At 41.5% G+C, this 124,069-nt stretch overlaps 3 protein-coding genes across 4 annotated transcripts; 2 read left to right on the top strand and 1 right to left on the bottom strand.

The window, feature by feature from the left end:
• Positions 1–3,149: 3,149 nt before the first annotated feature.
• Positions 3,150–23,452, bottom strand: crip2 (cysteine-rich protein 2). Its single transcript, XM_080042313.1, has 8 exons — positions 23,312–23,452; positions 11,445–11,539; positions 7,235–7,292; positions 6,867–6,998; positions 5,652–5,720; positions 5,454–5,548; positions 4,825–4,882; positions 3,150–4,539 (listed from the first exon to the last, which is right to left on the bottom strand). The coding sequence occupies exons 1-8, from the start codon at positions 23,352–23,354 to the stop codon at positions 4,472–4,474; spliced, it is 618 nt and encodes a 205-aa protein (XP_079898439.1). The 5' UTR covers positions 23,355–23,452; the 3' UTR covers positions 3,150–4,471.
• A 13,193-nt stretch (positions 23,453–36,645) lies between these two features.
• Positions 36,646–75,924, top strand: mta1 (metastasis associated 1). Of its 2 annotated transcripts, none has more exons than XM_080042885.1 (18): positions 36,646–36,775; positions 48,883–48,950; positions 52,603–52,696; positions 62,018–62,144; positions 63,701–63,764; positions 64,152–64,269; positions 66,403–66,505; positions 67,268–67,367; positions 67,827–68,015; positions 69,623–69,697; positions 70,003–70,061; positions 70,338–70,555; positions 71,291–71,442; positions 72,065–72,254; positions 72,358–72,447; positions 73,127–73,249; positions 74,335–74,485; positions 75,269–75,924. In XM_080042885.1, exons 1-17 carry the CDS (start codon positions 36,748–36,750, stop codon positions 74,442–74,444), a joined length of 1,908 nt encoding a protein of 635 aa, XP_079899011.1. In that variant the 5' UTR covers positions 36,646–36,747; the 3' UTR covers positions 74,445–74,485; positions 75,269–75,924. The 2 variants fall into 2 exon arrangements, with proteins under 2 accessions (XP_079899011.1, XP_079899010.1); XM_080042884.1 differs by having other exon boundaries at positions 73,127–73,285.
• A 17,549-nt stretch (positions 75,925–93,473) lies between these two features.
• Positions 93,474–94,022, top strand: tmem229b (transmembrane protein 229B; the record flags this gene model as incomplete). Its single annotated transcript, XM_080043113.1, has 1 exon — positions 93,474–94,022. The coding sequence occupies one exon, from the start codon at positions 93,474–93,476 to the stop codon at positions 94,020–94,022; it is 549 nt and encodes a 182-aa protein (XP_079899239.1).
• Positions 94,023–124,069: the final 30,047 nt, after the last annotated feature.

Here is a 124,069-nt window from a genome sequence, read left to right as displayed (position 1 = left end):
AACGTGGTACGAGGTGAACAAAATAACATGTAACAAATAACAATATAATGCAGTCAGAAAAAGCTGAAATGTACGGAAGCCCTAAACAGACATGCACATAACACATTGTTTTGACAGCCTCAAAAAGAGTAGGCCTTCAGCGACAGGTTGAGGTCAGTAGGGAAACTTAAAAAGCTTCTGTATGTACTTCACATAGAGCTTCCCTGTCAGACAACAGTTCTAAATGCTTGTCCACAGTTTGGCATGAATGCTCTGCTTCTAGAATCCTGGTTTGGTCACCCTCATCAAAGTCCTACAGATCCGAGTGTCCTGACGATAAAAGATCAATTGTGAAAACAAAGTAAGAGCTGCTTTAGTCCATCAACACACATTCAAACTATGAGGTCATTGTCTGATATGTGTCTAACAGTTTGTGTGTGTGTGTGTGTGTGTGTGTGTGTGTGTGTGTGTGTGTGTGTGTGTGTGTGTGTGTGTGTGTGTGTGTGTGTGTGTGTGTGTGTGTGTGTGTGTGTGTGTGTGTGTGTGTGTGTGTGTGTGTGTGTGTGTTTGTGTTAGGATGGTCTAAGTATGCTGCACTGTGGTGTTTATCATGGAAGACATCTCTTGGGACAGAGTTGACAAGGTGACTCCTTGCTTGACAGTATTTCAAATCACTCACAAAGCAGGTGGTGCTGTGAAACAAGGATGCATGGGCAGCAGTAGAGTCACACAATATATCCATTCAAACGCTTTCAATGACTCATTTCCATTTTCAAAAAAACAGGTTGGAACCCTGTGTAATTGTATATAGGGGGAAACAACAAAGAAACAGTGATTTAATTTTTTTTTTACTGCTTTAAGATCAAAAGTTTTTCTTCAGCTATCAGATGAACTCTGAATATGTCCCATCACGTGTATAGTACTTCTTTCCCTCTGACATCAGTCAACTACAACTACATCAGTTGCACCCCATCTCCTCATGCTGTTGTATCAAAGTATTGTCCAGCCCATTCTGCTCTACTGTTCCATCTGCTTCTTTAACATGCTCACTGTCAAAAACCGGGTCAAACTCACACGTGTCACAAACATTGCTGCCAAATTAATTGGTCTCCCCTCACCCACACTGTCAGAGCTCAATGTCAAGGCCATCTCATCTTACAATAGCACAGGACAACACTCACCCACTCAACTGTCACTTCACCATTATGCCCTCAGGACGCAGGTACAGGTCCCTGCTGTGTAGGAAGGCCCGCTACGGCAAAAGCCTGGTGCCTGCAGCCATAGCAGCACTAAACAAAAGGCCAAGATAAAATCACCCCAGTCCCACTCTGTCTATATATTCTGTATGCATGTTTATTCTGTTGTGTTTGTTGTCCATCTGTCTTGTCTGTTGGCGTGCGGCCCTTAAATGTAATGTGAAGTGAAAAAGAATTTCCCCTTGGGGACAATAAAGTCTAAGTCTAAGTCTAAGTCTAAGTCTAACAATGGAGGAAATAAGTATTTGATCCCTCACCGATTTTGTAAATTTGCCCACTTACAAAGAAATTAGCGGTTTATCATTTTAAAGCTAGGTTTATTTTAACAGTGATAGACAGATTATCAAAAAGAAAATCCAGAAAATCACATTAAAAAAAGATAGAATTTATTTAGCATTTCATTGAGTGAAATAAGTATTTGATCCCCTACTAACCATAAAGAATTCTGGCTCCCACAGATTAATCCTCGTGCTTTAAAAAAGTATTCCTAATCTCAATGTGTTACCTGTATAAAAGACACCTGTCCACAGAGTCAATAAATCAAACTCCAAATTCCCATCATGGGCAAGACCAAAGAGCTGTCTAAGGACATCAGGGACAATATTGTAGACCTGCACAAGGCCGGAATAGACTACAAGACCATTGGCGAGAAGCTGGGTGAGAAGGAAACAACTGTTGGTGTGATTATTCGAAAATGAAAGAAACACAAAATGACCATCAATCTCCCTCGGTCTGGGGCTCCATGTAGGTTCTCACCTTGTGGATATCAATGGTCATGAGAAAGGTGAGGGATCAGCCCAGATCTACACGGGAGGAACTTGTTTACGATCCCAAGGCAGCAGGGACCACAGTCACCAAGATAACCATTGCTAAAACACCATCTGCAATGGATTGAAATCCTGCAGCGCCCTTTAGGTCCCCCTGCTCAAGAAGGGACATGTACGAACCGTCCGTCTTAACGACTCAGAGAATGCTTGGGAGAAGGTGATGTGGTCAAATTAGAACTAAATCAAGTTCTTTAGTATCATAGTGACTCGCCATGCTTGGAGGAAGAGGAATTCTGACTATGACCCCAAAAACACCATCCCCACAGTCAAGCATGGAGGTTGAAGCATTATGCTTTGGGGGTGTTTCTCTGCTAAGGGGACAGGTGGACTTCACTGCATCAGGGAACTATGGATGGGGCCATGTACCATGACATTTTGGGTGACATCCTCTTTCTCTCAGCCAGGTCCATAAAAATGGGTTGTGGATGGGTCTTCCAGCACGCCTATGACCCTAAAAATACAGCAAAGGCAACAAAGGAGTGGCTCAAGAAGCACATTAAGGTCATGGAGTGGCCTAGCCAGTCTCCGGACCTTAATCCAATAGATCTGTGGAGGGAACTGAAGCTCAAGCGACAGCCTTGAAACCTTAAAGATTAGGAGAGGATCTGCAAAGAGGAGTGGTCCAAATATCCTCCTGAGATGTGTGCAAACCTGGTCATCAACTACAAGACACGTCTGACCTCTGTACTTGCCAACAAGGGTTTCTCCACCAAGTACTAAGCAATGTTTTGATAGGGGATCAAATACTTATTTCACTCAATGAAATGCAAAATAATTTCTATCTTTATGTGATTTTCTTTTTGATATTCTGTCTATCACTGTTAAAATAAACCTAGTATTAAAATTATAGACCGTTCATTTCATTGTAAGTGGGCAAACTTACAAAATCAGTGAGGGATCAAATACTTATTTCCTCCACCGTATACCAAAGTAGTGAATACAGTATCCATGACATATGAAAAGAGGTATAACGTTTTCAGCCAAAAAAACACAATCTCACACAACAGGTAGTGTTTCTTTATTGCATATCACAAACTGAAAATAGTTAAAAATTCTGGCCAAAACAATAATCGTAACAACACAGATGTAGAGTTTCTAAAATATTTATTGAGGGGATTAAAAAGACGAATGCAGCAAGGCTGAAGTGCAGCTTTCAGCCGCTACAAACAGTGAGCCCCGCAGCGTCTACCAAGCCCTACCATGTACAACAGGTAACAGACAAATGCAGTAACAGTCAGATAATAATAATACTAAGATGCACATTCTTACAGAATGACTTGTCTGCAGTGTTTTTCTACAAGCTAAATCTACTGCTCCTGCTAAAACATAATACTTCAAATAGCGCGACATCTCTCGAAAAAATTACAGCAGGGTTATTTTTGTTGAAAACATAATCATAGTGATTTGTACAGCTTACATTGCCTTGTTTTTTTTTGTTTTACCTCCATCATAATCAGTCCCATAAAGGCTAAGTAGTCCTTTGTCAAACATGATTAAAAAAGGCCTTGAATTAGAGAAATAAATACAGTCCATGTTTCTCCCCTGGCCATCACTTAACAAAACTCGCTTGAAAAGTAGTAATGTGTACAACAACTGGGGGGGCCGAGGTGTTAGTGTCATTTATTAGCAAGTCATATCTTATTATCCAGATTTCTAAATAAAACAGGTCACGAACATGTGCTCAAGAGTCAAATAAACTCAATGCAGCCTCAAGGATGTGTTCATGTAACAGTCACCTGAGAGATCCACTTCCCCACCTTTTTACAATATGTTAGGACCTTTCTTTGTTTAGTTTTTGTTTTAGTTTTTTTTAAACACACTTTTTTTCACATGAGGAATGTTGTCCGGCAGCCAAACTATAAATATGGCATTTGTAAAAAAGTACAGATTTATTGGCATTGGGCTCGTGAGCACCACCTGTGAGAGCAGCAAGAGAAATCCCCTCTCTGGCTTGTCAACACGCCGCACAATGCACCTTTGTATTTCCTCCACACTTGAGAATCAAATATCCTCGATCACGCAGTTTCCATCGGGGGGGTACAACATTGAAATATAAGACCTTCATATTTTCTATTCTGTGGTGAAATTTAATGTGTTCACATACATTTATTATAAAAATGTGTAAACGTGGGAGATGCGTCATAACTTTCTTCCCTGGAGCAAAATCATATAAAATACATGTCTGGGCGATTTTTAAATCATTCCGTCACGGTGCTAAATAAGCTAGAAGCAGGTCAGATTTAAGGAGGAGGAGGAGGATCTGGATGCTTTTTCTCAGGTATGAACGCACAGGTGGGGGAAAGAGAGAGCATGAAAAAAAAATGGCTACAGATAATACTGCGGTTGATAGTCAGTGTTGTGTAGAGAAGAGGGGGTTTTGAGGGGCTGAGAGGGGTGGGGACAATGGGTTCAAGGCTGGGTCACTGCACTGGGCTCCTTCTCATAGACGTAGCTGCCCACGCCACCAGTGTTCACGCCTGGTAAAAAAAAACACACACAAAATGGGACAGTAGCAGGGAGTCAGCAGGTTAATAACAAGAGAGGGCAGAAGGAGCAGTTTTTAATAGCAGGAGAGGGTTTTGCAAGACATTTCCTGTGCTGTTGTTGCTGGCTGCTGTTAGAAACGTTGTGATGATGAAATGACTCTTTAGCTACACTAAAATGTGCACAGAGCATAGATCAAGACTTTAGAAATGACATTCTGTTTTTAAAAGTGTTTTGCTGATAATTTTGGTGGGTGGACAGCACCCCCTAGCGGTTACCTTTGGGCCCGAAAAGAACTGCATAGCATGGCTTGTGGCAGTAGGGCTGGCCGAGATGCTGCAATAAGGAAAACAAACAAACAAACAAACAAACAGACGTTAAAACACATTAAAAAGGTATGAATTATTTTATCAAGCAAAACTTCTGAATATACAGTTGATGATTGAGATTTTTGACCCTTGAAATGACATGAAAAAGGTCTTCATTCCCCTCCACTTATGTTCTTCTGTTTCTTATTTATATACTCAATATAAACTCCTTTAGTTTTTTTTTCAAATTATTCTTTCCCCCTTTTTTTATTCCTTCTGTTACCATTTCCTGGTATTGGTAAATTCACATGATTTTAATAAGATGGACTTGTATACATACAGTTTTTAACTATTATATGTGATAGATTCAGCGTTATGGCAAAAAACAGTTAAACACTGAACACATTTCTGTCACAGACCTTCTGTATTTTGTCTTTTAATTTTTTTTAGCAGAGTAGAGATCACAAATTCACCTACTTTCAAAGTGCATGGAAAAAGCAAAAAACTACAGCAAGAGCCCTAGTATAAAGAACTTTTAACGGTAGGTGGAGTCAGCGATTCTGGAAAAAGGCTTGTAGGAAAGACAACCAATCACTCACCTCTGCGTGGCTGCCAGGAGTCAGAGTCTTGCTGCAGCGCTCACAGCGCAGGCAGGGTCGATGCCAGTCTTTGCCCAGTGATGTCACCTTCTCAGCTATTATGACAAACACACCCCTGTGTTAGACACCTTGGCAACCATTTTGCAGGTTCACACCTATCACCCTCACCTTGTTTGATAGAAGTGTTGCATTACTCACCAAAATAAACCTTCTTGTTGCACCGAGGACACAGGTTGGCCTCTCCGGAGAAAGTGGTGATGCTGCCAGCTGCAGACAACACACACACAGAGAAGGGTAAGAACATGAGTCAATGAAAGTTCTCAAAGGATATCACAACATGTTGGTTTGGGAGCAATGTGGAGTGAAATAAATGGACGCCACACACAATATTATAACTGGAAAGGCAAAACGACAAGGGAAACGGTTCAGTTCTTTCCATTTAGGTGTGAAATCCAGTGTACTAAGAATAGCAGTATAAAAATAAAAACGAGCCAAGTACTAAACTTTTATATGTTTCCACAGGGAATTTTGTCTGAAGAGGCAAATTGTGTGCCAATTTAAATATTCTGGATGCCAAGTTAAAACATTCACTCCCTCTTACGGGAGCCAATCATAAAAGCAGATGGACGTACATGTAGTGTCATTCAGGGAACTGCAGGTGGCGCCAAGAGGCAAAGACACTGGTTTGTTTTTTTACTCTGACACAAAAGCAACCAATGCATAACACACATTCAAGGCTATGTTAAATCTGACCACGCAGAAACTCAAAAGGAATACCATTTAACAAACTAGTGTTATAAATAAAAGATGGGTAACAGAATAAAGTCACTGAGTTGAGTTCCACACATCATTACCACATCACAGACTGCTGTTGTGATACAATATTACACATTGTACAAATAGCATAAAATATGAAACAAAAAAAGTTTTCCCACTGTGTTAAAAACTATCAAAATATTCTGAAGATCTCACATCAGGTAGTAAGCTGTTCATTATGTCAGCACACACACATTTATATGATTATGATTAAGATCAAGATAGGTGACATAATCCTTAATAATTTGCTAAAACATCCAAGCAGTTGGAAAAGGGCCACTAAATGAAAAACCACAGCAGAGATAAATTGCTGAAAAACGCCTGTTTGTTCCTGCTGACAGGGATTTCCTAGAACACACACCCTATCTCACACGTCTGGGAAAAATCCTGCTCAGGTCCCAGAAGACTTTGTGTATCGCTGTTGTTATCAGTTGAGTCAGCAGCAGGAGCTTTCCTTTCTGTCTGACAGCTTCTTGAAAACGCCAACAACTTAACGGACAAAACGCCAGCATTTCAAGTAGCCAGCAGTTGTTTGCAGTCAACGCTTGCTGATAGATCCACACTAGGCAGAATACAAACATGCTCACGTTTCTTTACCTTTGGACGCTGGTTTGGGTGCAAACACTCGTTTCTCCTCGGCTTTGGGAGCTGAATCCACGCTGGTGTTGGACGCATTGTTGTTGACTGGAGTCTCGTACACATAAGAGCCGGCGCCACCAATGTTCACACCTGAAAAAGGTTCAAAATAAAATCAATTATTCCTTTATTTGTCATTCGCTTTTATTGATTGATTTATTATTTCATTTAATAATTTAGAAAATGTATATTATTTCAACATTATTTTTATGTATGTAACAAATCCAGTTAGGATACATAAACAGGTTGTAATATACTGCATAATGTGTTTAACAGTGTGACTTTGAAGTTGTTTTTTTGTTGAATTAAAAAAAGGACCTGCACTTCACCTTTTGGCCCAAAGAGGGCAGCATAGCACGGTTTGTGGCAGTAGGGCCTTCCATCGTGCTGTGGGAGAAGACATAAAAGCACCATGACATACAGATCAAACAAACCGACTCAAAAAGGCATTTGAGGATTTTAACAAGACCTGGTGACGCACTGGAAAAAGGAAGCAGTGACGTGTGATACTAAGTCGGATTTTTCACACAGTTTCTCTAGCGTCATGTTTTGGTTTTTGGATATTTTTTTCCTCATGGATAGAATAGGAGATCGTGTCCATAAACGGAGACAAGCCTCTTACTTTTTCCATCTTAACACATTATAATGACACCAGATCTATCCTAGAAAACAGGCCTGCAAAACACTTCAGTGCAAGGTAACTTTCCAGTTCAAGGGCAGAGGAGCCAGCCTGAGACACACATGGCACATGGTTGGTGATGCATGCTGGGAATGTGTCGTTCAATGCAGCAGCATGTGATCAACTAGGGGGGTGGCCACTGGTCCAGAGCCCAATGCCCATAGAAGAGAATAACCAAGCGAATTCCATGGGCAAGACGCCAGACCCCGGGTGGTACAGGGTGAAAAAAATAAGAAAAAAAGTGACATACTACCCATAATCCCTTCTGCTTTTGGCCACAAAAAAAGGGATTGTTCGCTGCACCTTTAATAATGCATCACCCCGTGACGGGATCGGCTACTGTTAAAGCAGCCACGCACACACACCCTTACACACTTCCTGTTTGACATTTATGAGATCCATGAAGGTCCATAGACGCCGATGCCAAGCCATGACTGAGCGCTGATGACTTTCTCAGGACAGGGACACATTCACACACACAGGGCTTCATTGTCAAGTCGCCTGAGCCGTCTGTTATATAGTCTAGCTTTACAGTATCGCTGTACATCGGGCTGTGAGGCAAAGAGACCCTAAAAATGGATTATCCAACTCTGCACAGCCCACTCTCTTCCCAGGAGTTAACTTCCCACATCCTGATACACAAGTCTGTCTTTTCCATCTATTCATATCCTCTATATGGTCTATTTCTTCTTGGATTGTGTCATTTGAGGCCTTAAGAAGTTAAAGTATCAGGTATTTCACAAGAAATCAAAAACTAGAAAGAAAGTTGACAAAACACAATACTTTTGATCATTGGTGTTGCATTGTGGGTAATGTAGGAGATGCCAGGCTTTGATGAGCGGAGATGCAGAAGAAAGGACAGCCAAATTGTCGCACTTAAATGTATTGATTTTTTTTTTAGGTTTCAAACATCATGGGACCTTTGGGATTGACTGGAGAATACGCTGACTCCAAGGATATAACGTCATAACATCCGGATTTGATTCACGACACAGAAGAAGCAATGCAATCTTTTGACACAAACTATGCTAAGTATGGTTGCTGCTAAAGGTTAATACAACCATCATCTTTAAGGGGAAGCTGCCTCAGGAAGCTACTGCCTTTGTCCTTTTGCCCAACAGGCAAGAGGCCATGGTGGGTTTCATCCTTCACCCGAACACCCCCCCCCCCCCCCCCCCTCTCCTTTAAAAAGGAAGACAGAAGTCAGTGTTGCTCTGAGAGGGTCAGAACCGTTCACATACCAAGCATCAACACACAGCCCAACTTACAAGCTTTCATTCTTATTTTTATATGTAATGTCTCTTTGCCTCACTCTGTTTCCATGACGATGATTGAGTATCGAGTTGGTTTTTTTGCCTACTAAAGAAGGCCCCATGACGCAGCTCTGCAGCCCGGGGCGGAATTTGGATGCTGTCCCGTAGAGAGACAGAGAGAGAGAGAGAGAGAGAGAGAGAGAGAGAGAGAGAGAGAGAGAGAGAGAGAGAGAGAGAGAGAGAGAGAGAGAGAGAGAGAGAGAGAGAGAGAGAGAGAGAGAGAGAGAGAGAGAGAGAGAGAGAGAGAGAGAGAGAGAGAGAGAGAGAGAGAGAGAGAGAGAGAGAATGGAAGTGGAGAGAGAGAGAGAGGATGGCGGGCTTCAGAGAGATACTGTGTGACTACATTACTGTAATCATTCAGAGATTAAACAGCAGAGTAGCAGCATCCTTTGAGGTCTGCAGGGACATTTGCTTTTGTGTACAAAGGCGCTGAGATCACATCCTTTTAGTGTTGAAAAAAAAGGAGCGGGAGATACAGAAAGGTGAGAGTGAGTGTGTGTGTGTGTGTGTGTGTGTGTGTGTGTGTGTGTGTGTGTGTGTGTGTGTGTGTGTGTGTGTGTGTGTGTGTGTGTGATATTCACCCACGTACAGAGAGAGAGTGAGAGGGTGAGAATTAAATCGTTGGCTGGGTCATGATAGGAAAAGGGAAAGGGGGCAGGAAGGTGGAAATCTGTGTTGAGACGTGGCGTGCTACTGCAGTGCGATTATATAACAGACAGAGGAAAAAAAAAAGAAAAGGCAACTCATCCCGTGACACTGAGGGGGTTAAAATTCCCATGAGGACATCTCATATTGACAGATGCAACCAGATGCACAACAAGGCAGGAAAAAGGGGCATGCAGCAATTTCCTGTTTGAAATGCACAAGTTCTGTACAGTGAAATGAAAGGGAAAGCCACTGGATAAGACCCCTTTTCAATTCATTCTAAAAGGCCCGGTCACACTAACTAAATTATATCTGCGAAGTTCAGAAAAGTTTATCTCTATTGGCTGGCCGATAGCAACACTGTCTAAATTGTGCTGACTTTTGAAGCGAGCAAAGAGTTGTTGAGTCTACAATAGGATACCTTTGCTATCTTTGCTTATTAGCTGCATTTCACCATTACATTTTATTAAATTTTCCTCAGCCGGAATAAAAAAAAAATCTCAAAATGAGGAATGGTTCGGCACACAAAGTTTGAAATAACTGTAAACTTGTTGTCCTGTTTGCTACATTACTCGTTAATTCAAAAGATTTTTTCTCCTTTATTGAATTATCCTGTGAGCAAACATGAGGGAAATATAAAAAGCAGCTATTGTGACCGACTCACGCCGTTTTCCCCAGATGGCTATCGTGTTAACGCGCCAGCTGCAGAGCTAGCACCGAGTGTAGTCCCTGCATCAGCAAGTGGAACCAAAGAGATTTTCAATTATACTCTTCTTGTATTTCCTATACTATAATCTGTCATAGTTTTGTTTTAAGTGTTTAAACTATTTGAAACAGTTAAACACTTTTCATAGAGGATCCACTGTGGGGACAAATCTGTCAATAAATCAATACGAGACCAGGCAGCACTGGATTCCCCCTAGTTGGATTTCACAACAGCAGTCAATGAACTGTAAAGAATGTTGTGGTGTATTTTGGCCTTTGACCCCGCGACGAAAAGCTAACATTGCTTACCTAAAATAGAAACTTGCATTAGCAGAGAAAAGGCCCATTAATCTAATTTAGAGGGGCATGACATAAAGGCCATTTGGTGGACATTTTGAGTCAGAGCGCTCCACAGTCCACACAGCATCACTAAGTGCATATAACGATGGCATGAATGGGCTCAGAGGGGAAGTGGAGTCCTGCTGCAGGCGATGTTAGTGACCTGCTCCATGCACACAGCTACAAAGGCAACCACGAGTCCACCATATCACTGCCCCAGTTTCAGAGGTAAAACGCAGTGCTTTGAGGGTTTTTCAGTTAGAATTTCAAAATTAATTTACATTAGTTAAACAGAAGCTAAGCCTGCACATTGAATTTCGTTGGTTTACAAGCCAATTTAAGACGCCACTTTTGGAATATATATTTTTTTAACATTTTCTTAAATAAAAAAGACTTAATAAAAATTGTTGTTCGCTTACAGTGATTGAAGAAGAATTGAGATCATTTAACAAAGGCAACATATTTCAGTTAGCAGAAAATATATTTAAATTATGTAGAATGGCTCCTATGATGAATGAATGTACAATAAGCACTTTCAGTCTTTAATAGTCTATCCAAGCCTATGTTGACCATTTCTATAGACTCTTGGGTTGTTTATTAAACAGAAATGAATCATACCTTACAAACTAATCATACGTTTTACATGAAATCTCTTAATCTGAAAAGTAATGAAAAGTAACCAGTAGCTGAAGCTTTGAAATGAATGACTAGTAGTATGAGGGCATGAATTGAAGCATCTCAAAACAGTACTCCAGTAGTTTTCCTTTGTTTACTCTCCTTCATTGTTAGTTGCTGCACTGCAGAAAACAGACATTTCTTAGTACTCGATACTTAGGTCACTGGTGGCATGTTACTGACCTCAGCGTGGCCTCCGGCGTTCAGGAGCTTGTTGCAGCGGTCACACTTGAGACACATCTTGTGCCAGTCCTTACCCAGTGATGCCACCTTCTCAGCTGCACATGAAAGACAAAAGACAAGAGACAGAAGGATGAGCTATGGTGGTGTTGGTGAGTACAAGCATTCATATAAAGCAGCATTTATACACATTACTACAAATGACAGCCTTCATTTTCTCCATTGACTGTGTGTGGGCTTTTGTACGTGGTATAATGTGCCGTTCAATCCCTCATGGCAGAACAGAGTGACGTCACACCCTTTGCCTCACTCTACACAATAACCATTAGCTTGTTGTATTGTAACTCTAGGGCTGCTGTTGCCCAGGGGGAATTCCTGTCACCGTGCCAAACAACCGAGTGATTGTTTTCTGGAGTGGGGATTGGGATTGGGAGGGGAGGGGTACTGGGAATGCCTGTGTACCACACACAGGATGCAGTGATGATGTCATTATGGGACAGACATACAGTGGCGTTGAGTCCCAGTCCAGCTGGAGCAGCAGGGGGTGCCCACATCTGACCCTAATCCTTTGCGTCTACCCTTTCAAAACACACACACACACACACACACACACACACACACACACACCCTTCCCCCCAGTTTACTGTACCCATCCTGCTGCAGACAGCCCTTCAACCCCATTTCCGTCCCCTTATTTTCCACTATTCTCCTAGACCGACCGCCCACTCCAGACAAGCAAAGTGTCCCCTAATTATACCCATTCCAATAATAAACCTCTCGCTGTGTCCAGACAATGGGCCCTAAGGAGTCGTGCAGGCAGCGCAGGAAACACCTTTTCTTATCAAGGCGAGGGCACAAATAGCCGGATGCTGGGGTCTGTTTCCTACATAGCCTCGGTCAAAGACGCAAGCAAACAAATGCACACACATTGTACGAATGCACGCAAACATACCGACGATTACTTCCTCCTCCTACGCTTCCTCTCACTAGCTGATTTTCCCAAATGTACCATGACCTGTATAGATTAATGTCAAATTCCTTTGTCAGAGTCATGTCAGGAAGCAATAAAACATAAGAGATTTCTATGAACGCCATACAAAAAAACACAAGGGGAAAAAACTAACTGAACAAGGCCGTCACAGAAAGCACATTTTGTATTGTTTTTTTATTTATTTATTCTGGGGGTAACAATATAAGAGAGTATGATCATTAAAGTTCAGGAGATACATTCTAAAAACAATAAAAACCTTATTAAGTTGTTGTATATTAACTTAAATGAAAATGAAGTAGAGAAGTATACACCTTTGATTCTGAATAGTTACATATGGAATACCTCCATGCACCCTCCCCCCATCCAGCAATTGGTTTATGTTGTGCATTGAGTGTGTTTGCTTCTGTATATCTTCGACTAAATGAATATCGTTCTTTTGACGATGATTGTGAGTGACAAATTACATTATGGTTAATTGTGAATTACAACACTGAGGCAAATTGCAGACAACAAGGCCCTGGAGAACAGCTGGGGATGAGGGGCAGGGGGGCAGGGGGCAGGGGGCAGGAGGGCAGATGGAAACCTCCCACCATCGTTTGGGGGAGTAGAGGAATGCTGACTTAAAACACAACTGTCGGAAATGTTAAATCACTCTTAGAAGAGATACTGTTAGGAGTTAAAAAGGGATGCAATCAATCACTCTTTAAAAATCAATAATATGCTCGTAAATCAAAAAGGAAGACCAAGAAATCCTCCAGATGGGACCACTATAGAGTTAAAAGGAAACATGTGAGTTATTGGGTGTGGCTGTTTTTGTTTGTCTAACCTGCTGTTTGGCAGAACTGGTGTGTCACTGCTTACATGTAAGCAACTGACACTTTTGCTATTTACAGTGTGCACACACAGTCCAACTGTCAACTTTAACCAACATTTCAACTGCTCTCATCCAGGCATGAGAAGGAAGGGAAATTTCATGTTTCAATTATCCTGGCTAAAACAATTGCGATTCTCAATATTATACCGTTAATCATCAAAATATTCTTTAAAATCTTTTTTTCAATAGAGAAATAGTTGTATTGCTTCAGAGATAAGACGCATGGTCTTTTAACTTGGAGAACAAACCTTTGAACACCTTCAAACACTGTCTAATGTCAGTGTAAATGGAACCAGCAGGGCCTTAACCCTTCTGCCCTTGAGTTTGAGTGTGTGATTTATTTCCTTCTATATCTGAGGAGACTCATGTACCTCCTGACATCTCTAGTGTTAAAAAAAGATCCTTCCAGTGTGTGTGTGTGTGTGTGTGTGTGTGTGTGGTCATGCCAACGATTGACTCGTAAATGCAGACAAAAAGTCCACGTATGAATGGAATGGGACGTCGTCAGTGCCTTTGCCAGTCTGTCCTCATTCCTCTGTAAGTCAGTCTGTGTGTAGTGACAAAGTCCAACATTTAACGACTCACTGTTTTAAAGGGCAGTTGTTGTTATAAGCCTGTCTGTGTGCATTATGTGTTGTGGGTGTTAAAGAGTAGGGGGATAGTTGGAAGGGGGGGGGTCTGCCTCTAGCCCAGATGTTTATAACCCCCTACCCCAAGCCAGTTTCTATCCGCATAATCCTTCATGTTGCCGCTAACAACACAACACTGTCATATAACCAGTAAATATGAATTTTTTGGACATTTAACATGCAAAACAAACAAACAAAGGAAAAATGAATTGAATAATTAAAATGACTACAGTAATGTACCGATTTGTCACCAGAAATAGCCTAACGTGTGGGCACAAATTGAGTGGTTGACATGCCACCGAGTCTCCCTGAACTAGCTCATCAAGACAATTACCTGCGGGTGAATGCACCCACTTGTGTAAACAAACAGGTTTGGTGTTCACAGGGAAGTGTCTCAGGATGTTAACATTGACAAAGCCAACACCGATGAGGATGTGCTAAATCCTTTCAGCCAGTCTGTCTGCTCTCACGACACCATGCAATTTCCCCTCACTCTGAGGCGCACAACAAAAAGGATCTCCCTGTAATTATATGTAAACAGTGGGTGAGCGCTGAAAAAATAAATAAAATAAGAAGCTGTTGGGAGTTGTAGAACATCTCACCTGACATTTGTATATTTTATTGCTATAAAACCCACTCAGAGATATGTATTGAATTAAGCAATTCCAGCAATTCAGGGTTTTTCCACCTCATCTGACCACAAGAAAATCACCTTTAAATAACATTACAAATATATTATATTACAGAACATTACCTTCAGTATGAAAGAGGACGCTTGTTTCACCAAATAGCAAATGCCAGATATATTTAATTTGAGTGGCGCTGCAAACTAAATTAATCAGGTGACAAGACATGGCAGAATATTTGTGGCAGGCTATTGGACTCAAAATACAATACAACTCTGCTTTAAGTTTCTTCTTTTATGTTTTTGTTGTGTCTGTGTCCATAAAGAAAGTGAAAAACTAAATGTTTGATTCATAAGAGACGATGCCACTGCTTGAATAGTACTGCAGCTCCAGGCTGGTGAGAGGTCGTCCCCCAAAACCATATGATAGCTGCATCAATGCTAAGCCTCTTAACTTAATTTGTAAATTCCTGGGTCTAAGCTCTTCGGTCTGCCGTTTTCTCCTCCGATTGCATTGTCAATATGGTTTAAATCACCGAGACGGCCCTGCTGCTGACTCCTCTTCCTACTGTTTTAGCCACAGTGTTTACCAGCTCTTGCTTTCACTGATGTAGCTGGATATTAAATCAAGGGAAAAGGTCCAAATAGAACATGCTTTAAAACAAACTGTTTGTGTGATTTGAAGAGATCTGTGTGTGCACGTCAGTCAACTTGAGCCACAAAAACTGATGCTGGAGAGTTTGCAATAGTATAAGATTTAAAGAAACAATTTTTATGTAGTGCCGAAACTGTTAAGACACAACATCAGCTGTTAGCAGCACAGCTAAGTGGATTTGGAGACGGGAAATGACCAAACAGGCTCAACAAGTGCAAAAGGAAAATTGACTTGAGTTGACGCCCAATGGAAATGGGAATACAGTGTGAGCATCTAAACATTGTTCTTTGCGTCTTTCAAAATGCCTCACTGAATTTATAAAGCATTGAGACTTTATAGAGCTTTTAAAGGTTAGCATTTTAAAATCAAAATAAAGCATTTCATTGGTTCAAACATATTGGCATACTTGAGCATCTGTAAAAAGACCATCCCTAATGAAAAAGCACAGCTCTCCGTCAATTGGTCGTATTTAAGTTGGAAATGTTGAGCCTTTACTACCGTTCTATTGGCATATTATCCCTATCAGCAGACCATGAGACTAAGAATTAGGAGCCAATACAAAAGCATTAGAAAAAGAGATGGTCATAAAGAGACATCTAAGTGGACTTAACTTTATTACTGTGAAATTGGAGTCATGAGACAAACTAATGTAAAAAGGTAACAACAGGAAATTCAACATCAAAAAGATTCAGCATCGATATCGCATGACTCGCCTTGCAAAGGGTTTGATCCAACTCAGGGCAGGTTGCCAGTCCATTCATTTTGTTTGTTCTGTAATGTGATTACCTTCAACTGCAGATCAAACGAAGAGTGATACTTCTGTAAATAAGCCCTGTGTACAAGGCCTGCAGCCCAATGGTACACACACACACACACACACACACACACACACACACACACACACACACACACACACCGGAAGCAACATTTAGTAACAGGGCTTTTAACAAATAGGTTTGCAGTGGGGAAAACATTAACAGCCCATTTTTCCAAATCACTTAATTATGGTAGGCTTAATTGTCTGTAGGGACAGCCAGGGCAGCTGCGCCCCAAACACCAGAGCAGACAATGGACTGAGATTTGTCCTCCTCCTCCTCCTCCTCCTCCTTTGTTCCTTAAGTGTTTTACTTGAAGCCTAAAAATGTACCAACAAACAAACAAGCAATAGTAGCAAGAGCAGGACAACATTTATACAGCTGAACTCCCAGCATGCATCACAGCAGGAATGTCCGCCAGGGTATTGGAAGGAGAGGGATGGGGATGGAAATCTCATATGAGTGCCCTCTTATCACTTAACAATTCGATCAAGGGAGAATTGGTCAAACTGTAAAGGCGTTACGGTTTAGACAAGTGTACATGGATGTACACACTTGAATGGATGATACACACTAATCATAAATCCATAATGCTATATGAAAATGTACAGTTTATGTACAGATGAAACGTTGATGTGAACTTCCGCTCTTGAACAAGTGTCTTTGTAATGTTCATGATGTAACCAATGTTATTGTAAATATATATTAAATCAAGCATGGCTGGACTGTGTTCTGTTTGCACCCTCTGGTAACATGGACCCATCTGTTCAGCTCTGCCTACAATAAAAAACACACACACACACACACACACACACACACACACACATATACACACACTCCATCCTTTTTCTTATTCCCTTCATCCATCAGTGACAGCTGAGTACATGCTGGGTTACGCAGCAGTGTGTGTGATGACTGCACGTCCTAATAAACACCGTACACCTGACTGAAGCACCGGGACCCAGAAGGCAGGCTACACATTCAGCTCATTTCTCAGGAGAAATGCAAGAAAGGAAAAAACAAGCAGCGTGCGTTTCCTTCTCTGCATCCTCTCACTGGTCTGTTCTCTAGAGTACAAACACCCTGAAGGGACTTCTGACCTTTTACTTAACTCCTTAAGACAATGGCCATTCAGTCGGTCACACAGGGCCATTCAACCTCGCCGAGGGCGGTGCGACTGTGAAGACAGGGCTTTTTTTCAGCATGGTCGACTGCCTGCCTGTAACAGTGTCTTTTAGGGAGTGTGGGGACAAATCCTTAATGAATAACTTGAATTATTACGCTAGATATGGTGATTAAAAGGATTCATCTTAATGATTTGGTGATCATTTCCTGCAGGCAAAGCTTTTGTCTAGAATCAAGTCTAAGAAATGGTATGTTTATAGGCAATATGCCAATATCGTAAGGCATAAACAATGAACAATGAACATCGTTTCCCTAAGGTTTTAAGAGTTCATCGTCTGCTAGTTGTGAGGGAGCTGAAAGTGAGATGACCCGGGCATTTAGATTTGATTTGTTCACGGTTGATTTGTGCATGGGGCTCCCTGTGGTGCTCACTGTGCAGGGTGGGGACTGATGCTAAAGAGCTGGTGGAAAACACACATTTAGATCCGTCTCCGCCCGTGGCTGATGCAACCGTGTGGCAAAACTTAGCTCTGGAGGTCGTCTGTCGCCTTATAGCCAAGGCGAGGCGAGGTTTCCTCCCCGGGCCTTGTCCCTTTCTCCCCCCTACTCCCTCCCCCCCCCCTCCCTACTCCCTCCTCTCCCTCCCTCCCCCCCCTCCCTCAGTGGATAAAAAGAGGCTGACCTCGTGAATCCAGCCGGCTGACGTATATGGGCTGCAGTTAACTTGCATCCTGTCTGCGCTGGTCAGAGGGAGCCGCAGGCAAAAGCGCACTGCTCCACAGTCCCATTCTCCCTGAACCACCAATTCTCCCACAATGCACCTCATCTCTAACCGGCTAGCACTCCGTGTCCCTGGCGAAAGACACATCAAACAGATCTACTCTGCATGACCAGCTTACAGAGCAGTCTTCAAACGAGGAGGCGGGACTTTTATCAATAGAGTGGCACCTTCAGATGTAGCCAATGGTAACAGGATAATCAGCCGTAGGCATCATATGACAGAGGCATCAATTGTACAATTGCTTTGATTGAAATCATCTGAGTCTTGTAAAGTGGGGTAGTATAATTGTCTGTGTCTAGACAAGGCTCAGTTAGAATAGGTTGTTTGTCACATTGTTTTTAATTAAGAAGAACGAAAGAGGACACGGTCTGACCACTGGACTGTAATACAGAACTTGATATCACTTGATAGCGAATACTGTGTACATGCAGATTTGTAATCTGTTTTGCTGAATATACCGACTACAATTTGAAACTTCTCGAACATGGAAAGCGAGCGTTGGACAGTTTCTTTTGCTTAATATCGTTTGGGAATATAACTGTCTGTCCACTAGTTGACCATTTTATTCGTTTCCTTTTTTTCATTACTTGTTTTCAGAATAAATACATTTTCAAATCGGTTTCAAAATGTGTTGTCAGTTTGTTCGGCTCACTGCATAGCTCGTGCACCTGTACATGATGCACAATGAGGGAATACTGTATAGAGAAACAAAATAGAATGCGGAGACAGTGACTGTTTACTGTTCGAAAAGATGGATAAATAGGATTTAACATACAATGTAACATATTGAACATCATTTGGCTCTAACTTCAGACAATCAACTTTTCTTCTTCTGTTCCTTCGCTGTTACGCAACAGCTCATTTTTTCTCCTTCAAGGCAGAATGGTTCCACCTGTGTCCGTGACTGTCAGCACCAAGCTTAATGTCACATCCATTAGGGGGATCAGATTTGTGCCTCCGAAAAGGCAGAGAGAAAGGACCCTCATTGACCGTCTGTCTGGCGCGCACACAGTAGCTGGTTATGCAATGGCAACAACCGAGCAGGAGGCAACGACTCAAGAAATGATCTTACATAACTGACGAGGTACATTCACACAGGCCCAGCCGGGCAGCCAAGTGGAAAATAGGGTACTCTCTTGACAGAGAGGAGAGAGAGAGAGAGAGAGAGAGAGAGAGAGAGAGAGAGAGAGAGAGAGAGAGAGAGAGAGAGAGAGAGAGAATGGAAAAAACGGGTATTGTGCCTTTGTGTGGATGTTTGGGGATAAATTAAAAAAAAGGAGGTGTGTGGGAACTGTAGCGCCAGCCTGAGAGGAACGAGGTATTCTGCTTGACTGGGAAGGACAAACGTGCAGCGGAGACAGAAAGAGCTTTGTGTGAATAGAGATGTCGCTTCTCATTATAATGCATGAGGCACTTTGAGAGTCTCCGTTGCAATAAAAGGCGAGAGAGTGCACCTCACCCCGTTTCCCCTCCCCAGTCCCCGCTAGAGGAATCCAGCGCCTGAAGAGAGAACGAGTGATTGAAGCGGAGGAGAAGGGAGCTGGAGGGAGAGGAATTGGTGAACCAAAAAGAGAAAGAGAGAAAGAGAAACTCACAGCAGAGCCCCATTAGTTCCTATTCAAGTTCTTGTTTATTCACTTAGCAGCATAAAGAGGGAGCTGAATTTGGGACGGTCGGTCTGGGAACTGGGTGAATTACGGAGACATACTGTGTTGTTGTGTTGTGCACAGACTCTATCACACGCTTAAACAGGGCCATTTCCACTGGGGCCCGATTACAGCCAACAGCCCCTGGTGTATTCTAAGCATCTCTGTACCACATGAACTCACAGATGCGAGGCCACAATCATGTGGACGCTGGGAATTTGACCCTACAATTAGAAAAGTAAGATGTTCAAATTCCTTCAACACCAGCAACAAGCGACGGCTTCCTGCACGTTGAGGTTGTAAATAAATGTCAGAAGAACGGGGATAAAATTGAACCGTCACCACCATAAAACAGCTGTCTATTAAAGTAACAAATGGAAAACAATAATAAAAAAAAAAAACCTTCCCCTCCCGAAACCAAAAGAATTTCAATCCCAGACTGTGGCTCACCGCCGCCATGTGAAATGACGTTTTTTTTTCAGAAATGAAAGAGGAGGAGAGTGTTAAAAAATACCCTTTTTCTCCTGCTGAATCCAATATTGGGCAACACCAGCTGGAAAGGCCAGGTGGGTAACAGCAGGGGTGGTGTGGGCCAATCACTGTTCTATATAGCAAACCGCTAACCACCACTACCACCATGAAAAGGCAAAGAAAAAAAACTGGGAGCAGAATGAGACGGGAAATAGACAATTTTCTCCATCAATAACACATGTCCTGGTGTAGATCAGAAGCAGGAGATTGTTTTACCTCCCTCCTCCACCACTCCACATCCTCTATCATAGGACTTTTAAACTGTTCTCCAGACCTGGAAATTGACCCCGACACAGATTTCTAGACACGGATGGAAGGATGTGGAGCAGCTACTGAAATCCACCACTGACATAATTTCCGCATGCTTCAGGCAGGGGAGGGACATGCCAAACTCCCCCCCCCCCCCCACCGCCAGACCTCTCCCATGTCTGCCTTGTCATAGGTTTCTTAAGCTAGCTTTCTATGTAAATATAAAACTAATCTTTTGAAAGTTCGAAGAAAAAGTGGTTGGAGCAGATAAACTACCCTAGTTTGGTCTGAAGATGTAGCCTGGAAATCCATACCCTGATATCTTGAACGATAGAGGGTCTGGCCACGATCAATAGTAATTTCCAACTCAAGGGGCGGCTCCTACTCGTGCATTTCAAATGCCACTGCACGCAGTTGGATAGCACTACAACCAATCAGAGCGATGCACAAGGTGACGTAAGCCCCGTTCGTTTAGCAAACAGCTGTTAAATTAAACGTTTGCCGTGGTCGGTCGGCAAAACAGAACATTCCACATACTTGCTAATGAAATATTTGAGTGCCGTCTTCCAAATCGTAAAGGGTCGAGGCCAAAGCAGTCTCAAACTCACACAACATATCCGCAGCCATCTTTGATGTTTACTATCACGGCTTCGACGTCGCATGCACGTCACTGTCGTCATCCGGTTACGTCCTCCCCAGAGTACCATACAAGGGGCTCTGGCGCGCCCATATTAGATAGAACCAATTGGAACGTGAGCCCAGATTTCTGGTCTTTTTGAAAAAGCTTCAACGGAGAGTTTCCAGACCAACAGGCGCAGCAAATTTAATTTGCCAGCGCCTAGTGGCAGGTCTGGGAATGCCAGGCTACTGAAGATGGGCTTATTGCCTGGCAACGCACCGTAACCTGTTAAAAAGGGAAATAAGTTAATTTTACAGTTAATTCTCAAAATTTGACATTTCCATGACCCTTTTTTGATGAGACGTCACCCTGCTTTTATGCACATTTTGATGGAAACCCATTCATAGCCTCGCCTTGCAGTGAATGAAACTTTCATTTTTTCATCAACACCTCTCCTCACTGTCTCCATCCTCCCTGCTCTGTGGTGTCCAGCTAATTCCTCCCATGATGCTTTACTTTCTCTAGTCATCATCCTTACACAGACGAGTCAGCTCTGGGCGTCTTGCATCAATACGACACGCCCCAGCCAAAAATAACTCCAACAGGATGTATCTCAGTAGATTACATAAAGAAAACAACATTAACCACAGAAGAGCCATGACTCACTCGTTGCAGCGAATTATGGTTATGACATGAATGAATACTCAGAAATCCATAAAAATCAACATTGTGAGGAAAAAATAAATCTAATTTGCGATGATGTTATTCCATGACACTAACTCTAGGGACCGGTAGCATGAGCAGTGGCAGCTGTGAGGTTCACTGCCACTCCTGTTACGTAAGAGGACTTCCATCCATCCACTCACATAATTGGTTTTGACCCCGTGACAGTTCTGATGTGTGCTGCGAAGTGCAAAAAAGATCAGCAGCACCAATGAAGAACATATTCTTTTGTTCCCAGCGTGCAAAGGCAACAACATAAACACAGGATTACTCAAGCTTCATCGGGACAGTGGCATGTTCCCAAAATAAAAAAAAACAGACAGAGGGTGCATATTAAGAGCAATCTTTAGATTTGAAGCAGCACTGCCATATTTTGATTACCGCCATGTCCTGAGCCGCCTTAATCCTCTGCCTATGTACTTTTCCTTCACTGTGAACATCTGTTATAGTAAATATATAGGATGTCACCATCACTAAATTCTTCCTTGCAGAGGCTAAGTGTGACTCAAGTGGGTGTTTTGTTTCCCCATCCTTGTTTTTAGGAGAATGCAAAAGATGCGTGTTTACAGGTTTGCATCCCACGGACGCAGCATGGTGTTGCCGTGCTCCTCCGCGAGTGGGCAATCTGGGCATATGGCATTTCTGAACTCTATTGGCAAGGGCATCCATCCATCAGCAAAGCCCCTATCAAAGCCAACTGCCACGCTTGGATGATTACCAAACACAACAAATTAAAAATGGTACAGAATGTTGTCAAAACAAGATGAATCATTTATCCAGTTTTGACTAGAAAGGGCAGACACAGGGCATGTTTTGTCTCACGGATGTTAAAAAGCATTTCATATGTTACAAAAAAAAAAAAAAAAAGTAAAAATTCAGTGAAATATTTGCACCCAGGGCTTTTGTTTACATTGACCCGATTTGCCTGACTCCAGCTTTTGGGTTTCCCAAAGTTTGCCTCTGTAAATCATTGCCAGGCAAACTCTTTCTTTCCCTTGAAAAATGTCTAATCTAAGGAACACTGTGAACTTCACCTATGTGAGAAATTCCTTTGGGGAATGTAGGAACGGTGTACATTGGACATCTCCCACCACTGAACTAAAAGCCTACAGCAATATTGAGCTTTCTGGATCCAATGTAAGGCTATATTGTCAAACACACTACACTAATAGGTTACTTAAATATAATATTAGGCCTACTGAAAATGTATGATATTATTCAAAAAAACTGAAATTGGCAAACGTGCATGTAGGCCTATGTTGTAGCTTACATTCAAAACAACGATGGAAAAGTAGTTAGCCTATGTTCTGTTCATATAAAATTTGACAAAACATTGGTAGCCTACATTTTGGTTGTTTGAAAACAATATTTGTATTAAAATGAATGGGCACTAACTGCTTTGTATTCGAAAATATACACTATTCATACATTTGTATTTAAAGAACTATATCATGACAAAAACTGTCAGAACAAGTTGTCCCGAAATGAAATATCGATCCGTTGACAGGATTATCTTTTTGTTGACGCGCGTCACTCTCATCTTGACCCAAAAAAAAATTAAGTAAATTTTTAAAAAAGTGGAATCAAATAAAGCAGCAATGACTTACCGAAATACACCGTCTTCTCACACTTAGGGCACTTTGAAGACATAGTTGCGAAGCTGTGGGGTCGAGTGAAAGTGATGTGTTATTTGTTTCTCTTCGAAGCAGCGTGAGCGTCCACTTTCCCTCTTCTCTACACAGCAAGTGTCTCGCGCTCCGTTCAGAAGCAGCGAGCATCTATTCAGTCAACGGCTGCTCATTTGCATAACCCCGCCCCCTCTACTGCCGCCACGATGCCCGTCCTGGTGCCTCCTTCACTTGTCCTGGGAAATATGAGTGTCCTTACTTTAAGGTACTGTCACAAACCTTTGAAAGACTGTACTTTTTAAATCAGTGCCTATTCACTTTTCATCTAGCCTCCTTGAGCATGTTTTTGTAAAAGTTTACCTCAAACAGCTAGAAGACAACAGCTAGGCCTACCCACTAGTCTAGGCTACTTGAGGGAATGCAATTACGCTATAGATAGCATACAAAAAAGGAATCACACACAAAAAACAAAACAATAAGCAATGTCCATTGCCGGGAATTAACCATTTTTGGGATATTCATGAAAATCCTTAGGAGTGTCTTGAAAAACGTGTTTAACTCGCAAATATACAGTCCTATAAGCTATTGATGGCCTATTTTTTATTTCTTCTTCATTACTTAGGGGTAGCTGCATCTATCCATTTATTCCTAAATAAGTATTGTATGGTAAAGTCAATTTTATTTGTATAACGCCAAATAAAAAGATAAGTTATCCCATTACACTTTCAGTAGGCTATTCTTTTATTTAAGAGAGACTCAACATTCTCCTTATCACGTAATGCAGGCCTAGTAGGCCACTCAAGATCAGTTTTGGTCTTGAGACCACTTTTTATCTGCACAACATCTAGGTCTAGTTTGGGACTTGATACATTCTTGTCTTGGTCAACTAGACTGACAACCAGACACTTGGAAGAGTTTGCAGTATTCTAACTACTCTCGGAAACTCTCTTTTACATTTACTTTTTAATAACTTGATTAATGAATGACTTCTTGTACCATTCATTGCATCTCTTCTATGTTGTTTCAAGCATATCCTAGGCTACTCCAGCCTTTAGCTGTTTTTCAAGCATTACCCTTTTTTTACGAGCAGCACATGAAGGCAGCTTTTCTTTTCTCTATGGGCCAGCCTGTGGTCTTTCACAGCCAGCCTATGGGCCAGGCGGGAAGGTTTTTTTGGCAAGTGGTGGGTTTCCCCTTTTTTCCACAAGAGGAGTGGGAGCAGTGTTTGGTCGAATCACAATGCTCTCTTTCAGAGTGAGTGACTCGTAGGAATTTCTTATAGGCAAAAAGGAAGAAGACGCTGAAACGTGGCTAGGGAGGATCAGCTTTCCCTTGAGACGGCTGCCTGCTGGCTTCATGACAAATAGTAGGCCTATACTCAGACAGGGAGACAGGCTGGGCAGAAAAACCAGCTCCTGAGTTTGGCAAGTGGTTGATGCATTCATTTATGATGACTAATTCAAAGGAATTATCAGTTGCTCTGGTAAAGTGTGTCCGTCTCTTTCCACTCGGGCCTCTTCAGTGTGTGACTGAGGTCATCTCTTTCACACTTGGGTGCTGTCTGGTCTGTCTGCCATAGTGACACAGTGCAGGTCCCCGGTCCAGGAACAGACATTCTGATATTTCCCCCATCTGTGTCCCAGCTGATTAGCACTGCTTCCTCCTTATCTCTGAGTTCACCATGTTAAAAAAAGCTTGACTTAACGACCGTGAATAGGCAGCAAAACTGCAAACTGGGCAACTCTGGGGCAATCCTGATCAGCAGCAGAGAAGCCCAAGGAGATATTGCACAGTGTATTGCTATACAATACAGTGAGAGTATAGAGAGAATCCCTGCCTCAGCGCTCACGCCTCACGGTGTGTGTTTCACAGAGGACATGAGTTTATTAGCGTTCACCTCCAGTTGTTTGCTGTGGTTGCAGGTTTGTTGCCGGTTCAGCTGTGGCGCACAATCCGAAACCTGCTGAGAGGAGAGGAGGTCAAACGCAATACAGAGACAAAGAGGAGTATGGGAAATTGAAAATGGAAGAGCCAATGTTCTCTGAAATCTTTCGCCTCACTAGACACCTGTGATAAAGATGAAAGAAGGGGTATATTATTCTCACTATCGGTAATATAAAACATATACGTGGTGCTGAAAAGGAGACTGCGCAATCAGCAAACCTCCCCTTGAATTATTTTGTTTACAAATGTTGTTCAAAGCTATGTTGCGTTATTTTTCATAATAAATGAATGTCGGTTACATTCAAGCCATTGATGATTAAAGAGTCGACACTAGTTGATTAAGCCTATCAGCTCTAAAAACTCTCTCTTTATTTCTCACTATGGCAGCGTTTATAAACTGATGTCGCCCCCTGACACTCATGGTGCAGGAACTCAGAAAAACCCCAAGAAGTGCCAAACAAATGTTGCAGTTGACTCCACTGCAAAGAGAGAAAACAACTGGATGTACAGCATAAGTTATACAATCCCTGATCAATCTCCTAAGGCTTACCTGATATAGATGCACCGACAGTGTTTTTGTAATTACTCAGAATTCCTCATGGGGGCTACATAAGTTACGCACTATAGCTTTAAACCCTTTTCGAGGTGGTCGATAAATGGGGCAAAAATGAAAAAAAGTGAGGGAACAGATGCCACTGAAAGGCTTGTTCTTTGAGCCAGAATGATCTGACGCTTCTGAGGAGTAGAAGCAACCTTCCTAGGGAGACAGAAGTGGACATATCCAGGCCACTAGTTTAACTTTTTACTGGTTTTTGATCTGTAGCGTGGTTCAGAAATGTCCTCACTGTTTTTCAAGAGTAGATCAAGCCTCCAGCCCCACGGGGAAAGCCTGGAATAGACTGATAAGACGGGTGAGGTGGTCCTGAGGGCTTAAAAGCATGTTAGGACTTTAAACACTTAGGATAAAGTGAATGGGAGGGGGGCACACTTCACATGATGTCAAGATAAGATAATCATCAGAGTATCTATTTATTCAGCTTGAGACTTCAAGATTTATAAGAGAAAACCTGCGGTAAGAGCTAGTGTGTGCTGCTTTAATGTTGTGGGAATCTACAAGGAAGGGAGGGTCTGATGATAGATGCATTATGGGAATTTTAGGGTTTCATGTTTTTGGAGCTTGACCTGGACTATAAATCAGGATATCTCAACCTCTACGGCATACATTTTGACCATTCTCGAAGAAGAAGAAAAATCATTGAACATAAGATAACAAAAAAAATGAACATCTTTGTTACAACAAAGTAAAATAAATAAAGGAATAACAAAACAATTTCAACATAACACACACTGGTCCTGTCTGAAAAAAAGAATAAGAAGCCTGAGGTTATGTAGTCTTTCCCGCATTCTTCACCAAAACCAAGTGCACAATCTCATAAAAATCTCATAGGGATAAACATAACATAAAATAAATGGAATGGTCATTAGATTTTCATAAAATAGCACTTATTGTCATGCAATTTCAGTAGAAACAGAATTACAGAGAACATGTGCTCAAATAAGTTAACATGGATAAAAACCCACTTATAAGTACCACCCACAAACAAAATCAAGCAACATAATCGAGAAAAAAAAACTTCACAGCTGTCGTCACGATGTTCCAACTGAGCCTCACCCATTTCAAACCAGAGAAAAGAGAGCCATAAAGATACTAAAATCACCCAAACAGTTCTAAATTTAGTATGATCATATCTGGAACACATCAGTTATAGTACGAAGCTGATGGGAAAAATATGTTTCCGGAGCCTTTAATAAATGCATGCAACTTCCTCCTAACTATTGCATAAGTGGATGACCTTTGGTTGAACAGGACCACCAGGCCTTGAGTATTGACCCACCCAGCCAGCAGCATGCGGGAGGGTGTTAATGCATTTTAGCTGCACACCTGTCCTTAACACCATTCAACCCAACCCAGAGCTCCAAGGCCAAACAGGTGCCATTGCTGCCTTTGGCCCTTGACAGTGACATCCCACTGTCTCTGCTCCTTCCTTCTTCCTTCCTGTTCAACCCCCCCCCAACCCCTCCTCTTCACACGCTAACACATTCATGGTCCGCAGATGTATATTGCAGGCATAATCCACATAAGCCACGTGACAAGTCTGTTTTTTTCCTCGTTTTTTTCTCGAAGGAGCCCAAAGAACCGTAGCCAATCCTAAACCCATGCAGCCCCAAGACCACAGAAGGGCTTCTGCTTCTTTCAGCAAGCAGGCATGAGCGGCAAGAGAGAGAGGAAACCATGATGATTAAGGTCAGATTGAGGGGTTCTGAGACTGAGGCCTCTATTTAGAGTGGAGAAGCACATCATTTGTAAGACCTCAGACATCCGTGGTATTTCTGAAAATGTAAGAACACACTGTGTTTGTATAGAAAGACGACACGTGATCGGGACTGGCTGAGCGTGTGCTTGTCTTTGAGTAAGAGAGAGAGAAAAAAGAGCCAGAATTAATTATTGAAATGTTCCCACAGCACACGCTTCTAGAGTGGCGATTATTTTAGAAACAGTAGCCTATGTTTAGCTCTGCCAGGAGACAGGGGGCAAGATTAAACGTTCTCAGCAGATGATAAGCTTTATGTCGGGTGACAGACAGAGATTTCATTCACAGACAGACACTAGATAAGACTCAAAACGACAACAGTGGCTGCTTTAATTTTCAGGGTTTGAAAATGTGATAGAGGATGCTGTCCTTTTGTTGAGCCATTAAGCGAACAAGTGTAAGTGCATAAATAATATACTATATAAGCCACACAACTATGAAAATACACTTGTGAGTCTCACGTTTTAATTAGTAATAAAATTAAACCAGCCATCCCGTCCGCTTATACTGTATTTAGTCTCTTTGTTTCAGACGGTAGGCCTTCATCAGGGAGAATTCCGAAGCTTTTTCAGTTGTACTCAAAATGCTTTTCGTTGTGAGAAAGCGCATTCAAGCCAAAACTCTAATATAGCAAGTTGCAAATCATATACCCATTCATTATGCATTAAAATGATTAGGAAAACAGGAAAGCATTTCAACAAAGTATTGTTCCTCTTAAGACAAAAAGTTTCACCAATGAATAGCTCATCCCAAAATAGTTTAACATTACACATGTCATTTAGACCATAATTGGCCTTTTCTCTACTGACCCTGCACCTACTGCCCTCTGTGCAGTTTCCACTGTGTATTTACCTTGTTCCACAGCAATATGTGTATATATAAGGGTCGGGGGTTCACATGCTAACATGTACATTCTAATTGCAGTAATTAATCATCATGTCAACATTTTCTACAAAGAGATTTCTTCCTAGAGCAATTTCAAAGAGTGTGTGATGTGTGTGTTTGTTAGATTTTCACTGGATCTGTTGAACTGAGACAGCCGACGCTTTTGCAAAACATTTCTGCACAGAAAGAGGATTGTGATATTGTTTCCCTCTTACATTAACATTTCTTTCAGAAGGATCTCTTGACATCCATTCCTTAAGAGGAATTATCAAATTGTTATCAGTGGTGGAAGAAGTACTCACATCTTGTACTTCAGTAAAATAAGCTATTCCACAGTGTAGAACTACCCTGTTACATGTTAATGTTAAAATTCAAGTTTGGTTGATAATTATTGATGATTAGACGTGTACATTTAAAGACGCTGGTAAAGGTGGAGCTGATTTTGACTGTACTGCTGGTTAGCTCGCGGGGATCACTACAGTTTAAGCTATCCATCAAGTTTTGTGTTTTTAATCGGAATCTGTAAAGTAACAATAAAAATAACAATATTTGTCTCTGATATGTAATTCTTTAGAAGTATAAAGTAGCAGCAAATGGAAATTTGAAGTTTTCAAATATTTATATGGGCTCTTTACAGACAATTGTATTCAGGATTAACAGCATTTGAGAACATCATAAACTAAACTCGCTTAAGTCTTAAATAATGTGTGACTTTTAAAGTAATCACATGACCAAGACTGATTGCATACAATAACGTTTTGTGGCCCCTTTTGGTCTTACACCCTCAGGCAGTGTACCAACTTTGTTGTGTGATTGTATTTAATATAATGTCCACAAGTTATTATGGCGATCTTGCAGCCACACAGTTGTACTCCATTATGAACACCACTTGGGAAGCTGTTTTGTAAATGATTTACTTCTGGCTAAATGGGTGCTTCTGTTTGTTTAAAAGTTCCCCCTCAGGTCGCAGATTTCCTCCAGATCTTAGTCACAGTCACAGTGACCTCTTTAACCCTGACCCATCACATGCATGGCTCACTAGCACTTTTGATCCTTGAGCGGCTTTTTTGGTATATACTATATATTTTAGTTTGTTTGTTTTTACAGACAATACAACTGAACACAGCACTTTTTAATTGCAGATGGGAGGGTCTTCCTGTGTTTTCTTAAGCCGTAGAGAGTCAATTTCGAAACATTTCACTCCCACTTGGACAGTGTGAGGGGTTTAGATTCCACCGAATGCCATTTTTAGTGATGTGGGTGTATTGTTTTACTTGGCAAACATCTCCACTGGTGACTGGTGGAGGTTCCACTGTATGCACTCTCACCGCTCCCTTGTTTAATATAGAGGCTTATTTTTAGCTGGGGCATAGTGCATATTTTTTTTAAATAAATTTGTCATTTCATTTTCCCTAAGTTTGTTTGCAACATGAAGCAAGGGTTTTCCAGTGCACATGCTGTGCTCTTCCAACGGCTGTATAGAGGCGTGGCCCTCCTGATCCCAATGAGGGCCCCTGTGGAGGGAGGGTGTGGTAGAGGCAGCTGGCAGAGGTTTTTGGAGGTTTTGATCTCTCTATCTAGCTCCCAATCATTTCCGAGGGAATTTGTAAAGTGGTGCACATGGGAGTTTGACTTTAAATACAGACAACATGCATGTCCTCATGTTCGTCTGAGTTTTTAATTAAAATGTTATCATTAAGGGATGATTCACATATCAAATATCAACTGGTTATTTGAACATGACTGAAGCACTTTTAGCTTTGTTAATAGGCTATTTAATATATTTTTAGCTTTCTACTGCACATTTCTGCCCATGGCACAGTCAGGGGTTTGTCTCACTAATCAAGGCTTTTTCTGTTCAATACGGCTGATCGATAGACTCATTGCTCGTGAAGACTCCATCTTAATCAGCAGATGTACCTGTGGTCAACATGCTGTGTGAGCTTGCTTCAATCAGCAAAAGAGTCATTCAGTGCTAACAACTGATCAACTGTATGAGAAATGGAAGCTCAGATGTGTAGAGGTTTAGAGTTGCACCAAAACATAATAGGAATAGTTTGACATTTTGGGGGTAAAAAAATATTTCCTTTACCTTACCAAGAATTCAATAATCAAAAATGTATAGCCTACCGCCGTAATGTCTGAACACCAAGTATAAGGCTACAGCCATCAGGTAATTAGCTGCGATTAGCATGAAGACAGCGGAAAATAGCTATGGTTGTTCTTTCCAAGGTGAGAATAAAAAAACACAACTTATTTGTACGAACAAGATAAGTGTTCATTTGTGACCTTTAGTCGTGCTGGCAAAAAAAAATTCAGCTTTGTGCCAAACCATGCTAGCCGTTTTCCCCTGCTTATGCCAATTTGTGATTAGCTTCATATTGAGTCTAAAGACAAGAAAGTGTTATGGCTCTTCTCATCTAAATCATCGCAAGAAAGAGGACTGTTCTTTTGATTTAATGGTGATGCAATGTTTTGGTAATTTTCTGTCCAACACATGAAAGTATTTAGGGTCAAAATTAGCTACAGTTTTAGCATGTGAAAAAAAAATCGACTCAAAACAATTGCTTTGGCATCCAAATAAAGCATAATTTTGTAGTATCTTGAACACTTCTTACAACAATGTGGGTATTTTTGTTTTTAAAGTTATAACAGACACTTGCTGTCTGAAGTATATTTTTAAAGTGATGCTGGCTGGAAATCCCCAAGAGGAACTCTTTCAAATGTCCTCAAACTGACAGGCAATCCCCATGCTGAGTCTGTCCACACAATATCTGTCACTTTGACAAGGTCTTGCCTGCTTGGCCCTCTCGAGCCCAAATTTCGTAATAAAAAAATTCAGCAATGGAACACATTCTCTACCTCAGCATTAAACAAAGCCTGTCTTGTTTCTTCCACACTGGCAGCGACATTTCAGAACGTATTTGGTCCAAGTCAAACTGACATATGACACACAGTACATAGGAAAGTTTTGTTTCAGAAACATGCTGTGCACTTTTAGTTGAGCTCCTGTGGTGTATGATTAGAAGCTCTGAATATGGGTGGTGCGGCAATGAAAAAATAAAGCAGATCCTTACCTTCCCCTGTTCTCTACAGTTTAAAAAAAGGTTGGAAACACCTCTTTCTTTGTATGGCTTCCTTAGTGTCATGAAAGGTACACTGTGTGCATGTGGATTTGCACGTCAGTCAAACATACTGCATGGTGGGATTGTAGGATCTGTCAATCTCCCACTGGTATACTCACCTCCCAAAGAACGAATACATCAGATAGATAGATAGATAGATAGATAGATAGATAGATAGATAGATAGATAGATAGATAGATAGATAGATAGATAGATAGATAGATAGATAGATAGATAGATAGATAGATAGATAGATAGATAGATAGATAGATAGATAGATAGATAGATAGATAGATAGATTCATCCAAATATAACTGGCTGAAGGTGCATCACATCACAGACTCTATCACAATGGATCCTCAAAGGGAACAGGTATCTATTCAAACCAGGAACCTAACAAGGTGGCATATCCAATTAGCACAATAAGACAATTTTGTGTTTGGTTAGACAACATATACTGTATATATATATATTCTCAACAGCCACTTCGACTTCGGCACATTAAACCCCATTGATACATCACGTATCACTTTAGAGCCCTCATTGCAGAGCCAAGTTGCAACTTGTTGCACGTTTGACTTTTATTAGGACACGGTACATTTTTGCTTGTTGAATTGGATCTATAAAAGTGTATTTGTGGTTAAACATATGTATCACAAGTTGCTGATCCAAGACGCTCCTATGGTCTCTACCAATAAAATGACAAGCATTCTTGCAGCAAAGGGAATGCAATAGCCTACATAACATTCTAATGCCATTTGCCATTCCTGTGATTCCTTTGTTATGTCTGAGTGTGTTGGGTCTTTCTCCCCCCACATGGCACAGTCCTCTCACCAACTGCCACTGCCTCTCCCTCTGAGGATGGAGACACACTTGGCGGTTCATCAGCTGTTTCGCAAAAAAATGCGTTGCTCGCTTCTGGTGGCTCCTAGTATTTCTGCACTTGATCCTGTGGTGGAGCAAGGGTGGACACTTTCTCGAGGATTCCCTTGTGAGGTGGGGCCCGGGACTTACCAACGGGGCGTCTTTTTGGGGGTGGCAAATATTTAACTGTCTGCATCTGTGTCCGACCCAGTCTTTCTTCTCAGTGTCATAGCTATTCCGCTTTCATTCTGTGAAGGTCGCACAGTATCAATAACCAGCAAATGTGCAATATGGTTAATCCTTTTTGGATAAGGGCCAAGGTTTCTTATAAGTGTGGCTGAGGGTTTTCAGCCAAGCTGTGTCTGCAGATACAGAGGACTTACTGAAAGACCAACACACACAACAGCTTTCTACCAATGTAACAGATAATGGAGGACATAATGTCATACTTTGATTTGTGTTATCCTTGAGGTCCTAAGTCAACATTTTTGTGTGTTACCCTGATGCTACTCATTGGCTTGGTACCAGAACTCATTTTAAGTTATTGAAGTGTAGTTTCCACAGTGTCTTTTTATCCTTCCACTAGATCACTGCTTTAATAGGGAGCATCTCAGGACAACAAGAAAAAGGCTTTGTGAGTGATGCCATCTGCTGGTGGGATGAGGTAAGTGCAACTTGGAGCATTATGCTTTTTCAGGTAATTTAAAAATAAAATAGTTTCCTATCGGTCTGGCAGCTGTTGTGTATGTTATATACTAATCAAATATGATAGATAACACTATTTCCAACCATGCTTGGCCTCATAGCAGCTATCCCTTCTGTTTAAAATTGCCCATGTTTTCAAAAGCAAGACAATAGCTCCACCTGTAGTCTCATATGATTAAATACAAGATCTATGTCCTTGTACAATATTGTTGGCGAATTACAGTATCTATTCAGTTACTGTTATTTTTTAGCTGTGAAATCTGAGTGACAGATCCCCTAAAGCAGAGATTCCCAATTAAAAGTGTCAGTGCTGCCTAGTGCCAACGTTTTTCAGAGCTGTGAAAATAAAGCCAGTCACTAATGAAGTCTACAACAGAGAACTGCAACATGTCAGACTATCAAAAACTGACATGAAAGAATGCATCTTTGAAGAGTATTTTCTTTAAACTGCAAAATGGTGGAGATGCCTCTTCAGTTCATATGAGCAGGTTTGTGTACAGAATGTGAGGTCTCTTTGATGATGTTTATCTCAGACACCATGCCTTATACCTTTAGAAAAACGAACTGTCACTATCCTGACAGGGACTCTGAGTCCCTTTGCAATGTTCAAGCATTTTGCTAGGAGCACAGTCACAGGTATTGTTCCTTTAGAAACATAATTGGATAATTCCAGTGTTTTCAATGTTTATACAGAACTACACCTTTTTGTAGAGTAGAGAGAACTCTTACAATAGTCCTTTTATATCTGTACCTAGTCGCCTTCTCCCCAGTGAGAGAACAAATGAGGAAGCACAATCAGACATGGAATGGTCTCTGCCAAGAAACAGGCCTAATTGATTTCCTCTGTGTCTTTGTCTCTCCATGTGCATCTATCTGCAACATGGAGAAACAGAAAGAGGACAAGCGAAGAAGCAAACACGTGAGACAAAAAGAGAGGCCATCAGAGGTCATCCTGCGGGACTGCAAGTAAACCAAGGGGAGTTTCTTCAGACGCTATGTGTCTTAAAAACTCATCCATCTCCACAGACTGTGCTTCACCAGGGAGAACACCTGCACCGCTCTGTACTGTGCAGCGCTCTGTCCTGTCGTCCTGACTGCAGCAACATCTGCTTCAGAGGAGCAAGTGGCTTCAAAAAGAACATCTGCACAGCAGCGAGCAGCCAAGTAAGCAAACAGTCCTAATGAAAGTAGTCCCAGTTCCCAGACACAAAGCTTCATTGTTGGGCGCCTACTTTCCTTTAATTAAGCCCATATTAAGTATTGGCACAATTTTTCTCCCCATTTTATTGGGGTACATTACAACAACTTAAAAAACTGCTCACTTATCAGTCGCTGCATGATACATAATGCACACACTGTGCAGGGATATGCTGCAGTACTGTACATTTTTATTGCTCCACAGGAAAGTCAATTAACAAGGTATATCATATTAAATAAAGGGTAATACAGGGAACAGCAATGTTCATACAGATTTTGGGTTTGAAATGTTGTACATAGCACTGCACAGTACATGGGGTTATATGCGTAAAATATACATTTTTGTGTAATGCTCTTTCATTTCCTTTAACAACATCATAGTTCACATCAGAATACTTTTTATTATTGTACTATGAACATTGTGATTTAAAATCACACTTACATTCATTTTATTTTTTAAATCCATACATAACATGATGTCACACACACACACACACACGCACACACACACACACACACACACACACACACACACACACACACACACACACACACACACACACACACACACACACACACACACACACACACACACACACACACACACACAGAAACCATCTCTCGTTATTTTTCAGAGCCTTGAGACACAAACAGTAACCCTCTAACGCAGCATGGATCCAACACTGAGGTTGCACACTTGGGTATACTGTAAGCTCATGTGATTGGCTTACAGTGGCCATGTGACTGCAAACCATGGTCCCCTGTGTTAGGAAAACAGTAATTGAGGCTTCCATATGGTATAGATCAGATGTAGCCTTCACCACAGCATTCCTCCAGTACAGAGGCTCTAAGCTTGTACCCACTACGAAATCTGAGCTAATCAACCAACTATCGCCAAAACACAATACTCTATATTTTATCTCTGGTCACACTGTATCTAATCTTCTGCTAAACACTCTTTTTAGAGAAATCAAAAGCAGTTATCTTGTGTTTTTACTAGAAGCAATTAGTGATTATGATATATTCATATAAAACTTGAGGTGTGTTTCGTTGTAAACAGCTACAGTGTCGCTATTATATTTGTTGCTGTTCAAAATTCTCATTTTGCTGTGGCACAATATGCAAACTGTAAACTCCTGCATATGCGCATGCAGGTCCATACATTTGACCAAGTAGGTGGTTGTAATAGTCTTAATAGTCCCTATGTCCCTGTAAAGCTGCCAGAAGATTGAATAATATCATGTCATACATTTCTGTGATGCCCTTATTGCACACTATTGACATAATGCTGTGCAACTCTTTGCTTTCCACATAAAATCTGACCAAATAAACCAGCTTGTGCTACAACAACTAGCCTACATAAACATTTACACAAAAGTTTGAGTGTAGCACACCAGTTAGGGAGTGAACTTGTGGGTTTAGTTAGTACCAATACATAGGCTATACATTAATAAGGTCAGGTGTACCCCCTCCTCTGGTGGTGCATGGACCTCACTTGACACCAATGATTATGGGATTTAAGATTACAGCAGGGGGTTTTAGGGATGTTTATTTTTTGTACTCCAATTTCCAGGTAACCTATGTCTTTTTTATTTATTTATTAAGCCTAACATCATGACATTCTCATTCACTGTAGTAGGCTACTTGAGACAGGCCCAAATAAGATGGACTGAAAATGTTTAATTAGCAATATCATCAAAGATGTACAACTACTAGGGTCCAACTTTTAAATATCGCGATAGTTTGATTTGTCTCGAGCCAGAGTAATGGGATTACGGATTACTAGCCTACTTGATGATACCATGGATGATACATTGCTCTTTCTTTTGAATCTACCTTATGTGCTGAAACAGGTTGGTTTAGTAAAACTGTCTCGGTAACCAAGCGAGACAGGTATATTTATTTCGACCTTCCAATCATCTAAAAATAGCAATTACAGGAGAAAACAACTAATTAACTTAAGGTAACGTTACTTTAGTAACGGGGATGTACGGGAAAACCGTTGGCTTTGGATGGGTCAGTGACGTCATTTTTTGGAATACAGAGAAAGCTTTTGGTGAAGCTATATTTTTGAAAAAGCGGGAAGAAAATCAAACCACGTCTTAGAACGGTAATTTGTGTAATTTAAGTATTTTTGGAGCTCAAATACTCCCGCTAAAGTTCGTGTTTTAGACTTAAAGCGCACTGTCTCTTTAAGGTCTCTCAGCTAGTCTGTTTCGTATTGATCAAGCCACCATTTTCCAACACACAGCGGCGGCGGCAGCGCGAGAAAGAAGAGAGCCACCCCTCTACCTGGAGAGGAAGCCAGGGACCGGGGGCAGCCATGGCAGCGAACATGTACCGGGTTGGAGGTAAGCTGGTGGTGGTGTTTGTGGGGGGAAACATTTTAAAAACCTTCTCGTTATGTTTTTACTCGGACTCGCCATGGTTCGCCGCGGGTCTTTATCATGTATTTACAGAGCGTGGTCCGTCTCTCCTTCCCTTGTGTTATTTCCCTAAAGCTGAAGAGCCGTGTGCTTCACTGATGATGATGAGGGTGGTGGTGGTGAAGAGGAGGAGGATGGTGATGAAGAGCAGCGGTTCGCATTGCTGAACCGCTGCTGGATTCCCTCGTTTCTATTGTGTTGTTAACTTAACGATGCATCCAAACAACTCCTCCGATGCACCTAAAGTAACGTGCATTGTGTTTACATATATTCAAGGTACCATGGCGAACGTATTCAAAAAGTTTTTGCGTGCCATTAAAGTATTTCCTTACTACTCTTTTTATAAAGGCAACTAACATTGGTGATTCACAGATTTCTGTAAGACTTGGAAGCAGCGACTACATGAATTTACAGAGAAAATGCAGAGAAAAGAGCAAGAATAGAAATAAAGTTACCTCTTTACTACAATAGCTGGGATGGGAAAACGGAATAAAAAATCTAATCGCATGCTCAAAAGAAGCATTTTTTACATCTTTAACCTGGCTTACTTTTTTAAATGTATTTTCTTAATTTGTACAGGCATCTCCTGCTGATACCTAATTAAGATTCCTGTTTTCCCCTCCCACTTATTTTCTGCTTATGGTGCTCCCCTGGTTCACATCCTGTACTGTGTACAAAATAGGCACATATGCAGCTATAGCATAATTTAAAGAAGGCGGCTCGTTTTTTTTTCTGGGGAAAAGGTTGACCACTTCCCCCCCCTGAATTTGTTTCCCTGGATAGCTGGATGTCAGAAAAGACGGTGATGTGCAACAGAAAAGTAAGGATAGGGTAGGATGACAGTGGGATCCTTGACGCACAGAAAGTATTGGTTTTGCAGAATTTCATTAGGTCACTGGTATTATTTCACACTCAGAAAAGTCTTAGAACAACAAGCACATGCCTTGATTGCAGGTGTGACGGTTCCCCTGTCTGTGTTATGACCTGCTCAGTCTGTACATCCACCTACAGACATTTCTGTTCACTCAACTTATGTTTGAGTAGCTGTTTTGCCTACTCAAAGGTGGAGTCAGCGATTCTGGAGAGCGCTTGTTGTCAAAATCACTTTTTGTCAAAATCAGTGAATATCTCCAAATGATCTGCTACCTGTACGTAATGTATGTGTGTTCATACACAGCTTAGGCTCTGTAAATGGGCATGTTGCTAGCTACTGTCGGCCCCTTTGTTTACATACCAGTTAAGTTTACAGAGCGTAGGCTGTGTGTATGAACCTGATTTTTATCAGTTCACACAGAATGGACAGGAAGCAGATCATGAGGTGATATTCACCCATTTTGACAAAAGGGGATTTTGATAACAACCTTCCTCCTGAATCGCTGACATCTTTTACTCAATGCAAACGTTTGTGTGTATTGTCAAAATACTCTTGTGAAAGAAGAATGCAGTGATTTCTCCTTGGCACCTGCATCAAAAATAGCCTGTAGTTAACGTCCTAGCCCTCTTATTTAGTCAAATGAAACGAGGCCTACCTGAGTGAGAGAGAGATCCAGATTATGTCCAGAGCAGGGCCAAAAGTTTACACTAAGTCGGCCAAATGTTGCTGAATTGAGTAACTCTTGCGGCCTCTTGCGTTATGATGGTTCCCAGTTGAGCTTGCATCTGCTTGCTTTTAACAGTGATATACTCCAATTCCCTGCCCGTCTGCTTACATTGTAGCTTGTACTATGTTGTATTTTGGCCCCCATTCTCCTAATTCATTAATAATGAATCTAACTATTCACATTAATATGTAAACACCTACCTAGTACCGACCTGTATCCAAGCTTTCCTGTCGGTCCTAAACCCTTCAATCACAACTCACAACTGGTCCTGATAGTGATACAATATCTGCTGTTGTGGGTTGCACCTTTAACTCAGTTGAAAGAAAGCAACATGATGCTGTACTCTTAAGTAAGATCTGCTTTCTGATTCTTGTGCCTACAAGTGGTTTGACTCAAATCTTTCTGATATAGTTCAAACTTTACTGATATTCCCCAAATGGTTGATGAAGGTGGCTCTCAAGGATCGATATTAGGCCAACTTTCCGTTTACTCTGTAATCCTAATAATTATAATTCATTTATTATAAATATTGTTTTCCAACTAGGCCCAAAAGACAAGAAGCCTGTTTTCAGAAGAGCACAAACCATTGACGGTCCAAATCAATGCTCTGAGGGATATCATTTGTACAGCAAAGCATGATGAATATTGAGAAATATAGGCAGTTAAAAAAATAAAATAATCTAAATTTCAAATTGGATTTTTGCACCTTAATTAGATTGTTTCTTGAAAACGCTATCTACAATACGTTCCATGTGCAATTGTGCGAATATCCTGTACATGTGTAATGTCCACTACCTCAAACAACTGGATACATGTCTACCACAGTGCCGTTTAATTCATCAGTCAATGTAGCTGTCACACTCACATCTGTAGGTATGCATTACAGTGTTTCCCCCAGAAAATGTCTTAGTCAAGGTGGTCACTGCCCCGTGTTGGGGGAGGCGCGGTGCAAAGCGCCGCGGCAAACATTTTAGGGGTATTTTGCTCAAAGATGCCAATGCGCCGTAAAGAAATAAACAACTGTTTATTTGAATACAAAAATAAAACAGACACTGACCTTACAGTTGGCAATTTTGTTTGCTATGTGCAGGTACAAATTATGTGTAAACGTACAGACAGTACAAAGCACAATTAAAGAAAACTTCTACTGTTTTGGTGCAATACTATACAGACACACTAAATATAAATAATGGACCATACATTTAACATCTGTATGCACATCAAAGTGCAAATACAACTTTTTAAAGTTCCTTTTTGGATGGGGGCTGTTGTGCGATTAATGGTTATTTTAAGCCTACTTGCTTGATTTATTTTTAAATACAGAGGTCGTTTTGGAACATGTATTTCCCAATTTAAAACATAAAAATAAAGCAGCATTGAAAATTCAGAAAATAAATCTTCTTGGCCTACACTAGCATGCTGTTTTAAAAATAACTTTAAATAATAAATACAATGTGTTTTCCCCTTAAAATGACTTAATGCATTTCAAAGACAGTAGGCCTAGTTTGGCACTTCTGTAAACACTTATGCCTCATTTCCACCGAGTAGAGCAGGTCGGAGCGGTTCGGTCCGGGTAGTTTGGCTTTTCACTTGCCAAAAGTTGGGTAGGGTACGGTTTAAGCGCACCTAACCGCTCTGAGCCGCTCCCGATCTCAGTACTCCTCCGTAGGGGTACTAGCCGCCTGAAAGGGTGCCGAAACGGCGGAGCCGTCATTTGATTGGTCGAAAGAATAATTTCCGCCATGTGTAGTCATCTCGGCAAGAGTGAAGATAGTCTTGTCTTTTGGCGAAAATGTGAGCACAGCTCTGTTTATTGTGTGGTGTTTTTCCTCGTCAATAAATTAATCAGTTGGTTACACTGTGTCCCATAGTCACGTAGCTGCCGCAGCCAGCACTGTTCGCTCACTGTCTCTGTGAGTTGCGCCGAGCCGTCTCTGTGTGTTTACGCCATAGATAGTAGTAAATACACGCTCACAACAACACGGGGGGAATAAATAAAGAAGCGGCTGGTTTGAATCATTTCCGCCGTTTGTAGTCACCTCGGCTAGAGTGAAGGGAGTTTTGGCGACAATGTGAGCGCGGCACTGTTTATTGTGTGGTGTTTTTCCTCGTCATTAAATGAATCAGTTGGCTACACTGTGTCCCACTGCTACGATGTCACGTAGCTGCCGCAGCCAGCGCTGTTCGCTCACCGTCTCTTATCAGTTGCATCGAGCCGTCTCTGTGCTCACAACACGGGGGAATAAATAAAGAAGCGGCTGGTTTGACCAAGCAAAAACAAGAGACTGCTGGCTTGACCACAGTTGTTCCACAGCCCGATAGTTTGACCCACAATCTGGCGGCGGCTATCGCAGTCCAGCCTAAACCCCGCCCTACCAGTAAGGGTAGGGTCGGCGGTGGAAACAACACCGAGATTCTTAAAAGTGAGCTGTCCCGCTCTGAGCCGCTCCGATCCGACCCGCTCTACTCGGTGGAAATGAGGCATTACTGAAACTTGCCTGGGCCATCACTCTCATGCCTTCTTCAAACTTTTCTCTGCGCTGATAGGTTGTGTTGCCACAGTGATGTGGAGTCTCACTATTCTAGCTTTGCAGAGCACTTCTTTCTGTTCAGCTAAATATCCCCATAGAACTGCACTGCGTTTATTATTGCCACCAGTTAAATCTCGGTTTGCTTCTGCTCGTTTAACTCTCCCGCGTGCATGCCGTGGTCGCGCCGCAGACACAGAGCAGCTGATAGAGAAACGCTTGGAGAAACATGCTTTTTACCGCAAATCGCGGCCTTTCGCGCAGTTATGACCATGCACAACACGCACATCGCGCTTGCTAGTACATTGATTGTGCAGCACAAAATAAATAAATAATTAAATTATTTTTTATTTTTTTTTGGGGTCGGTTGGTAGTCAAGGCGGGAGGCTGGCGTTGCTAAGGCGGCCGCCTTAGCTATAAAGCGCTGGGGGAAACACTGCATTATGTATGTTTCTAAAAGGTTGGAGAGTCATCACTGACATCTAGAATGCATCAACATACAGCTTGAAGTTAGAGACACTTATTCCTCTGAGAGACTAGAAAGGCTCCACTATATTAATAATTGTTGTGATAGTGTTAATTAGTGTGTGTGTGCGCGTGTGTGTGTGTGTGTGCGTGCACGCTTGGGTGTGATGGTTGTTTTGAGTGAATACATTTTCTTGACCCTGTGTGTCTGTGTAGTTCTCAGGTTTCTCTTTTCAAAAGAGATCTTAAACTCAATTACATTTTACTGAAAAAATAAAGTTGGTATTTTGACACTATTAAGTTATTGTTCTCCCTTGGTAGGCATAACGAAGACATGAAATAGATCTAATTGTAACAACCTAAACAAATCTGAAACCACATAGCATGAATATTAATTTCCTGAATACACATACCATTTGATTGTTTTCCCACTGTCACAATAGTAAATGAGATTTTACTTTTGACAGTTTTTGCCAAAAATTTACCTCATAATTGACTGATGCTGTTCCTGAGTTCAATTCAACCCAGATCAGAACAATCAATCAATTGGTACATTTATATTTGACGTACACAATCACCATGCAGCATTGTCCCAAAACGCTTTGCAATTAATAGGAATACATTAGATGGAGCATACAGCAAGCACTAAAATATTTGAAAATAAAACATTCACATAAAAAAATTATGATAAATGGATTTTAAAATTGTTAAAGAAAGTAAAAAAAACATTAAAAAGGAACTAAAATAACCGCATTAAACGATTACCGTAAAGGAATGTTAAAACAAAGTGAAGGACTCTTAATTATAGTAAAGTACAAAGGAACCAAGCAGTACCCTCGGAAAGATGGCCGCTACTTTGCAAGACAATGCTGGATCATCTTGAAAAAGCAATGACTTCCATTGTGAATGAACCGCGGATAATAAGCCTGCTCCGTAGGCCCTGATGTCTTTGTTTTTACTGTGCAGGCCACACGCCACTCTTCCTGCGCCTGCTGCTCCTTTTTCCTAGTGCTTCTCCGACAAACACAGGAAGGTGTTGGTGACTTAGTATAGGCTATATCACGAGGCATATCATCCTAATGGTGGGAAGGGATCAGAAACTAGCCCAGGGTTTTTGTGTACTCGCCACACATAAGTTTAAAAGTCTCCAAAAGAATCACCAAGAACTTGCTGCAGACTTACTGCTCAGAAAGCCAGGTTCAATTGTCTTGCCTATTGGATTTTCTTTTTCTTGAGCCCCCTCTATTGCCCCCCACACTCACACTGGTGCATCACCTGGATTGTGCCCATTCAAATAAGTCTGCTACAGTCGCTCTTGGTAAAAAAAAAAAACAAGTAGATGTCTTCCACATTTACTGGCTTTTTAATACAGAATTTCCTCAAACACGATCTGTGCTGAGCTGCAGTGGAGGGACAGTAGCACAAAGAGGGAACATTGGAAGCACAATGGGAAGGGAAGGGCAAGTAAGCACATAAGGAATTATTACAGCAAAATAAACATTTCAATCTTCATAAGGGCACCTGACTTAACATTTGACCTGAACATTTGTGAAGCTCTCTTTTATTAAATAAATACTCTTTATAAAGGCTGTTGGAGTGCGTACAGAATTATTTTGTACAGAATGTGCTAAATGTGTTGTGGTGTTTATTTACTAACTTGGTGCGCACTTTTCTTTTGGCTGGTGAGGATCTCCACGTTGCCAGTTCTGATTCACAACCTGCTTAAAGGTGCTGTAGTGTTTTGACTAATTTCAGCGCTGTGCTGGCAGTCACTTCTCTCGCAGCTTTTCGGTGGAAGTAGAGTGAAGTCCTGTGACTCGCACGCCCCCATCCTGCCCAATTCAATATGATCAGTTGGATAAACACAACATGACAGCTATTAGATTCATTCAACATACTGTCCCCATCATCACATTTCTTTGAAGGCCAAACGACACATGCATCCATCAAAGTAAAAAAGGACTTGCATCAGTCTTATCTGCCATGAGTGCCTTGCCTTGTATCTGCAGAACTATAGTTACTTGAAATTAAAAGATGTGGTCGTCTAACCTTCCCCTATAATAGTTTTTTCGAAAGGGAAGTTTTAGTAAAAACGTAAAAGTAAAAACTCCACATTTTTGCTGATTAAACACATTTGAATGTGAACAAGCTGCAGTGGTGCAAGTGCAAGACTGATGCAGAATGGCTGTAAAGTTGCTGCCACTGTTTATGAGATTGAAACCACCTACTTCAACGTCGATAAACTTATGATTAAATCTGACATTTATGAAAAGGGCATACTTTATTTTGAAAGTTGTAGAGAATGACAAGATATTTAACCTTCCCTAGCCAGTCTAAACGGACGTGTGCAGCTGTGTATTAGGTTGATCGTGCCTGTTAAAGTGAAAGTGAAAATTAATATCACAGTGTTAAAACGAGCTGCGGAAATGTTTCAGAAGATTGAATTATCTGTCATTACCATAGAAACCTTCACTCAAACTATGAAAGTCTGAGCCATCATCTCTTCCATGGTCGAGTAAGCATTGGATGGTAGTGAGGGGGGGAATGAGCGCATGGACAAGCGTGGGCGGATGTTCTCTTTTCCTGCTTCTCCATCTCTGTTTCCAGCCCAGCCCTTTTCTTTACTGCTATATATATAGTTCATTGTAACAGTGGTGCACTTGAGAAAGCTGGATAATATGTTGCTTATATAATCAAAATAGGCAACCCAAAAGATTGTATCAGTATAAAAGCTCAAATTATTATATTGGCACCTGTATGGAAAAAAAGGCAACCCATACACATTTCTAGTACCTTGGGAGTTGGTTGGATTCTAGTGAAGCGCCCAGTTTGTAATGCCTGCTAGAACTAGGAATCGTCCCCATTAGGCCTGGCTGCTGGCATGCCGTATAAAGCTTGGCAGCAAATGCGGGAGTGCCATGGCAGGAACTATCTTCAGTCTCTATCAGGTTATCAAATTGAGAGAAAGTTTAGAAAAGTAAGAAGAACATTTACATCATATTGTGTAGTAGAAATGTTTTGTTACTCATCCTGCAAATTCCTCAATTGTATCACAGTATAATACTTATTCCATTCAGATGAGCTTTCGGTGCAAAGATATGTTCGTACTGCGTCCATTGGCTCATTCAATAATACCTACATGTGGGACTTTCGTGTTTTCTAAGGCAAACAACGGTTGAAAATGGTAATTATGCAGGTTTTGGAAACCACTTAATGGAGTGTTTGAACTCAGATGATTGAAAATTAAAAAGTCAGGTAACATCCTGACGATCTAACCAACAAAGAAACTGGATAAGTTTTACCAATAAGATGAAAGTGTGTGGTTTAGACATGCAAAAGTTTTTATTGGGGTGCATAGTTTTTCCAACTAGTCCTCTACCTCAGTTTCAGTCAATGTACGCTTGTGTAGAATTTTTGTATCACTAACTAATTGCCAGATTGTACTTCTCCAGTCTTTTGTTGTGTCCATGCATCTCACTGCATCAGTCATCTCCTGTTTTCGCTCTCTCATCATTGCATCTGTCTGACTGACTGTCTCTCTCTGGCCTGGTTTGAATCAGCCCAGCAGGACTCTCTCTCTCTCTCTTTTGGGGCTCGGTAACATGCCTTGATTGGCTCGCACAGAATTCGACTGCACTGTGACATCACTGGCGCCGGAACCTGATGATTGGCTGACTCTGGGAGCGGGGGATGGAGTGTGTGTGTGTGTGTGTGTGTGTGTGTGTGCTGGGGGGTTTATACGCGGATTGAGGCGATGGGAGGGCTGATGGGAAATGGAGAGACTGAGTGACGCTGCTCAGTGCCTACAGGCCTCTCTCTCTCTCTCTCTCTCTCTCTCTATCTCTCTCTCTCTCCTCTCTCTCTCTCTCTCTCTCTCTCTCTCTCTCTCTCTCTCTCTTCTCTCTCTCTCTCTCTCTCTCTCTCTCTCTCTCTCATCTCTCTCTCTCTCTCTCTCTCTCTCTCTCTCTCTCTCTCTCTCCTCTCTCTCTCTCTCTCTCTCTCTCTCTCCTATCTCTCTCTCTCTCTCTCTCTCTCTCTCTCTCTCTCTCTCTCTCTCTCTCTCTCTCTCTCTCTCTCTCTCTCTCTCTCTCTCTCTCTCTCTCTCTCTCTCTCTCTCTCTCTCTCTCTCTCTTTGTTGCTCTCATTTTGAGTTCCTCTCCAGCTTGTTCTCTACCAGGCTTCAGCTCCTCACATGGTGGAAACTCCAACACTCCAACAACCCACTCTGGACTGTCACTTAACCAGTTTTCGTCCCATATTTGCTTCCGTGATCCCATCCTTGGCAACTAAAGTTTTCCGATCCAGGAAAAAAGGAAGAGGGTGAGCTTTGCCCCAATATCCCACCTTCACAGAATTGCGAGAAATGTTCCATCTCCAACCAACGTCACACCCCCCCTCAAAAGAAAGTGGCTGACTGTGTGGCAGCGGTTCACGCCATCAAGCCCATACCAAAACTGAACGTTTGAAATGTGGCTCTGTTTGAAACGGTCGTGACGCATTTTGGCTCTCTATAAATGGGAGAGCTGGCAAACGTTGAAGGCGGTTTCTCTCCGTTCCCAGTTTTTAGACGTGACACACGTTTTTGATCAGTTCTTTTTGAACGTTGAGAGCTTTATTTACCTATTATTTTTTTTAATCCACAGAAGAGTTATCTCTGTTAAACAAGCATTATGTGATCCAGTGTATCCAGGTCACAGTACGTACATTCATTATAAAGATCAAACAATGAGGGGATTAGTCCATCAATCAACTACTTGATTTACTTAAATAATTAATTGACAGTTTGGATTATTTGATTAATCATTTAAGTCATTTATCAATTAAAACAAATCCCAAACTGGTTACAGCTTCTCAAATGTGATGATTTGCTGCCTTTTTCTTTTTAGTTTTTTTTTTTCAAATGAAAGACTTTCAGCTTTTAATTGTCCGAGAATATAAGCAATTTAACAACAATGGCTTAAGCTCTGAAGACCATTTAAAAAAAGAAATTAAGTCACATTTTACTGATTTAAGATTGGCTTAAATTTTAGGGCATGGGTCATGACTTTATTTAGGAAAATGACACAATCTAGACAATGAATTTAAAGGTAATCGACAGATTCAATTCAGGGCTTATTGATTATAACGTTCCCATTATTCTATCGCTTGTTGTATTAATTTTTTTATCTAGAAAATTGTAAAAAAATTAGAATATATATTTAAGCCCAGGGTAACGTCTACAAATTGCTACCTTTTGCATGACCAACAATTCAAAACCTAAAAACAGAAAACTTAGATTCCAGATCATTCAGGCATTTTTTTCTTGAAAATAAACTATTCAATTTTTAAACAACTTTGCAGCCAATTATTCCTTTAGTGATGCACTAATCGATTTAATCTAGAAATTGTTTTATCTCTAATTAAGGTTTGCTCAAAGGCACTTTGGCTGCCAAATCGTTTTTTTTCCCCAAGTCTGGTGATCACAACTACTCACACGCCGGTTTCTCTAACCTCTGACCACCAGCCCTCTGCCTCCCTCTGCGTTTCACAAATCGAGCAAGTCAGTTATCTTGTCTTCATTTTTCTGCCTCAGCGCCGACTCAGTTTGGAGTTGGCCTACTTGATATGCAGCAGCAGGACACAGATGTCAGAGTGGCAGCGGAGTCTAGTAACAAGTTGTTAAAGGGTGAAGAGTAGACGGGCACGAAGTGACGGTGTCTCCCTGTCTCGTAGCGATGTTGAGAAGTGAATATGTGTCCAGAAGAAGCAGTGATAGAAACAACACTCTTTTTGCTTTCTAAATGTACTGACATACATCAACTAGTATAACTGCTGCTTTGGTTAACAAGTGGAAGTGTTAAAGTTGTTTTACGTGTTTTATACATATGATCATTCAGTGCATATACGCAAACTATAGTTGAAATTATTTAATAAGATTTACTTTGTTAGCTACTTTACTAATTGGTAACTTGCATTTACCTTTAGGAAAGCTCAAAAGAAGTGGTGTGAATCTGCTCTATTCAGTTTTGCAAGTTGGGACCAAAAGGTTTTCCCGTTAAAATTCAAATGTGTTCCCTTTACTTGGAGGCAGTGGCTGCTTTGCTGAAGAAAAGTGCAAGTGAAAAAGATCACTATATCTGCCTCTCCTATCTCGGATATAAAAGAACAAATTATTATTGTTTTACAACTACAGTTGAACTTGAATGGAATAAAAAAATTGGGGATCCAGCTCTAATGTAGCCTGTGTAGTCTTATGATTACTTTCTTAATTGTTTGAACAGTATATTTTTACCCCATCACAGTTCCCAAGAGCTCAAAGCGATCGCTTCAGATTAGGGCTGCAGCTATCGATTATCAAATTCTATCAATGAATTCTTACATTTGAGAATCAGGAAACGAATAAAGTTTTGGATATTTGCATCACAAGTCACCACTCAAAGTACTTGTTGATACATTTTTGGTCAGATCGTCTTCAAATTGTTTAACACTCCATTCTTCTTTTCAGTATATTCATTATTACAGATGGATGTTTCAACAGTGCAATTGTTTGCGGGTGGATTCTCTCTTTTAACTCTGGCACTCGTCGTAACGCAAGATACATTTGGAAGTCAGTGCCAGCCGATCCTGTGTGCCTGAAACAGTCAACATAAGCAGGAGTTCAGTGTGTAGTCGCTGTTATGCTGGTGGAATTTTGGGACGATCTCTGGCCTAGTCGGTCAAGAAGACTGTGGGGGGCCTCGGGGGTGGGGGATGGGATGGGAGAGGGGTGATGGGAGGATAGCTCCAGCTCCAGGCAACCTTCCAAGTGTGGGGTATAATCTGACAGCACTCAGCCAAGACACATGCAGGGCTAAGACCAGGCACCCTACCAAGGCTGAGGCCTGTGGGGACATCCTGGTGTGAGCTAAGCCTCCAATAGGCCTGGAGCAGTGCCAGGAACTACACACACACACACACACACACACACACACACACACACACACACAGACACGCAGATACACACTCATGCACGTACACACTTTTATGCATCGTAAAGTCACACATGCGTAGTAAAGCTTGTGCATTCGTTCCGACACACCCGGACGAATGCAGACACAGCGTGAACTGTGCACACAATCAACAACAAAACACATGAGTGGAGCAATAACACAAAGAGAGCACGAGGAAAGACAAGGCCTCAGTCTGAAGGGGATGTTCTGAAAGCCACGTGTGAGAGTGTATTGGTGCTTCGGTCGCAGACCTCCCAACCACAGCTGGATCGTCCATGTATGAAATGATCCTAATCGAGTTAAGCCAACACTTGGTGGATGTCCGTGTCACGCTTCCCTGTTGACTAATTAAGCTGTCATAGTGTGGGTCTGACTGGAAATTACCTTTCGACATTTTGAAGATCCCGCAATGCTGACTGACATTTTTTCTCTTTCTCTCTCTCTTCCTCTTTCTATCTGTTCCATTGCAGATTATGTTTATTTTGAGAACTCGTCCAGTAACCCATTGCTGATCAGGAGGATAGAGGAGTTGAATAAGGTGAGTACGTGTGTCTCTGTTAGGCCTTTCACACCGCAGCAAAATCGGAGCCAGTTCCGGGCTACAGCCAGTGTTTTGGTTTCACAACGCCAGAGAGCCGGCTCCGGGCTGTAAAAACGGGTTCAACTCAAACCCCAGGACTGAGCAGGGTTTGAGGTAAGAACCGCTTGCGCCAGCGGCCGGGGGAGGGATTATCCTGACCAACCTGACCAACTCAAACCTCATGCCCGCCATATTTAAAAACACCGCTACTACGAGATGTTAACTTAACATAATTACCGAACGTAGCGATCAAATTGACCGGCGAAAATACGCTGTATGGGTTCTGTTTGCAAAGTAGGGTGACCAGATCCCAATGTGCCGTTTTTTTTTTTGCAAAATAAACTTGTGTCACCACCGGTAATGCCAGAGACACTGCTTTAGATCAGCGCGCAGCAGTTAAGTTACTGTTAAACAAATAGAGCATTAAGGCTGCGGCTTCACATTAAAAGCATTTCACTGGCTTCACATTAGCATTTCATTGGACAAACGTGAGTTGGCTTTTATTTTGAAGTAACATGAAAGTAAACGCTGAAGCAGGCAGCATCTTCACAGCATGGACATATAAACACAGAGCCCACTGAGCCGAGCAGCGCGACAAACTGAGACACACACACACACAAAGTGAGAGCCTAAACGTGTAAAAATAAGACGTATTCGCCGCTGTTGTTGTGTTTAAAGCTAGCGGTAGCTTTAGCGTTAGCCACAAGAGCAGCGGCGTCGGGCGATGTACACACACGTTTACAGTGACGTCATGACGTTGCTCTCTTGCTGGCTCCATGGCTGGCTCTGGTCGTTGTGAAACCAACCGGTTCATAACTGGGATAAGGCTGTAACGAGTTTTGAACTGACCCCAGCACCAGCCCGGAACTGGCTCATGGTTCTTTTTGGTGTGAAAGGCCTATAAGTGTATGTGAGGTTCATTTCATAGAACCTTGAATGCAGCGCAGATCTGACGGCCGTACATAACATTTCATGCCTGTAATTTTGTTCTTGACTTTATCCCTAGAGCATAAAAAAATCTTACATTCGCCCAGTGTCAAAGAACTGTTTTGGTCACCCTTTTGCGATCTCATAAAGCTGAAATTACTTTATACTGTAGTCCCTGGAATGTACAATAAAGCCTGGTTCCGACTGAGCGGTTCGGTTTGGTACGGCAGGCAATCATTTGAATAGAAAAGCTAACTCTGGTGTGTGAATGTCCAAAAATGAGAAGTTTTGTCCAGTACCTAAAATGATCAGCTTCTGAAATGTGAGGATTACAAGATTCCCTGTGTCGTAAATGACAGTGAACTTGATATTGCGCTTTGTTTTAGACTTTTGATCCAACGAAACCAACGATTTGAAGATGTCTAATGTTCTGTCATTTTATTCACCAAATTATAAATGGATTAATTAATTAGGAAAATAATCAACAGAATAATCCCTTGTTAGTTGCAGCTGTGTTATATCAAATAATCAAGAAACTAAACTATCTACCAGCTTTTAGTGAGATTGTCATCATTGCTGATCAGCAATCATAATGATTTCTAATATTGTCATTGCACTGAAAGCTGTAGAAATAGTATGAATGATGACCGGTGTATCCCAGCCTGCAGTCTTACACATTGTTTAGTGAAGGAAGCAGAAGTCTGTCTGTCCCCCGTCCCAGGCCTGTTCAGGATGATATGGAGGCTGTTTAATGTGATTGACACAAAGCTCAGAGGGAGCTCTCTACTCTGCCTGCTGCTGTCAGTCTCTCTGCTCCTCTGGGGATCTTTGGGGTTTCTCCTCTGTAAGGTTGGAGATACAAATCTAGAAAGTATAGGAACAACTTGCAGCTGCTCAGGACTACCTAAAATGAAACAGAAAACTAAGTGAAAACTAACTGACTTAACCCGAAAGCCTTTCTACCCAATACCAGTAGTAGAACAGTAGTGTAACTTCGTCACAAATTTTTATGATTTTTTTTCTTGATTTCATTTCTCCATGAAGTATTAGACAATTGTGAGAAGTGTACATCATAATTTTCTAAATTGCAAGACTATGACATCAAAATCCTTGTTTTCTCACTTCAAGAAGATAAGAAAATGAGGTTGAACCAGAGAAAATGTTTCCGTTTTGCTTAAAAAGAATGAATGTGATTAACTGGTCAACAAAGTAGTTTCTATGCAAAACAGAACTATGCACAAAGTGTGACATTCACTTACTCAAACCCAACCTGGGGAAATGCTTATAAAGAATCAATCAACTTTGCTGCTTGCTTGTTTAAACTGCACCTGGATGCCTCCCTGTGATCAAACCAGAAAAGCCTTTTACCTTTTTTCTTTGTTTCTTACACAAATACTCATGTCAGGTTACACAGTTTTAAAGTGCACGCATCCATATATTATTATGAATCTTCTAATGAAAATGCTAAAGGGAGTCATAGTCCTTATTCTGCTTCACATGATCATATTGCTTTGTGATTTGTGTCAAACTGTTATCAAGGTAGCCTAAGTAGTACATGTTTAAATTATACCTTAATGCATCCTTATGATCGTAGATATGCCTTTATCTTGCTTTTCTTACAGCAATACCCATGGCATTGTGCTGACTATAAATCTGTTCCTTTTTATGATTATGATTATTATCCTATGGTACCTTCACTTGCCCTGTAGACCAAATGAGGTTTGCAGTTTTAAGGAAATGCTGACAATAACTGTACATTTATCCTTTTCAGATGAAATGCCAATATGTTGCAAGCAAAATAAAGAGAGCAAAAATCTTTACTCAAATTGTGAACAAAAAACCTTGCTTCATTTAAGAAGAAAACCAATCACGCTACCAATGATTGTTTGTCCAACACGGAAATGGGGAAAATTTTTAATGATTCCACTACTGGAAGTTTGCAGAATATAAAGAAATATGCCATGTGGACTTTGGTCTTTGCTCATTGTGCAACTCTCCATCTCACATTACACCTCACAAGTCCCTAATCCAATATACTGGGCGTATAATAAGATAAAACATTTGATAGTCATTGATGTGTTATACTATAAAGAATCACACTTTAATCAATAGTGCAATTTATTCTCTATTATTCCATTTTCTTTGTGTAAAGCTGCAAATCAATTTATTGCTTTTCGTACTTCAAGTGGTAGCTTTCTTCTTCCCTTCTCTAAGGTAGCATTCGATAAAACATTGTCTTGCAGCTGCTTAATTTTTCCAAAACAATGTCATATCAACATACCATTATAGTATAACTGGAAGGAGAATGAATAACAGGACTGCCCATACGAGCCCTAACGCACTGATAACTGCAGCACTTATAGTGATTTTGGAGAATCGCTGAAGTCTCACACTGCGTTTCCAGCCATAGTTAACAACTCTCCTCGTGTGTGTGTGTGTGTGTGTGTGTGTGTGTGTGTGTGTGTGTGTGTGTGTGTGTGTGTGTGTGTGTGTGTGTGTGTGTGTGTGTGTGTGTGTGTGTGTGTGTGTGTGTGTGTGTGTGTGTGTGTGTGTGTGTGTGTGTGTGTGTGTGTGTGTGTGTGTGTGTGTGTGTGTGTGTGTGTGTCCGTGTGGGTCCGTGTGGGTGCTCTGTGAGCGGCAACCACTTGTTGCCGTGGTAACGCCGATTGTCTCTGGTTTACAGACAGCCAATGGGAACGTGGAGGCCAAAGTGGTGTGTTTTTACCGGCGCAGGGACATCTCCGGCACACTCATCGCCCTGGCAGACAAACATGCAAGTGAGTGAACAACCGTAACACTGGCCAGAAAAAAACACCCTGACCAGGATTAAAAAACAATTCTTTTTGGCAACTGACTGCAGTTTTTATTATTATTTTATTGCAAAGTTATATTGCCCTCACATCCAATCGAACTTGAATTCCCTGCACTTGAAAATACTGCTCTATTTTTTTTATTTGCCTTGATTGCATGGCTTGTTTGCACAGCAGATTTTATCAAGGGATGATACAACAGTGAATTGAGTTTGTGCACTGTTGCTGAGCTGAAAGGAAAAAAACGGTCCAGACTGCAGCCCCTCCTCTGACAGGCCTGATTGCAGGCAGCATTCGATCTGTTGGGTGTATCAATATGACGACACCTGTGTGTGTGTGTGTGTGTGTGTGTGTGTGTGTGTGTGTGTGTGTGTGTGTGTGTGTGTGTGTGTGTGTGTGTGTGTGTGTGTGTGTGTGTGTGTGTGTGTGTGTGTGTGTGTGTGTGTGTGCGTGTGCGTGTCTAATGCGTATGTGCCTTTGTTTAAGCGTGGGTGTGCAGCATGTACTCGAATGTGGTGCTGATATCCAGGGCTCGGAGCATATTCTGCAGTATCTGGAACAGCTGGCAGACCTGGAAGGGGCAAAACCTGACGCAGTATTGCCTGGCCTCTTTTTTTAATGTTCAAACATTGATTTAAAAAAAATAATGATGGTGGAAGAATAGTAAATGAAAAATGGATAGGCCGAGATGGCCAGTTTAAGATGGTTAGTGGTAAAAGAGAGTGGAAGAAGTTGCAGGCAACAAAAGTGTGTCACCTTAAGGTCAGAGCCATTCTTGAATGTCCAGGTCATCTCCCTAGTGGTCCACTTGAAACGATGCCTTCAGGGCACTGCTCCAGCATTCCTAAATTCAAAGAGTGCAGATGCAGAGAGGAATACAGTATTTGCTCCAACAATATGATATTGTGCTCTTTTTGTACACATGATTCTATGTCACTTTTTCGACTGTGTTTAAGAGTCAATTTAACACTGTATGAATACAGGGATTCTCTTATCTTTTCAAATAACATCTGTATGCTAACATTATGGTGTTTTTTTATGTGGCTAAATTATGAGCTAACATTGCCTCAGACAAAGGTTTATATTTTAAGACTGACTTCGGGCAGCATCCATTCTCTTTTGATCCTTTTTCAGTATGATCTTATTTAGGGGGGTGGGGGGATTTATTTAATTTCATTGAACTTTTATCTATACTCGAGATCAATTGAGGGGTGACCCTCATTTGCAATGATGTCCAGTCAAACAAATGCAAAGCAAAAACAACAATACATACACAATATACAATGCAAATACATGAAATACTCAGTATTAATATATATTACTCGGTACTCATGCGGGTTGTTAAGTGAGTCATCCTTACCAGTCACTTTTATCATTTATTTTTAGTTATCCTGAAATGCAAAAAAAGGCAAATGAGAGCAAACTAAACAATTCCCGAATCCTGTTTGAGTCGCTCTTCTTCTTGTTTCAGATTGATATTTTTACTATTTTGCTATGATATTCTTAGTGAGTAGTTTTTGTAATCTTACATGCACAATGAAATCATGTTTGGACAGAAGGACAGGGTAAGCTTGAATCTAACCATGACCACGTCTAAAGGGCAAATGTGTTTATAGCTGTTTAACACTTTGAGGCGAAAATAAGTGTCCACATGGATAAGGTCGAGACACAATGTGTACTACATGTGGGGATGACGGCACTCGTTTTGAGACCATTTTCGTTTTTACTGTGTCGCAGTGATTCGTACACACAAACGGGTACAGAGTAGCAGTGTTGAAAGAAAAGTTTAAATCCTGGATTACTTTCTCATCACACACCAGCCGATGGATTTGTTAAAGAAGACATGCTTGTGGTACTGTCTATTCTAGAGTCACAAAAGGCAAAACTCTGTCTGATAACCTGCCAGGCACGTCATTTGAAGAACACTAAACTTAAAGAAGCCATGTGATCCACCAGTACATTTCAAGATAAATACGATAATTTCTTTGACTGTACTTTATGACATACTTTTTTTTTTAAACATCCAAAGCAAACACACTATTCTCAGTAGGCTGTGTCTGTTGCTCGTCTTGACTGAGATCACAGGTTGTGGTTGTTACAGCTCTTTTTGGTGTCTGATCCTCTGTTTGTGCACACAAGTAGAAACACTATGAAAACCTGAAAAAAATAAAAATAGGATCAGGCTAAATCAGTGTTAAAAAAAAAAGAAGGTTGGTTTATTTGAGCACAGTTTGGTTTAACTCACTCAACAGTTCATACCAGTAGTGCCAACATACTCACAGTAGAAACACTGCCATCCTGTAGTCCGGGCTCGGAAATCCTACCACTAGACTTTGACTGGGTGCGGCAGGATTAATGTTGGCTCTTGGTGTGTGTGTGCGGCGAGGGGGGGGGGGGAGTGTATCCATTGCAGGAGATTACTTTATGTTCTTTTGGACCACACAGCATCATTTTGTCTGTCTGTATCTCCTGTATCCCTTTTTTTAAGGAAGTCTCTGATTAATTATCGGGCAGCGTTTGTGTTCGTTCATACATTTGCTGCTGGTGACTTTTGGCTACTCTGCTGGCGATGTACTTCTGTGTGTGTGCAGCTGATATTAAAATACTCAGCCAAGGTATAAAAAGAAAACAAATATGTGGTGGGGTATTTTCTTTTTTAGCCTAGACCTGTTTTTTGCAGATTCAACAAACCAAGCATCATACAGTACATGATAGCAACGGCTCACTGATTGAGGTAGCAGGACGTTGCTCTCAGCGTTTATAGGCCGTTCTTATATTGGCCTCCTGGTTTTGGCTGTGCTCTGCCAGCCGCAGAGTGGGTAAGGGGCTTCTAGACATTTGCAATATGTAAAAAATGCATTGGCAGGGAATGGCTGTGCACCGCATGGGCGTGGGCTGTATCCTGTCTGTAGCTGCAGCCTCACTGCATGTGCCTTTCTCTCAGTGTGTGTGTGTGTGTGTGTGTGTGTCTCTATGCGTGTGTGTGATGGACTTGTGTTTTTTAGCCCTGGGCCCTGAATTGCTGAAGGGGTACATTTTAATTTAGTTTCATTATGGATCAGTGGAGAATGGCAGGAGTGTATGTGTGTGTGTGTGTTTGAGCCCGTGTGTCTTAATGTGTGTCTGCTGTGAGTCATTGATCAAATATTTTGCTTGCAGAGATTCGGAGCACTCCCTCATTGGGGCCTCTGACTCCAGCCTAAGCCCCTCCTCTGTGAGCGGAGCAGCCTCATGAGTGGTCAGCTTCTGTGGCGGACTTGGCATTTTACCTCCGTGGCCCCTCCCTTCAGACGTTTGAATTTTGCCATGACTCAATCCTTTTTCTATTTTTGAGTGCCTAGCTCCTCATAAACAATAGCAACACATGTTGTCAGTGAACTGATGCATTAAAGTAGAAACAGAAGTCAAACTGGTCGTGGGCCGAGTACAGTTCATCACAGGCACTAGTTTCTCTTTGCTCTGGCTCCAAAGTGGGTCATGAACCTAGGTTACATCCCTTGTTCTTTTTGGACGCTTTTATTACGGGATGGTGGTGTCTGCAGGGATACCTCACCCTGTGAGTGTAGTGCCATGTTTTGCCACTGCCACCTGAGCTTTATGTTGACGAGAGTGAAGATAATAATGACTTAGTCCTACGGTGAGAAGAGCAATTACTCATTTGCATCCTCGCCTGCAGATTTCTATGAACTGCTGCTTTATCAGCTGTGATGATAAAAGGAACATTCTCGCCTTGTGTCTGCTCAGTTGTTGACCAATATTAAGCATCTTATTAATCCTACATGTTTTAAATGTATTATTAACTTATATTCATTGAAAGAAATGGGGAAGTGATGCTAATAAATAGTTTGTCTTTTTTTAAATAAAGCTTAACATATGAAGGATGATGCATACAGAGTGATTGCATGATGTAAAAACATAGTTCTGGGGATGTGTTCAGCACTCCCATTAAACAGGTTAACTAGGAGAAATGAGGTTAAACATGTTTAAAGGAGATGCAGCATGATTACTGATAAAATACATTGTTTAAATACAGTTGGCTGATGAGTAGATTAGCAATATGCAGTTGAAAAGACAGGTTCTTTCCTGGGTCCGTTGTCATTCACATGCACTCTTGTAAGAAACTGGGTTGCACGTTAAGAAAATGCAGTACATGGTGGATATCTCCACCCCCAAGTTCTGACTTTCTGTGTATTGTTTAAATGACATTGGAGAAACGTTTGACTCCTCTTGTAACTTATATGTAAATCCCTGTGATATTTTATTCCAAAATCAGTTTACACATGATGTCACGAGGAGACAACCCATCCGCTTTGAAAACGGCTTCCTGATGTCTTCTGTTTCTCTGGAGAAAGCTTTGCCTTGTTCTGAAAGTTATTTTAGCTTGGGGATTTGAGGCTGCACATCTTTAATGGAAAGTGGAGATGTGGAGTTTGAAAGACATAGGTACTGTATTTACCGGCAAAGGTCTAACGGAAAAACACATTCAGGAGCCCCCATGGGATTGATAGGAAACATCATTTTTGGAGTTTGCCCTGTGCTGCTTCAACTTTTTTCAATAACATCCGCGATAGTAAATCTTATAAGTACTCTTTTTCAGTGCACGTAAAAACACACCAGTGTAACATGTCAGTCCAATGCATTCATTCAGATGATACGTCCTCTTCTTTTGTAGTTTCATAAAAAGTGCTTATCGATAAAGGCCACTTCACTCCCTTCTCGTCTCACTCTTCTTTATAGAGCTAGACCTCCAACGCATTCAACGTCGTCAGCTTGTTGACTTGTCCCGTTGTGACCATAATAGAAAACACAGGATAATCAGCGCTACAACACCACATTGTCCTGCAGTTGTGTTTTTGTTTTCCAATGACTATGCTGGCCTTGTTCTTACTCTTGTTCGGAATGTGCTGGGAATGGAGAGGAAAAAAATTCCACAATGCACTTGATAAACCTTGAATTTTTTTAGTAAACATCCTTGTCTGCTGCGCTTTAGCCTTCAGATCTGAAGACAAAATCACCTCATTTAATATGGGAGTCGGAGTTGGGCAGCATTGACTAAACTGTTATATCACTATTGATTTGTGTGATGTTTTGGGTGCAGCTATTGGTATTTTCATGCATTGTTTTTTTTTTTTTTACGAGTTGGTAGTTTATTCACTGAGAAGAAAAATAGTTGAATGAATGGAGAGGACAGTTACACATGGTCAGGAACGTGCTGTAATGCAGCCTTTAAGACCAGGTTAAGGTATTGAACTTATGTCACAGTATTGCCAAAACCCATCTCCCGGATGATGTGCTCTGGCATCACGGCATTGATTTTATATTGATGGAACGCACCGCTTTAGCAGAAAATTGCAAGTGAGTTATTTTCCACAAAAGATTTTTGAGCAGAAGATGCTGGAGCTTGTTTGCTTCTGTCTCCGGCTTGTCCACAACCGGCAGGTGCAAACACACACTGTATCATAGAGGTGAAGTCAGTTTGTTAAGGTAATAACGGTCTGCTGTGTCTCTTCTCGCCCGGAGGCCTGCTCTCTCCTCTCCCTTCCCCTCCCCTCGCGGTCCCTCAGCCCGGTAAGGCGACCCATTCATCAATAATTGATAATTGGCCAGGACAGGTGAGATGGAGAGGCAATTTGTAGAGAGTGTGGTGTGGTTGCACTGCCAGGAGATTGGCTCTGAGGCACCCGACGAGGAGAGGGACTGAGGTTGGAGAGTTGAGTTGCTACTGAAGGACGCACAGCCAGGGGCCAGTTTTAAGGGCCAGCCGGTTGATGTAACACTACATAACCTGGCTAGAGTGTGTCTGTGTGTGAAGTCATGGATATGTGCATACAGATGCAGAGTAGCACACATTCAAGCACACACACCAACTCAGTTTTATTTATAGAAACCAAAAATTCCTTTAAAACCTGTACTAAAGATACTTAACCCTCAACACTTCAAACAAAGCAACATAAACCTATAAAATAAAGAGAGTAACCACATAAGGACCAACAGACATGCACTCGATTTTGAACAAATAAAAAAAAAAATAGCATTCAAAAGGAACAATTCTTCCTCTGCTTAAAAATCACTATTTCCAATAACGACATAACAGCTTGGCTCTAAAACTGCTTTTTCTTAAGTGAAAATAATATCCTATTATGTCTGCATTAGGCTTATTTCATGCAAGAGTGCTTCCTCCTCTCTATATGGTCATACAGTGGTTCACAGAGGTTATTATCCGGGCTCGCTCTGACTAATGCAGACATGACCAGAGTTCCCCTGCAGTGAAGGAGGCACCCTGCGTCGCCTGGATTATATACAGAAAGTACACTTTATTATTTTTTTATGGAATCTAATATAGGGCTTATTAAGCTTCCGATGTAACGAGCAGAGCAGCATGTGGCAATGATGGGAGAGGGGAGGGGGAAAAAAAAGATAAACAAACCCAATCTGTCGCAGCGTTTACTAGCTCTTCTGAATCATTTTGCAGGCGAAAAACACCAGATGACTGCCAGTTATCTATGAATTTAAATTTGACGTGTTTCCTTTCAATTTTGTACATGTGCCTGGTTGCAATCAATTTTTCTTAGAAGCAGTTTATCTCTGTTTTTAATAACAGCTGCACAAAAACTCAGAAACACAATCCCTGCATAAATTACGGCAGTTTTTCACCTGATGGTCCGCGTCTATTCTGCTTCCTTGGTTCGCACAGAAAAAGAGAGTGATATATTATTTATATTATTTAGTTTTTTCAACAGGTTAGGTTCTCTTTCACACAGTTTCCTTTTTGGTCCGAAGCAGCGGCAAGAGCCACATGAGAACGATCATAATTAGTCAGATGTGGGATGGGAACAATAATGTAGTTCCTTCACTGCTCTACAAACTAGAATTTCCATGCTGGAAAACTACAGAAAGAAACTACGTCTTCCTCGTTTAGTGCAAAAATACTCTACACGTTCACACCACGACGACCCGCACAGGAGTTGGTTTTTAAGAATACAGAGACCACCGTGTTTGCTGTGTTTTTACCCCACAAACAAAACGCAGCAAAGGTGGAAATGAACCCGAGTTTGTTTCCATTGAACCAAACTTGGCAGGTGTGAAAGCGCCCTTAGGAGCGGCGGTCATCTATTTCTGTCAAAGTAAGCCTTCTGTATATCATGGCACATGCTCTACAGTACAATTAGTTTTGCCCATAATTTATACACTCCTCCTTTTTTAAATTTAAATCTTGTTTCAGTTTTTCAATGTTATAGATTTGTATGCTAATGTAGAGGAATCACTACCTGTGGTTTCCAGCTCATTATGAGCTGCCTGGCTGGATAATGACTGAGAGACAGCTGTATCTAAAAATGTATGATAAATGTAAATGTGCTCATTCACACGATGGAGGAGATTCACGAAAAATGCATGTTTAATTACGTGGCATGGCACAGTATACATAACTCCTTCATATTAACACTTCAGTGTCCTCCAACTTCCCTACTCATTTCCTGTTCCAATGAATCTCTTTTTTATTAGTAATCTAGGTCCATATTCTGTTGCTTTAACATGGCAGAAGATGGAGTGAGGCTCATGCTGTGTGCGCGCGTGTGCGTGTGTGCGTGTGTGTGTGTGTGTGTGTGTGTGTGTGTGTGTGTGTGTGTGTGTGTGTGTGTGTGTGTGTGTGTGTGTGTGTGTGTGTGTGTGTGTGTGTGTGTGTGTGTGTGTGTGTGTGTGTGTGTGTGTGTGTGTGTGTGTGTGTGTGTGTGTGTGTGTGTGCGTGCTTTGCCTGGGCTCTGATGCTGTGTCTGCTGGGTGCTGAGTGCTGGGCAGAGTGAAGGAGTACTTATTGATTTTGGCCACACATCTCTTCTCCTGAAAATCCCTTGATTGCTTTTGTTCTGCTCCCCGTCTCCCTCTTTCTGTCTCGCTTCCTCTAATGAAACTCCAAATGAATTGGAGCACGTACTGACTGTTCTCTTACTCTCTCTCTCTACCACTCTCTTTCTCTCTCTCTATCTGGCTTTCCCCTCTCCGCCAAGCCTTTGTCTCTTGTTCTCCCTGCTGATTTCTCTATTGCTCCTCTCTCTCTTTCTCTCTCTCTCTCTCTCTCCATCCATCCCTCCCTCTCTCTTTCTCTGTCTTAATGTCTTTATCTCGCGCTCACTTGCTCTTTAACACTTTTCCCACACTTTCTCTCGTCTATTTTATCTGACTCTGTTTATCTGTTGTCCTGTCCATCCTTCCTTCGCTCATCCCCTCTTTCATATCTCTCCCTCCTTCATATCCTCCACTCTCCTCATCCACATACAAGTCGGTGGACTAGTTGCCTACCACCAGCAGCTGCAGTAGCTAAATCTATTCTTATAGGACGACTAAGACACATGACCGTCTTCAACCGTCGCTGGGTCTACTTATTGACCGGGAGTTTTCAAGTTTGTTCTTTTTTAATCCAAGACACCAGGATCCCCTCCACCCCCCCAAAAAAAGTTACACCTGGAATAAAAGAAAACATCTTACAGAATCCATGTCAGCGCCGCTAATTGAGAGAAATGATCAGTCCTAATTCACAAGGGAAGCTTTGACAGTTTTGCACACAAAGGTCAGTGACTTCAAGTGGAGTCCCGTGAAAAGTCTTGAACTCCTAAAATAAAGTCCTCATCTTAAAATGAACACTGACAAAATTAAAGACATTTCTCACAGAAACGTAGATTGCTTCTCATAAAGAGAAGACGTCTCTGTTCTCACTGGAAGCTACAGAATGGCCTCCAGTGTGTATTTATTTTGCTGTTTTCATACGGACATCAAAGAAGAAAAGACTCTACATTGGTGTTTTTTTTAACATCCCTTGCAGTTTGCTTTAGTAGTTTCCACGCTTGAAAAACAGGAGATTACAGATTACCCAAATAATGGTATATTGAAAACACATTTGGAGGGCATTATAATGACGGAGAACCCTGAGGGGACGCAGGGGAGTGTGAAATACTGATACATCAATTTTCTAATATGGCTAGAAAGGAACATTGGGAAAAAGACAAGCTTATGCAGGATGTTGTTTGGTTCACATTGCAGGCCTCATGTAGACAGAAGCAGTGACATTTGCATGTAAAATACACCCGTGTATGTATATATTCCCCCAGAGGACTTCATTGTTCTGGCTCATCAAGTGTTCATCCTTGTGCTTTGTATCCCCGCTTGTCGTGCACCAGAGACCATTTGTGACTGAAGCAGATCCATATCTTCCCCCAGTAGACGCCATTGTTCCACCTCATCTAATATGTGTATGTGTGACCCTTTTTTATCTATTTTCTTTTTACCACCCAGGGGAGCTGGAGGAGGAGATGGAGAATCCAGAGATGTCGGACCTCCCCGAGAAACAGAAACACCAGCTCAGACACAGAGAGCTGTTTCTGTCCCGCCAGCTGGAGTCTTTACCTGCCACACACATCAGGTACGCTGCTGAACACCAATCGGGTTTTATAATAGGGCTGCAGCTATTGATTATTTGAATTGTCAAGTATTCTACGCAGTATTTCATTGATTTAATCAAGTAATGGGATGAGACGCCCTGAGCTGTTAGTAGGCTGCGTACACAACTTCAGTATTTAAGTGGATACTAGTGTGACACTTATCACAGCGGCAATTACAATCAAGGCCTTTTATTGGTCCACTAACAAGCAAACAAACGCTTCCAAAGTTGAGTCAACTCACCTATGAAGCTAATCCAATGATCGATAACATCCGACAAAAAAGTTGTGGTTAAACCTACTAACACAGATCCATAAATCCCCACCAACTGCTCCTGCTGCATCATTTGAAATGTGCTGTTAGATATGCCTTATTTTGTCACATAATTCAAGTTTGCATGTATTGACAGTATCTTTAAAAATGTCCACTAACCTTTTTTTTATTGACACCTCACCTGAGCCAGTAGCAGCCCCTCCCCATCCCAGCTTGTGAATGAAGCCAACTTCTAACCATCCAATGTTTTGCATTTTTTTCTTAAAAAATGACAGAAACAATGGTTGCAGAGTAATAGACTAATCATTGAAGCTTTATTAAGTGCTTAATTATAAGCATAAATTATTTAGGAGTAGTTCATCTCTGACACAGATCGTACGTTTTTAATTAACTTGGAGTTTTAATTAAATAATTTGACTACTTAATCCATTATTTCTGTATCTAAAGCACATTTCTAACCTTTGGATTCTGTATGATGATCATTTACATTTCACTAACTAAGTCGCATAAGATTTGAGCCAATCAGGTTTGAGTCAAGCAGATTCAAAATATTGCACTGATACTCAGTCAGTGCGCACATTGATCAGTAAATGTCAACAGAAAGTATTTTCTATGTATTGCTTATAATTTACCTCCAGGCTAACACGCCTAATCATCACCACATTATTACTTTGACATTTCTGAAGAGAGGCCGGAAGTTCAAACTGACATCTGCTCTAATAAAAAAATACTCTTGACAATCCGTCTGTTTAGCGAGGACTCAACCCTGATTTAAGATTTTCCAACTTTTGTGCAGCGAGGTTACACGAGGTGTTTGAGTCTGTCATCCTGCCAAATCCTGTTTGCTTCAGGCTGCAGACAGGTATGACTAATTAGCTGGTAAATCATTTTGATTTGAGTGACGGGGCAGAGATGGCGGCTTTGACCGGGATTTGGTCAAAATAACACACAGTGCCAGCTGGAACAAAATCGATATTGTCCCCGATTCTGACATGTACCCTGCTTCAAAGTGTCCCCCTTAGACAGTTTCTTCAACAGTTTCACTTTCAGAGGAAGACCTTTTTAACCATGGTTGCAGCTTTTATATGACACTTATGTAACATGTTAACCCCTGGACCCTTTTAAAGTCTTGTGTGTTATTCTGTGTTGCACATGTTAACTATTCACTCTTTCTTCTCCCACCTGTCTTTCCACCTTTTTTATTTTATTTTTTTACGTTTTGTCCTTTTTCCCTTCCTTTTCCTCACACCTTGGCTGGGCCTCCAGGGGGAAGTGCTGCGTGACACTGCTGAACGAGACAGAAGCTCTGAAGTCGTACCTGGAAAGAGAGGTATGTACACCAGCTCAGCATGCCAAACGACACGATATGGGCTCTTCTCAACTGGTATCAGGTGTGTTAGATCTCAGGGTTATCTAAGAGAGAGAGATAGTGTGTGTGTGTGTGTGTGTGTGTGTGTGTGAGAGACTTATGAGTTTAGAGATTCTTGTTTCCAGATGAATTATTCAACGTGTTGACCCAGAATGTTCTTTTCACATACAGTAATGAGGAGACGAGAGACCCACAGAGGTGGATAGTACTTGCACGCACACACGCATGCAGAGACAAGACGCGCACACACACACTCCTCCTTTGCGCTTCTCTCTCCGCTTCGCCCCGTCCGTTCTTCCGCTTCCTTTGATTTTCCATCCTCACGCCTTCCATCCGTCTGTTCCCCAGGATGCTTTCTTCTACTCGCTGGTGTACGACCCGCAGCAGAAGACTCTGCTGGCTGATAAGGGGGAGATCCGTGTGGGGAACAAGTTCCAGGCCGACATCACGGACCTCCTGAAAGAAGGTACAACTCAAGTCAAATCTTTAGGGGGGGTCTCTTAACGGCACAGTTTTCCAGAGAAGCTTTTTCACAGGGTAACATGTAACTGTTTTCCTTAAGGGGACCCTTTCAAGCATTTTTTAAAAATGTTTGCATTACTAGTGACGTCTGAATCATAAACTTTTTGACTTTTCGTGTTTTTATAATTGCATTATATATTATAATACATTCTTAGATACATTTCATTAACTGTAAGTGGTCTCTTGTGCCCCACACAATTAAAAAGAAAATATTTCAGTAAAGTTAAGTTATACAATTAAACAACAAACCTACGTTTCCATGGTGATCACAGTGTGGCAGCATGATTATACAAAATCAAAACCTTTAAAATAATAGAGTAGGCCCTATTGTCTATGTGCTGCACAAGTGATCATTTTACCATCACCCGGAGAGCTTGGAAACAGTGGGGTGCAGGATGGTGACAACTTCCTAAAGTTACTAGACAACTGCTTAATTAGTAAAGGGTGACAAGCTTCCTGTTTCTTGACATTTCCTCCTAAGACAAAACAACGTGTAAACTTGTACACAGGCTGAGGCAGACACAAGAACCTTTGAATAGCGTGCTACCAGTACAGAAATGGTTTAAACAATTGTTTTTGTGAATTCACATCACAAACTGTAACTAGACTTTTTTCCTTATGCTGGGTTTACACTACAGGACTTTTAAAAGACTTTGAAAAGACTGAAGACTGACACCCTCTCACATCTAAAGACAATCAACTCACACCTGAGGACAATTGGTCATTAGTTCTCTATCACAGACTGAGACCCTGTTTCCACCTGGCATTAATATGTGGTTTTTAGGATCCGATCGCGCTAACTACAGGTGGAAACACGCTCAATGCGCATTGAATGCGCATTGAAATTATCCACATTCGGAGGTGGTTTGAGACCACTTATCCACATACCCATTAACAGTGGAAACACGTATGCACATCTCATACACATTAGGCCCCGCCCACTCAACTGCGGCGAGTGACTGGGCGGAAACGCGTACTCATTCACGCGACAATTCACGTCATAAAAGCGCACCGTTGCAGGTAAACAGACAACAGAAAACAGAAAACATTGAAGATGGAGTGTATAAGCGGAAATGATGTACGAGCTGATTTCCATACAGCGCGGGGAATTCGAATCCGGATCGCAAACGCGCATAGAAGACGCATTGTTAAGGCCAGGTGTGAACAAGCATATTACATTTACATATAACGATCGGATTCCTCAGAACCACATATTAATGCCAGGTGGAAACAGGGTCTCAGATACAACTCACCACAACTCCAGCAAGATTCCCGTGATATCAGTCCGACATTGAAAGATTGTCTGCGACTGTCAAATCGCGTAAAAAGTCATGTAGTGTAAGCCCAGCATTAGTTGCATAGTTTAGGTGGTTGCTATGGTCACAGATTGAGCAGAAACCGTTGACCCTTCTTGACCAAGTGTCATTAATATTGAAAACAATGAAGGCAGCGGCAACTACTTGTTATTATGAATACTGTATTGTCTGCTGATTAGAAAAGTAGCCCCTAGTTAAAGTTATATTAATGTCTGTTTGGACAGGCATGTTTTTATTTTTTTGGTCTATAAAAATTGAAAATAATTGACTTTAAAGTATGTTGAAGACACAGCTCATGGGAGCTCATATACACCAAAAAGATTATTATGAAATTTAAATAATTATTTTCGACCTGACGGATATTTTCCAAACATTTCGTGCCAGTATTTTGTGCAGCCATGCAGTATTTTCAGCTGTGACTATTACCTGCCAGATTTGAGTGTTTAATGTTTTTCCAGATTTTTTTATTCTCAGCAGGTGGGAAATCCTCTGAAATTCCAATTAGGACTCAATGGGGCACTAAACTCAATAATTAAAACCCATGTTAATTAAAAGTAGTCACGTATGTTAGAAGCTCCAGCAGGTTGGCTATTCTTTAGGTCATTTTACAATAAGGATCAACCAGGTAGAAAACCTCATTTGAATGTGGATTTTTTACAAACTCCAAATTGTACATTTGTGGTCCATACGGAACAATAGAGGCCTAGAAAAGCATCAGATAATTAACTTTGTCTGTCTGTGTGTCTTCTGTGTTCACGTAGAAGAGGAGGATGGCAGAGAGTTGGAGAAACTAGAGGAGAAGATCTGGGACCCCAACAGCTTACTGACAGAGAAACAGATTGACCAGTTCTTAGTTGTAGCTCGGTAAGTCAACACAGAAGTACAAAAGCATTACAAATAACAAACAAAACAAAACAAGTACATGGAATAGTTGTTTATTTGTTTTTTCTTGCTGGGAGTTACTTCAGATTCGATAACACGCTCTATCTGCATGCTAAATAGGTTGCTCCAGCATAGCATAGCATGAAGACTTGAGATCATGAACAGCTGGCACGGCTAACAACAAATATCTGATTACCACAACAACTCTAAAGCTCACCTAATGAATATATTACCTCACAACTTTGACCCTTACAATCCAGGAGCATAGCTGGGCTAGCTCTCCCCCTTTCCTTCTGTCATCATGTAAAGCTATGCTAATCGTTTCCCTGCTACTACTTCATATGTAGGTTATAAGAATGCTATGGATCTCCTCTGCTAACTTACGGCATTAAAGCAAATAAGCATATTCCCCAAATCCTTTCAACTTTTTCTCGCATCTGATGAGCCTAATTTCTTTTAGAGCAAAATATGGTTGCTGAGGAATTTTATTCACTGCTAATTGGCTTAAGCTGTGTCGGTTGTAACACTACATTATTGAATATTTTATCAGTAAGCACTGCAATTAAAACTTTGCTGAGTTTTCTTTTCTTTTTTTTCTTTTTTTTGCATAAATGATTCAGAAAAAGCCTGTCAGATGGAACTATATGTCCAACAAAAAATCTAGATGCTGAAAGTTAAAATTAATGTTTTCCTGTTGACCCTAATGTATATTTTCTCTTTTGCGTCATGCCTTTGCCCTGATAGGTCAGTAGGTACATTCGCCAGAGCCTTGGACTGCAGCAGTTCTGTCCGGCAGCCCAGTCTCCACATGAGCGCTGCCGCAGCCTCCAGAGACATCACCCTGGTGAGAGACACAAAGACAGCGGCCTTGGAGTTCTAATCAGCATCGCACCATAGATGAACAATGTAGCGGACGGGGGAAGCAGTTAATCAAAGAAAATGCGTGTAGTGCACATGTGTGTTTATGAAGCCTGTGTCTGGTTATCCTTAACAAGCACTTGGCCCCAGAAGGCCTGGTTGCGGTTCTATTCTGCCCTAGATCTTATCCTCATCTATAAAACATAGATGAGAAGCCCTCTAGCTACCCGCATGCACACACAAACAGTAACACACCCCAAAGCCTTGCACAGGGGGCTGTGGAAAAAATTCCCCGGACTTAACAAATAAAAAAACAAAAATTTTAAAAATGGTGTTGCACTCCTCCCAACAAGTCAGCCAAATATCGCAGACATTCATTGCATAAGTGATTCAAACAACAGTAACCAGTCCTGTGATCAACACGTGTGTCTGTCTTGTGCTTCAGTTTCATGCTATGGACACCCTCCACGCCACGGGCTACGACATGACCCGAGCCATCTCAGCGCTGGTGCCTCAGGGCGGGCCCGTCCTCTGCAGGGACGAGATGGAGGAGTGGAGCGCCTCGGAGGCCAACCTGTTCGAGGAGGCACTGGAGAAATACGGCAAAGACTTCACCGATATCCAGCAGGATTTTGTGAGTAGCCAATATACTGATATTTTGGGGAAATGACCCTGAGATCTATATCACTGTCTGTATCTGTCTTTAAAATATGAAACCATAGCCAGGGAATGGTTAAGACTTGAAACGGGAAAGCAGCGAGAGTGAGAGAAGAAAAAGTCTGTCAAATAACCTGTTGTGTAACCACAACGCACCAAACAAAGAATATAAAGATTAAAGCATTAATGAGTGATCTATAGAGATGCCGGTAGGCGTATTTCCCAAACTACAGCTTGGGCTAATTTAATGCATTTCTTCTATAAAAATCTCATAAATCATTAAAAATGTATGCGAGTTGCTGGATAAGAAGATCATGGTTTCAGGCTAGATCTTTTGAGGAAAAAAAACCAAGGGGTAACGTGACATTTCATTCTTTTTTCACTACAATGTACATTTTAATTAAATGAAATGGTGGTATTGAAGTGGTATTGATCGTAGCGAGAAAGTCAAAAAGAATATTTACTCGTGCAGAGGTGTCACGGCTGTTTTATTAACTAATCTGTTTGTTGTTGTTTAAAAAAACATTTCAGCCTAATTAGATAGTGTTGATGAGAGATGTTAGGAGGACGCCATATTGAGCACTTGTTATACTGCTTGAGAGCCTGTGTGTGGGATGCTCCTAGTCTCATTTAGAGATGTGTACAGTAGGTATTTACTGCACCCGTAATTGTTGCTTCCGAGGGCAGAAACCACAGAACTGTAGCAAACATTTGGACTTAATTTAAGCATTTAGCGGATGTTATACAGAACAACTTTCAAGCATAGTAGTATGCCTGACAGCTAAGACTGCAGCCAACCCACAGTGAATAGCAAACATGTTAAAGCTAAGCACAATAACCAATCATCCAGATGGGAAAAAAGGTCAAAGTTACTGAGAAGGCCTAGAGAAAGCTGCTATTTCTGCCAAAGCTCCTCAGAGTCCTCTTTGCCCTCTCACTGTGTGCATCACTCCACCACCTGGTGGCCAGCTGCCGTCAGTGCTGCTCACCCAAGGTTTCCACCCAGGCCTCCTCTCAAACAACAGGACTTAGAACCTCCATTATGGGGTGGGGCTTCCACTTTACAGCTCCTTTTTCCTTTCAAACTTCTTAGAGGGAACTTTGCAGTGGCTTCAAACGCACTTTGTGGCCAGTTCTGTTGCTTTTGGTCATTTCATATGAAGAATCTCTGTGTATAAGTTGGTTTTGTCTTGTGACGGACAGGTAAAATAAAGTCAGCTCAAGACATTTATACAGTATATCCATGTGGCAGTTTTTAATTAACTTCTGCTAGAAATATTAAAAAAGTAGTTAATTTAATTGAACCAAAAAAGTTGTGTTTGGGCAAAGTTGTCCCTAACCCTAGGTCACTGATGGTATTGTAGAATTGGTCTTACATTTAATTACAAGCTGCATCAAACAATAGTCTTAAATCTAATTTGCCTTAAGATGTAGGGACCCTGTAAAAGTGTGTGTAGAAAACTGGTGTCTTTGTCGGTCTGGAGCTTTAATCTGGAAAGCTGTCTGTCACACACCTGCGCCCACCACTTTAATAACCCTTACACTGAAGTAATGAAGAATTGTGTGCCCTCTCTCCTTCTCCAGCTGCCCTGGAAGTCCCTGACGAGTATCATTGAGTATTACTACATGTGGAAGACCACGGACAGATATGTACAGCAGGTAAGCAGGGATTTAATCCATTTTAAAGTGCTAGCTTGTTATTGTGCATGCTATTCTTTTCTTTACAGCCCAAACAACTGTTAACAGTTATCTTTTTGTTTCTGTTTATTTACATCTTTAATAGAATTAATTAATACTTTCCTTTCAACCTGACTTTAAAGTCTCTCAGCTCTTTCTTCTGATGATCATAAACTTAAAGAATAAATAATAATATTAAAATGATATCCCTTCCACTGTCTTCATGTCTGTTTGAATCCATACATGGTTCTTCTCTACTTCCTCCTCAACCTCTGTCTCTATTCCAGAAACGATTAAAAGCAGCCGAGGCAGAAAGCAAGTTGAAGCAGGTCTACATCCCTAACTAGTGAGTACCTCAGTGTGACATATTGGATTTAATTATATGTATTTTTCATCATCATTTGTGCAAAATGCTTTCATTTGAATACATTGAGATATCAAGGAAAGTTTTTTTTTTTTAACTTCTCCGCACCATCAATGGTGTGTCTGCTGCTTTCCTTTATTGGTTCATGACATTTCAAGTACTGTTACACTATTGTTGTCTGAAATAAACATATGTTATCTGTTCTCGGACATTATATTTCCTGCTCTGACCCCTCGCTCTGCCTCTGTGCCCCTCCAGTAACAAGCCAAACCCCAACCAGCTGAGCAACAATGTAAAACCAGCTCTGGTGAATGGAGCGGCCCCTGCAGGGCTGCCCGGGCTGCCAGTGGTCCAGGGGCTCGCAGGGCTCCCAGGGCTCCCAGCAGTACCAGGGGTTCCAGGGGTCCCCGGGGTGCTAGCACCTCCAGGCACAGCACCGACCCCCAACCTCGGCAGAGCCTGTGAAAGCTGCTACAGTAAGTCATTAATATGTGTGACACTGCTGTTTCTGTATTGGCCTGAATTGAATAGGATTCCAGTCAGTCTTTAAGCTAACCATGCACATGATGAGAATAATGGCTTTGGCCACAGGTGCAGTCGTATTTTAAAAAGGCTGTTGATTTTGAATGAGAAATACCTACAAAAGTAAAAAAAAAAAAAAAAAAAAGATAATTAGATTCCTTTAAAAAAAAACATGTGGTGTATGAGTAATACTTAACTAACAAGCAACAAGAGGTTGTCCTTACAAACACTCAAAACAACACGCCATTCAAAGAGTGCAGATTGCTGCTGTGCACTCTGTATGTGGCTCATTTGATATTGGATCAACAACGTGGAGTTGAGAGAGAATATGATTACATCCCCTGCAGCATATTTTTTTAATATATTTTTTTTAATGGTTGTTGTTAATTCAGTGATGAGTGATTAAAGACTGTGCTCTCGCTCGTATGCACCCCAGAATGTGCTCATGATTTTGTGTGGATTATGAGTCATCTTGGGCATGATTGATTTATTGACTGATTTCTACACATATGCATACATGCACTCACTTCAGTTTGATTCCTGCAATGAGATGAAAGCTGTATGTCACAACCGCATCTGTCCTGCTCCACCGCTTTAAGAAGGCTACACGAAGTACAAGAGATCATGGAGAGTACACAGTGTTCTGCTAGCATCACCTAAATATTTTGTTACTATGTTTGTGTGTGTAGCCAGCAGCTCCTACCAGTGGTACTCGTGGGGACCTCCCAACATGCAGTGTCGTCTGTGCGCTTCATGCTGGACCTACTGGAAGAAGTACGGAGGCCTAAAGATGCCCACAAGACTGGACGGAGAGAGGCCTGGACCCAACCGCAGCAGCATGGTACAAACCCACACACACACACACGCTTCACTGGTCATCACGTTTCCTTATTCTGCAAACAGCCGCCTCCCTGTTTGCCTGTCTTTAAGTAACGGTTGATCATGTAAGGTTCATCAGGACTTGTTATTTTCAATACTGATTTAATTAGCAGATTATTTTCCTAATGAATCAAAAATTAAATTGTGCCAAGACATTCAGTTTAATATTTAATGACACAGAAAATAATTGTTTCAGTTATACCTAATAAAACATTTTAGACATCGTTCAGCACTGTACAGAAAGCAAATTATTAGCAACTAAAATGTAATTTGCTCGTCGCCGGTCCCTGTGTGTTTTTAAATGGCTAGTGCATTTTGGGAAGCATTCCAGTAAACTCCCATTTCCAACCAGTACACATAAATCAGAGTAATTTAATCCATTTCAGATAACAATTCAATCCAAATGTTTTCTTTGCCATCAGTGAGTTGATAATTGCCCCCCCTCGGTACTCATTAGATCTAGTGTTAGCTGTTGATACATCGAGGCCACACACACACACACACACACACACACACACACACACACACACACATTGCTGTACATTAATGGCAACTTACTGTTATCTATCTTTTTGTGCCTCTAGAGCCCCCACGGCCTGCCCCTGCGACACAGCGGCAGCCCCAAGTTCGCAGTGAAGACGCGACAGGCTTTCTACCTGATGACCACCAGCCTAACGCGGGTGGCTCGCCGCCTCTGCCAGGACATCATCCGGCCGCGATATCTGGCCAGGCACCCCTACCTCCCTGTCAACACAGCAGCCATCAAGGCAGAATGTAAGCAGCTGACCACACACACTTTTACTGTGTTTTGTGTAAGGAGCAACGTCCTGTTTTTTAATTGGATTTTTCAATGGATTCCCCTTTTTTTTTTACACAGGTGCCCTGCGGTTGCCTGATGGGCCAAAAAAGCCTTTGCCACTGAAACCTGTGGAACGTAAATCTCTGGAGTCTGTGGCTCGGTATTTAGGTAAGAAGAAGCCGCTCCACCCACCGCATCTCCTACGTTTGAGTTTCTATTTTCAGTCGTGTTTTTACTGGGTATGTGGATGTTGCAAATGGATAGATGTTTGCTTCTAAGTCAGACTCGTCTTGTGGCTCTCAGAATGTCAGTGCCTCCACTTTGGTCCAGATTGAAATATCTCAGCAACTATTGGCTTACTGTATTTTGTGAAAGCAGATGTGCATGAAAGTGCAATTATCTGATGTTACATTGAGTCATTGTAAGTCATTTTTTTTTATATTTCGAAATATACATAAACCCAGCATATTTCCTCGTGATCCGCTATCTGTCCGTACTGTGTTTGCGCTGAATTAAAACCAGTGTTAATACCCAGTCTAATTTCTGTATGTAAACAAACAGAATTCAAACAAAGGGGCCCACTGTAGCTAACAACATACCAGTTTTCAGAGCCTGGGCTGTGTAACACCAGATTTTTCTTTCAGCGCACACACAGTACACCGTACGGACAGTTAGCGGATCGTGAGGAGGTGTTCACTGATTTTGACATTCTCTAGAATCGCTGACTCCACCTTTTAATTCCTTCATCTCTTGTAATATCTCCGTGACGTCCACTCTGCTCACCTAAAACAACCTACATGCTGTCCTCCCTCCACATCTCTTCATGTTGATTTTTTCCCCCCCACAGAAGCACATCCCCGTCCAGCCAAACCCGACCCCCCGACACCCCGGGGAGCGTCCATCTCCATGGGCAGCCTGACGCCCATAAAGTCCTCTCCTATCCTCAACAACGGCTCCCCCACCATCCTGGGTAAACGCTCCTATGAACAGCACAACGGACTGGATGGTGAGAGAGAGGAGCATGTGTGTGATTGTGTTAATGTTGGCCTTCTCAGCTCCAAAGTATTTGAACTTTTACTCAACTCTATATGTTGATTGTGTTTGTGTATTGGAGTCTCGTTATCCTCAAACTAAATGTAATGTGTTTTTCATGAGTCCCCCCCCCACCCCTCCTTAAAGCATTATAGTCATTATCTCAACTGTATTAAAACATTAACATTTACATAAAATGTGATGCATTTAGGGTAAAGCTTTAATGCCTTTGCTCAGCATTGATTATTTTGATGCTTAAGGAGAAGGTAAAGGCACATCGGAGCTTCACGGCTCAGTTAAGATTCACTGCTGAAGGGTTAAGAGTCTTTAACAGTCTGTGTGTGTGTGTGGGGCTCATTATTTTTTTTTGGGTTACGTTCCACTTTCCCCCGTGAGAGAGAGAGGGGAAGAGAGAGACTGAGAGATCAAGAGAGAGAGTGTGCCAGAGAACGAGGGAGAGGTATCGAATCGGCCTTGCTTCTTTAGCTGGAGGCTATAGTCTATGTTGTCATGGTAACAGCAGAGAGGAGGAGGAGGGCTCTATAAGAGTGTCCTGAGGGAGAGCATCTCTACTGGTCTGTGAGCCCACCTCAGGCCCAGGCTGGGAGAACACACCAGGAGGGGCATACGGGTTGGAAGGCAGCCAAGCTCGACTATATCAGATTGGTTTATCTGAATGTACTTATTAGCTTGTTGTATCTCTTTACTTAAATGTAAAGACAATAATTGGTGGCTAAACTACTTCTTCTTTCTGTGAACATGGATAGTAATGTCAGCAGCGCATTTAGAAGATTTCAAAGATTATTTTTTTTTTAAAACAAGGTGCGGATATATGAATGCAAACATGAATAATGAAGTTATTTCATGCCTATTGTTTTTATCTGCAAGTTAACTAAATAAATGAGTACTTTAGGAATCCACCAGGGGGCAGCATATTTCATCCATTTGTGCATTCAGCAGCATTAGTGCACTGATCTCTGTGTGTTGTAACCAACATATCTTGTGCTCTTTGGTCCTCTGCAGGCACTAAATCCAAAGCCCACACTCCACAGTGGGACATCATGGCCAAACGTATGAACGAAGCGCCACGGCCCTCGGTCTCCATGCAGGACGAGGTACATGAACTGGACTGAACTCTCTGTGGGAACCACCTCTACTAAAACAACCCAGCAAGGTGAGATGTTACATTTACACAACACTAAGGTGTCAGATATTGGTATCTAGTTTACTCCCATATATTTGGTTCATTCTGTCTGTTTCAAGGGGAAAAAGTAGATTATAGTCTTTAAGTTGTGGTGCGGTTCATGTTCACACTACCACTTCTAGCTATGAACACCCAACAGAAACACTAAGCACAAAGTCCCTGCACTCCAGAGAGTCTTTAGGACGAGTGGGTCGCATCAGAATCTGAATGTGAAAAACATAAATAAAATCATGTTCAGTGAAGTTCAATTCCTGACTATGAAAACATCCATTTAAAAAAGCCCTAGAACTGAAAAAAGCCCTAGAATTCAATACAAAGACGCAAAGCTGCAATTGAAATAATTAACAGTCAGACACCAACTTTTATTCTACTTTTTATATTTGAGTGTAAGCAATTCTGGAGAATGCTTGTTGTCAGATTCACTTTTTATCAAAATCAGTTATGTCTTTCACCTGTCTTGTCCTGCATCACGTAAATAAAAATTAAAAAATAAAAAAATAAATCAGTGTTATCCTCACAAATCCTGTACGTACTGCGTGTGCTGAAAAGCAGTTTAGTCAACAACTTTCACGCCAACCTAAATCTTTGAACAGGAGGTATAGCCGTGTTCTCTACTTAAATACATAGATATTGTGAGTGCTTTGTTAATTAAACGGTGCATTTGCCAGGTGATTAACCTTAAGCATAAATCTGCTCTCTGATAACAAATGGCTCATTCTCACTTTGCATTTGTGTGTCTTTTTTCCGCACCAGATGGGGACATGAAATGGAAAGGCATTTTTCCAATAAACCATAGCCGAGGGCAGCTGAGAGAAGTTGAAGCTGTAAGGAGACGACAGCATTTGCCACCTTTCTTCAGTCAGTACGGGTGCGTCACACCGCTGAAGACATCAGTTTGGCTGTGGTCAATCAGAAAGATGAGCCTGACTGTACAGGACTGTGTTTATTACTTAACATTTCTCGTTATAACTGTCATTGTAATTATTGTTATTGTTATTATAATTTTTTTTACCAAGTATAACTCAGCTTATTGTTTGTCGATCAAACGATGGAACTTGTGAAGTTCCATGAAAAATGCTTGCAGAAACCCCTGTGGAGAAAAAAAAAGAAGGGTGGAAGGACTGTAACATAAGCCACTCGCATCTTCTATGTATGTTTGTTTGTTTTTTTAACAAGTTAAATTCTACAAGGAGACGCACTTTTTATTTCAGCGACACAAGTTAACTCCTTGTCTTTCCTTTCAATGAATTTGAATGCTTTACGGGAAAAAAAAATCTTCAGTTTTGTGAGCCGGCCCCGCTCTTCGGCCAGAGAGGTTTAACTTATTGAGAAAGACTTGCTGTTTTTTCTACCTTTTTCACAAGTAATGCATCTATGCTTAGATAATGTAATTAAAAAAGATAATTGATTTTCCCTCTTCTTTTGGTGTCTGTGCACAGAGGCGAATGGGCGGATGTGGTTTCTCACAGGTATGCAAACAGGGTATATGCAAAAATTATTTGACTCCTTTCATCACATATTGTTTGACATGTTCTGTGCCCCGAAAAGTTACCATTATTTGAAAAAATTAAATTCTCAAACACAACCATGGTTTTGTAAGCAAACGTCCAAAAATATACTGAAAAGCAGGAATGTGTTCTGCTTTCGTGTCCAGGCATTTTGTCAATGTGTTGATCGTTTCTGTTATGTTCATAAGTAGCTTGTTTGGTTCAATTGCATTGGACTCAATTAAACGGGCAGTCATAGTGGTTTTAGATTCATACAAGTAAAAATACCGATATCTAATATTGCTTCGGTCTCCATTTAGATATTCAGCTCAATATTTCATTCTAGACCTTGGAAACAGCTGTGATAATAATGATGATTATAATAACAAACGTCTGTCTATTAATTATTATCACGCAAGGTCAAAAGGAGGAACACGCATAAAGGAATGCAGTAACCAGTGGCGTGCACAGACATTTTGGGGGGCAGCTGCTCGGTGCAAAATAAGGGCACTTTGTGCAGCATAACAACAAGGTATAAGGACTTTTTCTGCAGGCAATTGGGAATCTGAGCCAACACAACATTTTATGTTAATATGTTTAATATATGTTTTTCTCACAATCATTTGGAAATCTGGGGTGGGGACCCTGGACCTACTAGGGGTGTCCGGGGAATGTTCCCTCGGAAGAAAAATGGATTTTAGCTCATTTGGACGCTGTTTTGACCGGCTGTTTTCATTGATATAGCCTATTGGCGATATTATATCTACTTTCAGTTTCATTAGCCTACTGAGTCGCCACGAAACATGATCAGTGTTCTTAAAGAAACTTAGATTATAAAACAAGAGGTCCAAAACACAGATGATGATTAAACAAAAAAAATGTATGACTTTAAATTACACAAGAAATGCACGGGTAGATTTGACGCGCGTGGCGAATATACAGGTGAAACTCTAAAAATTAGAATATCGTGCAAAAGTTCATTTATTTCAGTAATTCAACTTTATAGGTGAAAATAATATCTTATACAGACTCATTACATGCAAAGTGAGATATGTGAAGCCTTTATTTTTTATAATTGTGATTATTATGGCTTACAGTTTATAAAAACCCCAAATTCAAAATCTCAGAAAATTAGAATATTACATAAAATCAATAAAAAAAGGATTTTAAATACAGAAATGTCGGCCCTCTAGAAAGTATAATCATGCATGTGTACTAAGTACTTGGTTTGGGCCCCTTTTGCATGAATTATTGCCTAAATGCGGCGTGGCATGGATGCTATCAGCCTGTGGCACTGCTGAGGTGTTATGGAAGCCCAGGTTGCTTTGATGGCCTTCAGCTCGTCTGTATTGTTGGGTCTGGTGTGTATCATCTTCCTCTTGACAATAGTCCATAGTTTCTCTATGGAGTTCAGGTCAGGAGAGTTGTCTGGCCATTCATGCACAGTAATACCATGGTCAGTCAACCAGTTACCAGTGGTTTATGGTACCGTGGGCAGGTGCCAAGTCTAGCTGGAAATGGAAATTGTCATCTCCATAAAGCGTGTCAACAGACAGAAGCAAGAAGTTCTCTAAAATCTTCTGGTAGATGGCTGTGGTGACTTTGGACTTGATAACACAGTGGACCAACAGCAGCAGATGACATGATACCTCAAATCATCACTGATCCAAATTAAATGTTGCGTTTCATTTGGAAATCAAGGTTCCACAGTCTAGAGGAAGAGTGGAGGGGCACAAAATCCAAGGGGCTTGAAGACCACTGTCAAGTTTCAACAGTCTGATGATTTGAGGCACCATGTCATCTGATGGTGTTGGTCCACTGTGTTATCAAGTCCAAAGTCACCACAGCTGTCTACCAGGATATTTTAGAGCACTTCATATTTCCTGTCTGTTGACAAGCTTTATAGAGATGCTGAATTACTTTTTCCAGCAAGACTTGTCCACAGTGCCAAAACCACAAGTAACTGGTTGACTGACCATGGTATTACTGTGTTGATTGGCCAGACAACTCTCCTGAACTGAACCCAATAGAGAAACTATGGACTATTGTCAAGAGGAAGATGATACACACCAGACCCAACAATACAGACGAGCTGAAGGCCACTATCAAAGCAACCTGGGCTTCATTTTCATTCATTTCATTTTCCTTTATTTAACCTCGAAAGATCAATTGAGGGGTGACCCTCTTTTACAATGACGTCGAGTTTGTACATATACACAATATACAATGAGAATACATAACAAGTTTACACACACACACACACACACACACACAGACAACAACAATTTAAAACATTCAGATCAATTGAATGAGAGACATAATAGCCTAATTAAAACAGTTACAAGTGTAGAGGGGCTGATTCAAAATAATAATTTTAAATTGGTTAACAGTTATGAGTGTATTTATTTTAATTGTATGTTGTAGGCTGTTCCAGGAGTCAGGGGCACTATGGCTAAAAGCGGTTTTACCAAGCTCAGACCGGGCATAGGGGACATATAACATGAGCATGTCAGTTGAGCGGGTTTGATAAAGCCCATCTGAAATAAGCAGCATTTCTGTCAAATATAGTGGTAGCTTTCCAGTCAGAGCTTTATATATAAAAATATGCCAATGTGCATCACGTCTCTCCTTAAGGGAGGACCACCCAACCTTTTCATATAAAACACAATGGTGTGTATCATAAGCATCTCCTGTAATGAATCTCAAAGCAGAGTGAAATACAGAGTCTAGGAGTTTAAGGCATGAACGAGATGCATGCCGATAAACCACATCACCGTAATCAAGGACAGACATAAAAACTGCCTCAATAATCCTTTTCCTACTGAACAACGGGAAGGTGGCTTTATTCCTATAAAAATAGCCAATCTTTTGTCGGAGACGACAGACAAGATTTTTTATGTGAAATGTAAAAGAGAGTTTTTCATCTATCCAGATGCCAAGATATTTATATTCAGTGACTCTTTCAATATGAGATCCATTATTTGTGTGAATAATAAGATCATTAAAATGTGTAATTCTTGCTCTGGAAAAGCACATATATTTTGTTTTTTCTATATTAAGGACAAGCCTGAGATCCACTAGACAGTTCTGCAGGGTGTTAAAAGAGCTCTGTAGGTTCTGAACAGATTGTTGCACTGAATCAGAAATGCAATACAGTACAGTGTCGTCAGCATACAAATGGGCATGGCAGTTTTGTAGTGATGAAACAATGTTATTGATGTAAATTGTGAATAGGACTGGACCTAAAATTGAGCCCTGCGGAACACCATTTGTAACTGTTAAAAACTCAGTTTGGTAGCTTCCCAGCTTAACTGACTGCTGTCTATCAGAGAGATAGTCCCTAAACCAGCTACATGTAGAATAATCAAAACCAATTTCATGCAGCCTCTCTAAAAGCAAATGGTGATCTAAAGTATCAAAAGCTTTTGACAGATCAACAAAAAGTGCTGCACAGTGCATTTTTTTATCGATAGCTGTAACAATGTTGTCTAAGACCAAAGTGACAGCAGATATAGTACTGTGGCCTGCCCTAAAACCAGATTGAAATGGACTCAAAATGGAAGCACTGGATAAAAAGGATTTCAACTGAGTATTAATGACTGATTCTAGAATTTTTGCCAGGCATGGGAGTTTGGAAATTGGCCTGTAATTGTTAAGATCACTTTTGTCACCCCCTTTATGTAATGGAATGACGTGAGCTTTTTTCCAGACTTTAGGAACAATACCAGAAGAGATGGAAAGATTAAAAATATGGGTTATTTGTTTTGATATGATAAGTGCAGAGAGATTTATTGAAAATGGGTCCAAATTGTCCTCTCCCATGTACTTCCTGGGGTTGATGGCAAGAAGCGCATCTACAACAATACTTGTTGGGACTTGAACAAGGCTGAAAAGAGGAGTTTTAGAGACAGGTGGTATGCTATTTTTATTTCTCGTGGTGGTAGGCGTAGAAGGCGTAGATACTCCATTGTGAAAGAGTTTACCAGCAGCTATAAAGTGTTTATTGAAAGCTAAACCAATTTCTTTCTGATCATTTAAAATATGATCATTTATTTTTAACTGACTGGGAACAGTGCTAGAATTGTTTTTGTTATAATTCACAGCCTTCCAAAATAGTGCAGGGTTGGAGTAGCAGTTTGAAATTAGTTCGAGGTAGTAGTCTGATTTAGCTTTCCTAACCATGGATATGCACCTATTTCTGATTTGTCTGAAAGCAGTCCACTTGGAGTTTTCACCAGAGCGTCTAGCTAGGGACCATGCTTTATTTCTCTCTGCAAATATATCGGACAATTCATTTGTGAACCAGGGGTTTGATCTATTTTTTACTCTGTGCTTTTTAAGGGGTGCATGCTTGTTCAAAATGGAGGAGAAAGTATTGGTGAAAAATTCTAAGGCCAATTCCACATCAGATATTTCACTTGTGAGATGAATGTCACTTTGATAGAGTTCATTTAAAAATGCTTGCTCGTTAAAACCTTTAAAATTACGCTTAATGATGATTTTGGGTTGAGATTTTTTAAGATGAATACTTCTGATACAGGCCACCGGGCAGTGATCACTGATTCCAAGCTCGAAGACACCAGCAGAAACTATTTTATTGCTTTGATTTGATAATATTAAATCGATCAAAGTTGATTTTGCTGGGTTTTTTAGATTTGGTCTTGTGGGCTCAGTTATTATTTGTGTAAGATTTAGGTTGCTACATATTTCTTTAAAAGGTTCAGAGGCACCAGAAAGCCAGTCAATGTTAAAATCACCCATCATAATGACCTCTCTATTTACATATGGAGAGATTAAATGTGCTAGCTCACTCAAGGAGCTATTTACTGCTGAAGGGGGCCTGTACACACCAATTACAACAAAACAATCATTGGATGATAAAGACAATTCCAAAGCAATAAATTCAAAGCAGCTTCGAACAGAGACAGCATGTAGTAATGATACAGAATAATGTGATTTAACATAGACAGCCACTCCCCCACCCCGTGTGGTCCTGTCTATTCTGAATAAACTATAATCATTTATTGCCACCATAGAGTCATGTGTACTGCTCTTCAACCATGATTCAGTCAGAACCAAGACATCTGGGTCAGCCTGAGATACTAAGATGTTAACATGGTCTAGTTTATTGTGCTGAAGCAAACTTCTTATGTTTAAGTGAAGAAAACCCAAACCCTTTCTTGTTTTGAGGATGTTTGGTGAGTTTAGCTTTGATATGCTCATGTCCAGGTTATCAACAGCGGGGTGGTCCAACACAATTGACCTATTACACATAATAGGTACATTTTTCAAGTTACTTGTAATCCCAAGTGGTCTGTGGCGTGACCTGTAAAATCTATGAGGAGGGATTAATGATGATCTGACAGACTGACATACAGGGATTGGGTGAGTTTTTATAGTAATGGATGTTCCAGGCCTGGAGGGGGCGCTAGATGCATGGGGACTAGTGGTCATGGAGGCTGTGTCACGTGAGCTAACTACCTCTTGACTGACCAGGTGTGGAGATAGTCAATCATGCTGGACAGAGTTTGCAAGAGGAGTGACGCTAGGAACCGATTTTATTGTTAAGAGCATATTGCTGGCCAGAAGATGTTTCCCTTGTTTGTTTAAATGCAAACCATCGCTGGCAAAGAAAGACGGTCTGTTCCAGAAAACGTTAAAATTGTCGACAAAGGGAATGCCCATGGAGAGACAATACTGTTTGAGCCAAACATGAAGTTGGCGTGCGCGGCTGAATTTGATGTCACCAAATCGAGGGGAAGGCATGGGACCAGAGACGATACATTGTTTCCCAGCGGTCAAGACGGAATCGATTAGGGCTTTAAAATCAGTTTTAAGACTTTCTGACTTTTCTGACTTAAGGTCATTTGAGCCGATATGTGTCACGACCATAGATGCAGCGGGATTACTGTGGATAATGTGTGGTAGCACTGAGTTGATGTGGGATACCTGGGCACCGGGATAGCAGAAGGTCTCCGCCCTCGGCAGGAGAACTTGTCGGACCATGGATGAGCCAATGAGGCTTCCATAACACCTCAGCAGTGCCACAGACTGATAGCATCCATGCCACACCGCATTTAGGCAATAATTTGTGCAAAAGGGGCCCAAACCAAGTACTTAGTACATATGCATGATTATACTTTCTAGAGGGCCGACATTTCTGTATTTAAAATCCTTTTTTTATTGATTTTATGTAATGTTCTAATTTTCTGAGATTTTGAATTTGGGGTTTTCATAAGCTGTAAGCCATAATAATCACAATTATAACAAATAAAGGCTTGAAATATCTCACTTTGAATGTAATGAGTCTATATAATATATTAGTTTCACCATTTAGGTTGAATTACTGAAATAAATGAACTTTTGCACGATATTCTAATTTTTCGAGTTTCACCTGTAGGTATAAAGAGAACGCTGGCGGTTCTAGTGTTAATGCAGACGTTGAAACTCTCGCGTTGGGTGCGGTGGCGCCGTTGAAAAATCTATTATCTAATCCCTATTTTTGCATAGGGAACCATTGGTCTAGGGGCGATGATGCGTTAGCCGCGGTAAAGCGGTGCTTTGGGCGCGGTAGCCGCGTTACCAAAGCGTCACCGCACCATCGCAAAGTAAATTGCCCTCCAGGGTGCTCTTCATTCTAGAAAATTAATTTGCCTCTAAGCCCGAGACAGTACACTCTCATGGAATGCTTCTCTAGTGGAAAGTTCCCTTAATGATAAACAATTGAAACATTAACCAGGAACTTACAGTATTTCTGTGCGCTGGTTTCCTCATTGTCTAATGTGAAAGAGGAATATTTAAAGAGCAATAAACGGCAAGAACATGTGTTTATTGCCTCAGCAATGACACTAATAAAGAAGAAAAGGAAGAGCATGGATTACTTCAGTAAATTAAACATTATTAAAACACAATGGACAGTAAATAAGTACTGAAAATGTATTATATTAAATCTATGAACTGCAATCTTAATTATAGCCCAGAGACTTGGAGTAAAGTTATGAAGCCACTCCAGTGTTATTTTACCAGTGGTTCTGGGTTCATTGAGCTCGCTCTGAGATTGTTTGTGGTCTGGAGAAAACTCAATAGTTATAGTAATCAGTTATTACAACTCCTCCTCTTAGATTAGTGTTTAAGAATGTTATTCCTGTTCCAGTCCACTCATAGACCAGATCAATGATGATTGATCAATGATGATTGTTAACATAATGATTTTGAGCAAGCACGCCTCCTGTTTTTATGAATGACGGTGGAAAATGTAGACTAAATGGTATTTTAATATCCCATCAATGCCCAATTGAAGTCCATTCTGGTTGGAGAGCATATAGATTACACTATTACAGTGTTCTTCAAATCACTGAGCAGCCAATCATGTCTTATTGATGGATGCATTTTCCTTTGAAGACCACTTAGAAAAGACTCAGAGTCGATATTTCAGTTACATCCTGCCGTACATTTTCATATTTCATCAGGTGTAATCCTTTTACCCAATGCACCTTTTCCCTTATGCGTACGTCTTTCAGAGTGGGCAGTGCCATTCTTACTGGAAATCCACCTTGCAGCACCAATAGGCCACTTCTCAAACTGTAAAAAAAAAGAACTTTCCTTTACTGTACAGAAACCATTGCAGGTCTAAACTGTTTCCTTTATTTTGGCCAGTGAATATTCATCTTTAATCTTGAGTTAAATCCACCAATTTTCCTCCAAAGTTATGATGGAGAAAATCGGTTTGCCTCCTGTCCAGCATATGACCTCCTCTATAAAGCTACAAACTTTCATTTCTACACTTTGGGTTTTGTTCATTGGCCTATTCAAAAGATGAGAATGAGATGCAACATTTTGCACAGTTTTAGGGTCTCTTTGGTATATTTAGTTGTGTTGTGTTCAGCGCAATGTGTTTCCCAACAGTAGAACTAACGCAATAACTAATAACGCAAGCTTTGAATCTGGCCTTTATTTGTTTTTTCAAAGCAATGGTGAGTTCTCGAAGAGATGACAACAGTATCTTTAGTAGAAAACTGCCATGATGTCAGTGAACTGGCTCTATAGTATTATCAGTTACATGGCAATGCCAGCCTAACATTAGCCACCATAAGCTCCTGGTCATACCAAACCAAGTTAGGCTGTAGCAGCAAGTCCATTGTGTGTGTTAATTGAGCTGTGGTGCATTGTAGTGCTTATTGATACAACATTTCAGATCACTGATGCTACACTTCAGGTTACAGATTCTACACAACTATATGGAAAGTCTGGATACGTAAAATGAATACACAGTAGGCTAAAGGTACTCCGAGGAACTTTCAGTTTGTGTTCATTCTTGCACTCCCTTTGGACAAAAGCGGTAGTGTTTTTACTATGTCAGCTGTAGTTCCTGGGTGAGTGTACCCATGACAATGGCATTAAGAAAAACTATATAATAATAGCATTATTTGCACTGATGTTCTCGTTTGCTGGAAACATCTCATAAATGATCATCAGAGGAAAAATTAGACTGTTTCAGAAGGCCTTAAAAGCATGTGGAAGTGGACAATGTATAAAGAGAATAAAAAGGAGTTCACTTACAGGAATATCTTCTATATTATTGCAGCCAAACCACATGACTATACCACATGACTGAAGGAAGTAGTGTGAGAGATCAATTGTGGCGATGTCAATGGTGTTAGGCTGCGACACACCTTATAAACAGCACTCCTGGCTGTTTCTAAAACAAACATACAAAGAGAAGGAGGTATTGTCACTGGTGCAGGTATCATCTTTGTGTCACTGGATATGTGTGAGGGTTGACGCCTCTTCAAACTCCTAAAATATTCATCTCACTGGAAACCTGCTTAGAATAAAACAGGATTATTACAAAGGTCTGAAAGTGTTGAAAATCAAAATGAAAATTCAAAAGTTAAAAGCACGATTGGCCTAGTTTGACCAGGAATGAGGAAAATTGAATGTTGGGTAAATAGGCACGATTTTAGATAGATATCGAAATTAGTATCAAGAATTTGGCACACAAATGATACTATGCAGTAAGTATGCAGCTCGACCGGCACGTAAGGCCTGCACATGGGAAATGATGTAGGTTAAATGAGGTCAGTATTTGACTCACCTAACCTGCTCTAAGCTTTTAAAGGGAAATGTCTCATAACCAGATTAACTTAAATTTCCCCTGCTGGAATGTTTGAGCAATGCTGGCCACTGTTGAAAAATGTGTTCTGTATTTTGATAGCAGAAAAGCCTAAATATGTGATTTAATTTAGTAATCCAGTAGTATAGGCTACTTGGAGTGATATGGTAACACTTTACTACTTTAACTTTACCAATTTAGTTGCTATAATCAAAAGGCCTTGCTATATGAACTATTTTTTGGATGGATAGGATGAAATTCCTTTTTGAAAGATTCTTCTATTGTAAAATCATATTATAAATAAGACCTAAAAACTGTATCCTTCCTTTGGAACACAGTTTCAACAAATGCGATCATACTATTTATTAATATTCACCATAGAAATAATATTTTAGAATTTTACAATTTTTTTTTTACAAAAGTCCAGGCCTGTAACATAAAATAGCCTATAGCTGATAAACTGTCTAAATAAATAAAAAAGTCTTAATTATTTTCCTAGACCAGGTTTTCGTGCAGCATTACTTTATGACCAAGATTTAAGGATGAAATCCTAAAAATCTTGGGATATATTTCATCCCAAAAATTTATACTTTAATTATAGAAAAAATAATGTAAATTGGCCTAGCTTAAATTAGAGGTCTGCACTCTGCATGCTGAGCTGCGGTGAACAAGGGGTTAACCAAAAAAGATGCAAGCGTCTGACTGAGCATGTGCTGCTGCTGCTGCAGTGAAGTAAAATGTGTCAATTTCCAATCGGACAGCAGAGACACCGCGGAGGAGCAGCCGGGGACAACAGACAAGTAACAGCAGCGCATCCTGGACATCCTATCCGGGTGATGTGCTCGATCAGCCGGCCTGCGTGCTGAGGGAAACACCGCATAGCACAATCCTGAAGGTAAAAAAAGGGAAAAAAAAGAACTGCACTGAGGATGATTCATGTCCGACTGCTTAGCGACATACCGGCATTAGTCAACATTTTACAATGTGAGCATAGCTGGTCATGAAAGCAACAAAGGTTCAAATGTGTTGGTTTTTCTCATTTTTACCTAGCAATAGATCGGAACTATTATAATTGGTCGGTTATCCTTAATTAGGCTATACTTACAAGTTGGCAGCATGTGCAAGCGAGTTTATTTCTTTAACTTTTTCCCAATATAAATGCACTTTGATTCATGCAAAGTAAATAGCTGCACATTTAGGTGAAAACATGATGCAGTCCTCTTCATTCGGCGTGTTTTTTAATGCTGTGCTGGACTGTTACACCTGTTCAAATATGGACAGGACGATGGACAGCTCAGAAAGAGGACTGCCGCAGTGGCCGGTGTATCTGATTCAGTAATGTGCGTAGGGATAGATCTGTTTTTAAGTGCTCTTTGTGAATTTCTAGGGATCTTTACTTATTTATTATTATTTGTAGGCTACAGTTACTGCACTGCTCTTTAGAAAGGATGCGTGATGCTGCAGCGGAGTCCCATCAGCCGGAGCCTGCGCACTGACCCGTAGTTTCCAGGGACAACATTAGATGACTTTGGCAATATGGCATTACAACCCGTGGAGTGTAGCCTATCTGCAGAGCAGTCAGCCCTGTCATCCTTGTTATCCCTTCCACACTGTCATTTATGGTATGCTTTATGCAGAAAAATTATGCAATAAAGGTTGCTATTGGTTGGATGTCCAAAATCCCTCATTAATTTATTCCATATAAGGCCAGTAGTTCACTATGCTTTGGGGTGAGATATTCCCTCACTGCCATCTCCTTATAGTTTATATCCCCCCTCAGTCTTACACACTTCAAGCAAGAAAGGCATCCGTAAATGACCCAAAACAAAACAGCCAGCCCAACTCAGCTGTGTGGGCACTTGGTGTATATTATTGTAGCAATTAGTACAAGCCTTAGTGCCTGTCAACATTATGCACTTGTTTAATCCCTGCTTCTTATTTTAACACGCCATATATGGTATTGTAGGAAGCCTGTACACATAATAGGTCATTGTTGAGGTGGAGGAGAGTTTTTTCCAATCCCAAAATGTTCCTTTCCTTCGTGTGAGTGAGACTAGAGGTGGAAACCAGAAATCTTTTTGCTGATTTGAATAATTTAAATTGCAAAAACACTATATGTATTATAACTAGGAAGTTGCAGCATGAACACTCCAAAGATCTGTTTGTGATTTGGGGAAAGTGTTTGTTGCATATTTCTATCTTTTAGAGGACAGACAAGTATTTCTTCACAGTCTACTACACAGAGGTCAAAGGGTTCCCCGAAGTCAAAAACAATCTCGACCCATATATTGATTAGTTTTTCTCTCATAGATCAGTGTGAGTCGGGCTTTATGGGCTTTGTGTTTGTCGTAGAAGAGGTCTCTGCACCTTTAGACTTTCAGAAAAAACTCCTTTCATTTGCCCTTTTGACTTAAGACAGAACACTGAGGCCCATGCTAAATATTTCACTTTGTTCACAGCAGCAGGTGACCGTTCAGCTCAACCCCTCTATTGTTTTTCCTATGAAGCCATCACAAAGCAGCCAGCATACATTATGCAACGTCAACCATTGATTATAAAGCTTCTTTGTCCCATAACAGATTAACATGCGCATGTATCCCTCCATTAGAGGCATAAGTCTGATGACCATGTCAGTAATAAATCTCTTGCTTTTTCTGTAGCTGATCCAAGATTTCTAATCTATGGGGCATGGCCCACATGCGATTATGGACAGTGGGCTTAGCTCCCATGTCTTAGGTCTAAGGTCTTTCATGAAATCGGCAAGGGCTCAAATGCTGTACTGACTGGGTGGGTGGGGGAGGAACAACGGAGACGAGAAAGGGAAAGAGGGAGATTCTGCATATTGCGAACCGCGAAGGTCAGTTTGTCTAATGGTGACTGTGTGGACATTTATTGGGTGATAAAAAGACAGACAGCCAGCCAGAGAGATAGAGAGATAGATAGATAGAGAGAGAGAGAGACATTAAAGAGAAGACCCCCCCCACCCCTCCCTAACCAGCAGTTTAGATAAATCACCAGAATAGATTAAAAGTCAGAATAGATTGTGAAACGGCACCAAAGACAAATCAGCTGCATACTGAAGGCTTCACAGGCGCCACACAATACCATCGGTCGGTGTTCTGTGAAGGTCGAATTGACAAAAAGAGGTTTTGTACTAACAGCAGAAAGTGACACCTTGATCTCTACAGTTCAGTACAATCAAGGGCAGCACTATGAATGACTTGGAAAAGAGTTTGTCTGAAAAAGCACCATTAATCCAGATTTTTAGGCAACATCCTCCCCCTCTCCTCTGTATGAGGACTGGTGTTTCACTCTGCCTACCGGTGTGGCCATTTGGAACAAACTGTTAACACTTTTGACCCACTTTTTCCCCTAGTATATCTGGGCCCATGTGCTTACACAAGAGTTGCACCTTCTCCTCTCTAGCCCAAAGTTCATCTGAAAATTTGGCTCATACGGAGTTCCCCAGTGAAACAAACTTCTTTTCTTCTTTTTTAAGTCTCATTATTCTTTGTACGCTATAACATTGCAAATTCTTACTGCCTACATCTACTCCCTTAAACTTCTCCACACATGCATCCAGCTGTTGTTGTGCAATTATATTCTGAGCTCTCTCAGTACAATCACATTTTAAAAACACAACATTATTCCAACAGGAACTTACATCAAAGAAGATAGCAGAGGATAGACATTGGGAATAGAGAGAGGACTAAGTGTTCTGTGCGGACTCTTACCAGGGACATTGGAATTACATGGTCTGCTGCTTAAAATCCAAGGGCACAAGCATGCCCTGAGAACACTTTCAAAATGATTCCAACCGTGAATAAACATATATAACTATAATATAACTGATTTCAATTCCTGGAAAAGTCCATTTTAATCATGTCGTTTTCAGCATTACAACAACCAAATCCCAGGAGACTCTGAATCTTCTATCACATTACTGCTATTATATAATCATTTCATACCGAGACATATTGCATTTTTTTACTGAGTACAGTGTCTGGCTGATAATTGATTTGTATTAAAAAGGTCGTATCCCAATGTCAACCTATTACATTACATTTTATTAGGCTGATGCTTTTATCCAAATCGACTTCCATTAAGTGCATTCAACCATGAAGGTACAAACTCAAAACAACACAAATCACACAAGTACTAATAGCTTCAAATGAACCAAATTACAAAGTGTGTAAACTATCAGCTGATCTGATGTTAATGGGGAGCTCATTCCACCATTTTGGAGCCAAGACAGCAAATAGTTGTGATTTAGTCGAGTGACTAGGTGACCCTCGGAGTGAGGGAGCATTTTATTGTTCCGATGCATCATTAAACAAGCACCTTTTTTTTAAAGGGTCATAATAACTGTTACATCTTCTATACAGTGTGAGGGGCAAAGTATTCTAAAGCTCAGGTAACCTCAGGTTTTTATTTCTTTCAAATCAATATTGTTCAGGCTTTCACCTTGCAGATATAGAAAGGATGCTTTACTCTAAAGTTATATGATCCACTGGGCTGTGCTGTCACCAGGCTTTTAGTCTGAGGCCTCATGCCGTCTCTCCACTTCTTTAGGATGCTCTACTTGTCTGTGATAGTGAGACACTTCATGAGTGTCTGGGGGAAGGAGGGAGATGTGCGCGAGTTCAAAACACTGAACTAGCTGATAATGAAGTCAGGGAAATGGGATAAGTATTTGTCTCAGTCTTCATTATCAACTCAATGTCTATCACACATGTCAATTAAGTGAACACATTATTATTATTATTGTTATTATTTTTATTTTGTTTTACAATCTGCTATCTTTATGTACAGTATCTTTTTTTCTTTTATAAAGCCTCTTAAGGTTGTCTAGGATCCTCCAACCTCCTCACTGACCTGTGATTCAATCCTCACCTTCTGAATTATAGTTGAAATCAATTAGTCAGTTGTCCAATTAGTTGAAAGAGTCAAAAAATAATTCATAATTTTAGACGATATCATTTGTTTTGTCCCTCAATTCTAAAAGATGTTAAATGAACCTCATATTTTAGAAGCAGGGCCTGATGAATTACTAAAACTATTAATCTATCAGCAGAATGTTTGGTGACAAGTAAGCTGTCCATCAACTGATTAATAATTCATCTAATTGTTTCAGCACCTTCCTGTTGGCGTCTCAGTGTCCTGGCTTGTGTATTTTTGTAAAAACAAAGGCACAAAACTGGAATATTAGCCTCAAATCAACAGTATTCTAAGGAGGGTGCAACTAAAATGACATGTTTCTGCATTTGATACTGCTATTCTCCACCAGCTCCACTGCAGCCTCCCAATGTGACCTTCCAAAAATGCTGCATAGTCCTGGGATCTGTGCCACGGGCAGAGAGCTGCAGTACATGAACACGGATTACGTAGAGATGAGAGGTCAGCAGCGGGTTACAATGAATCATGGTGTCAAAGTTCACAGCTGTCAGCATGCTATTTTTTATTTATTTTTTTCTTCAACCACAACTGAATTTTCCTTATTGGTGTGTTTTTTTTCTTCACATTTAAATGCATACACACACACACACACACACACACACACCCTCTGTTGTCCGTGGTTACACTTCCCTCCCTTTCAGTTCAGCCCTGTGTCTCCCCATGGTCATGAGGTTTTTTTTCAAAGCCGGCAGCTCGATCACATTTTACCTGTCTGATCCCCAGCACACAGCCATGTCCCATAGCGGGGTTCCATAGAGTGCAGCCGGCAAAGCGGGTGGCCGCGGCTAGAGCTGGCAGGGGGCCGTGTCCGTCAATGCTTTTGGGCCCATGACAGAGCCTGGATGGGGTGGTGGGCATTGCGCTTCAAGCAAAAAACGAATGGCGCTCAGTGTGTGAACAGTGTCAAGCTGAGCCATCAAGTCAATAGATATGCCTTCATACACACACACGGAAAGCGTAAGCTGTATGGGGTCCCCTGGTGGGTTTAGGTGTTTAAGATTCTGACCATGTAATCGCAAGCCGCCACAACCTTTTGATCCATCTCCTATTATGTCCAGTTAGCTAACCACTGTCTGACAAAAAAATTCTCATAAGCCTTTTAAAAGTGAGCGATAATAGAAAGTTAAAAATTAAACTGAAGTCTCATATTAACACTCAACTTAATGGCTTGTTCCTGTGCTTAGCCATCATATTTCAACCCCCCCTCAAGCAAGGAGGATGTTGCTCTTTGGTTTCAAGTTCCCCATGCTCTGTTGATTATTAAAGAATACACGTGTTAAATTGATAGTTCATTCAATGTTTTCGCCTGCCTTTGTAAAAAGATAAATAACTTAACCATGTTACAAAACACTCTTGTCCCATTTTGTGACACATGATTATGATAATAATAATACTAGTATGTATACCAAAGATAATTAAAAGATGACATAATCATACAAAACACATATTAATGTTATTATATAAACATATATAAACTACTATTTTTTTATTAACAGCAAAATCCATCTATCAGCACCTCGAAGGCTCACAAATGAACACATTGTAACATGTTCCCTTAAGTGTGAAAACGAGAAGCTGCGGTTATGGACCAAACAAGGTTTTTAATAGGCACATTAGTTATTGTATTTGTATGGATCAAGCAAATAATAATATATAGCATGTTTAATACATTAGCTTTAGAAGTGTTGCAAGCTGGGTTTTCTAGCTAGAGGTTTCCCCGTTTACATTTTCTCTGCTAAGGTACTGACCATCAATCATTCTTGTATTGAGGATTACGTGAGATTTCTCAACACTATAGTCATGGGGAAAGGTCAATTTAGCATGCTCAACTATATTACGCAGCTTATATTATGTGTTTTGGTGTAGTTAACCCATTGGATTGGAAGAGAGGGAGAGTTTCCCAGGCAGGCAGGCAGTAAAGAGATGGTATACTGTACAGGGTTGAGGGAGGTCAGTTGGTCCATCACTGTGGCCCAGTTCCTCACATGAAACCCTTGTTCCTTGTTTGGTAGAAATGTGCTAATCCCCATGGGCCCACTCTGGGACCCAGCCAGCCTTTGAAGACAAAAAAAAGCCCCCAAAAAATCGGCTTTTGTTCTTCAAACAGGCTTTGTGCTCCTAACCACCATGTTAGTGCGTATTTTACCAAGCAGTTTGGATCCATTGTGTAATGTAATGTTGCTGTTACGACACAGTTTCCTCTGGAGGCTTTTGTATAGTAGGAGATATACACTCGCTGGCCCTCTCGAATACGCGGTCTTTGAACTCCTCGCTATGATGCTATTTGTCTTAGGCGTTTTTTATTAGACATGCGGTGTGATAAATGGAGGAGAGGAAAGATCCAACCCTGCGTGGGCCTCATGACACCTGATACTAAAGCCTGTGTGTGTGTGTGTGTGTGTGTTTGTGTGTGTGTGTGTGTGTGTGTGTGTGTGTGTGTGTGTGTGTCAAGCTGCGAGATTTGGAAAAAGAGCACATGATGTAGGCTGTCAGATGATAAAGCTATACCTTACATAAGAATCCCCCTTCAGTCAGTCAGTAAATAGCATCCACTGAAGGAAGGCCATAGAGTTTAAAGTGCTCCGTAGCCCCGCTGGGTCCGATTTCATCATTCTGACGAAGACGACCGACTGCTTCATTGCCTTGTCCTTGATTAAACTTTGACTTGGCACTGTTTGCAATTAAAGTGGAAAATCCTTAAGATTTCAGCCCCGGTTGATTACTAGTGATTAAAAACCAATGGCTGTTCTTCCACCATAGCAAACATCCTTTGAGCAGCGACTGATGTACTGTATGTTGTGGTTGAAAAATGAATGAAATGTGTGTACACTTCAAAATGTCTGTATTGTTAAACCTGTCATTAGCCTGCGTTTTTCCATTATGTAACTGTGATCATTTCATGCTTTGAAAAGTGTTAGTAGTAGTAGGAGTCTATTTCTTGCTAGGGTCTTGGAGTTTTGCCCAGTGCAGCTTTTCACCTGACAACTTTAGCAACATTTTAACCCGCATCCAACTGTTAAAAATGCCTGGTCAACTGATAGATCATTTACACTGACTACGGTGACATATACTGTACATTGTCTTTCCTGTTGCTCCTGCACAGTAAAAGTCATAAAGTCAAAAATAATATTAAATGTTGTTCATTGCAGAAATAATGCTATGATGGTAGTAGCCTAAATAAGGGGCAATAAAAGTAGATGGTAATACAAAAAGGGGTTTGATTTTTTGGGAAATTTAAATACTGGAACTTTAACTGAAGTTTGAGTAGCTACAGTAGCCTATATTATACTGTATTGCCTTTATGTCACTGTTCTTACACCTTTATTTCTCTCCTTTTCCCCTCAGACCTGCATCTCGTTTTGCACTGATAGAAGATTTGCAGTAAAAGAGAAGAAGGGTCAGGATGGTGACCGTGGAAACCCCCGAGGCTCCCTTGCCTCTGACGGTCCTGTCGCGCTGGTACCTCTACGCCATCCACGGCTACTTCTGCGAGGTCATGTTCACGGCCGCCTGGGAGTTCGTGGTCAACCGCGACTGGAAGTTCCCCGGCGTGACTAGCGTGTGGGCGCTCTTCATCTACGGCACCTGCATCCTCATCGTGGAGCAGATGTACTTGAAGCTGCGCGGCCGATGCCCCATTCTCCTACGCTGTATCATCTACACTTTGTGGACCTACATGTGGGAGTTTGGCACGGGGCTGCTGCTCACCCAGTTCAACGCCTGCCCCTGGGACTACTCCCACTTCAGCTACAACTTCATGGGACTGATCACGGCTGAGTACGCCGTGCCCTGGTTCTGTGCCTCCTTCATAGTGGAGCGCTTCGTCATCCGTAAGACGTTACGATTGCGCTTACACAACGGGCCCGAGGACGGTTGGTCTGCGGATGGAAGGAGGAGAGAGAGGAGCAGAGGGATGGGTAGCGATGCTAACGGCTACCTTAAAGGAGAATGAATCAAAAGACAAAGAAAAGCAGGGACAATCTGAAACCAGCGCAATATTACACCCTGCTACACCTTTTCCTACCTCCTCAGCCATATGTAGACTGGCCTGGTGTGCAGACGAGCTGTACAGAGTATCAGTACAGCTAGTAAAAACAAAACCTTACCTGGGCTTTTAGCAAGTCAAATCACTCACAGTGCCCTCTACTGTCAACAGAGGCACATTGACTCCATGCTGCTGTGTTAGCTGCATCTCATGACCCATCCACCCATTTCCATGTGGGGTTAACCGGAAGGAGATCAGGAGACTTAAAATTAAAGATATTACAATATTGATATCTCCAGTCCGATAGACTGCAAATAACTTGAGATAAAAATAACTAACAACTACTGATTAGCATTGTTATGCTGCGAAGGATCAAATAATATTTCTGTTTTTCAAAGGCACATCTGCATGAAAGCAGAACGCTTGCTGCAAAGAAATCCTAACAAAAAGTAGCTAAAGCTGTGATATGTTCTTTTTAAAAATGTAAATATGGTCCTTAAGTATTATTCAAAAGTACTGTAGTAAACCTAGCTACAAGAAGCTCTTTAAGAACAAACCTTCCACCCTGAGGCAATCCTCCATGTGTCAGCATCCACCATGAAGAATGTATTTCTGCAAGTAGTGAATACCCACAATGCCCCAGGGGAAAAAACACATGAAAAAAAGTTGTCTTCCAATATAATACACATTATAACAGTTTTTCATTCAGCAGTCAAACTGTACGTCTCTTGAGTTGGTCTGCTGCTTGTGTGTGTGGGGCGATAGTAGATCAGTCGACCAGTTATACTGTGGTCGATTCTCCTCCTGACGGTATGTTGAAATGTCCTTGAGCAAGACAATGAAATCCAAACTGCATGGCAGCTTCTCCGTCATCCCTATATGAACGTCTGTGTGTGTGTGTGTGTGTGTGTGTGTGTGTGTGTGTGTTTAGGCAAATAAGAGGTATTTTAAATCGCAGTCCGTTTTATGATAATAGCAAGGGTGGTTTACTGTTGATGGCAATGATTATGAGTCATGTAAGGCACCATACCTCTTGCCATTGGCTTTTTCAGAAAAGCTTTTCATGTTTGGTACTTAGCATGTCCATGTTGTGTACTATAATGTCCTTTCAGATCTAGGGTCAAGTGAGCCTCATGTCTCCCTTCTCATTCACTGAACATCAAAACCTTCCTGTTAAATCATACTATTCACCTTTGAGACAATGTTTAATTTTCTCTCATGGCTCTCATTCTTTCATTCTCACATGATCAAAAAAGTGTTCACTGAGGTTTTTGATTAGAAAATACAAGAAATGTCATGTACAAACTCTAACTAAAGTACAAGTCATCATAATTGATTTGGTTCAATGTTAAAAAAATGGCCTCTGTGGCATTGTACTGGACAGTAAGCTGCTTTATAGTACACACACCTGTACTATTTATTATTTACTATAATATAATTTGGTCTCATCACAGCACAATTCTAGTAGTATCAGATTTACTGCAACTGGATTTTTAAATGAAAATTTTGCCTTTTTATGACTTTCACTTCCTGATATCTGAGACTTGAGGCAGGTGAAAACACACATCAAAAAGCTTATCATGGAATATCTACTAAAAAACTATAACCAAACATGTTTCTACAACACCATTGACTATGTGTGACCTTCATCATCGTGGCTCCAATGGCATGCAGTGTTTTCCCCTCACTGTCCAGAGGGTGGATGGCAGGAAGCTGTTTCCACATCACATGTAATGTGCTGCCACCCAGTGGACAGAAGTGCAAACTGCAACTTGAAAACAAATGTTTAAATGTATGAACTTGGACAGGAAGAAAAGGTCGGGAATCCTGATGTGGATCAAAAACAGAAAGATGTTTTTACCACATGTTTTATTTGCAATTATTTATTTTCACATCACACATTAGTCAACAGGCATAACAGCAATAGAGGCTTCTGACCCAGCAATGATTATCCAGCTCAAGGCCGTTACTCTTAAAAAATTACTAAACTACATTAGAATAACTGATATGCAACTTTAATCTGTATTCCAATTTTACAACTTTGAAGAGACAAGCAAGAACATGCAACGAAAAAAAAAATAAGTGTATTTTTTCTCTGCAATTTGTGAGAGACAAGAGTTGGGTGTGTATAGTGTTTTACAGGGACACCTCTGTTCTTTTATGTGCATGAAACTGATTCTCTGGTATTTTATACCTTGAGAACGCATGTCCAACAGTCTTCAATTCCTCCTCAAAACTGATTTTATCCGATTATTAACACCATTTTCTTCTTTTAAATAAATAATTTAATAAAATGTACAGGTTTTTATTGCAATGACTGTAACGTTTAACACTCACTTTGATTTTGTTCTATTTATCTAATTTTGGGATTAAATGTATTTATTCGATCATACAAGTTGTGTCCTTTGTCAAACATTGCTTTACTTTCTACTGAGTTGACATCAACCCTTTGATTCATAAGTCGTTCAAAAATGAACCAGCTGATTTCAAGATCGTGTGTCATATTTACATCAATTAGGTTACAGCAGCATTCATTGGCAATGCAATTCTGGAGTCTCAGGCAAAGGCTAATGCAATATAAAATAAGAAAATGTATTCGATAAATATACAATTGAATAGAGGTCTTGAACTTTGAGTTTTATTTTTGCATTATTAATAACATTTTTTAATTTCTTAGGCTATTCCAGGTATTTCCTAGGAATCTTGTCGTTGATGTAATGACGGCTCTCTCTACCACTTTGATCCAGACTGAAATATCTCAACCATAAAAAAAAAACAGAGTAACAGAGTGCTTTGTAATTTTGTAGCCTAGCCTACCAACCAAAATGACTTTGGTTGCTTCCTTACAATAAGACAATATTCATGGGGGAAATCAAATAGAAAAATGTTACCAAAATATATCAAACAATGACAGAAATAATGTAAGATAGTTAAACTGAGATAACACAGAACTGTTGCAAGGAACGATCTTTTTGAACTCGCCGTGACCCTCGGGAGTTTCCGTAGAATACACAATCAAAACAGCGGTAAGGTGGCTCAAAAAAAAAAAAAAAAAAAAGAGCTCAACACTTCAAGCTTTTGAATAACGCTGGTTCAAATGTTCATGTTTTAGCTAAATGACGAGGACATTAATTCGTATTAAGAAACAAGACGTAGGGCTGGCTACTGACAGGTAGGCCTATGGTTTAGCACTTAAAATGTGCGACGGGATCAATACAAGTAGAGTAGGGGGAGACCAGGGATATTGGCACACAGCTATTTTCTGGTCCTTTTAAAGATCATAGAAACTAAAGTCTTAATGTTTTATTTTGTCGCCCTGAAGCATCTAGCTTTCTAGGCTATATCCAGTTCTCGGTGAGTGTATTTTTGTTGTATAGGCTAATTGCACGAGATGCTTGTTTCCATTTATTGGCCGATTTATTGGTCAGATTCAGCTCCTGTAGTCGAGATGGAGAAGAAAAAAATGACTTAGCTGCAGTACTTTAATTTGGACACACGATGGCTCCTTTTCACCAAAAAAGACAAACCAGCTGTTTTCATACAGCATGAGGGTAGGCCTATACAAGTTGATCCGGAGTCATGAAGCTGTTGTATGACTGGGCTTTCAAAGCAATGTAACACAGATTGGATTACAATTTAACTTACAGGACAGTTTATGCTGTTTTATATGAACCGACGACGTGCCCTTTCATTTCAGTCCGTTTTAAAAGATTATCTTTTTGCTTTTAACCTGCCATGCGTTTGACTTTGAGTTCAACATTACATAAGTCTTATGAAAGAAAAAGAAATCCACTCATTGACACAAGTAATGCTGCGATGACAGATTTCCATTTTTTTGTTTTGCTGGAGGCCTGAAGCAAAATCTTCCATCACCCTGGCTCTCTTGCTGCCACACCTTGAGTCAGGTGCTGGGAATCTGGGTCATTTACCTGTCTTGGCAAATCCTTTAAGTGGCTGAGAGCTCCTCGCGGCCCCCGGGGGCCTCTCCACTAAAAAAGCAATGCCCATTTACCTGTGTTCGAGGGTGTGTCCACTTCACACACACTGTGTTGCACTAATGGCATGATCCTTGCTGTGGCCCTTCCCTGAATTGGCACTGTCAGCATGTGGCTTCATCGCGCCTCCTCCAATCAGTCACTGGAACTCCAAATATGGAGATTCACCACCTGTAATCTGTGCGCTGCTAGTGACAAGTGGCCTTCCCCGAGGGCAGATTTCAGGGCCCTGTTTTTTTTTGTGTGTGTGTGTTATGCGCTCACATATGCGTGTACTGTAACATGTGTTGAGCTTAAGTTTCATGCTGCTTTTCTTGTGTGACTTCATTGTTCTCGGTATCAGGTTTCCACTTTGCTGAACAGGAAGTAACGGATAGAAGTCCAGTGATTAATATGAATAGTCCTGTACAGCTTAACCCTAACCCTAACCCTGACCTCATTGAAACTACAATGTCAACACTAACAGACTAATAATCTTTCTCAGCTTCAAATAACGATTCCAATTTAGCATAACAACTGTGTTTAAAGCTGCTTCCCCTTTTTGTGTTTTGTATGGATGGGAGGAGTGAGGACCTCCAAACCCATCTATCCATCAATCTATCAATCTATCCTTCCTTCCATCCATCCATCCATCCACCCATCCATCCATCCAGCCAGCCATCCATCCATATAATGTGGAAACTAACCATCAATGACTTTCAGTAATGGAGTTACTTGGAATCGTTTCAGCGCTGTGTCCATTGTCCTATTTCAGTCTGTAAACTATCTGTGTGCAGGACCAGGTGTGTTGGGTCGACGGTGTGTTTAATTGTTGCTCGGACAGATGGATGTCATGTTGGCATTGGGAAGTGATGGGGCGAGTGACAGCGTCATGGTGCATTTGTTGAGCGTCAGTGAGGGTGTGTGTGTGTGTGTGTGTGTGTGTGTGTGTGTGTGTGTGTGTGTGTGTGTGTGTGTGTGTGTGTGTGTGTGTGTGTGTGTGTGTGTGTGTGTGTGTGTGTGTGTGTGTGTGTGTGTGTGTGTGTGTGTGTGTGTGTGTGTGTGTGTGTGTGTGTGTGTGTGTGTGTGTGTGTGTGTGTGTGTGTGTGTGTGTGTGCGTGCGTGCGTGTGTGTGTTGCGGGGTGGAGGGCATGCAGAGGTTTTCAGCAGAGGGCCAGCTGACAAAATGAATAGTTCCATCAAATCAACACAAGGCCTTATACCATTAGCATTTCCACTGAATCAGTGCCGGGCGAAGAAAGAGCCCTCCATTGATGGGGAAACTTGTTTGACGTGTGAATGAGCGAATGCGTCAGGCCTGTGCCGAAACACATTCATGCCTTCACAGCTTTGGACAGAGTCTGGGTATTTTTTGCTTAGATCCTGCTGGAAACATTCAGGCCCTTCTTTAGTCACTTTTTCCCTCCATGTAGGCTGCTTGCTTGGCAGTGGGACCCTCCTTCAGTCAGGGGTTGGACTAACAGCGGAGGGACAATGGCTCGTTGATCGTTGGTGCACTCTTCTTCCTTTTGACCTTGCCTTACTGTGTGTCTTTATGCTGTCCTGGCCAAACCAAATCCTCTGAAATAGCCACCAAACAAGTCCTTGACACCCATTTGAACCGGGGATGTCGGAAGAAATTAAAACCATGCAAACCCACATTCGGAGGACTACTTTTCCCAGTATTGAGTTTGCCCACTTTATTTTTCTTGACGTAAACTCGTACCAGGCCTCCACATCAAACTGAGCAAGTTTAATCCAATAGAATACATATAATGTGTTTTGACATGGACTAAATTAAAGTCCCCCTCAGCTCAAAAAATATGTTTTGCTTTTTGTTACTTTCACTGTCAAACATACAACAATTGTGAAGTGGAAACCTTTTTCAGTGAAGTATAGGGACTTCTTGTGTCCAGGTCAGGAGGAAACTTTTTGACTTGTAGATTCTGGATATTTCAATGAGGGAGAATAATTCGATTTAATTGTGGAAAAACCATAACAGACATAAATGATTGTTTCATGAACATTTTTTTTTCATGTTTCAGGAGGGAGGAGTTCTTTAATGATTTATAACTAGAAACATGACTACCTGAAGATTCTTCAACAAGTATAACACAAAGTCCAGAAAAAGGTATTTTGGGAAACTAGAAATACATTTAAATCGTTGATCTAACAAGCCTCTTTGTTACAGGGCTCTCTGCATTGCTTTTGGTATACGACTTGAGTGGAACTGATTTGTGGATTTTCTTGGAGCTCAGAGGGATGACCTCCCCTCCTGTCCAGGTGTATTCCCTGAGGTAACTCTTAAAACACCACTTCTCACTATCCATTTCCTGTCTCAATGCATGTGAAATGAGACACCTCCAGTCTCAAAAGATGGGCTTTTTAGAGAGAGAGCTTGGAGATGACAGAGCCTGAATGTACCTTCTCCACATTTGGCATACTGTCCTGTCCTCACTCCGCCCTCTCAACCCTGTCCGTTTTGTTAAACACACTTCATGTCTTGGCAGGGCTCCTATGTAAAGCCGCAACAACAGGCAGCGGGTTTGTGCATATTTGATGTTGACAGTTTGAACCTGTGGCCAGCTGTAGCGCCCTAGAAACCTGCCGTTTTGTTAACGGTCACGGCTTATCTCCTGCGGAAGGCTTTGCATAACGAGAGGGAGCAGCGCCTTCCCACGCTGCTTAACATGCATTTTATTCCAGGAGTGATTGTATGAAATGCCTCTAATGTGGTATAAATCTGCAGAGTTTAACCATTGAAGATTATATACAAACCTCTCCATTTTGAGCTATTACTGAACTCCGATCTGAAAGAGTAAGGAGGGATTTTTTTATCTCTTTTTTTTTCCGCAACATGTTTGTTCAGAGCTCTGGTGAAAAGTGCTTTCATAACAATGCAACGTTCGAGCACAACAGATCTAGGCCTGGGGTTAATGGAGAACCTGCCAAGGAAAACAAAGTCTCCACAGCCCTGCCCATTGTTGTGCTCACTGTTTTCCATATTCACAATGTTGGCACTCTAAATACTCACTTTCTAATATCCTGGATTTTAGCCAACATCAGATAACAGGCAAATGTCTGTTCTATATTATCTCGATGCAAACAACTCCTAGTATTCAAATAACTAAAGTGGCGATGGAAACTCAAATTCACTTTGATCTTCTGGAAATTCAGATTTACATTTGTGCTAAATTCGGTTGGAAAACTTTCCTTGTGAGTTGTTAGGAGCTCCACCGAAATAGAGATTTCCCCTCTTAACTTCTTAAGTGTTGTCATTTAAAATCAGTTTGAATGCGAAAGTAATAATCAAAAATGCATGCATAAAAGTCTATAAAACTGGTACAAATTTTTTCAGCAAATTTGTACTTTTTCTACCCCATTGACCAATTCAAGATCCCGCAAACGTGTCTCGTGACCCTTTAGAGGGACCCGACCCGTAGATTGGGAACCACTGGATTAAACTACCAAACTGTGTCAGCCACAGGAATCAATTTACTGCACAAGGAGTACTTACATTTTGGTGGACTTTTGCTGTGGTGGAATTGCATGCAGAAAATGCAGACCCTTTTTTATTTATTTTATTTTATATAGCTATATTGGTGCTTTTGCTTGAGATTTAAGTAAAGTATCTGAATAGTTTTTCCCCCACTGGTTACCCCTCCTGTCCCCCTGTTCTCTGTGTTTTTTCTCTGTCCGAGGTGTCTGACTCTATTAATAGCAGCTCTGCTCTCCAGGTACGCGGCAGAGCATGAATTATGCTAATAGCTGCTGGCAGGAGAGAAAACAAGAGCAGTTTATTAAAGTGAATGTGCTTCTCCTGCGGTCCAGGTGAACGGCTGCAGGACGACCTTGAACTGGGCGTACTGGGCCCATTCAACATTTATCCTTCCTTCGGTGTTTTTGTGTCTTTATTTTTTATTTTTTTGCGAGCACATACGCTCTGCTTTAATTCCAGGCCAGCTTCCTTTTCCATTTGGCCTTTCGGGGTTTGTACGTTTTTTGGGCATGGATCAGAGTCCTATTTGTCCTGTATGGCTAATGCCAGCTTCCCCTCAGCCCAGCAGGCCCAAGGGCCCAGTCTGCATTGTGTCCTAACATGGTCCACTAAGCCCCAAACAGACGACACACTGTACTTGCAGCCCGGGCCAGTCCTCCTTCCCTACTTTGAAGTGGGAATCCTCACACTTAGCACTTTTCTAACGTCATCATAGTTTGGTTTTAAAGGGATCCAAATGCCGAGGGCGTCTCTTTTATACTGCCTGAACTACACATTTCATCTCTGTTCTTTCTCCCCAGTAAACATGACCTTACACACGCATGTGGCGACCAAAGCTACAATCATTTGACTTGTGATGCTTCCACTGCGTCTTTATGTCTGTTACCATTTAAGTGCTAGGACAGAAACATTGCACATTAAGCAACCCAAACTACAGCCTCTCTGGATCAGTGGCATATTATTCATTCCCTATTTTGTATTTATGTAAAATACGTTGAGTCTTGATGATTGGACAGTATGAATTTAATGAGTACCGTTTGTAAAGTTTTTTTGTAGAGTTCTGTTTATAAAGTTTTGACTTATCCATTGACATTTCTCAACATCTGCTTTAAGGATTGGCCCAAAATCTGGATCAGATGTTCCTAATTTCCACACCAGGAACCCTACTGATTTTTATGGTACCAACTTTTGCTCTAACGCCATTTGTTTGACATTTTATGCTAAGAGGGAGATTACTTCTGGCTGGATTATAATGGTACGACTTCGCCACCAGCGTCATCAAAGTTTTTATTTGTCCAGTGCTTTGGTTTATGATCAGACACCTGCAAAACTAATGACATTGCCATCAGCCTCAGCTGCACTTTGCGTTTTGTGTTAGTAAATGCTTGCATGCTATCACGTTAAACTAAGACTAGGAACATGCATGTTATTTTAGCATGCTCACTGCGAGCATTTTAGCATGATGACATTAGCATTTAGCTTAAAGCAGCACTGTTTCACAGAGCTGCTACAGTCATGGAGAAAACTCTCCAGCACTTGAGCACGTTTACTTTTTGGATCATTTTCAAAATGAAGAATATTATTTACATTGTATATTATATAGTATGCGTTGACTGTTCAATTTGAAACACACATATCAATCAGCTTTTAAAAAGTGGTGGCAGGTCTTTAAAGTATAACATTTTCACGGCCACATGTGATTAAAATGATACGCTGAATGAAGTGTAAATAATAATGGCAGGAAGTGATGTAAGAGGTGCACCGTTGACTTGCACAATTTTCCCGCTCTCACTCCTCCCTCTCTTTATGTAACTAAGGCTTGGCAGGCGCAGCCAACAAATTAGCTTCAGGTAAACTAAGCAAACTGCCTCTTCGGAGTTATAACTCAACTGTATTTAACGGTATCACTGTCACACAACCTCGTGTGTTTACTCTAATTACAGGTGCAGCTGCTCACACTTATGTCTGAACACACAATATTTCATAATTCAAACAAGCCAAGATAAGCATCTAACAGTATTACTCCCCCTCCTCCTCCTCCTGAGCTAAACTGCTAAACTGCAGCGGCTTCTTGTTGCATAACGCTCCTCTCTCATCATCTATCTGCCCGTCATGTTTTCCGACTGTGGGAGAACGGCTCGCCTGTAGCGAGAAGAAGTGTTTGTGTTTTCCATGCAAAGCTTCCAAGCCTTTGGCAGAGGCTGTGTCGGCCGAGTCTGACAGAGTCCTCTTGAGGAAATCCAGGATGCCATTAGGCTGAGTGACTGGCTGTGGTTGCCCGTGTGTGTGTGTGTGTGTTTGTTTGGGTCTCTGTATGCTCCTATTGGCTTGTTGCCTCTGCATCTAACACTCTCAGTAGCCTTTTTTATTTTTTTCCGACCCAAATGCAGCAACACCTGACGGGGCTTTTGATATACACTTAGACCTACAACTGTAAAAGCCTTGAGTATTTTAATTAAACCCGCTAAGTCTGATGTTTTTTAGCCACTTGGGGGCAGCAGAAACCAGTGGTGAACACCTAATTGACATATTATCACCTTTTTTATTTTTAGATTTGTAAGAGAGGCCCTACTGTTATTTAGCCTACCCTCATTAAAGGAGGGGTATACGTGTCCAGATAACTACTCCAAAACCAATTAATTGTTAAAGATTAAACTATGGTACCCATTCTTTTGTAATCTCTTACAGAAGAGCATGTGTGTCTGGTTTGGGTCGAAGTTACACATTTATTAAAAAAATAAACTAAATAAAATACAAGTTCCAGGGGCCATTTTTAAGCACAATCGATTCTTTAACTTTGGACACTTAAAGTGGAGTTAAGTTAATGCTTCTGCTCTTTTTTCACTTATCTAGGATTTTAAAGCTGGACTTTGAGTGCAGGCACACATGTTAGTTTAATGTTTGAGACTTCACATCAACATCTTAACCGCAGCGCTCCAGCCAGTTCAGCGCTTACCTTTTTATCTAGGTGGGCGAGCGCTGCAGCCCGTAGCCAGGTCAGCTGCTTCTCTGAGTTTCCGCTCAGTGTTTAAACTTCAGTTTTATATGCAAAACGTGCGTTGGCCCAAACATGGCACAGCCGGCTATGTGAGCCGCGGAGGGGCTCGTTGCTGTGTGCATGGGAGCCACTCCACAGGAGGCTACAGTGAGGCTGCTGTTTGTGCAGGTGCGCTGCAGTATGACGTCTGATTATGAAATATGCTGCACATTCATAGCCCGTGTTTTTTCAACCATTTGGTCTGTTCAAAATAAAAAAAGCCCCCATCTGAGAGTCAATGAAAATAGTGTGATTTCCGGTTGGGGTCGACCTTACCCCCCCAAATAAACCACTCCACCTCTTTCGCCCGTCTTTAGCCAATGAAGCTTAAGGCACAGGGGCTCAGTCAGCGTTTATTTGTAAAGGCTAAACTTTGATGTGTGGACTGACAGCTGATATTTCTAACATGAAGCTGTGGGCAACCTCTGAACTCTACAGAGAGCCACCTGTGAGCTCTGTTGGGTTATTCCTCTTCTCACAGCAATGGAGATGTGTGTGGAGAGAGAGAGAGAGAGAGAGAGAGAGAGAGAGAGAGAGAGAGAGAGAGAGAGTTTGTACTGAGCTGTCACTCTAAATGTACATATAGGGAGATGTCTTTATTTGACACGCATGCTGTTACGCTGTGGGGTATAATGCTTTGTGTGATTTTCTCCCTATAGGTACAAGCAAGTAGCAGCTGGAGACGCTGTTCACTGTGTTCACTTCAGTTGTAGAATAACAAGGCAACGCCTATTTTAACCGCCGTATCTGGCATTTACTGTATAAGCAGTGTATTCATAATGTAAACATTGTTTATAATGCGCTACTTTAGTTGAAAGCAGAATTTTTTAATCGGCCTAAATAAACTAATCTGCAACAATTTTGGAATAATCTTTATTTATTCAGCGTATTAAGAAAGTTTGCTCACAGATCTACAGTTAAAGCAGGACGCATCAGAAAGAGGAAAGCGGCACAGAAAAAGATGGAATGTAAATCACGTGAAATAACTAAATTAAAAGCTTCTATAAAAATGTGTTTTAAAACCCGATCAATAGACCTAGTCCCAGCTTCTAATGTTTTAACATTAAATTATTAATTAACATTAATAAATGATTATTTTTTAACTGTTTTCTGTTTTATCCATCAAGCAACTGTTGAATTTATACAGGAAATAATTGAAAAGTTGTAGCCCTAGTTGTGATCCTATCACAACCATGTATTTTTATGAGTTTTATAATTAAGAAATTACCAACAATAACGATTTTGTGGTTGAAAGAAAAGCATGGTTGGACACAATTTGCCGCATTCGAAAAAGAGTCAAGAAGCAACAAAAGCGTAGTTTGGCAGCAACAAAAACATCTGCTCGGCGTGCTGATGTTGATCTTGGCTGTGCGCTCTGCGTGGTTTGTGTAGTCCGACTGTGGCCCTCAGCTCGCTCTGTGCCCCTCTTGGGAGCTCCAGCTTCCTCATACCCCCTCCCTCCCTCGTCCCCTCGTCCCCCTATTGCACTTTATGAAGCAGTTAAGCTATTTTACATCATGTCTACTCCCCACAACAACCCTTCCCCCTTTCTACAAATCTCTCTTGTCATTATAAAAACAGCGCTCTGCTGCAGCTTTGCACGCCAGCGTCTGGCGATGCAGAAAGGTCCCTCTGTGGACGTGGAGTTGGGTACTGCTCGTTTTAAAATTATGTTTAAAAGTGTGTGTGTGTGTGTGTTTCCGTGGAACAGGAGAAGGGAGATGAGTGATTGCTCGCAGGTGACTGCAGCGCAAATCGCTCGATGGGAGTCGTTTTGAGTGTGACGGCTGAAGTTTCCAATGTCAGGTGTAATTATGAGAAACGGCCCTGGCCATTATAGCTCAGGTGTCTTTGTAAAAGCACTTATAAGTTAGGAGCCCCAAACATTAGAAAACAGCACTGTAATGTAACTCTGGAAATCCATATAACAGCAGAAACCATTTCTGTATATTGTTACTTTATTGCAGCTCGTAAATTCACATGAATATAGGAAGATATCGAAGAATACACAGCCATGCTCGCGGCTCTTTGAGGCACAGTAGCACCTTTGTTTTTATCGATATTGTACTTTAAACTACACAGACCCAGGTATATTGAGGCAACATAACACTCACACTTTAATACCTGTACTGGTGTTTGGTTGACGACATAAACATTATATTGTAAGTTTATGAACTCTTTTGCTGATGCAGCCATAAAATCCTTAAAAGCTTAAACTTAACTGCGGAAAGTTACTTAGTAAATGCACCATCTTAGGACTTATGACATCTTCTCACCCTGCATACGACGTTGGGGAAATGCCACAAAGAGACAGAAATAGAAGACGCATGATCGGACCTGTTAGGTGAGCATAGCTTTTTTTTTTTTCCTAATAGTATGTTCCTAATAGTCTTTAATCCTCATCCATCATCTTGGCAGCAGGGCCCTTCCCTCCATAGAGCTCAGTGATTGGCCCAGAGCCAATGGCCAGACAGAACACAGATTTCACAGCCATTGTGACGTAACGGTGGGAACTCCACCTGAGGCCTCCCCCTTTTGTCTCGCCTGAGCTGTGTTTGACCTGAGTTTAGTCAGCGTGCTTAGCATCGGTGAATGATATCGCCTGCACACACACACACACACACACACACACACACACACACACACACACACACACACACACACACACACACACACACACACACACACACACACACACAAACCAAAAACACACCCTTCAACCTTTCATTAGCGCTCACAGGGCTGCTTTAATGTTTGCTCTGGCTGTTCTGACACGTCAATCACAGAAGCAGGCAAGCACGTACAAACTGACAATCAGCGTGCACACACCTGCACACAAACACACACACACACATCCGCACACACACACACACACACACACACACACACACACACACACACACACACACACACACACACACACACACACACACACACACACACACACACACACACACACAGACTTTGACAAGTCACAGAGGGGAAAAATGGGTTATGCAAACTGGAATTGCAGGTTTTGAGGCTTTCAGTGGCGGGTTCTGTGAATGGCTGTCGAAAGGGCTGGATGAGTAAGCAGGTCTGTCTCATTGTCTGTGAGTTAATCACTGACCTCATTCTTTAGTTTCCCTGGAAAAACAACTTGATCAAGATCGCATGGAGCCAAGATAACCAGGTTTAGAAAAAGCACAGGGAAGAACCAGCACGGCCAAGTGACAAGGCTAATTGCATTGAAAGCTGTTCTCATGTCAACCACTAACTTTGATCCAAAGTAATGAAAAAGTTCACAGAGTAAAGTTCACTGCAGTGTGGAAAATCCACATTTATCTTAGTCAGGTTTGAAACACCTTAGACGTAAAAACATACAAGTGTTTGCATATTGATACCAATCAAAGCCCATTATTTTGTTTAAAGCTCAAATTGAATGTTGAAAGCTGAGATGGAACTATGGTGACTTACGCGTGTCTGGGGATAACATAAAAGACATGGAGCAACACAACCATATTAAAACATCACTGTTAAAAGGATGTTTAAAAGCCAAATGAACTGTAGTGAACTGCGTATACAATATGAGTAAAATACAATACTTTGAATGATAAGACTTGGGAAGAGGACATGGCTTGTCCCCATGGAACTGTTGAAAGACAGGGCCAGACTGGTGCTACAAAAAGGTCACGGGTTCACTTGGTTAGGGGTTCACACGCGCTTCCAACTGCCCCTTTAACCCCCTCCGGCCCCCCACCCCTCTCCCAGTGCTGTCCAGCAGGTGCCATAATGTGACCTTGAATTGGAATCTGGGATGCTGGGAATGTGAGTGTACGAGCGCCCCGGTCCTCTTGGGACAATGCTAGGCGGATCTGTGACAGAGCGGCTGTGATCTGTGCAGGCCTGGACTACTGAGGGTGACAGACTTTAGCCAGACTGGAGCGCGGGTCACTTTCCAAGCAAACGCCCCAACGTTCTTTGATGTCTGCTCATCGGCGCCCGCCGACAGTTGGTGCTTTTCTACATCTTCACCCTGTCCCACATTGCACTGGCCGGACCACCCATATATGAAAAAATGTCCTGCCAGGTTTAAGTTTTCTCAAGAATGCGGCCCATCTGGACCCCTCTTAACCTGTGAAACGTTGCCGATATGATGGCAGACTGTGTGCCAGTTTGTTGGTGTGTGTGTGTGTGTGTGTGTGTGTGTGGCCCCCTCACCATTGGGGACAGTTGAGAGCATTCTGTAAGTTAATTCCAAAGTCTCAATATCATCTAAAGAAATTCACATGTGCTGCTCACTCGATAAATGCCTCTGAGATTAATTTACACTCGTCGTGTAGTGTGACAAAGAATTCACGAAACTCGAGATTCACGCTCGCTTAAACGATCATTTACACATGCACATGTACAACAAAGAATGGGTGAATAGAGGTCGGTGATAGATTAGTTTCGGCGGGTTAAAGGTACTTTCCTCTGATTTTTTTCCTGGTACTACTTAGTGTGGAGAACTTTAACCCCAGTTTGCCGTTACTCATTCAGGCCAAAGTCTCCTTGCACTGTTGTTGATTCAGACCAACGGCAGGTGATTTGCTTTGATATGGAAAGCATTTGATAGTGTTTATTGGAGTTTGTCGGAGCAGATGTGAAATGTTAAGGGCTGTTGCAGACGATAAAAAGGTAAAAGTTTGACCAGATAAGGCGTAGAGGAAGGAGGGAGAGAGGACGGTTGTCTGACACAACCAACCTGACTGTTTGGGTCTTGAGACCAAAGCTGCACCTGTTTATGACAGTGTGTTGTTAATGTGTGTTGTGGGATTACTATAGGACATGGCATGAAGGTTTTGTGAGGATGACTGACTCTGGTAAAGAAGGCCTTTTCGCTCTGCATGGACAGGAGAGGAGCCAAGTCCATTGTTTCCAATATTGGCACGTCACAGTTCATTAATTCCAAACTTTCTAAAAATGGAGACGGTGAAGAATTTATTCAACCCTTCTAGTTATGACTGTTGATTAGTTCTACAATAAACTTATTATTTACTTTTACTTTCTAGCCACTAACGAATGCAACAGTTCATCATTAACAGTTCCCACCCAGTTTGTCTTCAAACCTAGTAGCTTATTTTGTGCGACCAACAGTTCAAAAAGCAGTAAATCCTAGGAGGTAGAACCAACTAATATCTGGCAGTTTTTAGCCACACTAACAGCCTACTTTTGTTTAAGACCAAGCACATAATCAGTCTAGCAATTGTTCCCATGCTAACTAAACGTTACACCTCCTAAACATCAGCAGGTTAGCGCTGTCATTGTGTGCATTTAAGCATTTGTTTTTAAATTTAAATGTATTAGTTTCAGTTGGTCTAAATGTCTTCCCAATGTCATAATCATCTTATATTATGCAAGCCTTACCGCCGACACAGTAATTCGTAGGCAGAACAATAAATGAGTGTATTATCTTGCTCTTATAAACTCCTAGACATTTTATGAGTGTGTGTGTGATCATATGAGTCAGGGTTCATTTGCCCAGAATACTCACGCAGAGTCAGTCTGTGAGACTGTGTACTCTCTGTCTGTTGCTATTGTTTGTTGTGGCTGTGCATTTGAGTCATCTGGTTAACAGTAACAGATCGTCTTACCTGATTTTTCGTTTCTCACACACACAGACGCACACACACACACACACACGCACACACACACACACGCACAAGTACTATTAGCAAATAATGCAATATCATTTTCAGGGCCCTGTAACATTAAGTCCACAGTGACTCATTGTTGAGCACTAGTATCACATCATTGGTTGTAGATGTTTTGGTGGCATCACTGGCACTTTAGTAGGAGTCCATTCTGTGTTATTTAGGAGCGGACCTATTGTTTCAGGTACAGAAACGATATAAGACTAGTCCGCCACCTAAACACTGTAGTGGTTAACAAGATAATGAGACAGGATTTTAAAACTCGGGATAGTTATGGTAACAATCCTTGCAATGATTGGTGCTAAACAACAGTAGAAACTATTGAGCCTGCAATTTATTTATTTTCTCATCAAGGGAGTGGCCTCCTTCAAATGAATGAGGAGTTAGTGTAACGCTCATATCTGTCTGAAATACTTGTCTAGCCTAGAACATTTGAGATTTCTTTGTCTGGTTTTTCCTTTGTTTCTTCCTATGCCTGTTCTTTTTCTTCAGCTGGCTGTGAGTCACAGTTGTTTGCAATGTGTTCAAGTTGGACCTTTACAGTAATAGAAAACATGAAATAATGCAGCTTCAATTGATAAGACCAGCTAATCCTTTGCTCTTGGCTTGGTGTGTCCACGTCGTAAAAGATGGGGGTGGTGCACCGTAATGATAATTTAGACAACGATACTGTAGTTGCTACATCTATGACAATTCATTCATTTGCTTTCCTACTCTCATTGTAATTACCTTAACCACGCCTATCAGCTAGATGTTAGGACATATTTGCTTGCCAGTGTTTGTATATTGCACGTAAACACACATCCACATAATCAACATATTGATTCACATAGCAAGGAATTGTAGTTTTTCTCTGACCTTTGCATAGTTTTGAGAAGTTGCATCAGAAGAAACCAACCAACCCACCAACCAACTAACCCACCAATCCCCCACACAGGGGAAAGAGACATACAAACTGTGATTCAGGATTTTTTTTATTCTTCCACTGAGCACGTCAGCAACATTCTTCTTCTGTCTCGGTTTTTATAAAACAACGTGAAACATGCCGCAATATATTCTGAGCTTTTCCCCGCTGTTCATCTTCTGAGAAAAGATGTAAAAACAACCACCCTCCTGTTCAAATCCCACCTCACTCGCTCCCCACACCACCACACACACACAACCTAATGTGGCTTAATAGCAGTTTTAAAAGCCTTTTTTACAATAATGCTCACTCCGCAGCTTGCTCACAAAGCTGGCAGGCTGGTGGGTCAGAGCTTGCGATTGAGTCAATGAAACCATTATGCCCCCCCCCCCCCACCCCACCCTACTGTAGCCAAAGCCCATAACCTGCTCAACTGTAGGCCGGGGAAAAGACCCCCGAATGTGCTTATGGGCCCATAAGCACACACACCAGTCTAAGCTCGCTCGCATTGGTACGTGAAGTGAAATACACTATACTTAGATGGACACAAACATCACACAAATGAGCAGCGGACTCAAACACGCAATCACCGGGTTTAAGGGGTTTTGTGGATTGCGTCAGAAAAAGACAAACTCATGCTGGTGGCCCTGTAAAGACTGCAACGGTTGTTTCAGACCAGTATGTACCAGTAAAATGTTGGTTGGATGAAAAATAAAAAATAAATATTCCAACTATGGTATAGGTTTTTACCACTAGTATTGGCAACCAATGTAAAGTCTTTCAAGCTGTAGTGTGTGTAACATCTGAGAGATCGCACTAGGATTTCAATCCTTCAGCTGTACATCCAGGTTTTTTCTGAGCAGTAGAATCAACAACTGAAACATATTCGTGGGGTCTACTTGAGCTCCTGCGCCAGTAAACGCTGCCATACGGAGAAATACAGAGAGAGTTGTGTCGAGCTGATAAGCTTAATCAACTTTTGTCTCAACCGATTTGGCAATGGCTTGAATGTAACCGATATTATTTATATTAAAAAGTTACACACTGTTGCTTTTGGAAAGTTTGTTGACTAGACGTACATTTGCCAACTGGCTTTGAAATAATTCCATCCGTGTGAAAATCCCATCCTTAATTTTTTTGCTAAAAATGTTCATACGCTGTTTAGAACACGCCACTGTAAATAAGTCTCACACATTTACATCCAAGACACTCAGTCAAATGACATGTACAATGTACAATATCCACACCCATGGCACAATGGCTGGCCCCAGGGTGGGGGATCAGTCTCAGGTAGATTGGGTGTCATTTTTTTCATTCGCCTCTACACACACATGCATTGCATCCATAATCAGGTCATAACCCAGTTGATGTCTTTATGAAATCATCTGAAGCTCTGCAGGCGAGTCCATGTGAGGAGTATAGAGTGGCAGCAGGGTGTGGAAAACCTGTCGTCAGGGGGGGGGGGGGGGGGGGGACACACACAGCAGAGCAGACTCCACCGACTCAAACCTGAGGGTGGGCACGTTGTCTTTACATGTGAAGAAGTATACACACATTGCTGTCCGTGTAATTACTGAACGTGTGTGGTGTATAATTTGAGACATCACAGAGAGAGTGAATGAAGAGTGCAGGAGGGCACTGGGCTACTGTAGTGTGGGAAAGAGGTGTGTTTAAAAGGGGGTGAATGTAGGGGTGGGGGGGGGGGGGTTGTGTTTGTTCACCACCAGGGGGCAGTAGAATACTAGAAGGGGAGGGGGGGCTTCAATGTCAGGATGCTGGTCACACACTGTAGTTATCTCCCCCTGTTTCCGTCTCTTTCTTGGTCTATCTTTGCTTTTCTTCCTCTCCCTCTCTTCCCTTCCCAGTCTCACTGGTTAAGCTAGCTCAGTTGAGTTATTTTCAGCAGACAAAAACACCTCCGAAATTCTCCACTGCTGACCATATTACTGTACGCGTCTGCTGCAGGCCCACTCGCCAGAGATGTGAGGTCGGCACGTTTCGTAGGCGGGATGGAAGAAGTGAGTTGAGGTACAGTGTAGGCAGGTGGGGAGGGAGACATTTGAAACGAGTGAGTGAAAGATGCACCAGAGAGAGAGAGAGAGAGAGAGAGAGAGAGAGAGGGGATGTGCTCTATGTGGTGGGAGCAGCAAGTGTAGGTAGGTGTGTGAAGTGAAGTGGTCTTCACATTGATTGTTGACTTTGAAACACAAGAGCCAGCGCTGAGCTTGAACGGCCAGAGAGCAGAGTGAATGTCTGGCCAGAGCTGTCGTTTTATTCCATGAGCTGCTCTGCTGCGGTTAAGGGAAGCTGAACAAGTGTGATGGGGGAGGAATTTGTCTCTGTTCAGTTGTGGTCATTTATGAGTGGAAGGGTGTGAGTGTTTGTGGCTCTTTGAGTGTGTGTGTGTGTGTGTGCTTGCTGATGTGTGCTTTTAAACCCTGATATTTAGTTTTTTGTATAAAGAAGAAGTACTTAGATTCTTTACCTTAGTAAAAATACCAATACAACTATTGTAGAAATACATTACTACTATACTATACTACTGCCAATAAAAGGCATTCATTGACAATCCTATAGTGAAAGTACAGAATTATTATCAGCAAAATGTACTTCAAGCACCCAAAGTCCACACATGTATAACCATTGTTGGACTTGCTGCTTGCATCCATTCCCTGCTGGATGGTGAAAAGTGCAGCGCAGCAGAAATGCATTCCAAGGTGGAGGGGGGAGAGAGAGAGCTGCATGGGTTCCACGACTATCAGGTTCTTTGGCTGGGCTGCGGGTTTGGCTCCACCGTAGCTTAATGGCAGGAAAAGAGGGGAGAGTGTATAGATGATTAGCAGTGGAGGGGCCAAACCAGAAGAAAATGTTTTAGCCCAAACCTTTTATTGTTTATAGATAAAACACTTTGCCAGAGCCATTAAAAAAAGGCGAGTGAAGAAGAAGGGGGGGTAGAAAAATCACAGCCCCTGGACCATTAAGAAACAAAAACTGATTCACTATACGAAAGAAAAAGCTGCTTGTTATGTGATGTTCGGTGTGTCTTTGCATGCTGATATGCGTATGTGTGTGTGTGTGTGTGTGTGTGTGTGTGTGTGTGTGTGTGTGTGTGTGTGTGTGTGTGTGTGTGTGTTTGTGTGTGTGTGTGTGTGTTTCGTGTGTAGCTTGGAGAAGCCTGCAGCAGGCCCTGTAGCCAGTCTGACTGCTAATGAACTTGGATGGGCGTCCGTTAGCGTTTGGGCTGAAAGGGCTCTTTCTCCGGCCACTCAGCTGTCACTAGCTGACCTACAGCTCTCTGATTATGTCACTGTCGCTTAGAAGGCTCCGCATTCATCCATCATGAGGCTACAAGGGTCTGGAAACCCCAATCAAATGCCCTATTAAAAACCTTCTAGTGGTCTCTTTCAGTTGGTTCCCTGATTGCAGCTGCTGCTCCGTACCAAGAAAAACCCAGCGTGTCAAAGTAATTCAATTTAAACTCCTTTTTTCTCACTGTTGGATGAAGAAAAGGTAAGGTACACTGTTTATGAGTAATGAAACTACAAGTGTAGTCTCATCACATTTATACTATTTTCCAACTTAATGATTGGCAGAGGTTAGCGCCAAGCAGCTCACTGAAAGCTGTCACCTTTGTAAGTGGTGGAAAGTAACTAATTGCATTTATTTAAATATAATTTTTACTTCACACATGAGCCCCCAAGAAATCGTCAATAGCACATAAATAGCCTACACATTTATCGGACAGGACTAAAATGATCAGAGTGGCGACAAAAACGGTAGGTTTTTGTGGCTGGAACTTATACAGGGGTGGTGGTGGAGGGGAAAAAAAACACCCACATGTGCGCTCCTGACTTAGATTACTAGATTGCTAAAGTAATAACCATATTACCTTACCTCCCCCAGAGAAACCGATCTGGTCCGATTGGGGCTTATGTGTATGTTTACCAGATTAATTACCGTGTTGTGCTTTCCTTTGGAAACCTAATGATGATCACTTTCACTGGTGATACTGATTCCCCCTGACACACAGCACAATGTAACAGATTATTGACAGCTATAGACTACACTTTAGTGAGTTGACGTTCCTTGTCATACATCTTGAGTATTTTCACAAAGTCCGAGGTCTGACCCTTGTTCATGGATTCTCACCAGTTTCTGATCACTATCAATGAATTAGTTTGCTGTTTTCACAAGCTTATCCGCTATCTTCAACCTTTTATTGGGTGTTCTTTCTGAGCCCCTACTGTATTAACAGAGATTTACCTTGGAGCCACAACCTTTAGTTTGAAACCACTGGACTATCCCCAACCAACTGCACTGTTGGATTTGTCTCTACCTTAAGGATTCAGTGTCTAATGGGAATTGGCGTTTTTTTTTTTTAGAACAGACTTGGTGGAAATGGAATATAATACTCAGAAGTATGAAGAAGGGGTACTATAGAATAAATAACTAGATACATCTTCACCTCATCACTTGATATTGTGGAACACCTTGAGGGTGTGGTCAATGATGCCATCTTTAGTAACTAGCTTCTTCTCCCTGAAGGCCACCGTAGCTTCTGTAAATTCTCCGAACGGGAGGGGTAGAAACGTAGTAATTTTTAAGAAATTACTAGTAGGCCACACACATTACAGTACACAAAATAACTGATGATACTTCTGCAATGGTACACAGTTAAAAGTTGAACACAGGACTTCTACTGGTAAAGGAGTATTTTTACATTGTTGTATTTTAACTTCAATAAATAATCCAACAAATAATCTTCCATCGTGGGTGCTGCGGTTCCATGTACAGCTTCTTGGATCTGGAGGAATTTTATTGAGCGCCAGTCACCAGGAGCAACAGGCCTTCAGGGAGGAGGGAGGAGGGGTCTGGTGCCCCCCCTCCACACCTCCCTCTCTTTCTTTCTCTCTCTCTCTCTCTGCCATCCTTCCCTCCCCTCCTCTCACATGGGCTTTGCCTTTGGCTGAACGCTGGGATTCTTTCACAGAGGCTGCCGGTTGCCAAGAGAGACTGAGCCCCAGAAAAAGCTGGGCAAATGTATGTGGGTCACTGCGAGTCAGAAGGGGGCTTTTCATTCCCCTCTACCCTCCTTTTTTCTCCTCCTTTTTATTTGTTCCTTTGTTCTTTTTGGCTCTTTGGCTCGCTCCTTCTCTCCCCCCCTCACGAGTGAAAAGATAACATTGATTTGCGTCAGTCCCGTTTATTATTATTCCTGGTGCGAGCCGCTAAAACAAGTCCCAATAAGATATGGAGCTGTGTCCTATTGACTTAGTAAAGCCACTACGAGTAACATGGCACGTTGGCGTCCCCTTTGGACAAAAGCGGTAGTATTTTTACGAAGCCCGCTGTCGCAAAGCTGTTTTCTAGCTCGTGCCAGGCGTGCGAGTGTGAACTGAGAAGGACGCAATATAGTGCATGTCCGTGTGTTGAAAGTGTGAGGACTCTTTTCGGCTCCGTGAGAGTGGTTTTGACACTGCATCAACTAATGCCAGTCAGTGCTACACACACCTGATTGCAATGAGTTGATGCAGTAGCGTCACTTAACTACTCTCTCTCACGGAGCTGAAAGATTACGTGTCCTCACAGAAAGCGAATGAACGAGAGACGGCAGTTAGTATGGATCACGATGTGGTAATGTGTTTGTGTTGTTGATGTAAATAATGACTATTTCAGTTAATGGTTATCTGATGATGGTGAAGCAAAGCAAACTTTGTGTTAGTACCAGCCGCTCATTCATTTAGGAGTAAACACTGCAGTCTAGTTTCGCTCTCGTGAAATTGTATACACGTTGCTTGGCAACGCCCTCGTCCCGCCCGTAGCCTATATCACTCTCCCTTTTAGCTTTTCTTCATTGCATTCTCTTTTTTTTCTTTGACCGTTATCAGTCATTATGACGACAAATAACTGTCTCAAACAAGGCTCCCGCTCCCCTTCCCTCACCTGGAGGGATAGACTTCTCAAATCGCGTTGCAGCGCCACACTGAAATCTGCTGTGACCATAGAGCCTGCATGCGCTAACCGAAAATCGGACTGGGTGTGCGACCAGACCAAAAGCAGTAATAAAAACTATATAAAAACTTTCTTTGCACTGATGGTGTCGTTTGCTGTTAAAGGTAATTTATGATTATCAGAGGAAACATGAGGCTGTTTAAAAGATATTTAAATGTTACTCGTAGCCGCTTTAACTTCTCCCCGAGTGTGCACACATCTCCGAGCGTCTCTTTGTGTTAGTGTGTGTGTGACTGTGTGTGTGTGTGTGTGTGTGTGTGTGTGTGTGTGTGTGTGTGTGTGTGTGTTTGTGTGTTCCTGACCCATGGACAAACAAAAAACGGTCTGTAAGAAGAAGGGGACGGACTCCACTAAAAAGGATCTGGAGCAGATGTTTGGTTGGCCTTAGTCTCACTTCCTTTCACCAGTTCTCAACTTCTTCTTTCCCTTCCTCTTTTTTCTCTGATGGCTGCTGAGTGCTTCGTGCTGTTTTTTTTTCTCTCCGTGGAAGCCCGTTGGCCCTGCCTCGACTGCACGGACGCGGGAAAAGTAATCCAGGCTGTTGACACTGTGGGGACGGATCAGGAGACAGCTTGTGGTGTTGGCTTGGGCTCTACCTTTATATGTTTGTCTCTGCCTGACATGTGTGCCGTCTCTCTCTCTCTCTCTCTCTCTGTCTCTCTCTGTCTCTCTCTCTCTCTGTTTCTCTGTTTACCTCTCTATTAGTTATCAACGGACAAACAGACAAACATTACCCAATGAGAGCGACACATACTGTATACTCCCGTAAGGCCCGTCAGTGCCACACTCAATCAGACCCTTGAAGTCTCTATCTGTGGCCACATCTATACAAGTTTCAGGTTTGGGGTATTTTTTTATTTTTGGTGTCATCAACTTTGAGGCAGTGAAAGTGCGAGTGTGTGCACAGGAGTTCACTACAGCTTGTTACTGTCTCACCCTTTTTGTGTCTCTTATGTATGCTTCCCAAGGTGGAGGGAGACTGTGTCAATGGGGGTGGGGGGGGGGGGGTATAAAGTCTAGATATCCCAGATATCCACATCAGAGCGCATGCTATTATTTCATTAGATTGATATCAGGTTGTCTGACACCGCCCTCTTTCTCCCCCGTTCGCCCTTCTGCGGCAGAGTTTCTCATTTCAGCAAAGACAATGGCCTGTCTATCCTGCTCTACTAAGTAAATGTCAGGTACTGTCTACCCTCCTCCTCATCTATTCACCGAAAGGCTCTAGGGGCTGAGGGCTAGATATCCATCTACCGGGGTCTGTATGCATGTGTGCTACATGGTACAGCTCCAGTCAAGTCACCGGATCGAGTTTCCCTACATGTATACAGTTTACAAGAACTTCCACAAGCTCAAGGAGGGATTTCAGGCATCTTTATTTCATTATATCACTGAGTTTTTCAGCTTGTGTTTAAAATAAGAAGGGGTGAAGCTACGAATGACTGAGCCTTTGTATGGGCCCAAACATGTTTCATTATTGGTCAATCATCAGACAAATCCATGATTCAAATGATGAACTTGAGACACTAACTTTTCCCATGACAAATATATATGATGTGAAAGGTTTCGCTAACACTGACGGAAATAAGGTTATCAGCTGACAAAGTTCCCCTCAGGTCTACAGAGCAGTTTAACGTTGTTGTTGTTTTTAGGTATTTTTTATTTTTTTTACAGGATGCAGTGTTACATTACTATCTACAAGAATGAACAAGGCAAAGTGAGGTTTTTGAATCCAACACACACATCCGTATTTCCACAACATCTTTCCGAAAATGTTTGGCCAAGGCATCTCTAGATGGTTAAAACTTTGTACGACATTCAACTTTAATACAACTGTTTTAGTATCTTATTCAACCCCATTTGCAGCCACAGCATGAAGCTGTTTCCAGCAACAACAACAAAAAGAGCTCAGTTAAAGGTTTAGTCAGTTATTCTGGAGAATGCTCGTTGTCAAAATCAGTGAACATCTCCTCACGATCCGCTACCTGTCCGTACTGTATGTGCACTGAAAGAAATACACAGCCAAGGCTCTGTAAACTGGTATATAAACAAAGGTATGTAAACAAAGGGGACACACTGTAGGTTGCAACATGCCTGTTAACAAAGCCTAGACTTAGTATTAACACTGGATTTTTCTTTTCAGCGCACACACAATGCCGAAAGGAAGCAGAATGTCGGAGATATTCACTGATTTTGACAAAGTGATTTTGAAAACACGCATACTCCAGATTTGCTGACTCCACCTTTAAAGCGGCTACGAGTAACATTTAAATATCTTTTAAACAGCCTCATGTTTCCTCTAATAATCATAAATTACCTTTAACAGCAAACGAGACCATCAGTGCAAAGAAAGACGTTTTTATATAGTTTTTATTACTGCTTTTGGTCTGGTCGCACACCCAGTCCGATTTTCGGTTCGCTCGTGCAGGATCTATGGTCACATATCCGTATTGGTCGCAGATTTCAGTGTGGCGCTGCAACGCGATTTGAGAAGCCTATCCCTCCAGGTGAGGGAAGGGGAGCGGGAGCCTTGTTTGAGACAGTTATTTGTCGTCATAATGACTGATAACGGGGCTGAACCATCAAAGAAAAAAAAGAGAATGCAATGAAGAAAAGCTAAAAGGGAGAGTGATATAGGCTACGGGCGGGACGAGGGCGTTGCCAAGCAACGTGTATACAATTTCACGAGAGCGAAACTAGACTGCAGTGTTTACTCCTAAATGAATGAGCGGTTGGTACTAACACAAAGTTTGCTTTGCTTCACCATCATAAGATAACCATTATCTGAAATAGTCATTATTTACATCAACAACACAAACACATTACCTCATCGTGATCCATACTAACTGCCATCTCTCGTTCATTCGCTTTCTGTGAGGACACGTAATCTTTCAGCTCCGTGAGAGAGAGTAGTTAGGTGACGCTGCTGCATCAACTCATTGCAATCAGGTGTGTGTAGCACTGACTGGCATTAGTTGATGCAGTGTCAAAACCACTCTCACAGAGCCGAAAAGAGTCCTCACACTTTCAACACACGGACATGCACTATATTGCGCCCTTCTCAGTTCACACTCGCACGCCTGGCACAAGTTAGAAAACAGCTTTGCGACAACGGGCGTCGTAAAAATACTACCGTTTTTGTCCAAAGGGGACGCCAACGTGCCATGTTACTCGTAGTGGCTTTAACTGAGTGTATGCTACGGGAAGACAGGAAAAGTTAGCATCTTTCTAACTGTACATAGTGAAACATTTGACAGCTAAAGAGACATTAATATTCATATCAGGTGGACAGTAACACAACTCTAAATGAATGCTAACGTAGCTCTTTGCCTGCTGGACTTAGGCTATAGACCGGCAACTGTTAGCTAACACGAACAGCGTATCAACTTGATGATGTCATTGTCATGCGGTATTTACAGCTTGTTCCGTCCCTTCCAAGTGGCCATGAAATATGATTTCAAATAGTTTTAGTACTACACATTTTTGGAATCATAAACGTGAACGCAATTTTATCACACTAGATGGTTGTAGATGTGCTGTAGTCTATTTTTTACCATATACGGCACATTATCATACAAACACATCGCATCTACTTTTATCTTATACTCCTCCTTTTCGTCGGTCAACTTGTTGAACCTTTTGAAAATGCAGCTTTATACAGTCTATGGAAATCTAAGATAAAGAGGCCATCTTTTTTTTACTCTCAGGTGCAGGCTGACAGTGGATTAGTCCTGGATGGAAAAGGAAAATCCTGGTCGTCAACTTCTTCCTCCTGCTTTTCCAGAAAGCTCGGCTAAATGAAAGGGGACGTGGCTCTCATAGAGATCAGGGGGGTTGTTGCTCCTGGAGGGACTGACGGCATGTGTTATGTTATATCATTAGGATAATAATTCCTCCGATATAAGACACCTCTGGCAGCCTTTAGCCCTTTCATATCCCTTCTCTTTGCTTTGGACATCTGGCAGACATACGCCTCAGGCTCACGGCGTAGGGAGAGGATGTGGGGGCAGGGATCGATTCCATAACTTTACAGACCGTTGACTGAGAACTTCAGTATTTTTCACTGAGAGAAATATGTCTCCTTCAGGTGTTAGCTTGAGCATTTTTTTGCGCTCTTTTGTTTGGCCCTAACAAACTGTTTCTTTGCCAGAATCTATTTCCACTGTAACAGTAGAGTTTTATTGTTTCTTTCCCCCCTCTCAGAGTCACCTGATTTCCTGTCTCTCATGTGAGATTTTTTCTTCTCACTTCCTGCATGGCTGGTTTCCACCAGATATTTCTAAAAGCTCTGCCTTAGTGGTGATGACAACAACATGTGTGCCTCAAACTTGTTGTAGGCTTCAGTGTGATGTGAACAATAGGTCATATGCGTTGTGACTGACTTGTTTATAAAGTCCTCTGGAGCATAATTGCTCTCAGACATTATCCGGGGCCTGCATGCAAAGACTGTAGAGATAAGTGGGGGGGTTGCTTTATGAAAGGGATATGGGGATTTGGAATTCCTGCATGATTTATAAGATGAGATAAATGTTATTGAACCCACCAGGAGGAAACTTGGAGAGCCACATCACACGCAAAATCTGGAACAATGAAAGGAACACTTGGATATCAGAGACTTGATTATCTCTGCAGCTATAGGATATAACAGAGATGGCAATACATTATCAACACTTTGCATCGCCTTAACCTCCCTCTCAGCGTCCCTCTGTGTCCCTGGGAGGAAGCCGGGCCACCTCCCGTCGGGCTCTATTCATCTCACCGTTTATTTTCTTTCCACTGCGCGTGTCCAGCGAGAGCTTTTACGAATGACCTAGTTTTTTGTCAGGACTCAATAGGGGATGGTTGTGCCAAGCACTCCTGATGCCAGACAGGTCCGGGGACAGGCCAGGCCAGATAGCGTGAGAGGGAAGAATCCCCTCAGCAGTGGAAGAATCCAGATCCTTTTTACTTGAATAAAATCCCTAATACCCCCAGTGTAAAAATAGTCCTTTACAAGACAAAGAACATCTGCAAATCCCTTTGGAAAGGATGGAACCAAGACATTTTAGGCCTTTTGGCACATGAGTGACTATTGTGTTCCAATAATCAAATTTATACACAATACCTATTGCTGTCAAATAAATATAGCAGAATAGAGAAGTACAATACTTTAAATTGTTTGCGGTGGGGCTGCAATGCAGCTCTCTAGAGTCTCTGCTCCGCTTTTTGTTCTTTTGTTCGTTAAATTAGAAATTTATGGTCCACAGAAATTGAGGGTGGGAAAACAAGATGTGCGGATCAGAGCGGGGTTTATTTTGGTCGTTTGGTATTTTAATGTGCCATTCTCATCACTAATGTGTTCACTTGGCTGCTCTGGGCTCTTAACGCTGGAGGTACACAGCGAGCTACCTCATGGAAAATGTGCATCATTACCACACTCGGCCTGGCGCACAACAAACATGCCAGCACACAAGGATACACAGTCAAGCGCGTGTACACACACACACACACACACACACACACACACACACACACACATACAGGATTTGATGTCAGCAACACCAGACATAACATAAAGTAACGTTGTTCAATGACTGCATGCAATTTTTCAAATGTCTGATCCATCACTTCCTGTAAGGGTGGGTGCTGGGATAGGGGGGGGGGCATTTCTGGGCAGCTCCGTCTAATGAGCAACTCTTTCACCGAACCAGACAGTTTATGGGGTGGCTGCCAGCCTCATTAAGAGCAGTTCTTAATTGCCCTTTTCTAGCCAAAACCCAAAAGCTGAAACATCTGCTGGCCCGTGAACCCCTCTCCTCCTCCCCCTGTACCCTCTTCCGCCCTTCACTCTGCTCTGGCACTTGTTGATCATCACCACTAACCATCATAACAACAGCAACCAGGCAGAACAACCCTAGAGCTTGAACAATACGCTTACAGTGACATATTTTGCAGTAACACAAACACACACACACACACACACACACACACACACACACACACACACACACACAAAGGTCGTTAGGGGTCTGTGCGGGCTTCATGTCGAATCATAAATTGATCAATGGAATGAGAACAATAATGCAGAGAGGATAAGAGCCAAATTGAATAGCATAGTTTTGATCGTATTACTGAAATGTGATTATGTTCTTGAGGTTTGGGCAAAAGCTCTCAGTTGAAAGAAGAAGAATCAAAGCATCATATTACTTTATATCCTGTGGGGAAACACACAAACACAGTTATGTTTACATGCACTCAGTGGCAGTGCAGCTTTACAATACATAAAAGCAGTGTAAATTTGCCAGAAACACAACCCCAAATTAATGCTAATGTTGTTGCATGTCTTCTGGATGTGTACATTGGTTTGCTGCCATGTTTGCCATAACTTTTTAAGCTAGTTATATGTCAACCTTGTGATTAAGGCTTTCTGTGTATACCCTCGGAAAATCAGTAAATTGCAGGTTTAAGCTCTTATTCCCATTAACGAACAAGTTGCACATGTTGCCTGCACCTCTGTGATGTTAGGTAAGTTTCAAAGTACAGACTGTACTCATCTAGACCGAAATACCATGTTTATTTGCATTTAAAAAAAATCATGACATCTGTAATTGCACGAAAAACTGAGCGGATACAGGTGTAGGGTTACGTAACTCTTTCTCGTATGTGAAAAGCGTAGGCGGCTAAAAACAAAGTAACACACCAAAAACAAACCGAGTAGATTTGATATCATGCACCACAAAATTCCAAGTTATGAAATCAAAGCTATAAACGCTGTCACCATGGTAACTTATAATGTATTTCTTCTAATCTGAGTAGAGGAGGAGGCTGTGGGAGAGTTCTTTTCCTTGAAGAAAAACCTGTAGATAAGTGTCCCAGATAGAGACTGACCGCCAGAGGAGCCTGATAAGACGAGCGAGTTTAGACAACTCCTCAT

This window comes from Ammodytes marinus (assembly GCF_949987685.1).
Source record: "Ammodytes marinus genome assembly, chromosome: 15".
NCBI lineage: Eukaryota > Metazoa > Chordata > Actinopteri > Uranoscopiformes > Ammodytidae > Ammodytes > Ammodytes marinus.
Note: the sequence above shows the minus strand (reverse complement) of the source record. Positions and strands in the feature narration are given on the sequence as shown.

Bases quoted from the DNA above. Each gene is read 5' to 3' on its own strand.
- crip2 (XM_080042313.1), bottom strand. From the start codon at position 23,354: ATGTCTTCAAAGTGCCCTAAGTGTGAGAAGACGGTGTATTTCG. The intron at 11,540-23,311 runs GTAAGTCATTGC...TTTCATGTGCAG, and splicing joins TGAGAAGACGGTGTATTTCG to CTGAGAAGGTGGCATCACTG. The intron at 5,549-5,651 runs GTGAGTAATGCA...TTGTCATAATAG, and splicing joins CAACAAGAAGGTTTATTTTG to CTGAGAAGGTGACATCACTG.
- mta1 (XM_080042884.1), top strand. From the start codon at position 36,748: ATGGCAGCGAACATGTACCGGGTTGGAG. The intron at 64,270-66,402 runs GTACAACTCAAG...GTGTTCACGTAG, and splicing joins CACGGACCTCCTGAAAGAAG to AAGAGGAGGATGGCAGAGAG. The intron at 70,556-71,290 runs GTAAGTCATTAA...TTGTGTGTGTAG, and splicing joins AGCCTGTGAAAGCTGCTACA to CCAGCAGCTCCTACCAGTGG.